At 57.7% G+C, this 133,755-nt stretch overlaps 38 protein-coding genes across 38 annotated transcripts; 19 read left to right on the top strand and 19 right to left on the bottom strand.

The window, feature by feature from the left end:
* Nucleotides 1-3,674: 3,674 nt before the first annotated feature.
* Nucleotides 3,675-5,274, top strand: DCS_00614 (ras-like GTP-binding protein; the record flags this gene model as incomplete). Its single annotated transcript, XM_040797953.1, has 3 exons — nucleotides 3,675-3,977; nucleotides 4,275-4,497; nucleotides 4,553-5,274. 3 exons carry the CDS (start codon nucleotides 3,675-3,677, stop codon nucleotides 5,272-5,274), a joined length of 1,248 nt encoding a protein of 415 aa, XP_040658836.1.
* A 574-nt stretch (nucleotides 5,275-5,848) lies between these two features.
* DCS_00613 (activating signal cointegrator 1 complex subunit 3) lies at nucleotides 5,849-11,831 on the bottom strand (the record flags this gene model as incomplete). Its single annotated transcript, XM_040797952.1, has 2 exons — nucleotides 5,849-10,858; nucleotides 10,926-11,831. The coding sequence occupies 2 exons, from the start codon at nucleotides 11,829-11,831 to the stop codon at nucleotides 5,849-5,851; spliced, it is 5,916 nt and encodes a 1,971-aa protein (XP_040658835.1).
* A 643-nt stretch (nucleotides 11,832-12,474) lies between these two features.
* On the top strand, nucleotides 12,475-13,416 carry DCS_00612 (uncharacterized protein; the record flags this gene model as incomplete). Its single annotated transcript, XM_040797951.1, has 5 exons — nucleotides 12,475-12,495; nucleotides 12,599-12,681; nucleotides 12,783-12,865; nucleotides 12,955-13,320; nucleotides 13,376-13,416. 5 exons carry the CDS (start codon nucleotides 12,475-12,477, stop codon nucleotides 13,414-13,416), a joined length of 594 nt encoding a protein of 197 aa, XP_040658834.1.
* Nucleotides 13,417-14,040: 624 nt separating this feature from the next.
* Nucleotides 14,041-15,840, bottom strand: DCS_00611 (uncharacterized protein; the record flags this gene model as incomplete). The annotated part of the gene is made up of 1 exon (XM_040797950.1): nucleotides 14,041-15,840. One exon carries the CDS (start codon nucleotides 15,838-15,840, stop codon nucleotides 14,041-14,043), a length of 1,800 nt encoding a protein of 599 aa, XP_040658833.1.
* Nucleotides 15,841-20,098: 4,258 nt separating this feature from the next.
* DCS_00610 (putative profilin) lies at nucleotides 20,099-20,800 on the top strand (the record flags this gene model as incomplete). Its single annotated transcript, XM_040797949.1, has 4 exons — nucleotides 20,099-20,115; nucleotides 20,296-20,380; nucleotides 20,454-20,600; nucleotides 20,666-20,800. 4 exons carry the CDS (start codon nucleotides 20,099-20,101, stop codon nucleotides 20,798-20,800), a joined length of 384 nt encoding a protein of 127 aa, XP_040658832.1.
* Nucleotides 20,801-24,973: 4,173 nt separating this feature from the next.
* DCS_00609 (uncharacterized protein) lies at nucleotides 24,974-25,555 on the bottom strand (the record flags this gene model as incomplete). The annotated part of the gene is made up of 1 exon (XM_040797948.1): nucleotides 24,974-25,555. One exon carries the CDS (start codon nucleotides 25,553-25,555, stop codon nucleotides 24,974-24,976), a length of 582 nt encoding a protein of 193 aa, XP_040658831.1.
* A 502-nt stretch (nucleotides 25,556-26,057) lies between these two features.
* On the top strand, nucleotides 26,058-26,606 carry DCS_00608 (uncharacterized protein; the record flags this gene model as incomplete). Its single annotated transcript, XM_040797947.1, has 3 exons — nucleotides 26,058-26,078; nucleotides 26,125-26,277; nucleotides 26,343-26,606. 3 exons carry the CDS (start codon nucleotides 26,058-26,060, stop codon nucleotides 26,604-26,606), a joined length of 438 nt encoding a protein of 145 aa, XP_040658830.1.
* A 946-nt stretch (nucleotides 26,607-27,552) lies between these two features.
* On the top strand, nucleotides 27,553-30,000 carry DCS_00607 (Actin-related protein, ARP5 class; the record flags this gene model as incomplete). The annotated part of the gene is made up of 4 exons (XM_040797946.1): nucleotides 27,553-27,730; nucleotides 27,793-28,113; nucleotides 28,173-29,896; nucleotides 29,971-30,000. 4 exons carry the CDS (start codon nucleotides 27,553-27,555, stop codon nucleotides 29,998-30,000), a joined length of 2,253 nt encoding a protein of 750 aa, XP_040658829.1.
* Nucleotides 30,001-30,508: 508 nt separating this feature from the next.
* Nucleotides 30,509-31,624, bottom strand: DCS_00606 (transmembrane protein; the record flags this gene model as incomplete). Its single annotated transcript, XM_040797945.1, has 3 exons — nucleotides 30,509-30,952; nucleotides 31,012-31,454; nucleotides 31,507-31,624. The coding sequence occupies 3 exons, from the start codon at nucleotides 31,622-31,624 to the stop codon at nucleotides 30,509-30,511; spliced, it is 1,005 nt and encodes a 334-aa protein (XP_040658828.1).
* A 2,605-nt stretch (nucleotides 31,625-34,229) lies between these two features.
* DCS_00605 (pterin-4-alpha-carbinolamine dehydratase family protein) lies at nucleotides 34,230-34,992 on the top strand (the record flags this gene model as incomplete). Its single annotated transcript, XM_040797944.1, has 3 exons — nucleotides 34,230-34,469; nucleotides 34,536-34,598; nucleotides 34,792-34,992. 3 exons carry the CDS (start codon nucleotides 34,230-34,232, stop codon nucleotides 34,990-34,992), a joined length of 504 nt encoding a protein of 167 aa, XP_040658827.1.
* Nucleotides 34,993-35,499: 507 nt separating this feature from the next.
* Nucleotides 35,500-36,602, bottom strand: DCS_00604 (C-4 sterol methyl oxidase; the record flags this gene model as incomplete). Its single annotated transcript, XM_040797943.1, has 3 exons — nucleotides 35,500-36,300; nucleotides 36,413-36,521; nucleotides 36,592-36,602. The coding sequence occupies 3 exons, from the start codon at nucleotides 36,600-36,602 to the stop codon at nucleotides 35,500-35,502; spliced, it is 921 nt and encodes a 306-aa protein (XP_040658826.1).
* Nucleotides 36,603-38,250: 1,648 nt separating this feature from the next.
* On the top strand, nucleotides 38,251-40,370 carry DCS_00603 (ATP synthase regulation protein NCA2; the record flags this gene model as incomplete). The annotated part of the gene is made up of 2 exons (XM_040797942.1): nucleotides 38,251-38,267; nucleotides 38,363-40,370. 2 exons carry the CDS (start codon nucleotides 38,251-38,253, stop codon nucleotides 40,368-40,370), a joined length of 2,025 nt encoding a protein of 674 aa, XP_040658825.1.
* A 1,542-nt stretch (nucleotides 40,371-41,912) lies between these two features.
* Nucleotides 41,913-42,859, top strand: DCS_00602 (gamma interferon inducible lysosomal thiol reductase; the record flags this gene model as incomplete). The annotated part of the gene is made up of 4 exons (XM_040797941.1): nucleotides 41,913-42,191; nucleotides 42,240-42,319; nucleotides 42,478-42,760; nucleotides 42,821-42,859. 4 exons carry the CDS (start codon nucleotides 41,913-41,915, stop codon nucleotides 42,857-42,859), a joined length of 681 nt encoding a protein of 226 aa, XP_040658824.1.
* Nucleotides 42,860-42,987: 128 nt separating this feature from the next.
* On the bottom strand, nucleotides 42,988-44,241 carry DCS_00601 (mRNA decapping hydrolase; the record flags this gene model as incomplete). Its single annotated transcript, XM_040797940.1, has 1 exon — nucleotides 42,988-44,241. One exon carries the CDS (start codon nucleotides 44,239-44,241, stop codon nucleotides 42,988-42,990), a length of 1,254 nt encoding a protein of 417 aa, XP_040658823.1.
* A 1,177-nt stretch (nucleotides 44,242-45,418) lies between these two features.
* On the bottom strand, nucleotides 45,419-47,339 carry DCS_00600 (uncharacterized protein; the record flags this gene model as incomplete). The annotated part of the gene is made up of 3 exons (XM_040797939.1): nucleotides 45,419-46,892; nucleotides 46,950-47,033; nucleotides 47,101-47,339. 3 exons carry the CDS (start codon nucleotides 47,337-47,339, stop codon nucleotides 45,419-45,421), a joined length of 1,797 nt encoding a protein of 598 aa, XP_040658822.1.
* A 5,390-nt stretch (nucleotides 47,340-52,729) lies between these two features.
* Nucleotides 52,730-53,326, top strand: DCS_00599 (uncharacterized protein; the record flags this gene model as incomplete). Its single annotated transcript, XM_040797938.1, has 1 exon — nucleotides 52,730-53,326. One exon carries the CDS (start codon nucleotides 52,730-52,732, stop codon nucleotides 53,324-53,326), a length of 597 nt encoding a protein of 198 aa, XP_040658821.1.
* Nucleotides 53,327-55,995: 2,669 nt separating this feature from the next.
* DCS_00598 (uncharacterized protein) lies at nucleotides 55,996-57,269 on the top strand (the record flags this gene model as incomplete). The annotated part of the gene is made up of 2 exons (XM_040797937.1): nucleotides 55,996-56,058; nucleotides 56,277-57,269. The coding sequence occupies 2 exons, from the start codon at nucleotides 55,996-55,998 to the stop codon at nucleotides 57,267-57,269; spliced, it is 1,056 nt and encodes a 351-aa protein (XP_040658820.1).
* Nucleotides 57,270-57,864: 595 nt separating this feature from the next.
* On the bottom strand, nucleotides 57,865-59,489 carry DCS_00597 (calcineurin-like phosphoesterase; the record flags this gene model as incomplete). The annotated part of the gene is made up of 7 exons (XM_040797936.1): nucleotides 57,865-57,887; nucleotides 57,957-58,006; nucleotides 58,075-58,147; nucleotides 58,219-58,752; nucleotides 58,858-58,963; nucleotides 59,054-59,095; nucleotides 59,334-59,489. The coding sequence occupies 7 exons, from the start codon at nucleotides 59,487-59,489 to the stop codon at nucleotides 57,865-57,867; spliced, it is 984 nt and encodes a 327-aa protein (XP_040658819.1).
* Nucleotides 59,490-60,789: 1,300 nt separating this feature from the next.
* On the bottom strand, nucleotides 60,790-63,216 carry DCS_00596 (uncharacterized protein; the record flags this gene model as incomplete). The annotated part of the gene is made up of 3 exons (XM_040797935.1): nucleotides 60,790-60,933; nucleotides 61,002-61,452; nucleotides 61,520-63,216. The coding sequence occupies 3 exons, from the start codon at nucleotides 63,214-63,216 to the stop codon at nucleotides 60,790-60,792; spliced, it is 2,292 nt and encodes a 763-aa protein (XP_040658818.1).
* A 571-nt stretch (nucleotides 63,217-63,787) lies between these two features.
* On the top strand, nucleotides 63,788-65,045 carry DCS_00595 (putative mitochondrial import receptor subunit TOM20; the record flags this gene model as incomplete). The annotated part of the gene is made up of 3 exons (XM_040797934.1): nucleotides 63,788-64,643; nucleotides 64,701-64,801; nucleotides 64,932-65,045. 3 exons carry the CDS (start codon nucleotides 63,788-63,790, stop codon nucleotides 65,043-65,045), a joined length of 1,071 nt encoding a protein of 356 aa, XP_040658817.1.
* Nucleotides 65,046-65,446: 401 nt separating this feature from the next.
* On the bottom strand, nucleotides 65,447-71,613 carry DCS_00594 (flavodoxin and radical SAM domain protein; the record flags this gene model as incomplete). Its single annotated transcript, XM_040797933.1, has 10 exons — nucleotides 65,447-67,825; nucleotides 68,373-68,581; nucleotides 68,636-69,267; nucleotides 69,323-69,427; nucleotides 69,487-69,759; nucleotides 69,815-70,383; nucleotides 70,436-70,861; nucleotides 70,917-71,050; nucleotides 71,125-71,160; nucleotides 71,214-71,613. 10 exons carry the CDS (start codon nucleotides 71,611-71,613, stop codon nucleotides 65,447-65,449), a joined length of 5,163 nt encoding a protein of 1,720 aa, XP_040658816.1.
* A 576-nt stretch (nucleotides 71,614-72,189) lies between these two features.
* Nucleotides 72,190-72,970, bottom strand: DCS_00593 (cysteine dioxygenase; the record flags this gene model as incomplete). The annotated part of the gene is made up of 3 exons (XM_040797932.1): nucleotides 72,190-72,311; nucleotides 72,365-72,617; nucleotides 72,692-72,970. 3 exons carry the CDS (start codon nucleotides 72,968-72,970, stop codon nucleotides 72,190-72,192), a joined length of 654 nt encoding a protein of 217 aa, XP_040658815.1.
* Nucleotides 72,971-74,309: 1,339 nt separating this feature from the next.
* On the top strand, nucleotides 74,310-75,538 carry DCS_00592 (uncharacterized protein; the record flags this gene model as incomplete). The annotated part of the gene is made up of 3 exons (XM_040797931.1): nucleotides 74,310-74,532; nucleotides 74,605-75,329; nucleotides 75,392-75,538. The coding sequence occupies 3 exons, from the start codon at nucleotides 74,310-74,312 to the stop codon at nucleotides 75,536-75,538; spliced, it is 1,095 nt and encodes a 364-aa protein (XP_040658814.1).
* A 2,592-nt stretch (nucleotides 75,539-78,130) lies between these two features.
* On the top strand, nucleotides 78,131-79,982 carry DCS_00591 (hexokinase XprF; the record flags this gene model as incomplete). Its single annotated transcript, XM_040797930.1, has 3 exons — nucleotides 78,131-78,372; nucleotides 78,452-78,469; nucleotides 78,593-79,982. The coding sequence occupies 3 exons, from the start codon at nucleotides 78,131-78,133 to the stop codon at nucleotides 79,980-79,982; spliced, it is 1,650 nt and encodes a 549-aa protein (XP_040658813.1).
* Nucleotides 79,983-80,554: 572 nt separating this feature from the next.
* On the top strand, nucleotides 80,555-82,751 carry DCS_00590 (multidrug resistance protein fnx1; the record flags this gene model as incomplete). Its single annotated transcript, XM_040797929.1, has 4 exons — nucleotides 80,555-81,360; nucleotides 81,421-81,703; nucleotides 81,754-82,038; nucleotides 82,107-82,751. 4 exons carry the CDS (start codon nucleotides 80,555-80,557, stop codon nucleotides 82,749-82,751), a joined length of 2,019 nt encoding a protein of 672 aa, XP_040658812.1.
* A 235-nt stretch (nucleotides 82,752-82,986) lies between these two features.
* On the bottom strand, nucleotides 82,987-85,396 carry DCS_00589 (pre-mRNA splicing factor CEF1; the record flags this gene model as incomplete). Its single annotated transcript, XM_040797928.1, has 2 exons — nucleotides 82,987-83,319; nucleotides 83,381-85,396. 2 exons carry the CDS (start codon nucleotides 85,394-85,396, stop codon nucleotides 82,987-82,989), a joined length of 2,349 nt encoding a protein of 782 aa, XP_040658811.1.
* Nucleotides 85,397-88,237: 2,841 nt separating this feature from the next.
* On the top strand, nucleotides 88,238-92,133 carry DCS_00588 (uncharacterized protein; the record flags this gene model as incomplete). The annotated part of the gene is made up of 5 exons (XM_040797927.1): nucleotides 88,238-88,658; nucleotides 88,731-90,009; nucleotides 90,074-90,145; nucleotides 90,202-90,270; nucleotides 90,333-92,133. 5 exons carry the CDS (start codon nucleotides 88,238-88,240, stop codon nucleotides 92,131-92,133), a joined length of 3,642 nt encoding a protein of 1,213 aa, XP_040658810.1.
* A 343-nt stretch (nucleotides 92,134-92,476) lies between these two features.
* Nucleotides 92,477-93,565, bottom strand: DCS_00587 (TOR signaling pathway regulator; the record flags this gene model as incomplete). Its single annotated transcript, XM_040797926.1, has 1 exon — nucleotides 92,477-93,565. One exon carries the CDS (start codon nucleotides 93,563-93,565, stop codon nucleotides 92,477-92,479), a length of 1,089 nt encoding a protein of 362 aa, XP_040658809.1.
* A 790-nt stretch (nucleotides 93,566-94,355) lies between these two features.
* Nucleotides 94,356-99,761, bottom strand: DCS_00586 (DNA topoisomerase 2; the record flags this gene model as incomplete). The annotated part of the gene is made up of 4 exons (XM_040797925.1): nucleotides 94,356-95,702; nucleotides 95,760-96,023; nucleotides 96,103-99,399; nucleotides 99,690-99,761. 4 exons carry the CDS (start codon nucleotides 99,759-99,761, stop codon nucleotides 94,356-94,358), a joined length of 4,980 nt encoding a protein of 1,659 aa, XP_040658808.1.
* A 2,390-nt stretch (nucleotides 99,762-102,151) lies between these two features.
* On the top strand, nucleotides 102,152-102,616 carry DCS_00585 (uncharacterized protein; the record flags this gene model as incomplete). Its single annotated transcript, XM_040797924.1, has 2 exons — nucleotides 102,152-102,338; nucleotides 102,408-102,616. The coding sequence occupies 2 exons, from the start codon at nucleotides 102,152-102,154 to the stop codon at nucleotides 102,614-102,616; spliced, it is 396 nt and encodes a 131-aa protein (XP_040658807.1).
* A 628-nt stretch (nucleotides 102,617-103,244) lies between these two features.
* On the top strand, nucleotides 103,245-104,788 carry DCS_00584 (uncharacterized protein; the record flags this gene model as incomplete). The annotated part of the gene is made up of 4 exons (XM_040797923.1): nucleotides 103,245-103,539; nucleotides 103,604-103,719; nucleotides 103,788-103,872; nucleotides 103,944-104,788. 4 exons carry the CDS (start codon nucleotides 103,245-103,247, stop codon nucleotides 104,786-104,788), a joined length of 1,341 nt encoding a protein of 446 aa, XP_040658806.1.
* Nucleotides 104,789-105,332: 544 nt separating this feature from the next.
* DCS_00583 (uncharacterized protein) lies at nucleotides 105,333-106,574 on the bottom strand (the record flags this gene model as incomplete). Its single annotated transcript, XM_040797922.1, has 1 exon — nucleotides 105,333-106,574. One exon carries the CDS (start codon nucleotides 106,572-106,574, stop codon nucleotides 105,333-105,335), a length of 1,242 nt encoding a protein of 413 aa, XP_040658805.1.
* A 1,024-nt stretch (nucleotides 106,575-107,598) lies between these two features.
* DCS_00582 (MFS transporter) lies at nucleotides 107,599-109,116 on the bottom strand (the record flags this gene model as incomplete). The annotated part of the gene is made up of 1 exon (XM_040797921.1): nucleotides 107,599-109,116. The coding sequence occupies one exon, from the start codon at nucleotides 109,114-109,116 to the stop codon at nucleotides 107,599-107,601; it is 1,518 nt and encodes a 505-aa protein (XP_040658804.1).
* A 4,505-nt stretch (nucleotides 109,117-113,621) lies between these two features.
* Nucleotides 113,622-114,346, bottom strand: DCS_00581 (Bis-triphosphatase; the record flags this gene model as incomplete). The annotated part of the gene is made up of 2 exons (XM_040797920.1): nucleotides 113,622-114,137; nucleotides 114,287-114,346. 2 exons carry the CDS (start codon nucleotides 114,344-114,346, stop codon nucleotides 113,622-113,624), a joined length of 576 nt encoding a protein of 191 aa, XP_040658803.1.
* Nucleotides 114,347-115,105: 759 nt separating this feature from the next.
* Nucleotides 115,106-117,045, bottom strand: DCS_00580 (Major facilitator superfamily domain, general substrate transporter; the record flags this gene model as incomplete). Its single annotated transcript, XM_040797919.1, has 4 exons — nucleotides 115,106-115,209; nucleotides 115,269-116,641; nucleotides 116,712-116,785; nucleotides 116,863-117,045. The coding sequence occupies 4 exons, from the start codon at nucleotides 117,043-117,045 to the stop codon at nucleotides 115,106-115,108; spliced, it is 1,734 nt and encodes a 577-aa protein (XP_040658802.1).
* Nucleotides 117,046-122,053: 5,008 nt separating this feature from the next.
* Nucleotides 122,054-125,250, top strand: DCS_00579 (GTPase activating protein; the record flags this gene model as incomplete). Its single annotated transcript, XM_040797918.1, has 3 exons — nucleotides 122,054-122,530; nucleotides 122,608-123,215; nucleotides 123,294-125,250. 3 exons carry the CDS (start codon nucleotides 122,054-122,056, stop codon nucleotides 125,248-125,250), a joined length of 3,042 nt encoding a protein of 1,013 aa, XP_040658801.1.
* A 2,589-nt stretch (nucleotides 125,251-127,839) lies between these two features.
* Nucleotides 127,840-129,235, top strand: DCS_00578 (cell lysis protein-like protein; the record flags this gene model as incomplete). The annotated part of the gene is made up of 6 exons (XM_040797917.1): nucleotides 127,840-127,911; nucleotides 127,971-127,995; nucleotides 128,055-128,087; nucleotides 128,145-128,306; nucleotides 128,368-128,669; nucleotides 128,723-129,235. 6 exons carry the CDS (start codon nucleotides 127,840-127,842, stop codon nucleotides 129,233-129,235), a joined length of 1,107 nt encoding a protein of 368 aa, XP_040658800.1.
* Nucleotides 129,236-130,116: 881 nt separating this feature from the next.
* DCS_00577 (ribosome biogenesis protein) lies at nucleotides 130,117-133,218 on the bottom strand (the record flags this gene model as incomplete). Its single annotated transcript, XM_040797916.1, has 1 exon — nucleotides 130,117-133,218. One exon carries the CDS (start codon nucleotides 133,216-133,218, stop codon nucleotides 130,117-130,119), a length of 3,102 nt encoding a protein of 1,033 aa, XP_040658799.1.
* Between the last annotated feature and the right edge of the window lie 537 nt (nucleotides 133,219-133,755).

Here is a 133,755-nt window from a genome sequence, read left to right as displayed (position 1 = left end):
CTTCACCGGCAAAGGTAGGCAAAGGTAGGCTGTCCTGTTCCCACCGTTTGCCTTCTATTGGCCGATGGAGCGTGATCGACGACAAAACGGATAGGCTGGTTCCGAAAGGCCTCGTGATGGCCAACGTACATGTACATGTATGCATTGCATTGTGCGACAAGGTTAATGGAGCGGCCATGGACGGTGGCACAATACACTACTTGGGGAATGGAGGCTGGAAGCTGGAAGCTTGGACCCTTGTGCCAACAGGCGGTCACGGTAATCAATCCCTGTCCGATCCGAAAATGAAAGGGCCACCTCACGGCTCGCACATGGACGATGGCCCGGCTCGTTGGTAAGCATGGATCTGCTAGGGACTGCTTTATTTTGACGGTGAAGGGAACGAGAGCAACACAGAGGGGTAGACCAGGCTCGGCAGCGGTGTGAACGGGTGAAGACGCAGGTTCGATGGTGATGGAAGCATGCCTAGGGATCATACATGACCACTCGTATCCGTATTTGATCTTGGTCCTTGATTGAGCAAGCCCGCCTCGACGCACTATGCAGGTGCATGTGCATGGTGCAGCGCACCCGAGCCATGCCGCTCTCTCCCTCCAAGCATATCCGGTTGCCACGAATTTCATTCCTCGTACAAAAACCGGGTGTGTTGAATAAGAACGCGGTCGAGTCCATCGAGGCCGATGCGCGGGACGGGACGCGACACTTCCGTGGCAGCCTGCGGCGTCGCTGTGGAACGTGATAATACTGCACTCGGCCGCCGAGAAGCAACGATTCCCGTGGGGAAAGGAGAGCTCGCAACGGCCGCCGATGACGGCGAACCAGACAGTCCGACCATCGGTCACCAGGTAGATTGGCGAGGAGAGAGAAGAGACTCGTCCCGCACCAGCGGCGCGCAGTGGTTCGACCTTTGAACACGCCGTTGCTTGCCGCATGGTCAGACCCTCGGAATCATCGGCTGGGCGGACGTGCTGCGCATCTCGGGCTGGTTCCAGCGTTCTCGTGAGGGAAGACGGATGGCCTACTGCGAATCTTGCGAGCTCGGCGGCGATGCTCCTGTGCAGGGCGGACAGAGGCCTGGCAGGTTTTGGTCCTGCACGTCGAGGGCACGAGGGAGGTCGCGGAGAACTCCACTCGGAGGGACGCAGAGCGTCTGGGGGCAGCCGCGCAGGGCAGCTTCGCACCAGGCATAGTCGTAGGCAAATAGATGGTCGCACGCCTGATAGTGATGGCAGCGTTGTTCACACATGGCGATGTCGTTGTTTGGAGTCGGAGGAACGGGGGCTGGGGGTGGTATCACAGCGGGGAAGGCGTGTATCGCACAGGGTGGCGGCGGCACGAGAAAGAAAAGAAGCTGCCTTTCGTGCTCTCTTTTATGCTTTGCTTGTCGCTCCCTCACGTGCGGCGGCATGCCCAACGTGTTACCTATCCGTACCTACCAGCAAAGTCGAACGAGTAAATCGGTGCACGAGGGCCGGCTTGTCGGCCGGTTGACGACGGCGAAGCCACGATATTCTCTGTTGTATTCTTCCGGTTTGGACGAACCATCTGAATCACGTCGTTCATATTTCGAGGCAAGGCGCTGCCTGTCTTGTGTCGGCAGCGAGGCAGACGTTTGGCATTCGAACGAGGTTGAGGCCACTACCATCGCCGTTTGCGTCACACATGGTCGGCGAGGGAAGCCACGTGACTCTCCGGCACACGCTGTCATCGTCAGGCAACGAAAGGCAGAGACCTCATTACCACCCTCATGTACGTGCATCGCGGGTAGGTAGGTACGTTCTATTGGACGCCAGCTCACTTGTACCGGCAGTACACTGAGCGGTGGCGAAGATGCTGCCCGAAGTTGATGTGCACGTGCCTTGGTCCATCATGGACTAAATGTTCCCACGGCTGCTGAGAGCAGTGTATCGACCCATATGAATGAGACTGAAAAGGTCAGAGTCGACGAACCGAGCGAATTCCAAGTCACAATCAATTAATTCAGTATTGATCACGACACTCCATGCAGGCAAACAAGGCTTGTAATCGGTGATGTGCCCCGTCGAGTGTGTATAATGTACTTACGCCATTCGTACGTACAAGTACAGTTACATTACATGTACGGAGTACAGTACACAAGTAAGTACTTGGGTCCATGTGCATGTACGAGTACTGTACGGAGTACATGTACTGGCAAGCATAGGCCATCACGGACAGCTTCAACGAGTTGCACGGTTGTGCATCTACTGTACAAGTAAGTACACCTACCCCTACCCCCGCAGTAAGAACTTGTGCATGCACACAGGTGCAGTCAAGCTCACAAATATGTATCTACCTAATACTTACTGACTTACTGGATTACGTGCAAGTACGTGCTGCACATGACATTATTAGTGCAGGTGTACTCCGTATGTACTTGCAGCCAACTCGCATCCCAGGTAGCACGGAGTATTAGTACAAGTACCATAAGTAGGAATACAGTAAGCCTATCCGTACGTGCATTTAAGTACTCCGTACTATCCAAGTACGCAAGTACTTACTATGCCGGAATTCTACCCATACTGGCTCGACACGAGTCAAGAGTCCAAACAAACACCAACCAACTGCCCCGCCTTCCATCGCGTCCAAGTGGAGGCAGAGGCAATTACATGTACTTACTGTACACAACGCGCGACCTTGGCTTTCAATCGGCTTGTCCCTCTGGGTACTGTACGTCGTCGCTCGTGTATACAGTATCTGTATGCTAAGCAACATGAGTAAAGTACGGAGTACTCGTATCTGCAATGGCCGCTGGTGTGGCATGTCGTGCGCCCGTGCGATGGTGGTGCACGGAAGATAGGCTTGCTGTCGCTGGACCAACCAAATTGCACGAGAAAGACCAAGATGGGAGTAAGTACAGGCACGTACAATGTATATACGTGTACTCCGTACTTACATGTAGGTTTACGTATTGTTTACTTTGTGTGTACGGAGTTCTCCGTATTTAAGTACTTACTTACAACTACTTGTACTTGAGCACTTGTAAGTGTAAGTACATGTGCTGCACGTTTACAACTACTGTACTGTACAGTAGGTACAGTAAGTACATGTACCAGTTGTATTGCGTACTTGCTTCCAGCATGTATTCATTGCTACTGGCCATATGCCGAAAAGTGCATGCGGCACTTGTATAATATAATAATATTTGCACACAGAGTATACATGCAAGTATAGCTGTACATACTTAGTTGCCCTCGTATGGTTCATCAGCCACCCTGCGGCGGTTGGGCCGGAAAAGCGGACATGCAGATATGGAAAGCACGATCGCTTCTCATCTTATCTATGACGTCGGCGCCTCCGGACACGAGCCATTTCAGAGCAGGTGCCGTCCACGCCGTTATTGCCTGGCCTGTTCCAGTCTCCGAAAGGCAAGTGCAGCACGCTGCGGCCGCGGCAGGTGCGCCAACCACGTGAACCCCCAGGTCCAACCACCCGGGTGCCATCTTCCTACCGTACCGACACTAGCCTTCCCCCAGCCTCCAGGCCCCTCCCCTCCAACTCCAACTCTCTCAACGCCTCGCACCTTGCATTGTCCTGCTAGCCGGCGACCAAGGCCTCCCTCCCCCCCCCCCCCCACACACCTGGTTGCCGTTGTCGTTGCCGTTGCCCGGCTGCACAACCTTCGTCAAAACGGCCGTCGTCGTCCCGTCCGCTTCATGTCCACTCGCTCGTCCGCCGCCGCCGCCGTCTCCTCCTCACTCCCCTCCCCTGCTCCGTCCGCCCCTGCTCCGTCTCCCCTGCTCTCCCCTGCCTCCCTCCCTGACTCTCTCCCTCCTCTCGTGCAGGCAACCGGCTTCCCGCATACACCTACTTACATCCAAACGTACCACCAATACTCGCAAATTCCTTCGTCTCCTTGGCTCGCCACCCTCCGCCGCCGTCCACGCGCTCCCTCACTCGTCCTCGTCCGACGAGGCAGCCAGCCACCTCGTGCCGAAACTCGTCTCGCTCATGGCTCCGTAACTGAAAATCTCTCGAGCCGATTTCCTCGAGCCGCCGTCGCGAGCCCACACCGCCCCCCGAGCCCTTCAAAAAAAACGACGACACAGATGAGGGGGCGGCCATGAAAATGCACCTGCAGCCACTGTCGACCGCAGCCTCGTCAACTCCCTGCTGACGCGCCTCCCGAACCGAAACGCGCGGTAGCCTCGTCGCAACCTCGTCTCGCCTCGCCACGCCTCGTCGTCGTCCCTTGATCGATCGAACCTCGTCGTCGATACCCGTCCGTGCCGCAACCTTGACACCTTTCCCATCAGTCGCCCGACGCCCTCTCGATGCCGCCGGACATGTCCTCGCTCGAGGCCAAGATTGTCGTCCTCGGCGCCCAGGGCGTTGGCAAGACGTCCCTCGTCACGCGCTACTGCAAAGGCGCCTTCGTCCCCTCGCAGATAGAATCCACCGTCGGCGCCAGCTTCATGACCAAGCGCGTCGTTGACGACGACTCCGACACTGTCGTTCGTCTGCAAATCTGGGACACCGGTTAGTCTCTCGCCCTCCTTCTCTCGGTGCGCCGCCCGACTGACGACGCCCCCAGCTGGCCAGGAGCGTTTCCGTTCCATATCACGCTTGTACTACCGCGGTGCGAATGCCTGCATCCTCTGCTACAGCATAACCGACGCCCGTTCCTTCGAGGCCATGGGCGTTTGGCTCACCGAGCTGCGCCGAAACCTCCCTGACGATGTCGTGCTGCACGTCGTCGGCACCAAAGCCGACATCGTCGCCCGTGACCCCTCGAAACGACAGGTCCCTTTCGAGCGCTGCATCGCCTACGTTGCCGAGAACCTCACACCAGGACTCGGGAGCACGCCACCGCCCACAGCCACGCCCTTCAACCCCCCCTCGGCCATTCCCATCGTCGTCGAGCCCCGCAGTCCGCCTTCGAAGCGCAGCTCCGGCTTTTGGGCCCAGGAGGTTGGATGGGACGCTTGCCACGAGATCAGCGCCGAGAACGGCGACGGTGTCGAGGAGGTCTTCCGCGTCGTCGCCCGCAAGCTTGTCGAGCAGAACCGCAAGATGCAGCAGGCCCTGCTCACCGCCATGGCCACCCCGGGCACGCCCGGCTACGAGAACGGCATGGATGGCGCATACTTTGACGGCGCAAACAGCCGAGGCAGCTTCCGCATCGGTCGCGACAGGAGGAGCTGGCTGTTCTCCCCCTCCTTCTCCCACGCCGTCGCCGTGGACCAACCTGGCGGCGTAACCCACGGCCAGACCCATCCTGACTACGCAGACAAGGAGCAGCGGAGGTGCTGCTAACTGGATGGTCAACTGGATGGCATACCCATCTTGGCACGAACGCACGAAATAGCATGGAATATGTGGTTGGATGCATCATGGAAGCGAATTATCCCCTCATTGGCAGCCTGGCACGGCCTGCCACGATATACCCCAGGTGGACCGTCTTGGTCTTGCATTGCGATTATTTCTCCCCTCCTTATTTGTCTATCCGGTACCCTTGTGGTTCTTTCGCTGGTGGCAACGCTTTCTCACAGCCACGTCGTTGCAGCATGCATCTCGATTCTGGAACTCTGTGCTTGCTGCCGGTGGCTTGATTTGGTTTGATCTAGCTGTGGGTTGCCCGTTGGCAACTCTGCGTCGATGATGTTTTCTGCCATTGAGCCTTTTGCAGATTGATACACTACACGCATAACATAGATACACATATACGTACGCATATGCACATGCATGCATGCATGCATACATTCATCTATATATATCTATCTCTATATATATTTCCGACATCTCTGTCTCGTCACATGGTGTTTCTTCACTTTGCCGGTCGGGTTCCCGCAACAGTGGATGCTTGTACAACATGGGCATGATGCTCCCTTCAGCTCGCCCTGTGTGTCATCTTGGCGCTCACGTCGTCCATCACGGCGGGTGGCGAGGGTAGATCTACACCCATAACGCGGTACTCCAGCCCCACGTAGGCGTCGCTGACGACCACGACGTCCAGCTTCCGTCCCTGTCCCGGGGTCGGCTCGGGCAGCTTGATGGTCGTCCTGGCCGACAGCGGGACAGCCCGACCGCCGCCCTTGCCACCGGCCAGCGACCAGCCAACCCGCTTGACAGCAACGACCTCGTCGCGCGCCGCGTCGGCGATGACGACGAACCAGCCCTCAGTTTGGGGCTTGGGGAACCGGGGCGCGAAGATGCGAGCGTCCCGGTCGACGAGCGGATTGCGGCGCTCGAGCTTCACGGTTACTGACGTGACCGTCGTGTCTCCGACAGATACGGAGACGTTGGGCAGGAAGGAGACGGCGCGCGCGAACCGGGACTGCTGGCTTGAGGGCACGTCGAGTCGCCTTGCGAGCTGGTTTACCTGCTGCGCCGTCAAGGTGCTAATGCTGGCGAGCGTAGGGTCATCGTCCTTTGCCGGCGCTGCCTGCCCGAGTCCGGGAAGGATCGAGACAGGAGGATCCGTCGGCCAGCGCGCGCATTTGATGCACTGCATGAGCTTCATCATCTGGAGGCAGCTCGATAGGTGACCCAGCTCGGCGAGGACGTCGATGCCGGCCTGGATGATTCGAATGGCCTGATCGAGAACGCTGGTCTGGTCGCCGACGTAGTCCGTGATGGGGAGGTCGATGCGCGACATGTGCGCCTGGAGAAGCAGGAAGGCCTTGACGTGGGGATCCCACATCGGGAGACCGAACGCGTGGCCGGGGAAGGGCAGGTTGGACGACAGCGTGTCGTTGACGAGGTCCTCGTTGTGGCGGACCGGGAGCTCGTCGTACTCCGTCGCTCGGCACATCCAGGAGAGGACATCGAGGAAGGATGCTTGCGCCTTGGCGTGGCGCACGAGGTGACGGATGGTCAGGTGAGATAGGTAGTAGTAGCTCATGATCTTGCCGAGCGGCGTCGGATCGACATCGCCGTTGGGGAACAACTCGACGCACTTTGACGCGGCGAGCTCGTCGAGCGACTTGCTGACCATCTCGACCATGTACTCGTTGGCCAGTTGCTGCGCGGCCATGGTGCTGTGCTCCTCGGCCGACAGTTCGAGGCCGTAGTACGACGGGTTCTTGTGGAGGCGTCGGAAGAAAAAGGTCCACGTCAGGTAGTCCAAGGCATCCTGCTTGCTGAGGATCGTCTCGGCCGAGATTTCGGCCCCCAAGTGGTTGTCAAGAACGGTGTGGAGAGAGGACTCAACGGGGAAACCAGTGTGAAGAAAGTGCTTGTAAAAGTCCTTCTTGGAGTCCTTGGTGAAAATGCGAGCGACGCCTGAGTTGTCAAACTGCGGACGACCCGCCCTGCCGAGCATTTGCAGCACGTCGGTCAAGTCCATGTCCTTGTAGCCTTCCACCTTGGCATCGTAGAACTGCGTACCCTTGACGACGACCAGGTGAGCCGGCAAGTTGACTCCCCACGCCAGGGTGCTGGTTGCCACGAGGACCTGGATCTTGTTGTGCAGGAACAACTCCTCGGCGAGCTGCCGGTCGGACTCGACGAGGCCGGCGTGGTGGAGACCGATTCCGAAGTTGATGGCCTCCTTGAGCGCATCATCCTTCACCCTCGACAAGTTGAGCTGGAGGTCCTCTTCGTCCATCCGGAGAAAGCGCCGCGGGTTGTCCTCCATGCCGCAGAAGTTGATGAGGTCCTTGGCCGTGAGGCGTGTCTGCCGTCGCGAAGCGACGAAGACAATCACCGGCTTGTCCGGACTGTGGTTCTTGATGGCGAGAAATGTCGGTCGGTTCATGGATTGCATGAGCGGGCAAAAGCCCCTTATGTCGGGGAACCCGTCGATGTACAGCTCCAAGGGCACGGGCCGGACCGAATGCTTGAAGTTGAAGAGACCCTCCTTGACGCCGAGCCAGTTTCCAAGATCGCTGGCGTTGGCGCAGGCCGTCGACATTCCGAGCAGCCGGACTGCGTTTTCGGTCGTGGAAGCGATGTAGTTCATGCGGGAAACAATGATTTCGAGAATGGGACCGCGGTCACCGGCCAGGAGGTGAATCTCGTCGATGATCACGAGGCTAACCTGTCGAACGTAGCCTCTAGTCTGCCATGAACGCGAGATGCCGTCCCACTTCTCAGGCGTGGTGACGATAATGTCGGCACCCTGGATCGTCCTCGTGTCCGGGGTGTTGTCACCGGTAAGTTCGACAAGTTTCAGACCCAGCGGGCGCGCCAGCCGGGCCCCCCAATCCTTGACGCGCTCGCGAACGAGGGCCTTCATGGGTGCAATGTACACGACTTTGGACTTTGGCCGCTCCCGGAAAGCCCACCACATGGCCAGCTCGGCCGCCACCGTCTTTCCGCTCCCCGTCGGCGATCCCAACAAGACATTGGCGGACGTATGGTACAGCGTGTGGAAGATCTGCGTCTGCATAGGGTTGAAGAAGCGGAATCGCTGGCTGTAAATCTCCTCGAGACCAGGGTTCTGGAGTACCGTCACGGGCAGCGGCTGCAGGTTCAGCAGCTCCGTGTAGACGCTCTCCGTGTCGGGGCGAATGAGATGCTGAAAGGAGACGGGCGTGACGGTCTCGGCGCCGAGCCATCTGTCCGATACGGCTCGGACGTAGATCTGCGTCGGCAGGGGGTCGGCTAGTGGTATGGTGAAGTTGAGCTCGTGGTCGTCGTGGAGTTTTCTCCTGTTGAGAATAAAGTACTCGTGATGATAGATCTCGGACGTGTCCGAGTTTTCGACCCAGATGTAGAACGACTCGGACGTCCCATGGAAGGCGTCTTTCCACGCAAAGTCCGGCAGGATATGGAGCTTGACACGCAAGACGTCTCGGTTCAGCGGCGCGATTTCGGCCTCGACCTGGACGGTCGGGAAGTGGTTCAAGATCCTCGCAATATTCTTGCCAGCGCTGTGATTGTGGACGAGGGCGCCAATCTCGGCGGGCTCCATCTCCTTCATGGCCTCGATCGTCAGGTGCTCCTTGGCATCGAGCTGGTTGAGGACGGGCTTCGGGAGATCGAACTGATGCAGGGGGTGCTGGAACGGCCAGATCCTTTTCTCGATCGACTTGGAGAGGGTGAGGAGGACGAGGCACTGATGGCCCCATTTGCGGTTCAGGGCAAGCATGAAAAGCGCGCGGCAAATGCGACTCGACTGCTGGGCGACGTAGTTCATGTCGTTCGACAGGGCGAAATCCTGCGGCTGCTGGCGAGAAATGTAGGACTGCAGCAGGATGTTGGTCTTCGCCTGAGGCGTGTCAATGCCTTCGGCGACATCGCAAGGAACGACGTCGTTCTTGAGATGGATCAACTCGTTGGCCTCGTTATCCCGAGACTGGATGTTGTCAAACTCGCCGCTCATACTGATCATTTTCAAGATATCGGCCTCGGTCGCTTGAGGCTGCATCATGGCGTTGAAGACTTGGATGCTCGTGTGGAGGATGTAGTACTGGCTGGCTATGCGTCCTATGTCCTTGCTGCGAAGTTCCTCGGTCCTCTCGTTGAAGATGATCATCTGGCACTGCTGCAAGGTCCGGGCCGCCTGCATGGCCAACTGCCGTCGCCTCTGCACCAGGCTCGGGTCATCGCGTATCTCCGACCAATCAATCCCGTACGATGTCGGGCTTTTCTGCATGCGAACAAACAGATAGGAGTAGCCGATCCACTGGACGGCATCCTGGATGGACGTGACGGTGCCCAGGGCAATCTCGGCGTTGAGGTTGTCCACCAGCTTGGAGGAGAACCTCGACTCGATGGGCAACTGCTCGGTGACGGCCGTGAGGTAGTGGTGAAGCCTGTCTTGGGTGGTGCAGATCATTCCCACGCCCGTGTCCTCGAACTGGGGACGGCCGGCACGACCGAAGATCTGCAGGACATCGAGGATGCCGAGATCAACAAACTTGCCGTCCTGGGCACTGTACACCTGGGTCCCCTTGATGATGACGGCGGCGGCGGGAAGGTTGATACCCCAGGCGAGGGTGGCGGTGCAGCAAAGAACCTTGAGGACGCCCTGGCCAAACAGGCGTTCCATGAGGTTTCTATCGGTCCTGGCCATGCCTGCGTGGTGGATACCTATGCCTTTGGAGAGCAGCTCACGTATATCCTTGGAGCGAGACGACTTCATGTCTCGCGACGCTTGTTCGTACCGAGGATGATAGCTCGGGTCGAAGAGGTCGGCGCACATGTGCTCCATGGCCTTCTGGTGAAGCATGGTGGCACAGGACATGGTGTCCTTGCGGGAGTGGACAAAGACCATGGCTTGCTGGTCTTGCTCGAGAACACCCTTGACCTTCTCGAACGCGACGTTGTCCAGGTTTTCCCTCGACTGTTTCGAGCCGGCCTTTCCCTTGACGCCGATAAAGTGCTGCTCGAGGGGTACGGGTCGGAAGGAGGCGTCAAAGTAGAACAGGCCGGCATACCTGTTGACCTTGAGAAAGTCGGCGACATCGATGTAGTTGGGAAGGGTGGCGCTGAGGCCGACGATGCGGATCAACGACTGAGTGCTCTCGACCTGGCGCTCGGTGCGAGCGACGAGGGATTCGAGCACGGCACCTCGCTCGTCGTGAAGCATATGAACTTCGTCAATGATGAGGAGGCGGACCTTTTGGACGAGCTCCGTGTCGCCGGTGCCCTTCCGGGTCACGACATCCCACTTCTCCGGCGTCGTGACGATGATTTGCGTCTGAACGATTTCCGCCTTTGTCAGCTGCATGTCTCCCGTGTACTCGCGGCACTTGATGCCAAGCCAGGCAAGCCGTTTGCCCAGCTTTTCCGTTACCTCGGCGGCGAGGGCCTTCATCGGGGCGACGTAGACAATCTTGAAGTCGTCCGCGTTGACGGCGAACTCGGTCGCTTCCGTGTCGTCCATCGGGTTGGGGTGAATATGCTGCCCAATCGAGTGCAGTATGGTGAGCATGGCCGCATCGGTTTTGCCCTACGTTTGGAAAGTTAGAGGACCGTGGCAGGGGCAGGAAGCTCTAGCTGGCTGTCCGTCGACTCACCGCACCGGTCGGGGCACAGATGAGCATGTTCTCCTTGGTCTTGTAGGCAACCGGGAATACAAGACTCTGCATCCTGTTGAGAGTTTTGTAACCCTTGAAGGTATTTCGGCAGAGGCCGTCGAGGTCTGCGATGCCGACGAGCTTCTCGCCGGGGCCGACGGTCCCCTTTCGGCCGGCCGGGATGGAATACTCTTCGTACTTTTCAAACTGCAGGTGTTCGCTGCCCATGGGAAGACCGTACTTTTTCCCCGACGTGCTCAGCGTGTTGCCGGCATGGTATGCCTTGTAGACATGGGGGTACTGCGGTTCCTTGGAGTAGCTTGGCGCAAGCGTGGCCGACTTGTGCTCCAGGTCCTGGCGTCGGAGAGCCTCTGCCCGCTCCGACTTGCTCAAGAGCCTCCGGCCAGTGACTTGTTCCCGGTTCTTGGCGGAGACGGCGGAGACAACTTGGTCCCTGTGGGCGAGCAGCTCGATGATGAAATCGAGACCGTCGAATCCAATCAGGTCGGTGAGGCTGGCCTGCAGCTCCTCCTCGGGGCCGCCGGAAGCGAGCGCCTCCAGAACCTGAATCTGGAGGTCGCCTGGCGAGAGGAAGCCGGCGGCGGCGACATCGGAGCACATGTCGGCAAACCATTCGGCGCCGTAGGCGGCATGTGAAGCTGCGGCGGATGCATCCTCCAACGCAACGTCGCTGCTGCTGGAGTCGGCTTCTTCGTCGTCGGATATGAAGTCCCAGACATCCTGCCCTCTGCCGTCCGAGCAGCAGGCCTCAAACTCGTCATCTTCCCAGTCGTCGTCGAGCTCTTTCGAAGCTTGGGGGAGCTTGAGGTCGGCCAATGCTGCCCGCATGGCGGCGAACTGTTCCCGCCATTGTGCCTCGGCAGCTTCGAGATTGCTCGATGCCATGTTGTGTCCGGGATGGAGAAAACCGACGTCGATTCTCGCCCCGACGTGGTGGCGATGGGGCGCCAATGGTACCAGCCGAGCTGAAGGGGGTGAGTAGCTGCTCGTACAGTTGCTGCACCGAGACCGTTGTCAACAATGAAGCGAGCAAATCTTGTTGATATTTCTGCGTTTTTCGGACCATGGCAGAGAGGAATATTATTCAGTTGCAACAGGTTAGTCACACCGCCCCTCCACGAGGCAAGCCACTAATTCATCGGCATCCAAAGGCCTAAAGGCTTAAGGTCACGGCCCCGCGGATTCCTCATCCGCTCTGCCAGGGGCCTCCTTGGCGTCTCACAGTGGAGTCGCCCACCAAAAACAGGCGCGGGGCCCCCATGTGACGACAGCGAGGTCTCGGCTCTCGTTGCTTCAGCGCTCAGTTCTCCGTCTCCGCTCCGTCTACGTCTCCGACTTGTCCAGCATTGTTCGCAGTCGCCACCGTCCATCGTCATCGCACCAGTCAACCCTTCCGCCGCCGCGTGCCCAACCGCCATCGACGAACCAGTTTCTCGGCCACGGACACGACGACCGCCCGTCCATCCCGCATACTTGCCCCATCTCCACACCGAGCGCGAGCGCGAGCCGACCAGAGCCGACCCTCACCATGAAGCTGCACTACATCGGCGTATGTCCTCCTCGCCCATCCATCCAACCATCCATCCATCCACCTATCCGCATCCCTCAGCCCATCCTCCCCGGCATCCCCGCTGACCCTGCCGGGCGGCCAGATCATCCGGAACGAAGGCAAGCCTGCGCACGAAATCGTCGCCGAGAAAGAGCTGAGCGCATACTCGCGCTTCACCCGCAACAAGTCCGTCCTCCCCGTCGCCCGCATACCCTTCGGCCTGCCCTATCCCTTTGGTGCTTCGCTGGTGCTTCGCTTGCTGACTCTGGCCGCGCACTCTCTCGCAGCTATGCCGAGTTCATGACCCTCTTCGCAAAGACCGTTGCCGAGCGCACCAAGGCTGGCCAGCGACAAGATGTGGAGGAGCAAGGTGTGTGCACATGCTTTCGGACCACATACCCCCACCCCGAGCACCGAAGTGTGCGCGCTGGGGAGAGGACGGGACGCTCACGCCGATAGACTACACCTTCCACGCCTACGGTCGCACCGAGGGGATCTGCGGCATCATCATCTCCGACCACCAATATCCCGCCCTCGTCGCCCATCAGCTCCTGAGTAAATGCGTCGATGAATTTCTCTCCAAGAACCCACGCACCTCCTGGGCCACTGGCCAGCCTCAGATTGCCATGCCAGAGCTCAAGGAGTATCTCACAAAGTACCAGGATCCCCAGCAGGCCGACAGCATCATGAAGATCCAGAAGGAGCTCGACGAGACCAAGATTGTGCTTCACAAGACCATCGAGAGTGTGCTGCAGCGTGGCGAGAAGATTGATGACTTGGTGGCCAAGAGCGACGGCCTGAGCTCCCAGAGCAAAATGTTTTATCGTACGCCGTCGTCCAACCCCCCACCGATGAAGCTGCTCGTGCTGACCTGCCGTAGAGCAAGCCAAGAAGCAAAATTCTTGCTGCATACTGATGTGATGGCAACTCGCTGCCCATCCTTTTGGCGTTGGACATTGGTCTCGCCGTCGATTCCGTCTTTGGGGGCCGGCCGGTTGTACACATGTAGCAACACGATTGGCCCGAGCGCTTCGGCGTCGCATTCCACCAATCATTCACATTTGGTGTCATTCACATTCCTTTATTCGAGGCATTTCACACTGCTTCACAAGTACAATTCAGTCGCGAAGATGGATGGGACGCCGCTTGGCGGGTGGACGTTGTCAGGTTGCGAGGTGGTCGTTCCGGCGAGGCGGAAGCGTGGACGAGGGAACAATAAATTATAGTAATGGAATGGTATAGAGATAAGGGTTCAGCAATGCCCGGGCGATGCACATCTTGATCACGCCAGCATCGGCAACTGCTCATTCATGATTATTCTGCGGTTTCGTAGTCCAAGAGACGGTACCAGACCAAATCGACCATCAGTCAACAGCAGAACGAAAGGATAAGCCGGGCATCCTGCCGTGTCCACACCAACGCTATCGCATCCAGCCATGCATGCCGCAACGCGCAACAGGGATATCTCATCTCGCACCGCGAGAAGGGACGAGGAAATCAGGTCCTCTCGACGGTGACGCGCTCACTGTTGCGGTGGACTGCCGTTCACGAAACAGGGCTTTGCTTCAGGTCGATCAGGCGGGCCACGCCGTTCTTCCTCTCGTTGGTGCGCCGCTTCTGCTTCTCATGTGCATGCGGCTTCAGGGGCGCGAGAAGTGCACGTTGCTGCCGGGATACGCTGACCTTTCTGGCAATCGAGACCTCGATGGTATCCTGTCCTGCATTCATGGAGTCCTGCTCCGAAGCTTTGGACTTGCCAGCACCCGCAGCGGGGCGCGGCAGGGCTCGTCCACGTTCGGAGACGAGCGAATGAGGAATAGATTCTGCGGCGGGAGGGTGAGCCGTGTTCCAGGTAGACAAGGAAACCTCCTTGATGTCCGGGCACACGATGCGAATGTGGGCATGGTCATTGTCGGTACCGGAGCCGGGGGGCGTCGATACCGACGACGCGCGAGAAGCCTTGTTCTGCTGAGTCGAGGTCGGGCGGTGGAACTTGGATATGAGGAGAGATCGATCAGCGGGAATCGGGTTGTCCTTTCCTTTGTCGTGCAGGTCCTTGCTCTGGCGGGTAGATTTTGCAATGTGTCTCGTTCCCGCTTGCTCCTTGGACCACTGCGCGGCATCAAACGTGGCCTGCACGGGCGAGGGCAGCACAGCTGGGCTGGTGTTGGACCTCGCTCGCGATGACGAAGGAGATTTGCTCTCCGTCACGCGAGCCCCAGTCTGAATCGGCGACGGTCTCGGCGCCGGGGCGGCCGGGGCGACCGAGGCGTTACGGGATGGCATCCGGACCGCAGTGTTCCGCGTGTCGGCGACTCCCTCCGAGGCGGTGATGACCCGATCGTAGGTGGCCTGGTTGCATGCCAACATGGGGCTTTTGAGATGAATCAGGTCGCCAAACATGACGCTGTATCGATCCATCGAGCAGGTGGGAATGTCGACGTGCAGCAAGGGCTCACCAAGTCGAGTGCGGCGCTGCCTGGTCCTACCGGCTGAGGCGGATGTGGGCGTGCGTGCCATGGCGTCCTTGGGGGGTGGTTGGGGCGGCATCTGGGTGCGAGGAACCGGCGGCGGGCGCCTGTCCCTCATCGGTGCCGTGTTCGATCTCTTGATGGTTTTGTAGCCTGGGTGTGCGAGGTTTTCCAGCGTCGAAGCATCCATCTTTGGCTTTCCCTCGTTTTCTCGGAGGGGGCCATGTCCAGCCGTGGTGGAACAACTCCGGGCCAAGAGGGTTAATGGAGCGGAGGCTGCCGACGAGGCTTCCTGCGCGTCATCATAATTTCTCCTCTCTCGCTTCGACTTTGATCGTCCAAATATCGTCCATTTCCGGTGTTTCTCCTTTGGCAGCACTTCCTCGGCCGGGTCCGCACCGTGGGCAGCGGGGGTGGCCACGGGGTGGTATGGCCAGGCTGCGATCGTCTGGTTGGGTGGGTGGGTTGGGCTTCCCAAAGCCATGCCGATGGCAATGATTCCTGTTTCTGGGCCTTCGTCCGTCGAGTCGTGGTTGGAGCCGGTCGAGATATCGGCAACCGGGCTGCCAGGAGTCGAGTCCAACAGCAACGACTCGGCGCGGAGGGGTCTGTGGTATCTCTGGACGTTTCCTGGCGTCCGCAGTTCACGGGGCGCCATTTTGGAATCCGAGGCCTGAGTCCTGGCACGGCCATCAGATTCCGGTATGGGGTCCGTGGGCAGTCTCATGGTTGGGAGCCGGCGGGACATGATTGGGAGGTTGGCAGTCTTGTGCCGGGGCTCGACGACGGACAAGGACCGAGCGAGAGTCGAGGGTATTCTGGACGAGCCGTCCATCTCTGCTGTTCTCGGATGAAGAGTATATGAGGGGGGCATCTTGCGGTACAAGTAGTGCTTGCTGCGAACGAACAAGATGGAACGCAGGGGAGTCAGAACTGCGACAGATACTGGCGGACACCCCTCGTCATCCCGCAAACCGGCCGAGGGTCAACATATGCAGCGTACCCGGTACTCGTCGAGGTGATGATGGTTCGCATCGACGGATGGGTTGGGAGGTCGAGGTGGTTGGCAAAGAATGGCCAGGACTCGAGACCGGTGTGGTTAAGGGTACAAGGTCGGCAAGGCGTTGGAGGAGCTGGCAAGCTGTGAAATTGATGGGAACGGGGACTGAATGTCATGATATTGGCGCCATCTGAATGCAAGAAGACAGGTGCGACAAGGAATCGACGCGACATGTACCGTGGACGACCCTGGGGAGGGGGGGCAATGAGCGAATTCCATTTGGCTGCATATCCCGTACGGAGTACGGAGTACACCTGCTCCATATCCCATACCGTTCGTCGGCACTCGTAGCAAGTACTCCATACAGGACTACTTACTGAAGTTGTACAGCAAGTCATTAGTACATGTTTGTCGGTATCGAGGCCGCACATTCATGCCTGGGTCCCTGCTTGGTGCGGCCGCTGAAGACGGCACTTTCTCGCGTTTCTTGGGTTCGCTACACCCCCTCCACCCATGGGGTGCAGGAAGCGGCTGACGCAGGTAATGACATGGTCGTACGAGAATGCTAGTACTTTGCATGTACTTGACGAAATCGTCGTACTCGCAATCTCTCGGGCTCTAGCAAGGCCTGTCGTTTGATGTTGATAGGATGAAGATCCATGCCGTAGCCTGGCAGGGACTCCTCCCGTTGTACTGGTGTAGATTGAGGTGTGCATGTAGCAGTACATGTACTTGGGAGTGCTAGCATGTGTACTTGCTTGCACACATGTACAAGTACACGTACCTACTTGCTTGCCTGCATCTTCATCCGCGATTCGGTGTGCATGTACACTGTACTCCGTACATGTGTAAGTACTTATTAGTTTGGTGCAAGTACAAGTAGGCACAGCAAGTAAGTAATTACGGTAGTCGTCGCCGGAGTCTGGCTGAGGACTAGCCACTCGTACTAAGAGCCGATGGGAATGACCCTTGCTTAAGGGGGCCCAAGGTGTTTCGTCGGCCGTTGGAGGTTTCGGGAACCTGGCCTGCGTCATGCCACTAGTGACCGTCTTCATGAGCTCGCGCAAGGGGGGAACGCGGTGGGCTGAGGAGGGGACCTGCAGTGCTCAAGACCAGACGCGTCGCAGCCGTGACGAGGCTCGCGATGCGGCAAGTAATTCGCAGAGCCTGAAAAAAAGGGCTCCAGGGAGGACTTTGAAGGAAGCGAATTGAGGGTTTGTGCCACACGCGCACACTTACAGAACGAGTACGAGTACTTAAGTACAAGTACATGTTTGTGAGGGTACGAGTAAGTGTTTACGGAGTAATACTCCTATGTACTCCGTACAAGCACTGTACTTCAAGGATTGTATGAGAATAGGAAGGCAAGTTGGTACATCGGCGTATGTACCTACTCTACCTACTGTAGATACCTACAGTAGTGCTGTACAACTAAGTGCAAGCAAGTACGGATGAATACTTACAGCTACGGAGCACACTACAGTAATTTACATATACTTTCAATTACATTACAGTACACTTACGAGTACCTATGTATGTACGGAGTAGTACTTACTTGTATTACTGCCCACCTGCTCCGTGCATGTACTGTACTTTACAAGTATTACTCCGTACTGACTTCCTTCCAGTTGTCGTCCTTGCCGGATTCTAAGTGGGCTTGAGGGAAGCCTGAGTAAGCAGGAACGCCTGGTGGACCTGCCGTCCTGGACCACATCCTTCCCTTTCTCGGCAAGACGGCCACCAACGTCCCTTGTCGAACCCTCGATGCCACTAAGCGTGTTATTAGCGCCTTTGGACACCACTAGTACGCAGCACTAGAGGTCATTATTCAGCACCAGAGTTGGAGGGGCAGTTTCAGATCAACGCTCCGTAATTCCCCCTAGGTATATGTAGGTCGTGTGCTGTAATAATAATACTCACACGCGCCCATTCTAAGTAGTGCAAGCATGAGCAATTCCTTCACCTACTACGGAGTAGTATGACGCGTGTTTCTTCCTCCGTAGTAGCAGGCAAGCGCTTCCTTCCTGCGGCCATTCGTGCCGATACATACAAGTACTGTACAAAGTATTATTGCACACCTGTTGCTGGTCGATGCCATCCATGTTATGAATGGACACTAGCGTTCTTGAAGCTACCGATTCGTTGCGTCGCCAGTAATATTCCTTGCAGAGTACATCTCTGGCGGAGATAGGAACCACCCTTTGGGTACGGTACTGTTTATTCGCAGCAGAAGGGAGTGAATTCTGACATGTTCTTGCCGGAAGCTGTTCCTGCCCTCAATTGGGCATGCGGAGACGAAGTGAAGTTGTCGTGCCTGCAAATGAACGCTCCAAAAAGCTCGATACCTACGCCGGCATGGTGTCATGACCAAGAGCATCGAGAATGGAGTACGGCTGAAAGAGGACGAATCGATTTCTGAACGAAAGGCTGTCGAATGATATGTGGATACAAACCAGTGCCGGTAAGCATCTATTTCTAGTAGCAGTTGGTCGTGAGCGTACTCCCTCACCTTGGCTATCTTCGTCACCGCGCCCTTCTCTTTCGCTCGTCCCATCCAACCAGCTCTCTCGCTCTCGATTCTTGCATATTCATCTCGACGAACTACTTATCGCAGCCGACTCGCCTTCCGACAGGAGCTCAAGTCTTTCCAGATCATCTCCAGCTTATTCTTCCCAACACAAGGAACGTCGATGAATCTCCAAATGAATACTCATGGCAGCTGACGTGCCATTCTTGAATTCCAGCCGACAAAGACGTTTTGCCTGCCTCGCATAGGCCTGTAGAGCTCCACGGCCTCACTTGGTCTGCAAATGCACTTCAAAATCAGATTGGCAATGCCACGGTACGTCTCGGCATTGTGCAGCGACCCCATTCCTCGACTTCCTTGTCACTTGCTTCCCAAGCAAGGCCACCCTTGTCCATGTGAATGCATCTCAGTGTAGCTGGCATTGCGGAATAGTGTGCGTTATACGGAGTACCGTCGAGAAATCCCTCTCGCCTTGAGGCAGATGTGAAGCGTTTTCCAAGGAGGCAGCAGCTCCGTGCGCAGAGGTGAAAGCAGTCGACACGAGCATTTAGCATTGGCATCTGCAGGCACTTACAGGTAGCTAGCTAGTAGCAAGTCGACAATAATAACCACAAGCACCAGAGTGTACCTGTTGAGAGGTGGTATACACGGCTAGTACCAGGCAGATATGGTCTGTGTGCTGGTATTTACGTGGTCCAGGCTGTTTCGTGCCTCGGATTGGAGTTTACTTCCATTGGGGGCAGAGTGAAAGCGCCTTTGCGTTGTATTAGGTAATACTACTCATAGTAAGTACGGAGTATTACTACTAGGTAATTTTGCCCTGCGCTCTAGCAGGATAGTACCTAAGTACCGGATACAGGTACCTTGCTAGTACCTAGTGGCACTAAGGTACAGAGGCTATAGCACTGTAGGAGTTCACAGCTCGAACCCCCCCCCACCCGTAAGTGAACCGTACTAACGTACTGTACAGAGCAGTGGCTGCCTCGGCGACCGAACTGTAAAGTGCATGTACTTATGGTGCGGCAGCGCAACGGCACTACAGTACGTAGCGGTACGGACAGAGGTCACGATGGCGGGGCAACAAATAATAGTGCTCCCTCCCAAGTACGGGATACATTTGCAGTAATTAATACGTGTACCGTACTGTGTGCTTGGTGTGGAGGTGTTGCTGCCGTACCCCTCCTTTGAAAAACTGCAGCGAGGAACTCCAGCACCTTGGCGTCGCCGCAGTGAACGGAACTCGGTAAGCGGAGTATTTCCTCCCAGCAAAGGTACTTGCATTCGTCTCCCCGGTACCTAGAGCTGTACGCAAGTTGACGGGTATTAAAAGTACAGTACCTAGTACCTGAATGTACTACCTTCCTACCCATGACCAGGAGACGGAATACGGAGTGCAGAGTAATACGGAGTACAAGAAGCTAAATTCGCCGCCACCAGCAACATCCTCATCTCTCACGTAACCGCGCGCCCCCAACCTGCCCTTCCGACGACGACTCTACCTCGACGAGAGCGAAATCCATTTGCAGCTCCTCTTCATCCTTCTTCCTTTCCACATACCCCCGTTGTGGCCTTCCTGCCCTTGCCGCCAACCCCCTCCCAGCAATCATGTCGTGGCAAGGCAAGTACCCCAACTCCGCGGACCCCCTCCTCGGCGACAAAACTTGACGAGCGTGGCCGTGGCTGACACCACCGCACTTGGCAGCGTACATCGACTCCAGGTAACGAACAGCCTCTCGCGTGACGACGATGTGAAAATGGAACAACAAATGGGCCGTCGTTGCTAATGCCGCCCCGGCACACAGCTTGGTTGGCAGCGGCCACGTCGACAAGGGCGCCATCATCAGCGCGGCCGGCGACAGTGTCTGGGCCGCCTCGGAGGGATTTCAGGTACTTTTCAACGCAACCCTCTCGTCGGACGTGCTGCAGCCGAGACTGATACAGAAGGCGCGCCCCAAAAAAGCTCAAGCCCGAGGAGATGAAGGCCATAGCGGCCATTGTTGGCGGGGACGCAGCGGCCAAGGACAAGGCCTTTGCTGATGGCCTCTACATCGGCGGCGAACGATACGTCATGGCGCGTGCGGAAGATCGATCCATCTACGCACGAGCGGTTCGTGAGCCCTCGGTACAAGTCACCTAAGAGGTTAAATGCTGACGCACCAACGATCCTTTCAGGGCCGTCTCGGCGTCTGCGTCGCCAAGACCAAGCAGGCCATCGTCGTCGGCCACCACGGCGAGACCCAAGTGGCCGGTAACGCATCCTCGACCGTCGAGGTGTTGGCCGACTACCTCGTCAAGCAGGGCTACTGAACGGGGAGTCGCGTGCGAGACACATCACACTGGCCTCCGTATCGGGGAGGCGGACGGTGCAGACAAGATGGGGTCGGTGCAGAGACGCCGCTGACGCACGACAATACTCGACCAGATAGATTGCTGGGATAGCCAGCGTCATGGTGGGATGCAAGTCGATCCTCGGCTGCTTTCTTGACCGTCCTCGGGTGGGATGGAGAAGACGTCGTTTCAAGCACCAAGAATTTCAAACCAAAGCGCTCCCTCGTGTCGGGACTGATCCAAATCAGCCATCCACAATGACCAACCGAGTGTGGATTCTGCGTCAAGGTCGCGAGAGACTGGCCTTTACGGGCTCTCGACCCAAGCTCCGCCCAGGGCTTTCTCGCAGAGTATTGTACAAATCAATCATGGCGCCCTCCATGGTGTCTTTCGTAATGACGGATGCGCCTTTTGGCTCCGTCGCATCCATTCATCTGCCGTTTTGCATCCCGTCCGCCCGCCGTCGTCACGCCGTCGTCACGCCGTCGGTCCGTCGCGGTTCTCCGGTTCGGGCGATTTCGGACCAGCGTGGCCGTCGTGCTCCCTCACACCGCCTGCCCCGTACCTCTCATACGGGCAGCTCGGCGTTTCTGCGTCCCAAGCCGGACCTGTCCACGACGACACCAATGTACGGGCCGATGCCGGGTATCCCTCGCGCGAAGCCGGCGATTGTGCCGAGGAAATCGCCAAACAGGACGAAGATGCCGTAGAGCTCGATGAAGAAACCGATCAAGGTCCACCTCATGAGGATCAAGGCGAGGCCGGCGAAGAAGGCCGCCGTTCCCTTTGCTTTTTGTTTCCGCGCGAAGAAAAAGAGGGTTTTTTGCGGGCCGATGATGATTGTGAGTCCGATGAGGAAGAGAATCTGTCACACGCGGCGTCAGCGCAAGGGAGGTCGGCATGGCTTGGGGAGAGGGCGGCCGTCAAGGGTTCGCACGTTTCCCATCGCGAGCCTAGTGAAGGGAAGAAGCATGGTCAGCCACGGGATCCATCCTGCCATCGGCTTTGCCTTCGGGGAACGGGGGCTTGATCATTTACATGGCGCGGTCAAAGAACAGCATCACTCCTCCGACGAGGAACAAGCCTCCTGCGAGGGATTCCGTCAGCACCCGTGGCGGCGACGGGCCGTAGCTCCATGCCGGGCGCATACCTACCGCCAGAGCAGAACACCACCCCAATCTCTGCCAGACGGCGTTAGCATCCGGAACCACGATGACGGTCGCTTGGCCGACCAGGTGCGCGCCCGATGGCACGGTTTAGACCGTCAGCGGCGAGCGAGGGGACGTACTTTGCGTGTCGGAAAGCCACATGGACATGATGGCGGCTTTTGCTTTCCCAGAAAAGGTACCGTTTTGCTATCTCCGAGCACGACGTGGGGGGAGGTGAGGGTGATGAAGGTGGTTTAGTTTGTGGGCATACAAATATTACTTGCGAGTCGTCTTGTCGCAAGAATGGACGAGAAGTTGGCAGCGGCTAACAATATTAATCCTTGTCACTCCATACTCCGTACCGCGCAGAGAGTACATGTCGGGAGTACTCTAGTCTCTCCGGTCCATTACTTTGGTACGAGGACACCTTGTTCGCGCGAAATGGTAGCACAAGCCACATTTTAGCCTGGACGCGCACCGCCGCTTTGCGTCTAGTAATTAGTACAGTGCAAGTGCTGGGTGATCTAGACTGTACTGGAGTAAATGATTGTATTACAAGCAGGTGTACTTACGGAGTACTAAGTAGGCGTAAGTACTTGTCCATGCGGAATGGTTGTACGGAGTACTCCGTACACGTACCGAACAAAGCCCGGCATTACGGAGTACAAGCATTTTGTGTTCCATGATAATGAGTAATATTTGGTTGACTTGAGGCTGCTTTGCCTTGGTAATAATACTGCGCAAGTACGAGTAATAGCATATGACATGTGCTGTACTTGCTTCCGGCAGAGGGCTTGAGAAACGGCACTTGGCTTGCTCATCCCGGTCGCTTCGCTTGCTGCCCCTGTCGGCAAGATATTGTGCAGTATTGAAGGAGGCTCGCAACCGTTGGAAATGATTCTTTCATTTACGTACCCTGAGCTCGGCAGTGAGGTGCCCTGCCCTGCCCTGGCTAAACCATGTTCTCCCTGTCCTCTTTATAATAACCTTCGGATCCAGCAGCCTTTTGTGATGAGTGAACGTTGGATTGTCTCCTTACGGTGTACGGAGTATGGGGTGCAAGCGATGTACCTACAGTACTTGTAAGTGGCACATGGACGCCTACGCCTACGGGCTGCTACGGGCTGCAGTACACCTGTATTGTCCAGTGATTACTTGTAATACTAGGACGGCGCAGAATAATTGGAGCTCGAGTACCTCCTACTAGGTGTTTACTTGTACGGACGGAGTGCAGTATTAATACTTGCATGTACTTTGTTGTACGCGGCTCACGCCGTACAGGAGGTGTCAATGTGATGCCTCCTACCAACAGTACAGGTACGTAGTCCGTTCTCGGGCCTAGGTGTTCAATCAGTACCTTTGCACTACTACGGAGTACTGTACTGTAAGTACTGTACTGTGCCGTGCTGTGCTGTGCTGTGCTGTGCCGTGCTATGCTGTGCTGTACCCTACCGTACTTGTAAGCATCACCCGGTTGGTATTAATACTCCATACAACCTCCCATGAGCAACACGCCGCAGACGGCCCTCCTCCAAAGTACCGGGCAGATACAAGAACCCGGTCTGATAATCGGAAGTATTACGAGTATTAATGCATATACTTGTACAGTGCTAGTACTGGCCTACTTGTACGTAGTTGCTTACTGCCTACCAAGGTACTCGCTCGTACACGTAATACTGTAGACGCATTAGTTGAGGTACTTGTCCAAGGACTGCTTGCTAGTTGGTACTCAGAGCAAATACAGTGTAATAAGTCGTACGGACAGTCGCACTCGGAACATAGTCGCACTCGGCATGCAACTGCTCGTACGGAGTAGTTGTACAGTATGCTGTACGGAGTGCCAATCGTAGAGTTGAGCACGCTTTCATATACACTTACTGTACCTACTTGCTGTTTGCGAAGGTATTTTACATGTGCACGAAAACGTACAGTGTGCACTGTAATTATTACTCCGAATAGTACTGAACAAGTACTGTGCTTAAGTAGGCGCGAACTTTCAAGTAATAAATTGTGGTAAGACTCCGTGCTCCGCACCTGTATCAAGTAATACGGAGTAATTAATACTCCGTACCTGCACATGACAGTGTACAAGTATTAAACAGCACGCCTACAGTACATGCTGCTAAGTAAAGTACAAGTACGCCGTACACCTACCTAGGTAGTAGGTAATAGGCGAGGGCCCACCAACAGTTGGTGGAATAAATTGCAATTTTTGCTTCCCGAGCCTGCACGTAGACCCCAACCACTTGTATACTACTCCGTACTGCACAGTACAACGACCAACCTAGCCCATTGCTCTGCTCCCCTACCTCGACCCGCGAACACGCACCGCACCGCACCGAGATGCCATTGTCGTGCCGCTCATTCAGGTCCTGGCATGTTCGAGCATGGCATCGCCTCGCATTTCGAGCTATCCCTGCTCCCCCGCGCATACGCGTTACCAGCTGCCATCGAGGAAAAGTCATCGACCAGGGGCGGTCTCTCGAACCCCGACGGAGAGCCATGTGTTCTTCAAGACGCTCTGAAGCCAAGTGGCCGTCGATGGGACGGGCAGGACATGCAAAGAACGGCCAGGGCAGTCATGGGAATGCATTGTTGCCTGCATTATCGCTCGCATTCTTGACTTGGCCACGCTGCTTGCTAAAACCCGAAAATATCCATTCGCACATGCCACGACGGCCAAGCTCTCCGCTTCGGCAACTGAGACGTGTCTCCCGCACCGTCTCGGTACTCTGTCGACCTGGCAAAGAACAAACCTCCTCGATCACGATTAAGCCGGAGCGTCATCTGCCATCCCCCTGCCGAGAGGCTCGGGGTGCATAGTTGGGGCTTGACTTTGTTGGTCGGACACGTCGTTCCTCCTCGCTCGTCGTCGTCACGTAGACCTCGACGTAGCCGTAGCCGTAGTGCTCCGGGGCCCGGCCCCGTGCTCTTCGAAGCTCCGTCGTGCATCGTACCTGCACGGCATCCAACGATGCTTCTTGCACGCGACGACCGTGCCTGATCACTTCAGCACCGTGTGGGCGCCTCGCGCCTCGAGGTACAGCTCCGTCGCCGGCTGCGGCAGAGCCCGGATGAGGCCGAATATCTCCTTGTCGTGGTATCGCAGCCGCGTCTTCGGGTCGATGTACGGCGCCGGGAGGCCGGTGACGTCGCAGTAGTGCTTCGAGTGCGCCAGCGACGGCGCCGACTCGATATTCGTATACGTCGCGCTCGGCGCCGTCATGGTTCCCATCTTGACGCCCTTGTCGAGCACGAGGCTCTTCTCCAGCACGAGCTTCGACAGGCTGCGCGACGCCTGTGCGAGGTTCGGAGGGGGGCCGCCGCCGTTCGCCGTCGCCGGTGTCGACGTTCCGCTCGTCGACAGTCCGTCGTCGGCCGGCGTGGCCGCTCCGGAGCCGTCCTGAGGGGTGGCGACGGAAGATGCTTCCTTCCTCGAAGCGTCGCCCACTATGGCTTTGAGGTTCTTGTTCCGCCGCTGATTGGGCCGCCAGTTGGGGTTGCGGAAGGACTTGTGGATGGAGTGAATGTCGAGCTGCTCGATGAGTCGCTGGTGCTGAAGCTGCGCCTCGGTCGGTGCCGCCATCGTGTGTGTCGTGTCGAGGAAGCGGTGCACCGGAAGGGCGGTAGGAGGGCGAGCGAGGCCGAGGTCGCTGCGTACGGATGCTTGGCCCGTGGCAGTGCGTGCGTGTGGGCGAAGATGCGAGGAAAAGGATACGGCCGAGGTCGGTGGCGATGAAACGTCGAACTTGCCGATGCCTGGCAGTAATTAGTGCTGATAGCAGTTTGTATTATGCGATGATGCCTAACCTACTCCTCCACTCCGTAGTAAGTAATTGTTGTACGGAGTACAAGGAACAAGTATAACTAACTGTACGGAGTAATTACGGAGTGCTGTACTGCACTACTTACATACTCTGAAATCAACTGCGAATACTGCCTTAGTACCTACTGAAAACTCGCCACAGTAGTGCGTACTTTACCACTAGTACCGAGTACACGCTGCACGACCCTGCTACGACGCGCTCTCCCCACCACCAAACAACAACCAACTTCACCTTCGACAGACTCGCAGCGCCTCCCACGGAATGCAATGGTGGGGACGCTCCGTTCGTCATGGCTAGATGTGCGATGCAGAGCTGATGAAGGATATAGGAGAGCCCTCATGAGCATCAGCAGAACCTTTTGCTGTCCCGCATCGTCACCAACGTGGTACGCATCATCCGTTGGGCCAAAGGAAGCACCGCTAACGCCGAACCGCAGGAGAAGCTCAACGAAGCCGTCGTCGTCATGAACAAGACTCTCCAGGTGAGTGCAGCCGGCAAAGCTCCCCCTGGGATGACTTGGACGCACCTAACGCAACAAACATCAAGGACATCAACATTCAAAACATGAACGTCGAACTGGTGGCACAGATGTTCAAGAACTACCAATCCAACGTCCTATTTCATCTCGAAGGTTCGTCTACGACTCGTCCGGCCTTGAGTCCTTTCGCGCTAACGAAGATGCTTGTCCACAGCAACGGACAACCTCAAACCGCCGTCATGACCTTGACTATTCTCCAGTTGTCGTTGGTGCGCGATGCCGCATCACTCGCCACCAATGGACGGGGGAGGCAGAGCCGACGCCGAAGCTGAAATTACGAAGCTATGAACGATGAATATTATGACGGCGATGGCAAGAATTCCATCGCATTCCGATATGGCCCCATGCCTGCTTGTCAGGTGTCATCTGCTCACTGCGCTTCCATGGGAGCGTGCGGGTGCATGTAAATTACCTGTCATCCGAGACGGTATTGGAGGCATCCTGGCAGGTACTGTAGGCAATACCACCCAGTGCCAGTTAGGTATTAGGACTATTGTTCCTCGTAGGCATACATTTTTACCAGCTACACTGAATGGGTGCATGCGCTTGAAATATATTTTCTCGTTTCCATCGAAGCCGTCACGATGTGTGGTGACTGAAGGACTGTACGTAGTACGAGACGACGACGCTCCTCTCAGCCCTTCGTCAACAGCACGTACTTCCAGTACGTACAGTAGTGTTAGGTACAGTGAGTTTCAAAATGTATTCATCTCTCTTGAGGTCACTTTCATGGACACTAAATTGAGGAAGATGCTAGGTCGGCGGTACAGATAATATTCCACGGACTGCCCTCCGCACTTGGTATTCACCAGTCGTCGCAGTTAGGTGTAGGAGACCAGGGGTGCTCCAAAGTGGTATAACAGCAACATAGTAGGTGTAGGGTACTGTACACTAATTACCAGAGTACCTGCTAGCATGTACACTCAACTAACTCAACTACACTTCCAACACCACCACTCCAGCGACAGCTTTTAGACATTCGCCCTCGCCTCGTCACCTCCCGTTGACCAACGCCACGACAAAAACTCGTGTCCCAACCGACATCTGGTACGCATCGAAATCCGTGGACTGACCATTTTGTGCGCGTCGAGTTCGGTATCAGGGCTCGTCCCCCTCTCGCCATGAACGCCTAATTCTCGCTCTGCGACAACGCTTCCGCTCCCCATCCTCGACCCTCGATCCTCGACCCTCGACCTCGATTCCCGTCCCCCCATCTTCATGGCGCCCGCGGCCGTCAACAATCAGGCCTCTGCGCCGCCGGAGGGGAGGACGTACCCGGACGCCAAAGTGTTCCCCGTCAAGGAAACCCGATTCGAGAAATACCTCCCCCCGCAGGAGAATGGCCGCCAGCGAGCGCTCGACGAACCCGGCGGCGCAGTCATCGTCATCGACAACGGTCCGTAGCCAGACGCGCGCCGGGAACCCGTTGCACCCTTCTCCCGCTAACCTCGCTTCCAGGCTCCTCCACCGTCCGCGCCGGGTGGTCGTTCGATTCCAAGCCGCGCCTCAGCATGCCCCCCATCATGTCCAAGTACCGCGACCGAAAGCTCGGCAAGACCTTTTCCTTTGCCGGCAACGACTGCTACGCCGACACGACCGCCAAGGGCCACATTCGAAACGCCTTCGAGGCCGGCACGGGCATCGTCAGCAACTGGGACGTCATGGAACACGTCTTCGACTACATCTTCCTCAAGCTCGGCTTGAACGATGCTTCGGGCTCCATCGATTTCCCCGTCGTCATGACCGAAGCTGTCGCAAACCTGCCGTACTCGAGGAAATGTCAGTCCTGTCCGGCGGCCCGGTGAGAGGGGACCCGCTCGCTGACTTGTCGTTGGCAGCCATGACTGAGATCCTGTTCGAATGCTACGGCGCGCCCTCCCTCGCGTACGGCATCGATTCGCTGTTCTCGTACCGCCACAACGAGGGCAGCACGGGCCTCGTCGTCTCGTCCTCCTACACCTCCACCCACGTGATACCAGTCAGCAACTCGAAAGCGATGCTCTCCCAGGCCATCAGGCTAAACTGGGGCGGCTACCACGGCGCCGAGTACCTCCTGAAACTCATCCGGCTCAAGTACCCTGCCTTCACCGGCAAGATGAACGTGTCCCAGGCCGAGAACATGATCCGCGATCACTTCTACGTCTCCAAGGATTACGACAACGAGATCCGCACCTACCTCGACTGGACCGGTCTCGAGGATCGAGACGTCGTCATCCAGTATCCCTATACCGAAGAAATCATCGTCCAGAAGACGGAGGAGGAGCTTGCTCGCATCGCCGAGCGCAAAAAGGAGAGCGGCCGAAGGCTCCAGGAGCAGGCAGCCAAGATGAGGCTGGAAAAGCTCATGAAGAAGGAGCAAGACCTCGAGTACTACAAGCAACTGCAGGGCCGGCTCGTCGACGAGACCAAGAAGGAGATTCGACGGCAGCTCGACAGCCACGACTTCAAGGACGAGGCCCAGCTCGAAAAGGTCGTCAAGGAGCTTGAAAAATCGATCAAGAAGGCCCGGATCAAGGATCTGGGCGGCGACCCGGAGGAGGAGCAGGAGGAGCCCGACTTCAGCCTCTTGGAGGTGCCCGACGACCAGCTCGACGAGGCGCAGCTGAAGCAGAAGCGCCAGCAACGGTTGGTCAAGTCCAACCACGAGGCTCGAGCGCGCGCCAAGACCGAGAAGGAGGCCGAAAAGGCACGCATTTTGGCCGAGGAGGAGCAGGACAGGCACCGGCGCGAGAACGACCTGGACTCCTGGCTGCAGGACAAGCGCCAGGCCCGGCTCGAGACGCTCGCCAAGATCAAGGAGCGCGACCGTCTCAAGGCTGACCTGGGCAACCGCAAGTCGCTCGCGTCCCAGATACGCATGAAGAGCATCGCCAATCTCGCCTCGGACACGCCGACGAAGAAACGGCGGCGCGGCGGCGACGACGACACCTTTGGCGCCAACGACGACGACTGGGGCGTCTACAGGCAGATCACCGTGGGCGAGAACAGCGACGACGAGCAGGAGGAGGAAGACCTCGCGGCGACGGTCAAGCAGCTCGAGCAGGACCTCCTCCAGTACGACGCAGAGTTCGACTACGAGCAGACGCAGGAGGCGCAGTCGGACTGGTCCAAGTCCCTCCTCCACGCCTTCGCCCGCGGGCCGCGTCCTTTCGACGGCACCCAGGCCGAGCTCAGCCAGGTGCACCTCAACGTCGAGCGGATCCGCGTGCCCGAGGTCGTCTTCCGGCCGTCCATCGCCGGTCTCGACCAGGCCGGCATCATCGAAATCGCCGGCGACATCCTCAACCACCGGCTCGCAGGTTTCGGCGTCGGCGACGACCACCTCTTCCTCCGCGACGTCTTCCTCACGGGCGGCAACAGCCTGTTCTGCAACTTTGACGAGCGCGTCCGCCACGGGCTCCGCGCCCTGCTGCCGGCCGACGCGCCGCTTGCCGTCCGCCGCGCCCAGGATGCCTGCCTCGACGCCTGGAAGGGCGCCGCCGGATGGGCCAGCTCGCCCGCCTGGAAGCAGGCCACCATCTCGAGGGACGAGTACCTGGAGAGGGGGCCCGAATACATCAAGGTACGTCGACGGGCTCTCCTGGCCGGCGCCGCCGAACACTGCTCCACGAACCTCGACGCTAACCTGAATGCCAGGAACACGACATGGGCAATTCATATGCGTAATGCACGGACCGGTCGTGCGATGGGGAGTCTGGCCTGCATTGCAAATCAATCATCATTTCGGGCATGGTGTCACGCATCCCTCGCGCGTGTGCGTGTCACCAAGTTGCGGCCAAACTGTAGAAGAAGAAATTGAAATGAAACGGAATGAAATGTCGCTAGAGTCGATAATCTGCTCCAATCGTGACATGCCTGCGACCCAGACATTAGGGGGAAGGCCACCGAGGCTCGTCGTGCGCATGGCACCGCAAGGCGCTGGGGAGTAGGATGCCTCGGCTGTGGGGGGGGTTTATAAGCACAGCCACAGTCATTCATCGTCCGCATCCATCTCGCTCGCACGCTGCAGAGCGTTTGAAATATACACGAAGACTGCCGCCTCGGCCGAGGAAGGCCCAAGGCCCGCGGCTGTCACGTTGGCAGATGACGCTGCTGCAAGTTCGCATCCAACACCTGGAACGCCGCATTCATGGATGGGTGGTGGTGGGTGGCCAGCAACGATGTCCGGGGGCGCCTACACCCGCGGGAGCCCGTCGGCCGCCGACTCGAGCTGCCTGTTGATCTCTTCGGCCGACCGCATGTCCTCGTCGGCTCGGCTGTTGGCATAGGCCAGCTTCCTCTCATTCTCCAGCTGTTCCTGGGCGGCAAGTCCGGCGACGGCCTGGGCGACGGCCTCGAGGGGGGCCTCGGCGGAGGGCTGGGAGGTGGCCTGTTCCGGGGTTGCGCCGGCCGAAGGCTGGGCGGCCGCGGGTTGCGGTTGCGCCAGGTTGATGTTGGGCGGGGGCGGGGGGTACTCGCCCTGGACGTCGAGCAATCGTGACTGCAGATGAACGACGTACTCGCGGAGGACGTAGTTTTCCGACTGTGTGAGCTTGAAGGTCTGCTCCATCTCGCCATACTCGCGCACCTGGAGCTCGAGCTTCTTGATGTAGCCCTCCTTACGTTGACGGAAGGCGCGCTGGGGAGGGCAGGTCAGCACAGGCCGTCAACCCGCTTGCCGCCGGATTCTCTCCTCACCTGTGCTGCTCTGTTCTGGGCGGCGCGCTTCGACTGGGACAGCTCCCGCTTCGCCTTGCGGCCCTCGGCAGAGTCTTGGTCCGGGGACAAGGGCTGAGGGGCGACGGCGATGGGTGCCACCGGCGCTGGCCCTGCCGTCGCACCGGCGCTGTGTCCTGCGGGGGCGGCCATGGTTAACATGCTCGGGGTCGGTGCGCGTTGGCTCGAGAGACCTCGGAGGTCGGGGTGGATGTGCGCCTCGGCTTCGGACTTGGCAGCTAGGGCGCGAGCGGCGTCGTGTGAAGCGGCGGCGAGGTCCTCGTATCCATTCGCTGGACGCGACAAGGGAGATCGAGAGGCGGCAGCACTCGAGTCGGGTGCGCCGGCGGCGGCGGCGGTCGCGGCGGACGAGGCGGAGGTGTCGTGGTTTTGCAAGAGCTCGAGCTGCGCACGCAGTTGCTGCTCTGCGGACGGTGCCGTCGTGTTAGCAGGGGTCTCGCGTCGGCACGGGAATACTAGTGGGCGACGGCGGCGAGCGGGGTTCGTCGAGAGCGGGCGCGAAGGTGCGAAGGTGCAAAGGAGAGCAAGAGGGCGGCGGCGAAGCGGTGAAGGGGTGGCGGCAGCCGGCGGACATGAGGGTGATGGGGAGGGATGGAGGAGGAGGATGCTGCAGCGCTTCGCCGGGCAGAGCAGCAGGAAAGGGGGGGGTTGGCAAGCTCGGGATGGTAATCAGAGGCCTGCCGTAGACAGACAGCACGGCAGTGCAGTAGGATCGGGTGAATGGGTGATGACAAAAGGCACGCAGCACGGCGAGCGACGGGCTCAAGAGCAGAGCAGCGCAAGGGCTGGCCTTGGGCGCATGGCAGGCTGGTTGCTGGCTGGCCGGCTGGCTGGCAGAGCAGGATGAGGATTCCCCGGATCGGAGGAGAAGGGAAGGGCAGGGAAGGGAAGGAATCGAAGCAAAGGGATAGAATGAGAAAAGGCGCGGAAAATGAAATGTGCAATCAATGGTCCATCGACGACTTACCTTGCGTGCTCGCACCGGTTGACTGCTGCATTGCTTGCGGATTCTGACTCAGCATTCGAGGTTGCGGACGAGGATTACGAGTATTAGTAAAACTAGAAATTAGGTACGCAAGACGGGAATCGAGGCTGCTGACGTGAAAGAAAAGCGAGCGAGAGGGGGGAGCCTCGGAACAAAGAAGGTGCCTCCGAGAGCCGCCGGCGTGGCCAGTTGCCAGTTGCCGCAGTGGGGGGGGGGGGAGGTGGGCACTTTTAGCAGGTATCGATACAAGTACTTACAGTACATGTACAGTAAGTACTTGGGTACTGTACTGTACGCGAGGGGTGCTGCCACCGTTGGTACAAAACTGCATGTGCCAGTACGGAGTACTTACTTGTAGGCCTACGAAGTACTGTACATGTATATTCCCGAGAGTACGGAGTTCCGTGTTCCAGTATCGCCTACAGCACGGAGTACGTACGTGTACATGTAAGTACTTGTACTCCATGCATGTTCAAGTGCAACTACAATGTATGTACTTACAGTGCTTGTAGGTGTACAACACTGCTACTGTTCTGTAGTTGTGCAGTACTAAGCTTACTAGTACAGTATGAGTAGTGTAGGTACTGTAAAGTGAACGAAAAGCAGAGTGTACTTGTACATGCAAGTACATCAACTTGCACAGTAAGAACATGTATTTCTCAGCAAGAAAAACTGTGTGGAGATTGTTTGCTTACTATGCGAACTGCAGGTCGACAACACCAGCGCGGACGGTGCGTCGATCATGTGCACTGTGTGGGTACGCGCGTCGGTCATACTGGCAATGACTTGTATGGTGATTATGTAATCGAATTCCGGTTGGACGAAGCGCCTCCAGAGGTGTTTTGCTCATCAGCGTGGTCGGAATTCGTTCCTTCTATCCATTAATACATGTAATTACTCCGTACAATTCGTCACAATGCGTCCGTCTAGGTTGCACGAGGCTGTGCATCGAGCTGAGCAGCCATCATCTGCTTTTTCCGGCCGACTGACAGCAACGTGTGACCTATCGGAGGTGTACGTATGTCCGAGCGGGCAGGTGCAAGCACTTGCACAAGTACCAGCAAGTTCTCGGAGGTCGTCCGTCAACGAGTAATACTTAATATTATTACTGTACAAGCATTGTCAGATTCGTGTGTACGGCGTACATGGCTGAGAGGAGATGAGGCACTCACTCTCACAGCGCGGTGCGGGTGAGGTCAACAAAGGGACTCTGGACCTCCCGTTAGCAAGCTGTGCAGTACTCTGCTCCTACAGCTAGCTACACGCCCAAGGAGGAATGCGGGCGGTGTGGAAAGGCGGGTATTTCACACACAAGCTGAGTCTGGTGATGCTCGGTCGGGTCATGATTGGGCACGAATGCATGCCTGAAAACACTCATGAAAGACCTCTTTCTTTCTTGGTAGCACAGCTCGTCATCCTGTGTTGGCAGCGAGCTCGTCTGCACGGGCGATGGCGTAATCTCGACGCATGTGTCGCGGGAGCAACGCAGCCCCCATCCATCCCATCCATGTCTGCTTTTCGGCACACTGCCGTCGATCTCAGTGCCGCTACGGTGGCAGGGTTTCGTCGACTACCACACCACATACCTACTACAAGTAGGCGCTTGGCTCTGTGTATGTGACAGGTACAGATACGCCTGCTCCGCACACCAGTACGCATGCTTGTAGGTACGTCAATAGAACTGTGGGAGGAACGTGTGAATACGGACAGTACTGTGGTGGACAGTACACAAAAGGCCACGCACAAAGCACAGCCCGCCCCCAAGAAGGGTAGGTAAGATGAGGACTTGGAAGGTCACGACTGCGACGCCGACACTGCCGCCAAGGGTCCCAGGGGAGCCACTGGAAAGGTGCGAAGACGGCGATTTGAAACATTTGCTACTACAACGCCCCCGTAGATGATCAATTCGACCTCGATAAACGCTGTTTGTACTACTTCTAAGCCTTCCAAATATAAGGTATGTATCCGTGGGCGTGAGATGAATGTGTGCTGTAAGGATGCTGACAGGACTCTGTATTACATACTGTGCAAGCTCTCCATGCTTGTTGGTCCATCAGCTATTACTAAACTAGCCACCTGGGTAATAGGTACCTCCCTACTACGGAGCAAGTACATGAAGACCAAGTGATCATTATTATTACGTACCTCCTCGACGACGCAGCCTTCTCACGAACAACCCAACCAGACTGCTAGCATGCCGGCTATGGCCCGTCTCCTCCCGCGACCTGCACAAACACGGCATCTTCCACATCTAGTCAAGCGGTCGTATTCATCGCCGACCATGCAGCCGCACTATTCCTCGGGCACCGACGAGGCCGCCGCCGCCACGTCGCTCACAGCCCTCCTCACATCCTCAGGCGGCAGTTGGACGCTATCCAGTAATGGAAGCGCCATCGAACGAAGCTTCAAGTTCAAGACATTCGCAAAGACTTGGGTAAGGCGAAGAGTCCAACCGGTCGAGCCTGGACGACACGTTTTCTCACCCGTGCTCGATACGTAGGACTTCATGACGGCCGTGTCTCTGCAGTGCAAAATCAAGAATCACCACCCCGAGTGGTCCAATGTATGTGCATCACCAACCTCGTCGCCTATGCCATCACATCTCCTCCCCCAACCGTTATCCCTCATCCTTCATTCGTCGTCCTTCATCCCTCACCCTTCATCCCTCACCCTTCACCCCTCACCCTTCATCCCTCATTCCTCGTTCTACATCCCCATCTATTCAACTTGACATGGTGGCTGATGCTACATCGCAGGTCTATAATTCGACCTTTATTCGTTGGACCACCCACAACCCGCCAGGCCTTTCGGAAAAGGACCTTGGCCTGGCCGCCCTCTGCGACACCATAGCCAAGGACTTTGGGGAGCTGGCGCCCGAGCCGGCAAGCTGCGAAATGAGAACCATGGCCGACAAAGCGGCCGTGGCGGCTGCGGATTGCTGTGCGCCAAAGAAATGAATCACCATGAGCAACGATGCGCACGTCGCTCGCCTTCATCAACCACGACTACGAGTGCACGGAAAGTACTTGCTAACGTCTCGTCGTGTTCTCTCCTTCTTCGTCAATTACTGTCCTTGGCCAAGTGTAGATGATATCCCGACACGATTCGTGTTCGATTCGCACCCTGGTTGGGACGAATGTGACCGACCAGGAAGGCACCATGATGATGCCACACAAACGGCCCATCAAAGAAGTTGTACAAGAATTCGTCCAAGACGCCGCCAGCCCCCGCCCTGCAAAGCGTCGCAGGGAGTCCAGTATATACAGAACCGCATGCCGGACGCCATGCAACCCAACGCCACCGTGCCTCTCCGGTCGGGCATGGTTTCGACATCCAAGTTGACCACTAATCTATGTTCACCCCAAGCGTTTCGCCACCTGTTCGTGCCATGTCGTGAAAGAAAATCGACAGCCTGCGGCGCCGAAGCCGTGCGGCCCGACGGTGCGGCGGGCTCCTTGCCGAACTCATTGCTGCTTCTTGGAGTCCCTGATCACCTTGAGCTTCTTCTCGCGCCGGCGCTTGTGCGCCTCGGCGCCGGCCTCGGTGTCCAGGAAGTAGTCCCACCAGCGGAAGCTGGAGGCGTAGTTGCCGATGAACTTCTCGTGGTGCATGTCGTGGTGGTCGGCACCTGCCCAGACGGGCAGAAAGTGGCGCAGGCTCCAGGGGAAGTCGTAGCCGCTGTGGGCGTCGATGGCCTGGAAGAGGCGCAGGATGATCCACGTGTACATGGTGATGAGGTGGAGGTCGCCGGTGATGGTGAGCAGGAGAATCGGGGAGCCGACGACGCCGAGGCCGAGCAGCATCGTCTCGATCGGCGACGCGTACTCGGCAGCGAGACCAAAGGGCGCCGAGTACGTGTGGTGCATCTTGTGGATGGCCTTGTAGAGGGGCCCGTAGTGCAGGCATCGGTGGAACCAGTAGTGCCAGGTGTCCTCCATGATGAAGATGATGGAGATCTGGATGGCCATCTTCAGGAGCGAGGGGAACGGCACGCCGTAGTCCATGCCGAAGTAGGTGGCGATGGGGTGGAAGAACCAGATCTGGGGCAGCTCGGCCGTGAAGTGGCTGATGAGGACGATGGCGGCGCAATCCCACTGCTCCTTGAGCGTCGGCATCTTCTGGTTCTGGATTTTGTACCTGTGGAAGAATGGGATCTTGTCCATGATCATGAACGGCAGGCAGCGGCCAAAGTAGACGATCTCGTGTAGGACGAAGCTCATGATGCCAGTCGCAAGCGTGTCGTTATTCATGAAGAGATACCAAGCCTAGAGAACGGTTCCAAGTCAGCCTCCCATGCTGCTTCCTCTCGAGCGCCGCCGCGGCGACAGATGACCACGCCACTCTGAAGGCGGTTGGGGGGGGCGGGGAGGGACGTACAGCCCAGAGGCGCTCAAGGTAGTTGAGGTGAACATTGTACTTCGTCACTTCCTCCAGCACGGTGAAGTAGTCTTGCGTCTGGTTGCCGAAGGCATTTACCGTCGCGTTGCTGCAAACTGCGCATTAGAAGTGATCTCGGTGATAAATGAGGACCCGATAGGGGATGGCAAGGCACTCACACCACCTCCATGTTGGCACAGGATCGGGAGACGGCAATGGAAAAAGGTATCGATGCAGTAAATGGAGAAAATGGACGGGGAATAAGGAGGCACAGTCCGCTGCGAGGCCGAGTAGAGGCGACTGCAGGAGAGGGAGACGCGGCGATTAGGATTAGGGGTGGGGGAAGGTTTAAGAGTCTCGCATCTGTCACCGTTTTTTGCTTGCATGTTTTTGCTCCGAATTTTCGCCTCCGCCACCGCAGCGCGTTGGCGCCAGTGTCCAGGCTGTGTTGCAGCACCTACATGTACAAGTACAGTGTACTGTAGGCACCGCATTGCACCCAGCAACCCCTGCCGAGCCCGCTGTGCAAGTACTCCGTTCAGTACAATGCGAATGTAGTGGGGCGCAGGAGGAAAGTGGCCAGTCGAATTGCATCGTTATACCATTAATCATACCATGACTCCAGAATGAGCCCATTGATGAAATCGGCTTCCCGATCTTCCGGGTTCCAGAGAACATCTGATCGACGAGTTCACGTACTGTACATGTACTAGTATGGAGTACTTGTGCAGCTTGCCTGCTCGTACCGAACCATGTGCATGTAAATAAGTGCTCCGTACTACTTACTTGTCTTACAGGTTTTCTCGTACTCGTACTCGTACTTACAGGTGCAGGTACAACTACTGCAAGTACTGTACTGTACTTGCTCCGTACAACAAGTAATAATACACACTAGTACGGTCGCGTCTACAGTTAGTACAGAGTATTGCTACAAGTACATGTACGGGGGTTACTGTGCTCCGTACCTCAAACCCCCACTGGCAGTCTGTGGCACTAGTGCTACGTGCTGGTACCTAGTACTTGCTGTACCTGCACACCATTACCTGCTAGTGTCAGCACCACTGACGACACACTTTGCGGATTCCGCCAGTACATGTAAGTAAGTACCGTAAGTGCACTTACTTACTGTACAATCAAGTATTAGCCCTTGCCTGGTGGAAATGGCTCGTCGTATTCGTATTCGTCTTCGCAACCATCCATCCACCACCCATTTGCCCAGGTACCCGTCCCTCAGCCACTGGACAAAGCCGCCATCACATGCGGCGGTACCTGAATACACTGTCAATAGTGATTCCACGTACTGTACGTACAGCCTGCAAGTAAACACTGCACAGCCGCCGCAGTAAGAATGCCAATCCGAACACGAAAACGAGCATATGGCCCACCCCACCAGGTTCCCTCCCGTCCCTCCACACCATCTCTGCCACTGCTGCTGATGACCTGCGGCTTTCTCCTTGTTGGTCAGTTTGCCGTCAAACAAAGGCATCACCCACACTGCCACTATTCCCGCACTGCTCGCACTACAACAACATACCAACCGTCGTCGACACATCAGTTCCCCACCGCCCGAGCAGCCGCTCTGGTACCGCCGTTCGCCCAGAACAACGAATCGAACCGAGGCCAAGACAATCAAGTTCCAAATTCACCTCCCCCCCCCCTCCCCGAACCCTGCAGCATCGTGCGTCTCAAACGGTCAGGCCAATGTCGATTGATAAGAATCTGCTTCTTTCGTGCTAGCTCCGAGCTATCGGACGAGGAGCCGGCCATCTTTAACACTTCCACGGATACTGATACGGGTATTTCCGAGCAAAGCGCCGTCGCCACCCTCGCTTCATACCATGTCTCTTGTCGCCGAGTAAGTGTCATCGGGCAAGCTCCCATCCGCCCTCTTACATAGTCGACTTAGTTTCAAGCTACTGCTTTGCTGACACAGGCTCTCACCCTTTGCAGTCAGGTGCGTCGTCGGGACGCCTACCTCGACCGCCTTCCCATATTCCGCCCCCAAAGCTGGTCTGAGGAGGGAAGCGCCGACGTCGATGAGCACGGCTTCACTACCGTTGCTGCCGCCGATGCTCTAGTCACGCCGAGGGTAGACCATCTTCTGCGGATAATCCAATCGCTGAGTACGACGTCGACGCAGCCGCTTCTCTCGGCACAACGAGTGCGAGACCTCCTCCTCCAGTCCGGCATACCCTCGGAGCATCTCCATGCAAAGGGGGACAAGGACGCAGCACAGCGCCAAGTAGATGCCAGAACCTTTTACGAAAACGAAATAAAGTGGTTGCTCGTCACAAAGGCCACCGTCCACCTGTACGGTGTCGTTCTCAACAGCCTCCTCGACCGAATCATCCCGCTGAGCGACGACATATGGTACTGGTCCGAAGTGTTGAGCTCGCATACCTACAGCAGCCTCTACGCCGCGCAGACGTCGCCGCTGCGATTCTGGGCTTGGTCCCAAGATGTGTACCGCTCGACGAGGACCCGGATGCGGTCCGTCGACTTGCGCAGCGCTCCATCCGACCTCGTCGACTCCACAGCCACGGGCTTGACGCAGCAATGGAGCAGGTTCTACGGCATCGTGCGTGACAGCATCCGAGAACGGTCCCTGGCCAACATCCAGCGCAGGGTGCTGTCCCCGGTCGCCTTCTGCCGGTCCGAGGCGCGTCGTAAGCAGGGGCAGCTGAGAAAGCTGAAGGAGATGACGGCGAGCGGCCTCGGCGTTCTCATGTACGAAGGTCTCCAGTTCGGCCAGGAGAGTGAAAAGGCCGAGGCAGGCGACCCGGGAGACCTGAAGAGCACGGTGGAGCGGAGCATCGCCCTCATGAACGTGGTCCTCTGGGAGGTGTGCAACTTACGCTCGGACATGGACGAATTCGAAGACAAAGTCTTCACGGGCGTTGCGGAGGACCCCGCCGTGTCGGGTCACATGTTCGAGACGACGGCGATGGATCGGCCGGCGATTTTGGCCCGCCGGCTGCTGGCGTTGATCGACAAGGCGCTGCCGCAACACGCGGCGGCGATGCAGTCCTTGACGCGAGCCAACGGGCGCCCCCCGGTCGCCGTTCGGTACTGGCTGCCTGCCGTCGTCGGTCTTCTCTCGTCGACGACGGTGCTGCGGGTGCTGGTGAATCGCAAGGCCGACATCGTCGACTGGATCGCCGATTTCGGCCAGACGGTCCGAGACTTTTGGTTCAACTGGATCGTGCTGCCAGTGCAGAAGGTGATCAAGACGATCCGTCACGACGAGGCGAGCGAGATTGCCATCATGAGCCGCGACAGTCTCCGGGCCGATCGCGAGAGCTTGGAGCGGATGGTGGTGGACTTTGCCATGGACAAGCCGCACTTTGCCGACGGGAGTTCGTCCCTCTCGGCCGCCCAGGTGGCGGCGATCCGCGCCAAGGTGGCCGAGGGCGACGTGACGCCGGTGCTGCGGGCGTTCGAGAAGGACCTGAAGAGCCCGCTCGTGGGTGCCGTCCGCGGCGACCTCGTACGGTCGCTCCTCATCCAGGTGCAGAAGACCAAGGTGGATTTGGAAGTGGCCATGACGGGCATCGACTCGCTCCTGAAAAGCCAGGAGCTCGTCTTCGGCTTCGTCGGCCTCACGCCGGGCGTCTTGGTCTCCATCGGCGTTCTGCGGTACCTCGGCAGCCTGTTGGGCGGTCGTTCGGGACAGCGACGGACATCGACGGCCGGTCGAGCGGTCCGCATACTACGCAACGTCGACCGCATCCTGTCGGAGGCGAGGCCGGCGCAGGGAAACGTCTTGCCGTACAAGGACCACGGCTTGCTGCTCTTCGAGGTGCACGTGCTGAGGGAGGTGGTGGGCAAGCTGATGCCGCGCGACATTCGACGGGACTTTCTGGACGACCTCGATGACCTCGCCAACATGAAGGGGATCCTGGTGCAGTCGAAGGCGCTGGAGAGGATCCGGTGGGCGTACGCCCGGTGGCTGAACTAGGTGGTGGTCGGTTAGGTCGAAGAAGGGGACGCATACGAACACATGAGATGCCGGAGCCAGGCTGCGGTCCAAACAAGCGGCAGAGACAGGGGTACGGAGAAGAGGACCATGGCACTTGGACGCGATGACGCCTGCCCCGACGATGGCCTGGACCTCGAGCGGGTAGGTCTGGCGAGGGACGCGAACGCGGACTTTACAACTTTGAGCAATGGAAGACTCCCGCCACTTTGACAGACGACGGATGGGAAAACGAACAATGCATGCATAGCTGCAATAGCGCGCACGTGTTTGTGGGTTCAGTTGCCTTTTTCATGAGGACGAATCTCGGCAAAGGTGCTATGCGGCATGGTATCTTCACAGTACTTATGTACATGTCGTAGATGATGCTAGCTAACACGACACTGCCTTATTGTATTCTGTAGGTGTAAGTATTAGCTGCACATACTGTACTTGCACAACTACGGAGTACTGTGCAGTACTACAACGCCTACTTACTTACAGTGCTTGCACGCCTGCAGTACTTGCACACCACCTACACACTTACATGTACATTCACACACCTGAGTACTAGGTAAGCACAGGACTTACACACCTACCCTACAGTACTTACACATCTACAGTACTTACTTACACATCTACAGTACTTACTTACGCACCCACAGTACTTACTTACGCACCTACAGTACTTGGTTGTACTTGTAGATGTTCACGCCAATGTGCACGGAGTAGGTATGCTTGTATGACGTATTGTTATTTGTTACCAAGTACTTATTCCGTACAGTAAGTATTATACTTGCTGCGTATCCGTACAGGTACTTGTATTACTGCATACTACGAAATAATTACCTAATATTACAGAGTGCAAGCACGGAGCACTTAACGTACTAACACAGTGCAGAGTGCAAGCATGGAGTGTTTACGTATAGTACGGAGTACTCCGTATTTTCGTGCGAGTTCTGGAACGGCATACTTGCGCTCCGAACCAACGGCAAATAACCTTGAACCGACCCAAGCCACTAGCGCGCCGAACTCCGTTCTCGTACCGTTCCTCAGCCTTGCCCAATGCGGAACGCCACACGGCGAACTTGTCGAATCGACGGACGGAAAGACGGAAACCCCCAAAGAAGGTCGCAACTGCTTCCCGGCCTGCCATCGTCACGAGCATCAGCACTTCTTCATTTCTCATACTCATGAGAGCGAATCTCCACTGCCATCGAATACGGCCTAACCAGTCTGCGTGTTTTGCCCTCATCTCCGCCCTCGCTCCACGGGGACTCGCAACATCGTGACCCGCATCGTTGCCTTCTGTCCACCCCGAAGCCTGCCCGAACCGCCCATCACCTGCTCTGCTCTTCCGATTCCCCTCCCATCCCCTCCTCCGACCCCGCACCCTTCCCCTCCCACGTGGTTCGAAAAAAACGCTCAGGGTTCTGGCATTTTCTGCTTCCTGCACCATCTGCTCTGGCAACGTCAGCACCGTGTCGAATATTCCGTGGCCACCACAGTCGCAAGTCGCGATCGTTCCTTATACAACGTGCTACAATGGGGGAAAAGAACGGCGGCAGCAGCAGCCGCAGCAGCAGCAGAAGCAACAACAGGAATAACAGCGCGAGAAGCCGGAGCAGCTTTTCCCCCGCTACCAGCATGGCCAGCCGGTTCCGCAGCTACCTCCGCACTGTCCTCTCCGTCGTAGCAATCTCGATCATCGGCTTGCACCTCTCACGCGGAAGCTTCGTGCATGGCTACAGTCTCCCACGGGCGGCTGCGAATAAACTGGTGCCGCTCGAGGCACACATCATAAGCAAATGCCCCGACACAAAGGTAAGAGACCGGAGGATGGGCTGCCAACAATTGCTAACGGCTGTGCAGGCTGCCCTTCACCTTCTCATCCTCCCCGTCATGAAACGCGTTCATCACATGGTCGACTTTAAGCTCAACTACATTGGAAAGTAAGCTGCCACTGCGCTTCCCTCTCTCTTCTGCCTACTTTCCCGGCTACCTTCTTCTCCCCTCATGTCCCTTTATCCGTCGACTCCCTTCGCACCCTCGCACCTTTAATCTCTAGACTTCAAAGACGAGCAGAGCAGGCAGCTGAACAAAACACCAGGCCCGCGGCCGGTGGTCGCGTCACGTGCAAACACGGCCAAGATGAGTGCAAGGGAAACATCATCGAGCTCTGCGCCCGCGAACTCTACCCCGACCCCTTGATCAATCTCGAGTTCATCAATTGCCTCAGCCAGGACTTCATGCGGATCCCCCAGGACGCCCTCGTCGAGAGATGCGCGGTAGAGCACGGCATCGACGTTGCTCGCCTCAAAAACTGCGCGATAGGCAACGGAGGCGCCCACGGGCTCGAGCTCCTGCGGGAGAGCGTCAAGCGGACGGCCGAGGTGCGTTGCCCACTCACCCGCCCACCTCGGGATCGGGGGTGGAGAGAACCTGGAGCCCAGACCTGGGGCATATTTTGTGTTTTTTTACGCCGGTGCTGACGACAAGGGGTAGGCAAACGTCACCATCAGCTGCACGATCCGGCTCAACGACAAAATATACTGCATCCGCGACGGCGGCACGTGGTACAACTGCCCGCACGGCGCCGACGTCGAGGACCTCGTGCAAGCTATAGAGACTCAGTACCAATCGGGGCAAAAATCTGTGTCCACAACTCGCTAGCCTCGCCCAGGGTATAGCTCATCGACAGCCGATCCATACCCGCTTCTCCGTCATCGGGGCCCGCCATGGCCTTCAGCGTCTCGATGATGCTCTCCAGCCCGACGGCCTTGCCGGTTGCTTGCGTGACGCCGGCCTCGAGGGCGACGTGGACGACGTGGATGTGGAAGTGGTAGTAGGTCGGCTGGTAGTGCACGTACAGCTTGAGCTGGTCCCGGGCGACGGCAGGGTACGTCAACACCGTCGCCGACAGGAGCTTGTCCTTCATGTGTTCCAGCCAGGGGATGTGCTTCTTGCGGAGGTCGCGGAGGGACCAGATGTCGCGCCTCTCGACGATGGCGAGCAGATGCAGAGCCTCGAGCGTGCTCCTGTCCCAGTTGAGGTCCGGCAGCAGCAGGAAGCCCTCGTCGCCGGCCTCGCCGAGCTGGGTTCTGTAGATGACGTCCTCGACCTCGGTCTTGCCGTCGATGATATTGTAGACCCAGTTCAGACGTCCCTGCTCCCGCTTGCGCTGCATGTACGGCCTGACCTTGTCCCTGTAGATGTCGGGCGTCTCGGTGACGAAGCGCAAGCCCTGCTTGCTGTACTTGCTCACGTGTGTCTCGGTGCAAGGGTAGATCAGGTTGATCTTGAGGTCGGCGAAGAAGTCGTCGGCATCGACGGTCGTGCCCGTCTCGTCGCCGCCTCCCGAGCGCGCCATGCTCCAGCTGTAGATGTCGTTGGCCCCGAGGTTGCGCACGCGCGCGAGGGAGGCCGGCAGGCGGCCGAGGTAGGCCTCCGAGGTCGGGAAGGGCGCCCGCTCGACGATGAGGACGGCCGGTCGTCCGTCGATGGTGCCGTACATGCTCGTCCGCCGTCCACCCTGGTCTACCACGAGGTCTGTCAGCGGTCCCTCCTTCGATGGCTGAGGAGGAAGAAAAAGGTCACCCGAGTGCGCACCTTGGTTGAGAACCCGGTCTAGCTGGAACCTGGGCACGAGAGACTCGGCCCTCGCGCCGAGGTTGCCATCGTGGTCGTCACCCATGCCTGCCACTTCGGCTGCTGCTGCTGCCGTCCGCGTTGCTGGCCGGTCTTCTTCAGTTCCTATCGGACACGCTCGCAGGATGCCGGCACGAGAGAGTGGCGAGCGGTTGCTTGCAAGTGAGGAGGAGGTGGTGACTGGTAGGGGAAAACGCGAGCGTGTTTCCTTTTTTTTTTGTTTCATGGGCCGGAACAGTGACGAAGCGAAGCTCCACCGCGACGACCAACCATTCATTCGTCGTGCTTTCCGACCGACTAACCACCCTTCAGCAATGCCTCGCCTCTGTCTCCAACTTCAACGGCGTGTCAGGGCAGGACGGACAAGAAAGGAAGGGCAGAGCAGGACAAGACGCGCTCACCGACAACGGACAGAAACTCGTCGAGGTTCACAATAGGACAAGTACAAATTCTCTCGTCGAATCAGCTTCTCCACGCCACATGGTCCACCCTGTTGAATCCTCGGCTCCATCTAGGCCGGTCAGTCAGCCGCGGCAGTGGCGTTGCTCGAACCCGAGACAGGGCCCAAGGCATCCGTAGCTTTGCGCCCAAACCGCCTGTGGCTGTTCGTCTGGCCTTTGGCCAAAAAAGAGATGTCGAAGTACTCCGGAATAAGGGTCAGTTTCGGCCTCCAATCATCTCACATTTCACATCGCACACCTCACCTGCCAACTCTCGATCGTCAGTCAAGTCACTACTGGTCGTCGCCACTACTGGTCGTCGCATGTGTGACGTTGCCCAAGTATGGGACCTGTCGATGCTCGCTCATAGCCTCCCTATCCAACGACAACTCGCCGCACATGGCACCACCACGGCGACAGCGGGCGCAGGCGCTCAGGAATGGTTCTTGGTATCTGAACTAGGTAAATACAATCGGGAGACCAAAAAAAGCAAACGCGCAGGTAACCAACCCCATGCAGACAATAATATGTACAGTACTTCCAACGTCGCGGCGACACAATCCTCGCCGTCGCCTCCATCCCCCAGCTCCCTCCGGGAAGCACGTCTTCCCATTATGCATCCATTTTGACTGCTGTCGCCACGACGCAGACGCACCTGCCCTCGTGCGTTTCGCGCCCCGATATGCACGGCGCGCAATGGGTATTGAAAAAGCACGCTCCGGAACCGAAGGAGAAGAAAGCGAGCACCGCCAACGGCCAGATGGCCGGGTATAGTGAAGAAAAAAACAAAGCAACAGCAGCTCATTCGGCTCGTTCATGACGGCGTCGGCCATCGTATCAGAACGAGGCACCGGCGTCCTGCGTTCGCGGCATCGTCGTCGCGGCGCCGTGTCGAGTCAGATGACCTGCGTCGGCCGAATGGAGAGATGAGATGAGCTGCGTGTGCGATCGCCGTCCGTCGGCTCAGCGTCCGTCCGACGCTCCCGTGACGACACCGGGCGAGGCCGCCCCGGCTGAGCCGTCGCCGTCGATCGTCTTGCGCCAGTGCTCGGGCAGGCACACGCAGACGAGGGGGAACGCCTTCATCTCGCAGTTCGACGAGACGGGCGTGCTTCCGCGCGGCCCCGACGTGTTGGATACGCCGCTGTCCCTCTGGGACTGTCCCCTGGCCTCCCAGTCTTCGGCCTTTTCGCTCAGCATGATGCCCGTTGCCCATCCGTCGTCCCAGATGCCCACCACCTTCAGCATGTCGCCGCGCTCGAGCGCGAACTCGTCGGCCGCCCGTGGCTGGTACGCCCAGAGGGCGGCGACCTTGTCGGACGGGTGGATGTCGTCCTGAGAGTAGTAGTCCTTGAAGAAGGGCAGCTGCTCCGACTGCTGGCTGCCGACGCCCATGGGGGACGAAAAGTCGCAGCCGCTCGCCGGGGATTGGGGATCGCTTGCGAGCAGCGAGCCGCTGGACAGGGACCCTTGCCTTCGCGAGGCTGGTGGCGGCCGGAGAGCGCCGCGGGACTCCGACCGCGGGCTGTCGGCAAATTCATCCGACGACGATGGCGAGTCGCCGCCCTTGAACGCCAGCGTCGCCGCCGAGGCCGCGCCCGGCCCTTCGTGGTCGAGTCGCGTGGGCGAGCCGCCCGAGTGCCCCTCGAGCGCCGACATCCGCGCCACGCGTCCTCCGGGAAGCACCTCGTAGCCCTCCGGCGGGCCCGGCTTCGCCTGAGCCATCGGCGGCCCGACCCTAGCTGGCGTCGGCTGGTTGAAGATGCTGCCGCGCTCCCGACTCCCCGATTCCCGCCGTCTCGTCCTGACGCAGAGGAAGAGCAGTGCGGCGAGGAGGCCAAGGCCGGCGAGGGAGCCGATGACGATGCCGGCAACGGCACCTCCGCTCAGCCGGCTTCCGCCGTTGCCATCCCCGTGGCCGTCGGCGGCGGGCGCCGTCGATGATGGAGTTGGCGTGGAGAACGTCATGGTGGCGGTGAACGATGGCAGCTTGACGCCCTGGCAGCGCTTCTCGGCGTTGGCGTTGTAGCAGCACGTGTCGGTCGAGTTGATGCCGCCGGCCTTGCAGTACGCGCAGAGGCCGAGGGTGCTGTTGGCGAAGCCGCAGTTTTCGCCCTCGTTGTCTGCCCCGTTGACGCACCGGCCTTGCAGGGAGCCGTCCGGCAATGCGCAGGTGGTGAAGTCGGCTCGGATCAGCTTGTTCAGGTCGGGGCTCGGGTGGGAGCAGAGGTCCTTGTCCGCCGTGATGAAGGCCTCGCTCTGCGCAAATTCGGCGCACGTGTCGGCACAGACCGGCCTCGAGGCGTCCTTGGACAAGTTGCAGTCTTTGATGGAGCGCTGGACAAGAGCGTTGCACAGCGCCGTCGTCGTGTACCGCGCGTACATGTTACTCGTGTCCGTGAAGTTGATGCCGCCGCAGCCAAGGACATTTTGGAATCTATCCACGGCATTAGCATGGGAGCATCAGGGGTCCAAGATGGGACTGCGTCCGTACTTTTCCCTGACATAGGTTGCTTTGACGTATGCTGCCAGTTGATTGTCGAACGCGGCGACATCCGAGGCAAACTGCAGAAAAGGGCTGGCAGGAAAGGAAACCGTCAGCGACGAAGCGGGCCGGCATGCCAATGGCTTCTTTTGGGACTCACTAGGTTGTTAATAAGGCATTACTGGTAGATATGGAGGCAGACTGGAAAGCCGGGCACGCCTTGGAGTTCCTCAGCGACAGGCAGCCCCCGGCCTGTGCGGCTGCCAAAGCCGGCCATGTGGCGAGAGCGGCCAAGAGTTTTGTCCGTGTCGACCGCGACTGTCGCGACCTACCGCGGCGGCTTCTGGCCTCCATTTGAGGGCTCCGGGGTGTTGCCTCGCGGGCATTGGAAGGGCGCATGGTCGGGTGCTCGTCGGAAGAAATAGAGGAGGTAGGGAGAACCGCGGGCGCGGACCACGAGGACTTGATAGCCGAGCGGGTGATTCGCAGATGGCCGAAACTACCATCCAAGTCCGGGTGCACGAGAGTGGGCGAAAGGTGCTGCCGACTTTGGCACGGTTTCTACCTTGCTGCTGGTGGAGTGATGGTGAAGATGGTGTAGCAGAATGAAATCGCGAGCAAGCACTGTTAGGTAAGGGGTCGGATGGGGCGTCGTGCTCGGATGACGCGCGGTTGACAGGTGCGACTCGAGAAAGAAAACGCACGGCGACTGCTGAGATGCAGGCGACGCGATGGCGAGACGAGGTGCCCGGCTTGTCGACGACCCGAGGCGAGCAGCGGAGAGGAGAGGGGAATCGAGAGCAGGAAAGGAACGGAACAGGGCCAGGGCCAAATGGCAAGACAGCCTCTAGGAGCTACAAGGCTTCGACCTGTGGATTGATAGGATGAGAGGAGACGAAAACGACACCTAGCGGGCGGGCGTGAGCGGCGCAGGATCCAGTTCGTACTCGGAAGACGAGGATAGTAGGGAACGACGAGCAGCGGCAGGCGGCTGCGATCGGACGAAGAGGCGAGTCCGGTAAGGCTACCAGAGGAAACGGGGTTGGGCAGAAACAGAAAAAGAAAGGAGCGTCGGGCGAGGCGAGCGAAAGTTGGGGAAACGAGCGTGAGGACTGCGCACAGAGGCGAGGCAGCGTAGGCAGACTTGGCGGAGTTGGTGAGAAGCTTGAAGGTGGTGGTGGTGGAGAGGCGAGATGGATTATTGGGCGAACTGGCTTGACTGGACAGGCGTTCGTTCTCCTGCAGGTCGTGGTGGCAGGCGAAGTGGATGGGTGATTGCCCGGTTCAGATCCGGTCCGGTGTGGTCCTCCACGACCGGTCTCGTGTGAGGCAGGTGCAAGGAGGCACAGGACTTCCGAAGTGCTGTGAGTAGTTACAAGTACTGTACTTGCAAGTACAGTACGGAGCAAGTACTCCATACATGGATGCTTGGAAGTACCACCCAAGTACTTACTCCGTATAAGTATTGAGGAGTACTGCAGTACCAGTACATGCAACAACGTGTACGTGCAGGTAGGAGGCACTTGGATGTTGCGTTTTACGAGTACTTGGATAGATGTACAGTTCATGTATTGTACATGTAGAGGCGTACTCTACAAGTGTACGTACTGTACTCCGTACCTCGATATGTGCTTACTACTTGTAGGTACCGTGGACGAACACTGCGATGTGCCGTACGAGTACAGTACTCCGTTGCAATACGGTAACAATAAGCCATGTGCTGTTAGGAAGCTATTCAGGGAACACCAAGAGGTGGCGGGCGACTTGCCATGTCTCACGCGCACAATCGTACATAATTACAACCAAGTACATGTACTTACACCTACCCCTACTTGTACATGTACCCGTTGTACGGAGCACTTGTGCTGTACTCCGTACACTGTACAAGAAGGCGTGCAAGTACTTATACATGTAAGCTCCTACAGCACATGTTCTTGAAAGTATCTGCTCACTAGTACATGTACGGCAGGTGTACTCGGAACGGAGTACGAAGTACGGAGTAGTACTTGCGGTATTGGACTACACAATAACAAGCACACAAGTTTTTATTATTCGACGAGTACTCCGTACATGTAAGTACAAGTACAAGTACAAGGGCACCTATCCGGTATCAATACCTCTCAAGGTGCGCAATTGGTTAGAAAGCTGCCAGGGTACAAGTACAGAGTACTTGCATGAACCTCCGATGCTTCGTACTACTCGTACGTCGTTGTACTAACTAGTGCCTGGTGCTCCGTACTATGTACACCGTAGGTGTCCTTGCATTATGCTAAACGCTAGCAAGTACTCCGAAAATGTTCCTGTACACGAGCATGATGGCACCAGTACTTATGGTACACTCGTCCGTACGAGAGGTCACGTACTAGGTATTATTACAATAAAACTTGTATCAATACTTACAGTACTCCGTACTTACTCCGGACATGTACGGAATACGGACTACTTACTTACATGTAATTATACAGTATGCAGTTATACAAGTACTAAGTAAGTACGGAAAACATGTGTTAAACCACAAGGAACCATACTGAGAACAAATACATGTAGGTAATACGAGTGCCCTAGGGCGGCCGAGATAGGCAGGTACAAGTTCAAGTACGAGCAACTACCCTTCCTTACAGCTGTAAGTGACCGCATTGCAGCGCCCTTGTTTCCTGTCCATCTCGCTCAGGCAAGCCTATCTGCGCAGATGGCGATTTCCTCATGTGTTAGTTGTACTACTACTGTACATGTACCCCGTACTGTACTGTAAGTATGCGTGTAAATAAGTACAACTCCCTGCCCGCATGGTACGTACTGTACTTGCGTACTTACTTGCTGTAAGAAAGTACTTGCAAGCAATTAAGTAATACTGTAATTACATTGGCATGGACAAGTTCAGCCTGTCAGAGGCAGGGCAGAAACAATGAGGAGAACGGCTCGGGCGGATACCTACAAGTACATGTACAACTGCAAGTAAGTGTACGGGGTACATGTGCATCTGGGTGTACAGTACTTTCATGTCACCTAAAGTATAGGTGCGGAGTAAATGGTAAGGAATAAGTACCGCATCTGTCATGTACTTGGCAAGCGCACTTGAATAGTACATGTCGTCGAACAGTAATCAGCTAGGTACCTAGTAGGCACCTACTCTGCATGTACCATCCTGTTCTGTATCGTTCGCATGTAAGTACAAGTACTTACAGTACTTGTGTAGATGGCGGCTGCGGTGCCGCTAGCGACGACGGACGAGCCGTGCGCACCAGTACTGTAATTTGGGAGGAGCGGAGGGGACGGATGGTGGTGTTCGATTGGAACTGGAACAGGGAGGGCAGATTGGGGCCTTGTCATCTTAGCTTGCCATGGCATCCCTGGCTGCCCAGGATGCTTGCTGCGTGGGAGATGAGGGACTGGAGGGCTGTTACGTTTGTTTTGGTTTTGGTCTTGGTTTGTATTCCGTCTCCGCTTCGGTCAGCTTGTCAAATTTTCAATCTTTTCCAACTGCCGGGCATCAATCATGTCATGTCATGTCTCAGGCCCTGCCGTCTAGAGCGTGCACATGTTAAGGGTTATAGCGATTGATTGACTGGACAGTCCGCAAGTACAGGACTTGTACTGCGTGCTTGGCATAAGTATAAGTATACTTGCTCAGTAATACTGCTCCGTGCAGGTATACAATTACATCTACAAGTACCGCCAGTACTCGTGCACGCACGGTGCAAGTAATACATGTTCTGATACTCCTACGTACATAAGTACCTTACTTACAGTTCTCCGTACTCCGTACAGCGCCTTGAATGCTCGACGTCAACTCCAGCGGTCTTAGTTACGGTAATGGTGTGCTAATGTACTTGCACTTCAGTGCTTATTTCTAGTACATACACCTGCAGTAGGTACTTGTAGATCGGATCCAACCACCAATACATCCTTACAGTTCGGAGCACACCTACTCCGTACATGTAAGTATTGCACATCTATCTTTTGATGAACCTGTTATTGTGTGTGTGTACTCTCCGCACATGTACTTGTGCTCCGTGCTGTACGTGTGTTGTGTAACGTGTCATGAGCATTCGAGGCACATAGTACCGGTACTTCCTTACATAGTACATCCACACCTACTTGCAAGTACCTACGGTTCAACCGCCTGCTAGAAGGTAGATTCATTCATCTGGAGTAAGTACACGAGAACACGAACTCTTACAGCGTATACTCGTGCTGTACGTGCGTGCCTATGTACAATGTATCTAATCACGTGTACACGTGTTCCGTACGGAGTACTCCGTACATGTACAACTATTAATTACCTGTCCATGTTCAAGAGCAGAGAATGCGGTCCCGGCTTCATCTTGTCAGCGCAAAGCATTTCGATACGATCGTTAGGACGGCATGTGCCATCTCTCTAATTATTCATGCCCATGTACTTATGTACTTACCTGCATGCAAAGAAAGGGCCACAACAGTTGCCGATATATCTTGGCGGTGGGCGTTGCCTAGGTGTACACTGAACAGCAGAGCTTATCAATACCCATATCAGCGTACGTAAGTGAGTATACGTAGGGAGTTTTTTTTAATCTTGCTGAAATTTCGCACAAGGGAGTACTTGTACTCGAGTACAACAGCCGACTTGTATTAAGTATCGCATGTGTTCAGTGATATGTACATCCGGCACGTGTATTGGATTCGTACGGGGTACTCGGTACAGGTGCAGGTATTATAAGTCTTGATCGGTATGAACTAATTAGTATCACTACTAAGTAAGCAACGTGCCTAACCTAGGTTTGCATCGCAGGACGTAGTTGTACTTAACCTAGTGTACTCCGTACTATACTGTAGGTGTACTTAGGTCTACCGAAAGTACAGAGTACATGTACTTGTAAGTAATACAGTAATTGATGATGATAATACCACCAGGTGTCTGTCTGTCTGCACAAGTACTGTAAGTACATGGGCATTCTGTATTCAGTACTCCGTACTTGGGTGTACTTGAATTGTGTTTACCTTGGTAAGTAATACTTAAGTAATACTTACTTACAGTAGGACTCCGTACCCAGGTTATACTTGGTAGCCTCGCAAAAAAAAATCCCACCCATGTACGGAGTATTCTCCGGATTATTAACACCTACGGCTTGAATTCGATATACTTACTTACGTACGTACTTGTACAGTACGGGTGCTGTGTACACATCATACTTGAACAGCAAGCACAAGTGAGAACTTACTACTCGAACAGTTCAGGGCAGGCCGTAGCTACTAAGGTCCGAAGTACCAAGTTCACATGTACTGCACGTCCGATGGGTGGAGGTTTTGAGGATTCATTCAGGCGAAAGCGGCGGAAATGGGGATATCCCAGCCTCACTGGTATTAAGCAGTTATACTGTACTTGAACTTGTACTTATGTACTCGTATGTAAGTATTACTGTGTGTGCGAGTACTTGCACCTACAGAGTACTGTATTTATGGTACATTACTGCACAACTCCGTACTCCATGTCAGTAATACTTACTGTATAAGTAAGTATGTAATATTATTACCTACCTCTATTCCGCCTTGCTTAAGAAGACCGATCCCGACCTCCTGCTACATTTTACCTTGCTCGCTTTGGTCTGTCGCCATCACCTCACAACACCAGCCAGTGAGGGAAGTGCTTGGTCGGCGAGTCGGGAACGAAGCACACAGGCCAAGGATTCCCCCCCTTCTTTCTTCCCGGTCGTCAGCTCTGCTGTCTGCTGAAGCTCCTCTCCGGACTCCCATCGCGACCACTTCAGGCACCTTCCCGTCGGAACGCGACAGGTCTTCCCGCCCCCGTTACCATGATGAATTTCATCCTTGCCGCCTTTCTCGTTGCCGTCTCCGCCATCGCCTCTCCTTCCAAGGCCGTCCATCCGAGGCATTTCATCCATTGTTACGACGGGACGAAGAAGGAACATTGGTGGACTATCAGCAACTTCGACTACCGCTTATCGGATACCTTTTCGTCTCCCGACGCTCATACCGCGTTCGGGTCCATCAATTTTACCCTCACCCACCCGGGTATTGATTACGAAGCCCAGTGCTCGGCCCAGTTCAGCGAGGAATCTGCCGTAGCTGGGTCTAGCGATACGACCGACTTCATCGATGGCAATATACGCCACGCGTGCAATGTTCCCGGTGGAATCCATGGCGACACGGTTAAATTTTCCTACAGCAGTTCGAACTCGATGCTTCGGATTGACCACTTCTGGAACTGCGGCGGTACAAGAACGTGGTATGAGGCAGTAGGGCTCGTCAAGCTGAGCTGCGAGAAGAGCTACGAGCACGACCCGGAATGGACGCCAGCATCCAACAAGTCCTACTCGAGTCACCACATTACATGCGCTCACGCTAAAACGACCGCGCCCGTGGTGCGGGTGGTGACGGACACAGGTTGATGGCAGGAACCTTGATTCCGAAAATGTCGGTACCAGTCTCGGATGAGAGCAGGCGAAGGACGAGAGAGGACGGGACTTGATTCCAGCACAACGGACCTCGCGACGGTCCCGGCGTCGGTGGCGACGCAGCAGGAAGCAAAGAAGGCAAACCGGCCTGTCCACTTCTCCCCGCCAACACGCACTTTGTTCGCCATTGCCTTGCTGGCTTTCGTGGTTTCCCTTGTAGATTTCCATCATGCATGTGCCCGTATGCTCGTCGGCCTAGGCATGCAGTGCCATGTCCTGCTACGCGGTCAGTCGCGTCGATGGCTGGCTGGTCGGCTCTCCATCTGTCTCCTGGGGATGGGCTGGGGATGCCGTGTAGACGGCAATGATGTCGGTTGGGACAATGTAGCGCTGCATGCACGACGCGCCCAGCACAGAATCGCCGGGTCTAGGGGCCGCACCGTGACAAGTCACGCCCCCCCAAAATGGTGCTACGGGTATCCAACGTCCATCCACCACACGTACTTGCTGGCGTGTTCTTTCTGGTACGCAGGGGGGACGTTGGCGGAAATCGAGTCGGCAGTGTGCTGCGTGGGAGCATTCATTCCCCTTGACTTGTACAAAGCGTTGGCGTGAAAGGGCATGGGCTACCCTGCATGCACCAGCCAGCGGTTTTGTGTTGGATTGTCCTTGTGCCGTACGGTGGTTTGGTGTATTGGCGTGCTGTGAAATGTCTACGAGGCGAATGCCACTGCTGGTCTGCTTATGGAATGACGTGAACTGAAGACGAAGGTGATGGAAATAATGTTGCGGTCTATCATGAGATGCAACATGGCAGGAAACGACAACGACAGGGCGGAGTGCGGAGCACAAGCACTTGGATTGGTGACCGAAAATGCTCCGTACAAGTTCCTATAATGCACACATACTGTAAGGAAGTAGTACATGTACTGTACCGTACTGACTGTACAGTACTGTAAGCACGGTACATGTGGTAGCCAGGTTGGTCGTTGTCGTGGCACTTGGGCCAGTGGCACCTATTTACAGTACAAGTATTATTATTGCATGCACGGAGATGCTACCTTTATGATTTGTAATATGGAATCTGGCACGTGGCGTCGCATCCGCGATTCGCGGTGATGGTAACCTCCGACCTCCGACACCGAGTAATTAAGTACACCTACTCCGTACTCCGTACTTACATGCAAGTACAGTGCCTGTACTCCGTACATGCAGGTACAGTTACTTGCATAACTTGAACACCTTCAATGCCCTGATCGACTTCTGGACCCGATCGAGGGTAGTAATACCAATACATGGTATGGTAAGTGCTCAAAGAAGTGCATAAACACAGACATACGGTGTCGAGATGCACCTATACTGTCAACGTGGAGGCACACCGGCAAGTACTCATGAGGACGACTGACCATTCCCCTCTCTGCGTACGGGCCATCCTCACCTGTGAACGCGGAGCCTCTCGGCAGTAGCCATGGCTAGAATACCATGGACAGGAACCACGTCGGCGCGATGCTACAGCAAGCTGAGCACGGCGCGTAAGGAATGGGAATCGTTGGCTGTCACTCGAGAGCCCTCTCGAACAGGTACATGGCAGAGATAGTTCGTCCCATGCTCGATGGTGAGCTCTTGGCACAGCCGTCAACACGATGCCCACCGTTTTCACCACGCATGCATGTGCGGTGGAAATAAACAGTAGAGACACGTTCTCGCCGCACTGGCAGCATGACGCTGTCTGAGCCCACTGTTGATGCTACTGTGGCAGGTAGTTGCATGGAAGACACGCAGTCGCCATCGCAAGCCGTCACCAAGTGAACCGATGGTGCACATGCACTGTACGTTCCACCGTACAGGAGGTAGTAGGCCCCATCAACTACTAACTACCTGTACTCCGTACTTGTTCGTGCTACTCCGTACTTACAAGCAGGTTAGCTTACAAAAGTTACAGCACACAACAGGCATTATTAATACTACAGTTGCTCCGTACTTACTTGGGTGTGCTGTAGTTATCATTACTCCTTGCCATGGCAGGAAATACAGAATATTACATGCACTGTAGGTGCAGGAGTTTACAGCACGTACAAGTAGTAGAATCCAGCACCACGTAAGTACTTGCTAGGTAGTTTAGTACTTGGTGTGCCGTTCTTGCCGACCAAGACCAACGGCCAATCGCATCTCGAGCAACTCCCCTCACAGACCCCCTGCCCCCCCCCCGCCGCTTTTTGCCGGCGCGCGAACCTCCGATCGCCGGCACCTTGCAAACGACGAACCACCGACATCGACAAAGTCCGTCCGAAGGCCGGTCGTCACCATGTTTATGCGACGGCAACGAACATGAAAAAAAATACATACATAATGCGTCGCACACCCTCTCCCCCCCCTTTCCCCCACCACCTTTTGCGTGTCCGAACAGCGAGAAAACATCCGGCAGTCGAAATTCTTCTTACGAGCAAGTGGGACAAAGCGTTCGTGCTGCTGGTTGCCAGCTATTACCCTCCATCATCGCCTTGGACAATACATGACCAGTCCGCCAGTTCAGCAAGTCTCCACGTGACGCCGACCGCAACGGCGCCGACAACGACAACGACAACGACAAACGACAAAGACGATGACTACATGAAAGCTCGGCGGAAATAACGTATAATAATTTACATTGTATGCCCGAGGCCATGTCTGCCACCACAGCTGCCGCCGCCGCCGCGGCGCCGACAACGAGCTTGCAGCATGTACAGGTACGTCCTCGATAACCCGTTGCCCTCGTCACCACCACCACCACCACCACCACCACCACCACTTTCTCCTCCTCCTCTTCCCCTCCTCCTCCTCCTCCCCTCCTCCTCCACCCACCGCTTCCCCAGACCCCATCCTTTTCCTCGTCTCTTCTTGATCGTTCGCCCCCTTGCCGCGTCACTCACAGGCTTTTGACTAACATGGACCGACCGCCAAGCAGGGACCTCCCTACCCGCCCCAGGGCGCCGCACTCGGCGGTCGACCAACCACCACCGTCGATGTCCCCCTCTCCTCCGTCTTCCTGCTCCTCTTCGCCATCTCCGCCGCCGCCCACATGACGGTCCTGCAGCGCAACAACCGTCGCGGCCGCAAGTTCCTCCTCTCCGGCGTCCTCTTCGGCTTCTCCATGGCCCGCATCGTCGCCAACATCCTCCGCATCGTCTGGGCCTGCTACCCGTCCAACCCGAGCATCGCCATCGCCGCCTCCGTCTTCGCCAACGCCGGCGTCCTCCTCCTCTTCGTCGTCAATCTCATCCTCGCCCAGCGCCTCTTGCGTGCCCACCAGCCCACCCTCGGCTGGAGTCGGCCCCTGCGGCTCGCCTTCAAGCTGCTCTACGCTGCCGTCGCCGCCTGCCTCGTCATGGTCATCGTCGCCCTCGTCTGCAGCTTCTACACCCTCGACCCAGAAGCCCTCGGCCGCATCCGTGACGTTCAGCTCTTCGCCGTCACCTTCCTCGCCGTCCTCGCCTTTCTCCCGCTCCCCATCACCCTCCTCGCCCTTCTGCTGCCCCGAAAGGAGCCCGTCGACGGCTTCGGCACCGGCAGCATGCGCACCAAGATCCTCCTCGTCCTCTCCACCACCGCCCTGCTGTGCTTCGGCGCCGCCTTCCGTGCCGCCGTCGCCTACATCCGCCGCCCTGCCAACGACCCTGCCTGGTTTCACCACAAGGCCGCCTACTACTGCGTCAACTACACCATCGAGGTCGTCGTCATTTACGCCTACCTCTTCTTCCGCTTCGACCGTCGCTTCTGGATCCCCGACGGCAGCGACCGGCCCGGCGACTACGCACGCCTCGCCCCCGACCACGTCACAGCCGAGAAGAAGGTGGCCGGCAGCGACGACGGCTTCCGTCCCGACACCCGAACGACCGCTGAGCCGAACTATCCGAGTTTGCATCGGACCGACGAGCATGGCGCGGACGAACGTGTATGACTGAACGAATGAACGAACCCATGGGTGCCTGGGTCAAGGAATGTAGTGCCGTTGGGAGCCTCGGCTGATGTCGGTTATATTGTCTTCAACAATCGGAGTCCATGAGTGGCCTGGCTCCTCATCATCCATGTACACATGCGACGTACGTGCCGCGTAGCGTAGCGAAATGCAGCATCGTCTGTCATGGCCTACACACATCCAAATGTGAAGCGTCCAACCGAGTTCTGTTCGTGACGAGCCCTGTCCGTGATATCACGCCAGCCAACGCCCCCGGGAGAAGCATCCGTTCGCACCTTTTCTTCTTCTTATTCCCCTATCCCTCGCTCGCATTGCCGATTCTATAATGCCCCGTCGGCAAAGTCCCATCAAGACATGCACGCGGTGCTCGGTGCTAACCCTCCGAACCCCCCCCTCGCCGTCTCTCACTTCCTCCTCCCCTCACGGTGCGTATAGACTCGCCGGATCGGGTGCTGTGTCCGTGTGTTGGCATCAAGATTAATTGTACACAGTCGCCGTGTCACCTCCCCTCTCCGTTCCATCCGTCTACCGCCTCCGTCCTCGCCCAACGTTATCTGAACATCTAGGTTTGGCAATATTAAAGGAAGTAGTCGGGTGTTCCTGTGCATCGTCGTTAGCCTCTGCTTGTAGCGGTGCATCGTGGGGTCCGGGGCTGGGCCGTCGACGTACGTCTAGATACCATGGGCTCGCCTGCTCGCGGGCAAGGGTCGAATTGCAGGCTGTATACGGGTCAGCGCGCACACGCGCTCGAGGTCGACGACGGCTTCGTCGGAACCGTTCCACTTACAAGGTGTATTTCAGATGCTCGTCAATCTCCATGATGGCCGCCTGGTTGCCACACCGATAACAGTAGTTGGGGGCTGTTCGCGCCTACTGGTCAGCAGCGTTCGCGCGTCGCGGCGGCGGGGGGGGCGGCGACGAGGTGACGCACCGGAGAAGATGGTCACTACGTTCCGGTCCTGAGACCAATTGTAGCCCTCCATGACGAGCTGGTGCGCTCTGGCGATCAGCGTCAGACCGTTGTTGTGGTTGAAGGCCTCGGAGATATCCTGGCCAAAGGTGTAGCCTGCTCCGCGGGGCGAGATGCCCCAGCCGCAACGGTCGTCGGGGTCGGACCAGAGGAGGTCGCACATGGGGCCCTCGTGGGGCACCTCCTGGATCCGGTCCAGGGCTCGGATGTTATCGAGCGTGTCGATGCTCGGCGACAGGCCACCGTGCAGACAGAAGATCTGGTTGTCGATGAGGGCGGTGAGGGGAAGGTAGTCGAAGAGGTCGGTGAAGTACTTCCACACGTTCGCGTTGCCGTACTTGCGCAGGCACTCGTCGTAGAAGCCGTAGACCTGCGTGATTTGCCGAGATTCGTGGTTGCCCCGCAGGATGGTGATGCGTTGGGGATATCGAATTTTGAGCGCGACCAGGAGCGTGACGGTTTCGACCGAGTAGTAGCCTCGGTCGACGTAGTCGCCTACGGTGGCCCGCCCTTATTAGCGTTGCGTGCCAGGCCAAAGGATATGTGGTGCCGGATGCCGCTGCGGATGCGGATGCGGGGGAGGGCGGCATGAATACGCACCCATGAAGAGGTAGTTGGTGTCGGGGTTGGGCCCGCCAATCTTGAAGAGCTCCATGAGGTCGTGAAATTGGCCGTGGATGTCGCCGCAGACGGTGACGGGGCATTTCTACCAGGGCACGTCAGCGAGAAATTCGTGGCGTGGCATGGCGTGGCATGGCACGGCACGACCAGCTTGCTTTTGGGGGGGATCACCTACCACTGGCTGCACGTTGGACTCTTCCTGGAGGACTTCGCGTGCCTAGCATCATCGTTCATCAGCACGGGACGAACAGGGCGGAGGATGGTCAAGCTTCACGTTCGCGCGTGATGCTTTCGAGGCGAACGGCCCTTCTTCCATGACAGGCCGTCGAACCGCTCCCACCGAGCGAGCAGAGGGCATCGAAGCAGAGGGCATCGACCACACCGACACGGACGGAGCAACAGCATCCATCCATCCTCCATGACAGGGATGCTGGCTCGGGGAGAAAAGTACGCACCTTGTCGCAGAGCCTCTGGACGTCTGACTCGGGCAGTTGCTTGCAGTTCATCAAGCTCTCAATCCAGCCGTCGAGGGTGGGGATCGGGGCCGGCTCGTTCTGCACTGGCGACACATCGGTGGGCACCCTTCCGACGTCCTCCATGTTCGTATCCATGGCGTTGCGATGCCGCGAGCTCGGCGCCGACGTCGAGAGATGGGAGCGGAGAAGGCGGTAGGGGAGAAAAAAATGACGTTGCCGTCACAGCTGGTGTCGCGATCGGTGGGGTAGAGGCAGGGAAGGGAGGACGTGGCTCGACCGTGAGCTGATAGGGAGGGTATGTATGTCGAGAGTCCGAGCTTGATCCGATTCGCTTGTCGCCTTCGTCGTCTAGTGCTGTGCGTCGTCGTCGTCGTCGTCGTAGTCACTTTTTTTTTCCACAAGTGAAGGGAGGGGGGGCGGTTTGCTGGGGGGGGGGGGGGGTCGATGCTGGTTTGTGATGATGATGCTAATTCTGAGGTGGTGTCGTCCCAAGGTCGAAAGGGGAGGGGGGGGCTTCTACGTTCTGCGTCTGCTGGATGCACCAGAAGCCAGAAGCAGCAGGAGGCAAGTACCAGGTACCCCGTAGTACCAGGAGAGGACCGGTAGGTTTAGGCGCCTGCTCCCAGTCGAGATTGCTGGGGAGCCTCGCTTAATCTCTAGCTTGCAGCGCTGGCCGCTGTGGCGCCAACGAAAACGAGCGAACCACAAGGAAATCAGGGTGTGCGTTGTTTGAGCCGAGTACGCAGCTGCATGAGCGCACAAAAATGATGCTATTCCGTCAAATATATTCAGAAAACGTCCGATGGAGCTTCAATGCTCATGTGCCCATCGATGCTGCTCTTTTCCCCCTCTCGAACGCAGCGTATCTGGGAGCGGCCGTTGCGGCACGCGTGGCCTCGGCATCATGACTGCTGGGACCTCGTTAGAGGCACATGTACTGGTACACTACTGGTACCTATCCCTCGTACCCACCCGTATTTGTTGGTACTGGGTACAACCCGCAGTACACTGTGCTTGTACATTGCATGGCGGATTGGAGGAATATGGAGAACGAAGGTAAAGATGCCAGCTCTGTGGCTGCAGAGCTGTGGCTGGTGCCCTCATAGTTGTACATGTACTCGAGTACATTCATTATGGATTATCATGATCATCATTGCGTATCATCCGACTCCCTCCGTCGCCCGTACACCCCCGTGCGTTGTCATTCTTTATCGATGCGACACAGAATTGCCGCACTCTACAACTCGTTCCGTCCATTTTTGCTTGCCTCCTTCCACGTGCGCGACAAAGGCCATCGTTGAGCCATTGCATCACATCGCACGGCGCCCATCGTCATCGTTACTACGAAAGGCCCAGTCCCACGGCAGCCGGTGATGGCTCCCTAACTCGGCGAGCGGCAGCAGTCGCCGTGTTCAGTTTCGTGGGAGTCTCCGTTCTAGCGGGCGTCTCCGTTCTCGTGGGAGTCTCCGTTCTCGTGGGCGTCTCCGTTCTTGCGAGCGTCTCCGTTCTCGTGGGCGTCTCCGTTCTCGTGGGCGTCTCCGTTCTCGTGGGCGTCTCCGTTCTCATGGGCGTCCCGGTTCTCGTAGGCGTCCCCGTCCCCGTCCCCGTCCCCGTCCCCGTCCCCGTCCCCGTCACCATTCCCGTCACCTTCCCCATCACCTTCCCCGTCACCTTCCCCGTCACCTTCCCTTTCCCCGCCCCCGATTCCTTCCCGGTCCCTTTTCCGGGCCCGTTTCCCGTTCCCTTCCCCGTCGCCTTGACCGTACCTCTCGATGCCTCGGCGGCAGCCTCCAGCTCGAGACTCCGTCCGACAAGGTCCTCGAAGTCGAGGCCGACTTCCGACAGCTTCCTCGAATGCTCCTTGGCCCTTTCGATGCACAAGGTCCAGACGGGGCCGCCTTGTTGGGTGCTGCTCAGCTGCCTCGCCAAGATGAGATTGAAGGCATCGACCTGTTCCCTCGCCCATTTGACGCAGACGCTCATGATGGGCTGCGGGAAGCAGGCCTGGAAGCACCGGACCGTGTTGTGGATGATGGTGAAGTAGACAAACGAGAGCTGCCATATGTAGACGGCGAGGTCTCCCTGGAATATGCATTGTCTACCGGTTGATTGGGTCAGTGGGCGACTCATCGTCCGTCCCCTTTCGGGGACACGTGCAGACATACCTTGCCCTTCTGCGAATGATGGCGGTCCGGCCGGCGATGTACGCTTCCCTGGCCTTGTCCTCGAAGCCGAGCCTCGTGAGCCAGCCGACATTTCGCTTCGTCCTGCTCTGCTCGTTGTGCGTCATCTCGATGTCGCTCACGATGATGGCCGCCAGCTTGGACGACCTCTGGTCCACCTTGAAGTTGATAAAGTCTTGGGCGACGGCGTTGCCCTTGAGGCTGCGGGCGAGACCCTTGAGCTTCTCGACCCGCGCCACGGCCGGCTCGATCCGCTGGAGGGCGACGTCGATGTCGAGCTCGTCCATCTCGCCCTCGACCCAGCGTAGATTGTGCTGCTTCCCGTCCACCTCGATGAGCATGTCCTTGACGCTCGACAGCGTCTCCAGCAGCTCCGTCCTCTGCAGCAGACCCGGGTCGCGCGAGGCAAAGTAGTTGATGGTCTCGCGCGTCTTGTTGTTGGCCTCCATCTCCGACTGCAGCCCTTTGCGCAGCTCCTCGACGGCCTTGCGGACGTTCAAAAGGAGCGTCTTCTTCTCCACGTCATCGGCCTTTTCGGTGCGGTAGATGAACGACTCTTGCCCGCCGCAGCGGACCATGATGGCGTCCGCGAGCTTGTTGCGGCCGGCCGACGACTCCCCGGCGCCGAGCAGGTCGACGACGTCGATGTCCATGAGGGACCAGCAGCGGTCGGCGACGAGCTTGACGAGGGGGCCTCGGCCGTCGGCGCCGGGGGCATCGACCTTGCGCTTCTTGCGCGAGGCGACGAGGAGATGGTCGTTGAGGAGGAAGATCTGCATCGCCCTGCGGGATTTGTAGGTCGCGTTGTCGAGCTCGATCCAGGGGCCCGCATTCTGCACCACGTGTCGGCCGGCGGCGTTGGGCAGAAACTTTTGCGAGCCTTCGACGTTCTTGTAGAGAGCCTGCACCTGCGAGTTCCAGAGGGCGCTCCTGTCGGCGACGGAGCTCCGCTTGTCTCGTTTGCTCAGGCCGACGGCGGCGGAGCTGGGTCCCGAAACGGCGGAAAAGTCATCGCCCTTCATCGAGGCGGCCCGCAGGGCCGTCGTGTTGGTCTTGAGCTCGGCCATGAGGTTGCGGAGGGAGCGCATCTCGTCCTTGAGCTTCTCGGCCTCCTTGCTGATCTTGATGAACTGGGTCCGGTTCTGCATCAAGTTCTGCTGCAGGTCGGCCGCCGCACGACTCTTGAGCTTCCGCAGGGCCTGCTCGAACTCGTAGAGCTGGTCCTCGGTCGCGTTGCCCAGGACGGCGGAGACGAACTGGTCCGGCACGAGGTTGGGGTCGCGAAGGGCCTTGATGTCTGGTAGGGGAACAGCTCCGGCCCGCGACGGTGGCAGCCGCCGTTCCTTCTGCTCATACTCGTACTCGTACTTGTCCGTCGTGGGCAGGGCGGGCAGCGGAGGCGCCGTCGCGCTGAAGTCGCGCGGCGGGTTGTTGAAGCGCGTCGAGTACCGCTTCTTGACGAGGTCCGACGTCTTACCGCCGGGAGCCGGTCCTTGACGGACACGAGGCCTCGGTACTGGATCGACCAGGCCCGCGTCCATCAGGCCCGCCTTGGAAATGGCATCCTGACCGGGAAAATGGGGAATGGGACCCGTGATCTGCTTCGGTGAGCTGATGACGGGGCGGCGACCCTTTCGCTTGCCGCTGCGAAGCGATATCTTGCTTCGCTCCTCCGACATGATGCCGCCGCCTATCCGTCCGTGTCCTTAAGGGCGGAGGCAGTGGCAGAGAGGCAGCTTGGTGTGTGCAGGCGGCTGGGTGCAAAGTTGGAAGCCCGGCCGTGGTGTTTCGACAAGGGGGTGGATGTCTGATGTCGAATGTCTGACTGCGAGACTCGGTCGCGAGACTTTCCCTCGCACTGGTTGAAAGGTACCTCCCGTAGTACGGAGAACTTGTACAGAAGTTCTCTGCCAACAGTAAATCCTGTAGGAGGAACCAATGCCACTCGCACTTGTGCTTACTCCGCAAGTACACCGTACGATAATACAGGAATATTACTGTGCGTTCGTGGTGTGATGTGTACTACTTAGGTTACTAGGTACATGTACTCCGTACAGCGTAGTACTTACTTACGTACTCCGTTATGTACTTGGATGTACTGTACTTACTTACAGTACTTACAGGCGCCTGTTGATGCAGCACGTTGGGCGAATTAGCCTGTTGGCTGTCACTGCGGCACCTAGCTGTGTGCAGCTAACGGCTGGTTCTAGGGAGCTCCCATCACCCGACGTTCCCCCGGGTCGCCCTGCAATGGGCAGCACCGCGCTATCAATGTTCCGCACAGCAGACCAGCTGGCTGGTGGTGTCTGGCTGGTCAGTCAGCGCTCATGCAACGGGCGCCCGACAGCGTCGAAGTCGCCAAAAAAATTGGTCGCCTTGGCTGAGCATCAACCAACAAGTCCCCCTCAAGCAATCAACTGTCGACGGCGGCCGAAACGAGTTCACAGTATCATTCACACCCTCAACATCATCATCAGCACCACCACCGACGTTCAGAATACTCCGTCTCCCGCTTCGACCAAGCGTCGCCAAGCCGTCGATCTCGCTCGTCAAACCCCCTCGCCGGCCCATTGGTCCTGTTACTCACTGCCTCCGGCGCGCATCACTTCCTACATCCCATCCATACAATTCCAGAATGGTGCAGACATCAACTGTCGTCACGGCGTCCGTCGCATCCGCCGCGGCTGCCATTGTCGGTACGAGGACCCTCCGCCCCTTATTTTCTTCGTTGCCGTCATGAACTCTCTCGCCTTACACGATGAATTACGACCGTTTGGTCGTCACCATGATGGCATCATCGCCCCGCGCCCGTCATCGCCATCGTCACCAACGCTTCAGGTCGCTAACCGTCCGCCTCTAGCCTATGCCGCATTCTTCGATTACCGCCGACGTTCCCAAGCCGACTTCCGCCGCACGCTGCGAAGAAACGAGCGGCGCCAGGCTCGCACCGAGAAGGAAGTAGCCGAAGCCTCGACGCGCGCCCAGCGCGATGCCATCAAAGCCAAGGTCAACGCTGCCAAGGAGGAGGGCTTCCCTACCGGCGTCGAAGAGCGTGAAGCGTTCTTTAACGAGCAGGTCATGACGGGCGAGATGCTCAGCTCAGATTGTATGCGCCTTTTCCTGTCCTGCTGTTTCCCTGACGCAAACTGACCCTCACTTGCAGCCTCCAAATCTGTCGAGTCCGCCCTGGCTTTCTACAAGGGCCTCAAGGTGTATCCCGCGCCCGGAGACCTCATCAAAATTTACGATAGCACCGTTCCCAAGGTCTGCTCCCCGCTCCCCGCCCCTGTACACTTGTCTGCCCCCCCCCCCCCTCTACCTTTCGTCTACTCCCCAACAACTCTCACTTTGCCCCCCCCCTTCTCGCTGCTCGTCTCTTCTAACTCCTGTGTAGCCCATATTAGACATCCTTGCCGAGATGATTGCGTACGACTCCACTCTAGACATCCGCCCTCGCGCCCCCAGCAGCATCAACCTCGGCGAAATCCCCAACGTCGGCCTCGACTAACCATCTTCCCTGCGTCCGTCTCGGCGATGAACAACAACTCAACCCAAAACAAGTCCCGGGAAAGCTAGAGACTCGATTCATGATACATGCTTGGACCGACGGACTGGCTAATATCCCGGGTCTTCACACATTTTTTACGGGGGCCGCACCGCGCTGGTTGGTTTCTCATGTACCATATTGCGGTTCTTCTACATTAGAGAGCCTTGTGTAAACAGAACAACAGTACACCGTAGGGTAGTATCTCCAGTGTGGGCTTGGGAAAGCCAAAAGGTGGTGGCAGCTCCAATACATCCACACATCCGCACCTCTATCCCTGCTGTCCTTGTTTCCCTTTCCATTCTACTTTTCCTTTCGTCGTGTCCTCTTCCAAGTACGTTCATCGTCATCTCCAAGTCGGAGTCTTACCAAACCTCGCCCGGTGGCTGCTCTCGCACAACGACATTCTCCACCTTGCGTCCTTTCCTGTCGACGCGGTCGTCGCGAGGGTCGAAGCCGCCCTGACCCCAGAGTGCCCACTCCGGTGTCGGCGCACCCATGTAATCCTCGGGCGTCCAGTCGCCGTCAGGCCCCCTCTCCTCCAGCAGCTCGAAGAATTTGCCGTAGTCGATGTGGGTGTGCCATCGGCCATCGACGTGGAAGCGCTCGCTCGCGAGGAGGATGCAACAGCTGTGCGCGTGCTCGGCCGCGATGCCGTACGCCAAACCCTTCGCTTGCAGCCTCTTTTCGAGCGCCTTGACGAAGGCGCAGACCTCCCAGTAGAAGGGCACGTTCGACATGGTGAGGCCGGCGTTGGACGAGGTCGCCGTGCCGCAGTAGGTGACGCCTTTGACCTCGACGAAGCAGGGTAGGCCGCGCTCGACGAGCTGGGCGTACCCCTCGGCCTCGTCCTCGACGTTGAAGCCCTTGACGAGGGTGAGGCGGAAGACGGTCCGGTGACGGAAGCGCTTCTCGCGGAGGATGTCGAGGCAGCGCTGGAACCTCTCCCAGAAGTCGCGATGGAGCGGCCTGTCGATCCTGCGCAGCGACTCCTTATTGGACGCGTCTATGGAGACGTAGAGCTGCGTGACGGCCTTGAGGGCGGCCAGCTGATCCGGGTGTTGCGCGTTGCAGACGAGAAAGGACGATATCCGCTCGGCGTGCAGCATCGCCAGGAACTCGTTGATGTGCGGGTAGAAGATGGGCTCCCCGACGAGCGACAGGGCGCAGTGCCGTATCCTCAGCGCTTCGGCGTAGCGCTCCGCCCGGACGCCCGGCACGCCCCGCAGCATCTTGATCTTCTTATAGTGGCCCTCCTTGACGCCTTGAAAGATCATCTCGGGCGGGTCGACGACCCAGCGCCAGGTGGTGCCGACCGGGTTCGTGCCGTGCCGCCAGCAGAAGACGCATTTGTTGGAGCAGGAGAGCGAAGGGGTCGTCTCCATGCACTGATGCGAGTTGATGCCGTAGAGCGAGTATTTGTAGCAGCTCCCGCGACCACGCAGAGCCGACTTGGTCCAGCGGCAGATCTTGACGCCCGAGTGCGAACCGACGATGGTGTACCCTTGCTTGGTCAGAGCCGCGTATGTGGGCGAGTTCTTGGCCACCATCTCCTTCACGACCGCTGCCTGCGCCGGCGCCCTCTTCTTTCCCGATGAGCCGTACGATGTGAAGTCGACGGCGAGAGGACCCCTCTTGGTACTGCCGCCGTTGTTGTTGGCGGAAGGACGGACCATCTTGCCCAAGTCTTCAACATCGTCCAGCGGCCTCGACGCCTGCTCCTTGTCGCCGTCGTCAGCTTCGACGAGCACCTCGACGTCGTCTTCACCCGCCATGTCCTCTTCGTCGCTCTCCATGGCATCACCGCTTCCGCGAGCGCCCTCTCCCAAGCTCCCCGTCCGCGCAACGTGGCCGATGACTTCGTGAACGCCGGCTGACCACTCCTCCAAGCGCTCGGCGTGATCGCTCTTCATGTCGCCCATGCCGACCGGGTACGCGCGCTTTCTTCCAGTCAATTTGGACATCCACTTGTCGAGCTCCTTGGCTTGGAAACAAAAGCCCTCGGATTCGTCCGGCCAGTGTTCCCTGTCCCCAAAACCGAAGACTGAGTATCCAAGAAGAGGGGAAAGGGGAGCGGTGTCAATTCGGAAGTCGTGGTGAGTTTCCTCCAGGTGCTGCAGTAGGGTGTCGTTGATCGTGTCGATGTTGTAGCTCGGCAGCAGAAATAGGTAGAATGAACTCGCCTTCTCGGCCGACACCGGAGGCGTGACGAAAACGTCTTCGAAATCGACCTCTGTCAGATCATGCAGCTCTGGCTTGAGGAATCGGCGCTTTGATTCCAGTCCCAGCTGCTCAGTGGCCTTCTCTAACCGAATCATGTAGTCCCGTGCAATCTTCTCCGTCTTGGTCGTGACGGACGAGAAGTAGACCGTGACCTTGATAGGACTTGTCAAATCAACTGCTTCATCTTCCTCCTGAGATGCTCTTCTCACTACCCCTCCTTTTATTCTCTTTGGTCCCTTGGGTTTTGTCGCCGTCGTCTTCGGATTCGCCGACGTATGCGGCACCGCAGCCCCCGCATCTTTACTCTTTTCCGGCTCGTAAATCTTTGGCAGCACTACTAATCCTTCTTTTCGGTCGTAAAAGTGGAGGTAACATCGGATCGAGATGAGGGTGACGAAAGCGCAGAGGATGACGAGAGTGCGGTGCGCATGCCAGAATTCGATGGCTTCTACTGACCAGGTAAGATGGAGATGCGCGGACTTCACCGTCCCATCATCATGGAAGAAACGTACCTGTGAAGGCTACCTCGGACCCAAGTCTGGGCCACCAGTGCGAAATCGCCATCCTGGCTTGCTGAAATGCGATTCCGACGAGGAAGCATGAGATGAGATTACAAACGGAGACGGACGGTTACTTTGCAACTGGCGATGCGAAAATGTCCTGTCCCCACTCACCCCTCGCCGCCACTTCCGACGATTTCTAGTGGAGAATCTTGGACCCAGTTCGCCCTACTTGTAATACTTACTGTACTCGCAGCTTGTACTTGTTCGTGGCTCCCGAACCATTTCTACGGTCTCCAAACGACCTTTCCTCTCTTATATATTGATCACGATCTTGGTGATTTTGCTTTATTTCTTTATTAGGTCATATATGCAAGTTACTGGCCTCGAGATCGAACCGGCCCGTTCAGCTCATGTAGCATAAGAAAGAGTTCACAGTCAGCAAGGTATGTCTGTCGTATCGCGACAGCTCTATGTAATGCCCTTCCAGCTCTGAAGGCAGCGGGTTGCGAGGCAGGGTATCTACATGTAACAGTGACGACACATTTTAGGAAAGAAGAGCTCTCACATCCGCCATTCTCGTGTCCTTGGCCTTCTTTCCCGTCTTGTCCTTTTCCTGGAATGCTTTGCCGACGAGCTCACGCTTCTCTGACTGAATGCTGAGAACTCGCTCCTCGACCGTCCCCTCCATGACGAGCCGCCAGACCGTCGTTGGTCGCGTCTGGCCAAGGCGGTGAACACGGTCCACCGCCTGGTCCTCGATCGCCGGCGCCCACCCTGCTCCGGTTAGCCGACTTTGCACACTCGCTTGCCAGATCCGGGAAAACCTACAACTGTCCGAGAGTATCACGGTGTCGGCAGAAACAAGATTGAGGCCGACACTGCAGACAGCCAGACTGGCCAACATGACTCGGGTCTGCGGATCATGGTCCAAATCATGGATGGCGCCGTCTCGCTTGTCAGCATTCATGCTTCCGTCGATTCGGCAGAACTTGATCTCTGCCTTCTTTAGCTGGTTCTGAATAATGTTTAGGAAGGATGTCCATTGCGAGAACACGATGATCTTCGATCCAGCATTTGCCGTAGTGGCCCGGATGATCTGAAGCAATGCTTCCGTCTTCGAACTCTGTGTATCCGTGTCAAAGTTGTCGTCAAAGGCGCCCTCGGGAGCCGGCTCCAGCAGGCAGTCTTCCGTCAGACTGTTTCGGCACATGGGACATCTCTGTTGGATCTGAATGGCCTTGCTGATGCAGCCGTGACAAAACACGTGCTTGCAATTGGTGATGACCGGCGCCGTTGGAATCTCGTAGCAAACGGCGCACTCTTCTTGACTCTCGAGGTACAGCCGAAGCGCTTCCTGCAAAAGGGCACGGTTCCGGTCAGTGAAGACGACGATGTCTTCATTGTCAAGCAGCTGCATGAGATCGTCGATCCGCTCCTTGCACAACGTCCAATGGTTGCACCTGCACTCGTCAGCAGGAAGCTCAAGGCCGAGGCAGCAACGAACCAAACACGCACACTTGTCGAAGTCGGAGCAGGCGCTCGAGCACATTCTGAAAACGGCCCTTTTGCCCGACGGACGAGCGCTTCTGAAAATCTTCCAGAGCTCCGCGGGCCTCGGATCTGACGAGAACGTTAGCGTGGAACGTTGAGGTTGGTGCACGGCGAGTCGGCGGACATACAGCAAGGCGTTGTATTTTTGCTTCTCTGCGGGGTGGAACGTGATTCGATGCAGGTACTCCTTCTTTTCCGGCAGCATAAGGTCCACAAACTTCATGTCTTTCTTGCGTCGAAGGCAGATGTCGTTGATGAGAGCCTGAAGAATTGCCTCGCCGCTGCGGTCACCGGCTGCCAGCTTGCGCGTGACGCATGTATTGAAAATCTCGGACTGCTCAATGCCTCCCGTGAGGTGCAAGAATTTGACCAAGGAATGCACATCTTTGACAGAGTTGACACTGGGATCGACGCATTATCAGTGCCGGTCCCAGAATTCGCCGAGAAAAGACTTACATGGGAGTTCCGGTAAGGACCCAGCGGGACTTTGCCTTGATCTCGCAGGCAGCCGTCGCAACCTTTGTCCTTGCGTTTCGAATCGTGTGCCCTTCATCCAGGACAACACGCCGCCATTCGATAGATTTGTTCAACAGAACACTCGGGACCCGAGGATCGCGTTCCCTCGCGAGTCGTCCGTAGCTCGTGATGACGACGTCGTATTTCATTAGGTCCTTGATTGTCATCTTTTGGTCGCCATGATAGACTACAACGCTCGGTGCCTGGCCCGGCTTGACATGTCGTTCGATCTGCTGCTTCCAGTTGCTCATGACGCTAACCGGCGCGACGATGAGCGTGGATCCGGGGCCGCCAGTCAAAATCAAGCTTATCACTTGAAGCGTCTTGCCAAGTCCCATGTCGTCCGCGAGAATGCCTCCAGAACAGAGATTCGGCGGTGATTGACTGACGAAGCCGGAGGCCAGGTTCCAATACATCCCTTTGTCATTTTGTTTCCACAGCTGAACCATGTTACCAAGCCTCTTTTCCGGACACCGCGGATGTTCCTTGGATGTCATCCATGCGAGGCCCTTCCGAACTGTCAGTACAGCCAAGCGCGTAAATCGTTCAGATTTGTCTTACCTGAAGTTGGTATGGCAGCAGAACGGAAGAAAGCTGTGCTGGCTGTTCAGCGAAAGCCATGCAAGATAGCTGCTGCTCGCCGATGGCAAGTGCCTTGATGGCATCGCCTCCTTGGCGGAAATCAATACTGTCGCTCTTCTTCATAAGCTCCTCGAGTGAAAGTTCCATGTGGCCATAATCTGCAGCCCCGCCTACCCCGTGAGTCGTGCTGCCTGCCTTCAGACCTAAAGAAAGCCTTTGGGCAACAGCCTCCTTCCGGGTTTGCTTCAACTGGGTAGCCTTGATGAGCTTGTCGGCCTTCAGTGCCGTTTCGATTCGATCACGGGAAGTTGCATCACTAGGACCAAAAAAGAACAACCGAACGGGCCAGTCGAACATACCCTGCTCGCCAGTAAGTTGTGCCTCCAAGGTAAGGTCACCAGAATCCTGGATGAGATTATCAGCCAAGACTCAACCTGCCACCGTTGGCTGAGCCACCCACCAGATAGGGACTAATCTTTTCTGCAACCTTGCGAGGCAAGTGACCAATCTGCTGAAACATTACGTTGTCGATTCGGATCGCGTTTCGATCGTACTTTTCAAAGTCAGCCATCTTGCGAATGAGGAGTGAAACGGCTGATTCCGCCGACATTGACGTGCCTGATTCCGAGGCTCTCTGCGACAGAGAACAGCTTCTCCGGGAGACGCACGGCCATTGTAGTATCGAACTCCAACGATTTTGCCATCTGGCAAATTTTAGATTCTCCCCAAGGCCGCAGCATGGAGCATAGTGACGAACCAAAAGACCCGTAGAGTTCTGTTGGTTGTCCATCGTCATCCTGCGTCAAATCTTGAAACTCGGGTTCTTGCGTGCCAGACTGGGAGGCGGGAACAGAGGACGACGAGTGGGACGACTGGCTCGATCGAAGCGCCGCGCTCGAAGACCGGGACGACTGGGAAGACTGAGAAGATTGGCCAGCGGCACTCGAAGCTGCTACGCGAGCGGACCAAGAGCTTGGCGGGGAAGGCCCGACTGCACTCAATCCACCAAGGCTGCCTGCCACATAGTTAGGAAGTGGAACAGGAGTTTCTTTGAAGTCGAGACCGGATCTCGATCTATGAGCAGGCCGTTTAGCGTCGTCATCGTCTTGTGTGAGGTCGACGTAATCGACGGATCGCTTCTTGGAAGCGGCTGCCATGATGTGTCTTGTTGAGACAGTGACGTAATGACAAGGGAGCAACTCGGAGCATTGCTCAACCCACAGAGGTGATACACAACCACTCACTGACGAACCTGCTGACACGCGTCTCGTTAGCGTTAGCCGCGCTTGCAAAATGCGGCGCGCAGTCACGTGATATGACACAAGTGCGGCTGTCATTCACAGCTGTCACGATTTAGGACTAGCGTCAATCACGCAATCGATGAGTCTGCTTAGCGGCGAGGGCATAAGGGAAGAGGTCATCTCTTGTCCCCCTTCCACAGCTTGCCAACTTCCCTCCTCAATCATCACGGGTGTCGAAACACTCTTTATGATATCGGATGATATCGGAGCTTTCATTTCGATCGCTATCTGTCATACTCAGTTCGTCGACAAAGCCGACTCGTCATCATCTCCATCTGAATATCCCATGTTCTTGCTGACATCTGGATGGGCCAGCCAACAGACATCAATGCCCAAGTGGGAGGCGCACGCTACATACAATGGAAACCCAATACCGTTAAACGCCGACCTTCAAAACGCTGTTCGTCGAAAGCTCCTGTCGCACGAGCTCGCCTACTGCTTCAGCAGACGACCATATGCTGAATAGTAGTTGCAGCTAGGCACGTGGCTACTCTTCCCCGTCTTCTCGTCGAAGATGTGGCATCCTCCCTTGGCCACGTTGGGGGGAGTGTAGACTGCATGCTGGTCAGTACTGGACAAGTGTCTGGTTGATGTCGGCTAGACATACGGTGCAAGGAGACGGCAAAGTTGCTGCCTCGGTTGGAGACGCGGTGAAGGCCGAGCTCGTCCGCCATGTAAGTCACGCCGTTCTCATTGTATGTCTTCTCCGAGATGACCGTCATGGGTCCCGCTGCGCCACCCTCCTCAGGGAAGGCGTAGCGAGTTTCAGTCAGACTGCCATGGAGAATCTTCATCAAACAGTGGGCGTTGCCGTGGTCGTGAATCGGGCTGCCCTTTCCGGGTGACCATACGAGGACGAGCTACGGGGGCAATGGTGATCAGCCGAGTCGAGCTCGGGCAGTTACCTGACGATGACGTGTGCTGGGCTGCTTACCAAGTTGCTCTTGCCGTTGCCCTCGTCGACGAGGTTACGAGTGTAGCCACGGCTGGCGTCGCCAAAGGCATACTGAGCCCACTCTGCCGGTTCGCTGTCGTACTCGACCATCAGGCGTGTGAGGAAGCCGACGTCGACATCATCCGAAGTCAACCCCGACGACGGGCCAAGGGCCTCCCTCAATGCGTGGACCAACTTGTCGAAGCGGTTGGACGAGTGGACACTGACGCCGCTCTTCACGCCAAGCAGCATCGAACTGGAGATGACTTCGACGACCATGATGGGCAAGATGGATGTGATGAATGCTATGGCAGGATACTCTCTTCGATGGTTTGGTTGCGGAACGATTGAGGAGTCTCGGATGGGCAAGGGACAACGCACATAACCGCCTTTTCGTCGATGCGGGGATTGACGAGATACCTCTCGGCGCCTTCCCAGTCACCTGAGCCTGCGAGGACTCCGGATGATAGTATTACCGATGTTTGGGGTGGGGCTTCGACAGCATTTTCTGTCCTGGCTTCCAGCGGAACTTTGCTAGGGGGTGTCACGGGGCGGAACCCAAGCGATTGTTTGGATCCTTTGGTTGGTCAGTATGCTCGTAAAGTGGACCGCCATGGCCGTCACGGCTTTCGGTGAGCGCGTTCTTGGTGGTACGACGGCGGGGCGAGTATTGGCGTCGTTTTGGATTCGTATCAGTGACAAGCACATTACGAGAAAAAAAAAAACTAAAAATATGCTTGGTTTTGGACCTTTGTACCTACAGCATTCTACAACGGACAGCCTGCGCCTATGCATGCATACTTCAACAAATGGTGTTTGTTCGTGGATGTGCGAGTAGACTTTACTTGTACGGAGAGTTCTGACTAACTTAGTGAGTGGTATTCATAGCGAGTTGTGTGGGAAATTGGGGCCGAGACAAGCCGCTACCTGGGGTTCATTGCGACACCGGAGCTGCGGCAGCAGCGCTCCGGATATCGGCAGAGCGACGGGAGTGACACCTGTCTTTGTCATCACCGACTGCCGACATGGTCCCGTAGTTGAACGGCATGACGAGGCTGCTTTTACGGGGACATGTGGGGGATCAAGAGATGAGAGCCGGGCAGCGTGATGTGTCTGTCGGTTACCGGTCGAGATATGACGGGAAGAAAATTGACAACGTCGCCGCGACCTCTGCGAGCAATGTGCTGGTTACAGTCGGCACCTGCCTACAAATATATAGACTTGCGCGCTGTTCTCTTGGGGTGCTGCGAAGTAAAGACTGGTCAGCCCACCTAGCGCCTCGCACCAACGCCTCAAATCACCTCTGTCGTCGTCGTTCCTCGCGCTTGAACGTGCCATCTGCATCATTCAACCCCCTCGAGTCCGAGCAGAGCAAGGCAAGTTGATGGATGCCACGACGTCTGCGTCGGCTCCCTCGACCGATGGCGAGGCGAGGTCCGAAGAAGGACAGCAGCGACCATGCGAGCAAGGAATGCAGGATAAAAGCATGCAGGAGGTGGGCTGGCGACGCATCGTTCGCAACTTTACGCCCTCGTGAGTGGTTGTGGACGCGAGCATGCTGCTGGGTTCATTGCTGACGCGAATCCGTCACCGTCGCAACAGTTGGTTCGCCGTGAACATGGGCACGGGCATCGTCTCGGTGCTGCTGCATAACTTGCCCTACAATGGCGCGTGGCTTCAATACATCTCGTATGTCTTCTTCGCCGTCAACGTCGCCCTCTTTACCGTCTTCTTGGCCCTCTCGGTCTTGCGATACACGCTATACCCCGAGATCTGGCGGGCCATGATTTCCCACCCAGGACAGTCATTGTTCCTCGGGTGCGTCCCGATGGCATTCGCCAGTAGGTTTGCCGCCGTCGGTTCCTTGTCGGTTCCTTGGTTGGAGTTGGGACGCTGACGGTGCGGCCTGCTAGCCATCATCAACATGATGATTCTTTCCTGCGCGTCGTGGGGGCACTGGCTCGTCTACCTCGCCTGGGCCTTCTGGGGCGTCGACGTCATACTCGCCCTCGCCAGCTGCATCAGCATGCCCTTCGTGGTCATGCACCGGCACCGACCGGGGCTGGAAAACACGACAGCCGCGCTGCTGCTCCCCATCGTGCCGACCATCGTCGCGGCGGCAACGGGGGGCATCGTCGCCGAGGCGCTGCCGGACAGCGGGCACGCCTTGATGACCATCGTCGTGTCGTACGTGCTCTGGGGCATCGGGGAGATGCTCTCGGGCTGTGTGCTCGCCCTCTACTTCCACCGGCTGACGGTGCACTCGCTGCCGCCGCGCGATGTCATCGTCTCCGTATTCCTGCCCGTCGGGCCGCTCGGCCAAGGCGGCTTCGCCATCCAGCAGCTCGGAAAGGTCGCCCTCGAGGTGTTCCCCAAGACGAGCATGTTTGCGAGCGCCGGGCTCGAGGCATCCCGCGGCGCAGAAATCCTGTACGTCCTCGGCGTCTTCCTCGGCCTCGTCATGTGGGGGTTCGCCCTCGTCTGGGTGGCGTTTGCCGTCATCAGCCTCGCGACGACGCAGAGCTTCCCCTTCAACATGGGCTGGTGGGGGTTCACGTTCCCGCTCGGCGTGTGGGCGACGTGCTCGAACCTGCTGGCGGTGAACCTTGGGAGCGACTTTTTCAAGGTGGCGACGATGGTGGGCATCCCCTTTGCACGAGCATGCTGGCCGTGGCCGCCGTTGCTGACAAGCATGCGCAGATCATCTCGCTGGCCGTCGTCCTCCTCTGGATCATGGTCGCGTCACGAACGCTGCACCTCGTATACACGGGGGAGATGTTTTTTGCGCCTTGCCTGAAGGACCTTCGGGCGAAGGATGAGGCGAGCGGATGTGACAGACGGGTGTAGCAGGTCGGTGTACGAGTAGCGGATTGCATGCACCTGCTCACATGTACAGTACATACATGCAAGTATTAATTATTACGGTACAGTACATACTTGCACCTAGTGCCTAAGTAGAGGTGGGAATGCTACGGAACTTCAAGCGCCTGTCCCCGTTCCCGAGCAGCTGAATGGTTACATTTGTAACGAGCGGTTACTCGGCCGTCACGCACGTCGGACACTTGTCGGCGGCAAGCAGGGTCATAATCAAGATCAAGATCCACGACGATGATCGAGGCAGCCAAGCGCCAATGGACAACCGACAATGGTACGTTGGTTGTGTTGTATTCTGACCAGTAACCTTTGAGCATGACGAGAGACTAGACGGATGCGACTCGGAACTCGGAAGGTGTCCTGTAATCGGCTCTACATAGCAGTACCTAGGGTTGTACGGAGTAAGTAATACGTGCTAATTACCCTTACTCGTGTTTGCATGTAATAAGTACTGTGCTCCGTACGTGACGATTATTACTCCGTACATGTACTTATGATACTAGTGTGGAGAGTACAGGCTACGAGTATTGTAAGAGTGAGGGGTGCTGTAATTATTGGTAGTACTTACTCCAAGTACGTTGTACACCAACATGTACTCCGTACTCCGTACAGTACTCTCAGTTCTCAGGTACTGTACTTGCTTAGTTGTACTGTACAACTGCACTCAACTGCCTACAGTGCACGTGCAGTAATAATACGCATTTGCTCCTGTGCGTCAATGAAACAAAGCTTCGCACCCCACCTTGCCTTGTGAAATGGCTGCCTGTGCAAGCAGAGAGGGAATTAATGGTGCCGTTGGTTGAGCTGCAGGCGTCTATTCAAAACCACATGCCTGTTTTGATTCTCATGTTACATCCGTCACGGTGTGACTTTTGTGTCTAATTTGGGATGCCGCGGGTGGGTCGACGCATTGTCGAGGTTGTCCTCAGTGTCCGTTCGGATGGCGGAAGTGTTCGGCAGGTTGGAAAGAAAAACACTTGAACTCGGCATAATGCGCCACATCCGTCGACTACCTGAAGGGTACCTGGACTGCCGCAGCAAAGCTGGGGTTCTCACACCCAAGGAGTGTGTACCTACTTCGTACCAGGCGCAGCTCACCTGTTATGCCTCGCACCCTACGGCGCGATGCGTACCTGAGATCTAGGGTCTAGCGTCCACTCTGGCTCCCACGTTACATCTCAGTTCCTCAGGGGCCGTCTACGTCCCGCTGGCGGCGCACCCCACGTTATCGTCCTCGTCGGGCCACATATCAGGTACGTCAGTCAGTCAGGCCGTCATCTTGTGCCCCCAACGTTGTCTCCTATCAGCACTGCAAGAACCGGGCCAGCGAAGTGGCAACCAGGGAACTGCGTGCATTAGCTATTACCTGATTGCGTCCTTGAATCAATGCAGCCACCTGCTCTCGTATTTGTATCAATGCCGTCGGTGCCAGAGCCGGCCACCGCCTGTCGGATAATGCGATAAAAAAAGCGAACGCGCTGTCTGATGCTCGCACCAGTTGCCGCTGTTACCGCCGTGCCTGACGTGGTCGTGGAAGGTTGTTTCCTGTTGATTAGGCGTATCAATACATTGGGGCCTCCAAGTGCCTAGTACCGTACGCAGTACCAAGTACTTACATGCATGACGGTGCATTGCGGAGTGTGTGATACATGCAAACAAGTGCGGAATACTCCGTACTCCGTACGTACTGGTAAGGAGGATTATACAGTAACACAAGTACGTACTTGGCTGAATGAGGATGAGGATGAGGATGTATTACTTGACGACGGAGTACTCAAGTACGGATCGGAGTACGGAGTAGAGTACTCCGTAGGTACTGTACTTGTAGTGGTACAACCAAGTAAGTAAGTACCTAGGAATATAATGTGCTGTAATTAGTTGCTAACGCTACTAGTACCTAAGCAAGTATGGTACATACCTACTTACTGTACTTATAGTACTTGTAGGCAATAACAAGTTAGTAGTGAGCAAGTACGGAGTACTTGGGCAACGACCGAGTACATGACTACATGCACCAAAACAAAGTACTGTACGGAGTAAGGTACTCCGTATTATTACTGCGCAAGTACTCCAACACTGGTACTGCTCTGGAATTATCAAGTACCAACATTCGGAGTACTACTGCTCGCGATGTAATCGACCGTGAACACGCTGCCTAGCACGGCTACAGGTACCAAGGTAGCAATAGGAACCAACATGTACGTGCGACTAGGAGTAGATAGGATCTGCCCCCTCCCCCCCCCTGTTTATGGACTGACCGCTGGCATGAATGGCCCATCCCACCCTTTATCTGCTACCACTTACTCATGTACTGTCACTCACTGTAAGTACTTACACCAGTACTCACAACTACTGCAGGTACAGTATACAAGTACTCGGCACGCACTCGTCGGACATTAACCCGTATGTCGGCTCCTGCCAACCTCATTCTTCCTTCCCATTGTTCAACGCAACTTGGCACCATCCATATAGCCCAAGCCTTCCCTGCCACGCGAGACGCATTCCTCCGCCCGTCAGACGCATGCAGAATGACGGTCGCTGCTGACCTGCATCTTCCCATTTTCGATGCCACTTCTCCGAGCCAGCAGCGGGTCGGCCACGGCCGTGGCTTCTCTGCCATCCACCGGCGAGGGGCCTCTCGATGAGATTCTTCGCCCTTTGATGGTCGATGTCGACAAGTGCCTCGCGCTCTCCCGAAGCTTCGTCGAAAACTTCAGCCAGCTCGCTGCCCAATCGACGGACCAATTTCTCCCAACCCCCATATCAGAGACCATCCTGCGACCCGTCGCGGGCCACGGCCACGGAAGGTAAGGCACCGCCCGCGAGCCACCCGGCTGCTTTCCTGCCGTCAAGCGTCTAGGGAATTCCGGCTGACAATAGCTACAGATATCTCGCCATAGACATGTAAGCACTTTGCATCTTATGCTACGGCGCCTCGGCACCGCCGCTCCTCGACCCCTCCACCCTCCTTCCTCACATCCTCGCGAGCTGTAGCTTGATGTCCTCGCACGGCGCTGACATCTGCAGTGGCGGGTCCAACCTCAGAGTCGGCTTCGTCGAGTTACTTGCCAAGAGGCAGCCACCCCTAGGGACGAATGGTGTCTCAACGAGTGGAGGCGGACACGGATGCACCAACGGGCAAGCCAACGGGCACGGGCGCCGTGCATCGTGCGATGCCTCGGACCGAATACGACGCCAGCTGGAAAGGTCATGGCCCATCTGCGACCGCCTCAAGTATGAAAATGCCGATAGCTTGTTCCTGTGGATTGGAGAATGCATAGCCGAAGTCGTCGAGGAGGGATGCCGGACATTCAACCTCCCCAGCGACCTGTCGCTGCCCCTCGGCGTCACCTTTAGCTTCCCGACGGAGCAGCACTCGCTATCGGAAGCGACCATTACGTCGATGGGTAAGGGGTTTGCCATTCCGCGCGATGTCGAGCTCGGAGCGCGTCTGCGGCGAGGGTACGAAAAGTTTCGGACCTCGGACCTGCCGCCGATAGAGGTTGTCGCCATCGCCAACGATTCCGTATCCACCCTCGTCTCGTTCATGTACAACTTTGACGGCGCCCAACACCGCCGCGCGACCATGGGACTGATCCTCGGCACCGGTAGCAACGCGACGGTGCCCCTGAAAGTCGGCAAGCTGCACCCCAGCAAGCGACAGCATCATGTGACCGCCTTGCCGGGCCAGAAGGCCCACGACGCCAAGATTGCCGTCAATACGGAATGGAGCATCAACGGAACGGCCCCACCGATGCGCCATCTCGGCCTGATTACGCGGTGGGATGATGAGATGAGCGCGCAGAATGAGAAGCCGGGATTCCAGCCGCTCGAGTACATGACGGCGGGGAGGTATCTGGGCGAGCTCGGACGAATCATGCTGCTCAGCTACATGACCGAGACTCTCGGATTGCCGGCAGACACGCTGCCGCCGACCTTTCTCGAACCCCATAGCCTGACAACAACCTTTCTCAGCCACTTTCAGGCTCTCGAATCGGGCACGCTCGTGGCGATGCTGCAGTCGGAGTTTCCCGAGCCGGCGACGTTCATGTGGACGACCCATTTGGCCGAAGCTCTGTACCGCATCGCCAAGGCCATCGAGATACGCGCGGCCGCCATCATTGCCGCGGCAATCCTCGCCTTGCTTATCGTGGCCGACGAGCTTCCGGCCGAGGGATCTCCCTTGACGGATGCTCATGTTGGCGAGCTGGGAGTTGGATACACGGGCGGGTGCATCGTTCATTTCCAGGACTACCTGGCCGACTGCCAGGGCTTCTTGGATGCGCTGACATTGAAGCGCTTCGGCGAAGGGAGCGGAGTCCGCGTGGTCTTGAGCCCCTGCCATGACGGAGGGATCACAGGAGCTGGTATCCTTGTGGCTGCTGCTCTGTCGAACCAGCAGCTGGAGGTGCCGTAATGTGAAAGACAGCACACGCCACACACGGCCAGGAATGTGGAGGGCGCGTACGGATAGGAGTGAGTAGACGTGATCTTCACGGAAACGTAGGAGGGGTCTCGGCGTTGGATATCGCTGCATAATATCTATCGCCTGGAATACATACATACCCAAGTGCTTGTCGAGACTTGAATCGCCGGTCAGCGCATTGGATGGCAATGCCCTAAATAAAATACCATCAGAGAGGGCAAGCTCAAGCTGGAACCAATTGTTACGCAAGCTGTATTATGAATGTTTGCTGATGCAAAACTGGAGACGTAAACGAAGTTGCCAGACGTTCACAGTCGTCTGACGTAATATTCTCAGTTTGTCTCATCTTTCTGTCACTCCTTCTGCATCGGGCACAACGGGTGGGCTAGCGGCGTTGCGCCACTAAAAAGGTAATCCGTGAGCACTTGCCCAGACCAAATATTCTGCCGACCTTCTGTCTCTTTACCCTTCAATTGCCTTCAAGTCTTCCAAAACCCGTTGAAGACGACGGTACAGCTGAGCTGAGCACTCACCCCAGACACCCGCGTCCTCCTTTTCCGCTCATGCCGAGGTCGAACAAGCCGCCGCCGGGGGCGGCGGCGCCGGAACCTTTGCCGCCGATAGCGGTGCCGGTGGCGATGCCTGGGCAGCACGGTAACGGAGTGGACCTGAACCGGGACTTGGACTTCGAGGCCTTCAGCCTGCTTTCGAGGTCTCTTCCCACTGTCGGACCGGTTCTGGAACCTGAGCCGAGCGACTTGGCCATGCTCAGACCTGTCCCATATCGGTCCCGCAGTGTCGTTCATCGTGGCCGCAACGATGGCCCTCTTGACGAGGATCAGGAATGTGGGCGAGAGGCCGTGACGGACGATGATGGCGCTGCCGACGCTGCTCCTACGGAGACCTCCCCCCTTCTACGGCCTCGAGCTGGCTCTGCGGACTCGACCGCGGGGAGCGAGCCGCCAGTGCCGCCTCCATTTCTCAATGACACTTCCCCCAGTCGCTTCTGGTTCATATTTTCCCAGCTCCTACTCACCCAGTTCATCGGTTGCTTCGACGGCACCGTCATGGCCAGCTCGCACCCCGTCATCACCTCGTACTTTCAATCCGCCAACTCTGCCTCGTGGCTCTCCACTTCCTTCCTCCTTACCTCGACTGCCTTCCAGCCGCTGCTGGGAAGGCTGTCCGACGCCATCGGCAGGAAGCCCCTGTTTCTCGGCACCTTGGTCGTCTTTGCTCTCGCCACCACCTGGTGTGCTCTCGCCCAGACCATCGAGAGCTTCATCGCTGCGCGTGCCTTTTGCGGTCTAGGCGCCGGCGGGTCCATGACGCTCGGGAGCATCATAACGAGCGATCTCGTGCCCATCGAGTGCGTGACTAAAACCACCCCCTGTCCCGTAGTTCTCATCCGTCCTAACGCCTTGCACAGACGTCGAGGAGTCTACCAATCGTACATCAACGTCATCTTTGGCCTTGGGTCCGCCATGGGTGCCGCCCTAGGGGGTGCCGTGGCCGAGGCGCTGGGCTGGCGGTGGGAGTTTGGTGTCCAGGTCCCTGCCCTGCTGTTGTGCATCGCCATCTCGGCTATCGCCATCCCTAGCGAGCTAGGTATTGCCGACGAGAGGAAGAGCGTATGGCAGGCGCTCCAGGAGTTTGATGCCAAAGGCTCGCTGCTTTTGACTACCTCCGTCTCCTTTCTCATCTTGGGGCTGGTGCGTAGCCTGCTCTGCCCTCCCGTCGAAATGGGCTAACTCATCATCAGAATCTCGGCGGCAACGTCCTCCCCTGTAAGCAGACTCCGCCTCTCCGTCTCGCGTGCCTCGAACAGAAATTACCGTCGAGAATTGCTGACAAGCCCAGGGTCTCACCCCTTTGTCATCGCCTCACTCGTCATCTTCACCATCTGTTTCCCGACCTTTCTCCTCGTCGAGACGCGTGTGCCCAAACCCATCATGCCGCTGCACCTGATTCGACACGCGCCTCGCAGAAACCTCATCTTCTCCAATTTCATCGGTGCCCTGCTGTCCAACTCTATTTTCTTCAACATGTAAGTTCCCTCCGAGACATTTGACCTCGTCTGCGAATGTCATCATTGCTGTCATCGTCAACTTACAGCCCAAACGCCCTCTGTATTTCCAGGCAGTCCTCCTAACCTCAGCAACCTCGTCCGGTCTTCGTCTCGCCCTCCCCTCCGTCGTCGCATCCCTAGCCGGTACCAGCACCGGCTTCGCCATCACCTGGACCCGCCGTCTCAAGTGGCCCCTCCTCACGGGAACCCTCGCCTACCTTGTCGGAACCATCTGTCTGTGCCTCCTCCGTCGCGACCTCTCTCCGGCCATGTACTTCCTCGTCCTCGTGCCTTCGTCCCTCGGCCAGGGCTTTCAGTTTCCCGGCACCTTCATGGCCATCCTGGCCTGCTCCGCTCAGAGCGAGCAAGCCGTCGTGACGAGCACCCTCATCCTCTGGCGTAGCCTTGGCATGGTCCTCGGCGTCGCCTCAAGCAGTCTCGTTGTCCAGAACGCTCTGGTGCACTACCTGCACCTATTCGTCCGCGGCCGTGATAGCGAGGCCGTCATCGAACGCGTAAGGGCCTCCGTCGAAGCCATTGCCAAGCTCGACGAACCGTATCGGGAGCAAGTCGTGCGCAGCTACGAGGCGGCCCTACGGCTGACGTTTGCATGCTGCATCGCCTTTGCTGCCCTTTCCGTCCTGCTCATCATCCCCGTCAAGCTACCCCGTCTCGCATTGAGGAAGCGCTGACGGTAACGCGCCATTGATTGATTGCATAGCGTCCTGGTCGATTCTCCTACGCAAGCAAGTAGCCGGGAGCGAATGTCTAGAGTATGATTCGTAATGCCAATCCTTCTCCTCAACTCCGTTTCGCGATACCTCTGCCAGGTATGGCTCCGAAAGCTTTACATGTGTACATGGTCCGTAGACAGACCCAACCTGCATAGATATGACGGGTTCCAAGAGGGATGCCACCCGCCGTACCTCAAAGATGTCCGTTCACAACACCCGCACGCAGGGTATCTAGCTCATCTCTGACCTTTCGGAATTCCTCCTGCGCCTCTCTCTCGCGTCGGCTCACGAATCCGACCTCATCCCTCAGCGAATCGAGCCGCCTGCTGATGGCCACCTCCTCGGAGATGGCCAAGGTCCGGAACGCACTCAGTGCACACCTTGCCTTGTCGAGCGCGTCCGAGGCGTCGCTGACCTTTTCCTTGAGCATCTTTTGCCGCTTCTGATAGCCACCAAGGTGGAGGCCGAGCTTTTTCTCGAGTTTGGCGCCCTGTTCAGCGGAAGTCAAAATGGACTCTTGAACCGACTGAAGCTTATCGTTAGCAACCGGCACCAGTGGGGCGTTGGAATGGAGTAGAGTAGCATACATCAAATGCAGCGAGCATCGCTGCAGCCTGACCCTCCTCATCATGGCCCCTGTAACAGCCCAGACCGCGAAGGGTCGCGTTCTCGGCTCGGCTCTCGAAGAATGTCTGAATATCCTCCAAACTCGGCCGTGGCCTGGTCTCGGACAGAATCTGGAGTCGGGCATCGGCGAGGGCGTCGTCGTCGATACGGTCCATCGACCGTGGCGCTCCCTTCACTTTGGATCCTGGTAGGGGATATTGGGTCGCGTCAGCCGCAATGAGTGCTGCCGCCTCGAGCGCAATCAGTGCTTCGGCCGGGTTCTTCATCTCGTGGGCCGCCTTCACCAGCTCGTTCAAGTCGACAACCGTGGGTCTCGGGAGGTCTCGCTGCATGACCTGCGTCCTCCGCCGCCGCTCTAGTTCCTCCGCCGCCGCCTTCCTCTCCCGATCTCTCCTGTCCCGCTCGGCAGCGTCCTCGATGCGGGCCTCGTCGGTCATTTCCGCCTCCTGTTGCTCCTCCGGTATCTCAAACTCCCACTGGGTCTCCTTGGGCTTTGGCAGCGCGGACAGGCCGGCGCGGAGCTGGCTGCGGGCCGCAACCTCCCGCAACCTGACGTCTCTGGGAGTGGCCGAGGCCATGGACATGCCGTCATCTTGATTCAGCGAAAACGTATCTCGCGGCGTCCGCATAGGCGTCTGTCCGGGCCTCCCGGGTGTGGCGCCGACACCGTTGGGTCCGGCACCCCTCAAGGGGGTTGCCATCGGGTTCGGCGTCGCCACCGTTTGGACGCGAGGGGCAATACCCTCGAAGCCGGTGGAGCCGGCACCCTGGTGGAGGGGGGTGTTCTCGCCGCCCAACAGGGCCGACTTGGTTTCGTTGAGGGCCCGGATATTCCGGATCTCGTTGGCGATGTGATCCTCCTGCTCGGGCGCCTTAGGCGTCCGGATCGGCGCATTAGTATTGATGGCCGAATACTCACCGACGAAACCTCTCGTCGCATCGTTGTCGCTTTGCTTGGCCATGGTGCTGGCCGATTCCCCTAGCTTTCCTATCTTGATAATCTCGTCGAGCTCGGCATCGCTGACCTGGGGCGCCGGCAGGTTCAGGGCGCGGCGCTTGCTGTTTTGCTCCGCCTCCCGCAGTTTCTGCATCTGGCCAGCCTTGATGGCCGCCTTTTGCGACTCGGACATGCCGTCCTTTTCGTTCTTTCTCCTCTTGCGGTCGTTGTCCTCGTCGTCGGCACCCTTTCGCTTCGTCGCCAGCTGCTGCTTTCGAGGGTCGAACGCGGCGCGCTGCGACTCGTTTCGCACCAGCTCCTCCGACGTGTCGTAGAAGCCAGGCGCGGCCTTTTTCTCGAACGGAATATCGGCATTGTAGTCCATCTCGCCCTTTTTGCGGGTGACGACCTTGATGTTGATGCCTGCCGTCTTGAGCTCTCGGCGCTTCTGCAAGGAGGCGATGCGGCGAGACTCCTCCTGTTGTCGTTCTCGCGCCTTTCTCTTGGCCTTTTTGCCCTGCGTGTTGGCCAGACGGGCGCGGGCCTCGCTCAACATTTCCTTCTCATCCTCGTCGAGGTCGATGGTGTCGGGCCGTGCCGGCTTCGTCTCCGGATCCGGGTCGAGCTCGCCGGGACGAAGGCGCCTGACGTCGTCGGCGCTCGGCGCCTTGGTCTCGCCTCCATCGGGGCCGGTGAGGCCAAGACTCGAGGATTCACGGACCTCAGCCTCGTCGAGCAGCTTCTGGTACCGCTCGAGACACTGGTTGGCGGTTCGACCGACGATGGGGGCGATTGTGCGCCACTGGGTGGGCATAATCTTGGCCAGATGCAGCAGCTTCTCGTCCTCATCCTTGCTCCATTCGATCTTCTTGATGCTCGGGTCCAGCCATTCGTTCCACCGGGCCTTGCACTGCTTGGGCGTCTTGCGGGCGAGCAGGGAGGAGACCCGTGCCCACTGATTGAGGCCATACTTGGAGACGGAGGCCTTGAGGATCTCATCCTCGATGTTGGTCCAGACGCCTCCTTTGACGACGGGCATTGCGGCGACGGCTGGTGGGAGGACGCGGCTCCGGACGAGGGGACGAGCACGATGGACGTGCTCCTGGTGAAGGAGAAATTCCTGGCCTTTTCGTCGGGGTTGGGAGGTCGAAACTTGGCAGGAAGCACTACAACATAATTACTGCCTTCCAAAGTTGTAGATGCACATGGTGTAGCATGAAGAAATGTGGGACCGCTGAGTCAGCAAGTTTTTATTGCCAAGACACGTTCACAATTCACACCCGTTAGCGTTCGACCTCTCGAGCTCTGTCTATTGTTCTTTCCACGAGCTTTTGATTGGTTGGGATCTTGACATAATTTTCCTCGCAGTAGAAGTACCACCACTGGACTCTGTACAGTACACCTACAGTAAGTAGATGTACTCCGTGCTGCAAGTACTGTACTTACAGTACATCCATGTACTTTCGCACATGTACTCCGTACTTACTTATTACTTGGAATACTGCACTCCGTACTCCGTACTGTACAACGTATATATCTGCCCGCCTCAGTCAAACGCCTTGCTGGTGCGGCTTGCTTACTACGGCTGGTTGGTGGCGATGAGAGAATAAAAGGTCCAACGACGATCAGTCATTCAGTCGTCAGCCACTCGCCGCCTTGCCGTTCTTGTTGAGTTGAACTTGGTGGCCAGTCACAGCTACATCCTCCATCATCCACTGCCTCCTGATCCCTGCTGGACAGACTCTCGTTCTCTGAAGCAGCCAAGATCGGATACGATGGTGCAGATACTTGCCGAGTATGGGGCCCGGCATTCATTCGTACCAATATTCACGACCACGTGTACCTTCTCTGGTAGGGCTGTGTGCAGCACATTTCACAACCCCCAGCCTGGCTGAAATACGACTGTCGTGCATCCGGGCGTGAGAAGTGGGAGAAGCAGGCAGTCATCTGTACGCAGACGCATACGCAATGTAACTGGCAGGTCCCATGACCCCGCAGTTCATTAACGGCGCGAGGGAGGGCTGCAGAGCAAAAATGATTCTGATGGTGAGCTTCGTCCGTGTGGGTTGTGGGTGAAGTTGATCTACCGGCGCTCGAGAATGATGCATTCACGCACAAGATACATGCATGCCCGCGAGTCTGCATGCCCGAATTCCGATGCCCATGGTCATGGCGGATGTGGAGGCGACATGCAGTGCAAGTTGCAGAGTGATGCATGATGTCGACGATTTTCCCCGTCATGTGCGACAAGGTGCGTCCGCGTATACTACCCTACCTCCTACCTTTCTTCAGATCATGCTTCCCACCTTGCTGACCGTGTGAAAGATGGGTAGGAAGTGGAATCGTCCGGTCGACATTCATTCCCGAGTGCAGCTGGACGGTGCATCCATCGAACATACCACATGTGTCTCTCCATGTACATGAACATGCATGCTTTTTGGAAGCTAAGAACAGATGGGAAGAATCGTGCACATGCAGCGTTATTCTTAGGTGCCGAAGTAGTATGTACTTGCACATCCGGATATACGCCTATCTTCAGTACAGTACATGCTAATGTTTGCAGGTAAATATTCCGTATCCGTACCCCGTTGCGCAACGAGTGATCCTGCATCACTTTGTACCACGCGATCGTTACGATTACCTCGCAAGGGGTTGCAGTATATTACTAGTACTTTGGCGTACATGTCCTATGGGCACTACTTCAAGGTAGTCTACTTAGTGCTCCGAACACTGTAAGTACTGTACAATGGCAAATCATCAATAGCACTTGGAACTAGGGATGTACTCAAGTACAGTAGTTGTATACATGTATGGAGTACGGAGTATTCCGTGCGTGTACTGTACTTATCTGTATTCCGTACCCCTGCACCTACCTACATGCACAGTGTGTACCTATTACAGCACATACCAAGCACTTCAGGTACACATTGTGCTCCGTACAGCACAGTACTATGGATTTACGTATACTGTAAGTGCACGGATTCTTACAAGTATACCTACTACTACTTTCACTGTAGGTGTATAGTACTTGTAGTTTACCAGGACCGTTGTGGTGGGCGGAATCGGAATCGGAACGAGTTGCGGGGTGTGGGTGGCGGGAAAGATGGATAGTCGATGGAGAGATGGATGGGTACTGTACTCAAATATCCGTAGATGGGATGGATACTTGTATAAGTACGGAGCACTCCGTACAGTACCTAAGTACTCCGTAGTTGTACTTAGGTGGATTACTGTAGGCGGGTCATGGGTGGTGGGAACGAATCCCGGTTGCGTTTTGCTTGTATTATTACTGTGGTAGTAAGTATTTACATGTATTTCCCGGTCAGGCTGCATGAAGCAGAAGCGGGTCATCGATGCGTCGCCAGTCACCAACGGGCACCTCTGGTACTCACTCCTACTACTACTTTAGTATACGTGTACGTACAGTATAGTACAGTACAGTACAGTACAGTGCTCGAACGCGTATTGCATCGACTTTTACTGTACGCGCATGTACTCGTGCTATTGCAGTGTGCCAGTCGTTGGTGAGTACTTGCCCTGCTACTCCGTACAATACATTAGAAAGTGACTTGCCGACTCGACTCGTACTTCGTGCCGCCTTCTTTCTCCGTGAATCGGATTCTTTCCTTTTTTTTTTTTTTGCCTACCCTCCCCCTCGTCTCCTCTCCTCCTCCTCTCCCTCCTCCTCCTCCTCCGCCGACGGGACAGGCAGAAAGACGCAAGGCCAGCCGACGATGGCGTCCTGAGACGGACGCGACACGACGGCGGCCAAGCCGGATCACCAGGAACCTCTAGGAATCTCCAGGTGCCCCCAGACCAGCACGGGCCAGACCACGCCTGAGGGAAGCAACGGCTAGGTCGGGAGCATTGTCCGGAAATCATGTTCTCGTCGATGCTGCGCCGTCCTAAGAACGGTTCTCGTCGCGTCGACGTACGCGACGGCCGGCCGTCCCCCTCTACTCCTGCTCCTGCTACCTCCACTCCTCGCGCCCCAGCTACCGATGGCCTCTCACCCGTCGTCGCTGGCTTCTCATCACCTGCTGCTCTCCTCTCCCCCGCTGTCCGCTTATCGCCTCCTCGACCTCGACGCCTGTTCGTCCGACGCACACATGCCACGGCCGACTTCACCGAGGCCGACGACGACGACGACGACGACGAAGACTCGGACGCGGAGCCTGTCCATCGATTCGACCACGCCGGGCCTCCGGACGCGCCAGATGAGGACGCCGACGACGATGCTGACGAGGATGGCGGTCGAAAGGCCCTTCCCCTCCTTCCGCTCTTCTCCGCCTCCCACCTTGGTGAGTGCCAGCCGGCCGTCGGAAGGCAAATGTCGCCGGTTGGATGAAGTGCTAACCACCTTGCGATGCTAGACTCGCTACCCGTATACGGCATCACTCACGCCATCCGCATCATCGTCTCGGCCCGCACCGACACGACCCTGACCTGGGAGCAGCTGCGGTCGCCTCAGATCTCCCAGTTCCTCGTCAAGCCGATGCAGCAGCAGATCCGCTCCCAGCACTTCTCCCGTGCCACCCTCTACGCGCTCATGGCCAACTGCCTCCAGTTCGCCAAGGAGGGCCAACGGTATGCTGCCAACACGGGCAACAGCAACACGAGAGCCAAGGTCTGCGAGCTTCTTGCCCTCAAGCTCCTCAAGGAATACTCCACCCGGGAGCTCATCGATGCCCTCGCCTACGACTTCTATCCTCTTCAAGGCCTCCCGGGAGCCCACGCGCACGCCTCCCCCCAGAGCGCCAAGGCCAAGCAGGCCTTGACGGCTTCGAGGACGTCGACGCTCGAGGTCGCCATTCGCGCATCTGCCAAGCATTTTCTCGCACATCCCGTCGTCGTTCAGCAGCTCGAGGCCATCTGGAACGGCGCCATCACCTTTTACTCATCGGCCGATAGCCTGCACCGCGACGCCCCGACGAGCTCCCTCCACCCCGTCGAGGAGCTCTCTGCCAAAGCCAACGACCGGACGCCGCTGCTCCAGCCGAGCCAAGGAAAGCTCCACGTCCCGCCCGGCAGACGATTCGTCATGCTCTATGACCCCCGCCAGGCGTCCGTCCTTAAGCTCTCGCGGCTTCGCGTTCCAAGATACCGCTCCTTCCTCTCGACTCTCTCCCTCGCCGTCCTCATCGGCCTCTTCCTCGCCGTCCTGGCTCAGAGGTCCGTCCAAATCACCGGACTCGAGCTCGTCTTTTGGTTCTGGAGCGCCGGTTTCATGCTCGACGAGCTCGTCGGCTTCAACGAGCAAGGCTTTGCCCTCTACATCATGAGCTTCTGGAACATTTTCGACCTCGGGATCCTCGTCCTCCTCATCGTCTACTACTGCATGCGTGCCTACGGCGTATTCCTTGTCGACCCCCATCACTGGAACGACATGGCCTACGACGTCCTCGCCGCCAACGCCATCCTCCTTCTACCCCGCATCTTCAGCATACTCGACCACTACCAGTACTTTTCCCAGCTCCTCATCGCCTTCCGTCTCATGGCCGTCGATCTCGCCGCCGTCTTCGTCCTCGTCCTCATCATGTGCAGCGGCTTCTACGTCTTCTTCACCTTGTCGGCGAGCGCAAACGAAAGCGGCGACGTCGCCTACAAGATTTTCCAGATCCTCATGGGCTTCACCCCGGCTGCCTGGGATGTGTACGTGTTCTTTTTCTCCTCGTTCGATTTCCCCGCCAGCTGACCGATGCCGACCGATAACTAGGTGGCCTCACTACAACTGGCTTGCGAGGATTTTGATGATGATGTTCCTCATCATCTGCCACTTCTTGGTCGTGTGAGTCGCATCACTCTGCCCCCACCGTTGTGGCGGCTGCTAAGACATCAAGTCAGGACCATCCTCATCACCGTCTTGACAAACTCCTTTACAGCAATCGCATCCAATGCCACGGAGGAGCACCAGTAAGTCACCTTGTGGCGTGAGGAGGGAGTGCTCGGGTGGATGGTGAGCTGACCCTAAGCAGGTTCGTCTTTGCCATCAATACCATCGCCATGGTGAAGAATGATGCCTTGTTTTCGTACGTCGCGCCGAGCAACATCTTCGCCTGGGTTCTCATGCCCGCGCGGTATTGCATGTCGCTCCAGCGATTCGTCTCGCTGAACCGGACCATCATCAAGGTCACCCACTTCCCCGTCCTATTCTTCATCTACTTGTACGAGAGGTTTTGGCTGGCCCCATCAGTATACGAGCCGACGGACCTGGTCGAGAACCAGGGCAGAAGTCGGCACCGGGCCATTTCGTTCCGCGACCCGGTCGAGAGAAGCGCCATGTTCAGCCCGACCGTTCGCGTGCGCGAGGAGTCGCTCTCGGGCTTCCAGAAGGATCGTGCGCTCGAGGAAGTCTTCCGTCGAGTGCCCGAGTCGGCGACGTTGCGGACGCGGAGGAGGAACGAGAGGCGCAAAACGCAAACGGCGATTCGCAACTGGATGGACCAGAACGACGACGAAGGGATCACGCTCTCGAACTGGCCCACGCTGGACAGCCGAGCGGTGCCCGACTGGCAGAGGCGGTTGAGCACCGGCTGGGAGCGGTCGTCGCACCGCCAGATTTCCGACGTCAGATCGACGGCGAGCGACCCGGCCGACTTCGTCTCGAACCCAGGCGGCGGCTCGTTTCCGCGTGCGCACAGGTCTCGCCTCGACGCTGTGACGCCCGACTACAAGGACCAAACGGATGCCGACGGCGATGACGAGCTCGTCACCAACGACGAGGACGACGAAGATGCCGGCACCAACTTGGGCCGCAGCAATCAGTACGACAGGTTGGGCGTCGCCGACGAGGACTACTTCACAACCCCCGTCGCCGCCCGCTCGGCGAAGCTGCCTTCTTCCCACGGTTCATCTGCGAAGGGTATCACAGGCCGCAGCCCCCATCGAGGCAGCCTCCGACGGGGCATGCACGCCCGTACGATGTCGACGAACACGATCCTGTACAACCCCGAGGAGCTCCCGCCGACAGCGCGTCTTCCTAGGTCACCGCCGAGGACGGCGCCGAGCAGGAAGGTGGAGGCGATCGGCCGAGGCGTTGGTGCGAGCTCGCCGCCGCAGAAGGCAGGGCGACGCAGCTCACCCAGACGATCGGCGTACATGCCTGACACCCACCCGCGTCCCATCCTCGCGCCTCGGGGCCTCGCTCAGTCCGGCGGTGTCAGCCGAACGGCGATGCTCAGCCTCGACCCGCGGGACCGACTGCGCCAGGCCAGAAGGCTCTCATCCCTGGATCTGAGCCTTCTCTCGGACAACTTCCCTGCGGACGACCCTCACGCGGCGATGGTGGGAAGCTTCCAGACGCAGATGGCCATGGCAATGATGAAGGATAACCGGCTCCGCGGCGGCGGTGGCGACACGGCCGACCGTGATCGAATGGGGAGGCTGGTCCTCGCGCGCATGAAGACACTTGAGGAGAGCTTCGCGGATGTTATCAAGGAGATGCGCGATCTCAAGAACGTCTCGACGGGGCCGACCTCGAGGCGCGACTCGTCATCGGCTGAGGAGGAAGCGCAGGCGCCGGGTGTGACAGTGCGGGCCGAGGGAAGCGACGGCGACGGCGACGGACCGGCAAATAGGGTCAAAGGCACGGCGACGCCGAGGAAGGGTGCGAATGCAAGACCCGTCAGCCGACGAAGCATGAAGGAAAGCAAGGCCGGCCCGGCACCAAAGCGGGATGTAAAGGGGAAGGGAAAAGAGATTGCCCGCTCGATCACGGACGACGAAGCAGAGGCGTCCGAGGGCTCCCCGCTGAGGGGACGGGGAGGCTCGATGTGACGAAGTGGACGAAGTGTATTGTCATGCTATCGTTTTATTTTTCGCGGCGTTTGGGCATTGCCACGGGATTATTATGTACTATTTTATCGGTGGGCAAAGGGGGGCGGCTTGTGTCCGGGGGAAAACAGCAACATGGCATGGCATGAAATGGGAGTGTTTGTATGTAGCAGGCGCATGACAAGCGAAATTGGCACTGCCGCGATTTCAAATCCGCACGGAAATTCCCTCCTACATCCGATTTTTGCCTTCCCCTCTATATCCCGTCTGTTCGTCCGTTGGCTGTATTGAATGGCGGTTCCCGGCGTCGCGAATGCGAAAAGGGGAGTGAGAACGAGGATTTGGATCAGCCCATATTCAGTGTGTTTCCAGATCCCCGTGGGTTGTCATCGGTAAAGTCATCCCAGCTGCGAGCCTTGTAGGTGGCGCGATCGACGGCGTCCATGTCATCCTCGTCCAGGGGGGGCTTTGCAGCTTCGGTGCCGCCCTCAAGGAAGTTGCCCTGGCGTCTCTCCTCATCGAGATACTCGTCGATGGACATCGTTGGCAGGTTGTGGCCTGGACGGAAGACGGCTTTGGTGCGGTCGGCGCGCGAGCCGACGAGGGTGAAGGGTTGTAGCGGTTGGCCTTGACGGGAGAGCAGCGGGCCGCCACGATTTGGGCCGCGTGCGAGGGGATTGTCTAGGCGCCAAGAGACATCATCGTCCTTGTCGGTACGGGACTTTGCGGCCGTCGCGCGCGAGCTGTCCTCTGGTTCGGGCGCCTGAGCGAGCAGCGGAAGTTCGCGATTGAGCGAATCGAGGGCGTGAAAAGCCTGGTGGATGGCGCAGCGGATGCTCGCAAGGTGAACCTCGCGAGCGATATCCTCGTCGGCGCCACCGTCGGCGTAGCGGGCGTTTGCTTCCGCTCGGAGATGAGAAAGCTTCGCTTCGAGGGCCTTTTCGGCCCGAAAGCCCGCAATCTTGGCCTCGCGTTGCGCGGCAGCGTCACGTCCGGGGGGGACGACGCGGAAGGCTTCGATATCGTCGCGGTAACGCTCGAGGAGCTTGTCGTACGGATCGAGGATGAGACCGTAGGCATCAACGAGGGCGAGGAAGCGCTCGTAGGCGACACGGGCGCGCCCGAGGACGAGGATTCTATGGCGGGCTGCAGAGGTGGCGACAGAGGGCGTACGTTGTACGAGCTCGGCGATGTGGAAGTGAATAAGGAGGTAGGGCAGAGAACTGGTCGCAACATCCTCGAGCGTCTCGTTGGCGGAAAAGAGGCCAACAACGGCGACCTGATCGAGAACACGAACATAGGCAGCGAGCACGACATCAAGCTCATCGGCGAACGTCGGTCGCATCGCGTCAGGCGATGACTCGAGCTCCCGCCGTCCTTCCTCGGCCGCTTCGAAGGCGGCGCCGAGCGACAGCGGCTCGTCGGTCGACGCCATTTGGCAAGGAGGAGCACGGAGGCTCGGCAGATGATGAGGGGGGAGATTTGCCGACGCTGCTGTCGACTGTGATTTGAAAAGTCTTGTCGTTCACGAAAAGACGTGATTGATAGGCGTCGAGCTGCGAGCAGCGTCGTCAGGCAGGCAACTTCATGCCATCGAGTCGCGCCTTCCGATCCCACCAGGTACCGTTTCATGACCCCACACCAGGATGGGACAGAATATGTGGTGGCAGCTATCGATAAGGGGCGGGGTGGCTGCCCAAAGCCGTATCGGAGCACGTGCCTTTGTACCATTTCTGTATAAGTAAGTAATTCATAACAGTGATAACTTCCTGAACTGTAGAGGATGATAGAAGTCCGTACTTATGGTATGAATAAGAAACTTACTTAGGTGCATACTTTACATGTAGTTATGTATTGTGCTTGTAAGTACTTGCAAGCACTTACTCAGTACAACTACTGTACTTGTATCTTGATACATCACACGGCACAATCGCAAACTCGAAAGTCACCAGCAGTGGGCATTTGAAAAGTAGTAAATTGCAAGTCGTAGTTTCAACACCACGATCACCAGAACGAGCAAGCGATATCCATTTCGTGACATGCGATGAGATGAGTACGGTCCGGTCCGTCCCTGTTCCACCAACGCCGTCCCTACCCCCATAAAGCTTGTACCAGACTCTGGCGAGACAATCCGTCACCTCGCTAACATCTTGCTCAAGCAAGCATCAAGTCCACATCAATTCAGCCCCCTCACCCCCCTCACAAGACTAGTCTCACTAACGCCTCTAGTCGTCGTCATCGTCGACCTCGAACGGATCGTCGTCGCTGTCATCTTCCTGCACGACGGAGTCTTCCTCGTCAATCACCACCCGCCGTTTCACAGCCGCGGCCCGTCCTGGCCTCGCTCGTGCCGTCGGCTTGGCCGCCACCGGTGATGGGGGATCCGCTGCCATCTCGTCGTCGGAGTCGTCCCAATCGAGGACGCTCTTTTTCACCGCCTTCTTGGCTGCATACGCTTTGGCCGCGGGGGAGAGCGTCGTCGCCTTGGGCGCCGCCTTCGCCTTCGCCTTGGGCTCGGCCTTGGGCTTGTTCTTCGCGCCCGCTGGACGGCCGCGCGCCTTCTTCACCACCGCCAGGCCGGTATCCGAGTTCGAGGCCGTCGAGGTCGATGCCTTGGCCGGCACAGCCGCTGCCTTGAACGATGGTGCCTTCGGGGGCACCACGAGGTCCTCGTCGGAGAGGAAGTCATCGACCACGTCGTCATCATCGTTATCCTTTGTCGCCGTCTTATGGGGCGACGACTTGGCCAGCATCTCGTAGTTGGTGTCGTCGATGCTGTCAACGTCAAACGTCGACTTCGACGCCTTCGTCTTCATCTTCGGCAGCCCGCTCGATGTGCCGCTGCTCTCCGGACGGTTCATCGCGTACAGGCTCAGTCGGCCGCCGGACTTTTCCTCGGTTTTGCCGATGCCCTTCACCATGGCGCCAATGTCACCGAGCATCTCGTCGTCGTCGTCCTCCATGCCATCGCTGTCCGAGGACACCTCGAAGAGCGTCCTGGCCTTGGACGCCGCCACTCGCTTGGTGCGTCCGACCGCCTCCGGCTCCTCGGATTCGTCCTTGGGCCGTGACACGGACCGAGACTGCGAGCTCTTCGCCGCCGCCGGCTTGTTTCTGCTGAGAGCGGCAAAGTCGTCGTCAGAAAAGGCGTCCGACAGACCCGCCGCCGCCTCGTCCTTGGGCTCCTGCTTCGCCTTCGGGGCGCCGCTAAACATCTCCGCAAACCTCTGTGAGCTCTTCGTCTCCACCTTGGTCGGCGCCTTGGTCGGCGCCTTCGCCTTGCCCTTGCCCTTCTTCTCTGGTTCGTAGTCGTCGTCGGCCTTGGCCTTGCGCACTTTGCTGCCGCCTGCACCAATTTTCTTGGACACGCGTCGCCCCATACGGCGGATGCTCGTCTGGATCTCGGCGTCGATCGCGAGCTGGTTCTCCCACTCCACCACGAACTCGTCAAGATCAACGCACCACAGGTCCTTCTCGCTCTTGGCCAAGAGTTCGTCGTGCTCCGCCTTCTTCTTGGCGATCGCCTCGTTGAGCTTGTTGAGACGCTCCGCCGTTAGAGACCAGATGGGCATCTGCACGAGCGTTAGTGAGAACGGGACGTCCGCATGGCCCGTGGGGAAGCAACGCACCGAAAGGAGGTAATCGTAGTCCTTTGATCCGCTGTCGTCGTCGGCACCGTCTTCATTGTCCGACCCATCCTCGTCTTCCTCCTTGCTCTTCTTCTTCGCCCCTCCACGAGGGAAGGCCTCATACTTGCGCTGGCGGAGCTCGTCGATGAGTACGCTCTTCTTCTTCTTCCCTACGATCAAGTCGCCGTCGATAATCTCTCGAATGAACCGCGCTTGGTTCTTGAGCTTGCGGTAGTCGGCGTGATAGACTCCGAGCCAGTGTTTCTAGAACAGATACAACGGCGTTAGCCTTCTCATCATACAATTCGTTCCGTTTCACCATTCGCTCGGGGTTCTTCCTCACCTTGCGTTCCGCGTACATGGCGAAGCGATGCTGGTAGTATTCCTCGAGAATGTCTTCGACCTTTTCGTACTTGCGAATCTGGCCGTTGGAATCGAACGCCACCAAGTTCGACGTCGCAACCTGCTTCTGAAGCTTGAACCGCTCCAGCAAGCCCTCCTCCAAGACTTTGGGCATGTGCTTCTCGTCGATCATAATCTCGAAGTGTACCGTCTTGTGGTCGTTGAACTCCTTGTAGTCCTTGATCCAGCTGGGGCCATCGACGCCGCTAATCACCTTTTCCAGCCGCGCCTTGAAGTCGTCCGTCCACACTCGGATCGGCAGCTCCGTAATGATGACCTCGTTGGGGTTCAGGTCGTTCTGGTAGGCGACGCCGTTGAACTTGTAACGCTCCGGTCCGGCGAGCTCCGGCGTGCCCTTCCAACCTCGGAACCACGGCAGCATCGTCTCGAACGGCTTCTCCTCGGCGTCGTCGGCGTCGAGGCGGCCCATCCGTCGCTTCAGATTCTTGACAATATCAATCGGATGGTAGTTGGGGATGGTGGTGCTCCAGCCTGTGCCGATGCCGTCGGCGCCGTTGACGAGCACCATGGGGATGATGGGCGAGTACACCGTCGGTTCGATCGGCTTCCCATCGTCGTACTGAGGCTTGAGGTTCGGCTCGTCGAGGGCGGAGAAGATCTTCCGCGCAAAGGGCGAGAGACGGGTAAATGTGTAACGCGGGCTCGCGGCGTCGGAACCTCCGGCCAGTCGGGAACCAAAGTTGCCGCTCGGCTCGAGACAGTTGATGTTGTTGGATCCGACGAAATTCTGGGCCAAGCCGATGATGGTCTGCTGGAGCGACACCTCGCCGTGGTGGTAGGCCGTCTGCTCCGAGACGTAACCTGCGAGTTCGACGACCTTCTTGTCCTTGACGAGGTTTCGCTTGAAGCAGGCGTGCATCACCTTGCGCTGACCAGGCTTCAGGCCGTCGAGAACGGAGGGGATGGATCGCATGTTGTCGGCCATGCTGAAGAGGATGAGTTCCTTGTTCACGAAATCGCCGTAGGTGATGTCTTTGGTCGAGTGGTCGAGGAAGGTTCCTGGCTTGAAGTTGCCCAGCCACTCCTTTCTCGCGTCCGCCTTCTTCTTGGAAAAGGCCAAGTCGAAGAGGTCGGCCTCATCGGGCTTCATGACCTTGAACTCCTTCAGGTGCTCGTCGAGGTTTGTGAAGTAGACCTGGGCATCTTCGGGGCTGCTGGTGCCCAGTCCCTTGTAGTACTTGCTCTGCCATCGGGTGATTTCGGACTGGTGGGCAACCTTCCACTCCTCGTACTGCGGTTGGGTGAAGAAGGTCTTCAGCTTGGTCGGCTTCTTGGGGTTGGGACCTTGCCAGATCTTGACGATGGGCGTGATGAACTCGCGAAAGAACTCGGGGATCTGGAGCAGGGAGGGAAACTGGATCTGTAGGAAGTTGATGAGGAGGCCCTTGATGTGGCTACCGTCGTGATCCTGATCGGCCATGATCATCAGGTGGCCGTAGCGAAGGCTCTTGGTGTCGGTGTAGACCTGTTTGTGCTTGAGGCCGAGGAACTGCTTGATGTTCTGAATCTCCTGGTTCTTGGTGATCTGGTCGATCGACGCATCGCGCACGTTTAGCATCTTGCCTCGGAGCGGGAAGACGCCGATGCGGTCCGGGTCGAGGATGGCTCGTCCGGTCACGGCCAGGCCCTTGGCCGAGTCACCTTCGGTGAGAATGAGGGTGCACTCATGGCCACGCCTGGTGCCTGCCAAGTTGGCCTCGACGAGCTTCGCGTTGCTGACTCTCGAGCGCTTGCTACCGTCGCTCTTGGACATCATCTTGTCGGCCTTTTTCTGGGCAAACTCCATGATGTTCTTGATGGCATCCGACTTGGCGATTTTCTTGAGGAAGTCCTCGCCGAGGACGCACTTGCTGCCGAACTGGCTCGCCTTGGTCGTGAGCTGCTCCTTCGTCTGGGAGGTGAAGGCGGGGTTGTTGACGAGGCAGTTGACGAAGATGAAGATGTGATTGCGCAGGTGATTCTGCTTCAGTGTGTGGCCCTTTTGCTTCTTGTTGAGGGTCTTGAGAAGCGAGCTCGTGACCTGGTCGGCAATGTAGTTGACGTGCGTGCCGCCCGACGTAGTCGCGATCGAGTTGACAAACGAGACCTGCTGGAAAGAGCCGTCGGAGACGGTAAAGGCCACCTCCCAGCGTGGGTGGCCCTTGTCCTTGTCGATCTCGACGGTGCAGGTCGGGCTGCCGCCCTCCTCCATGCTCCTCTCCGAGGCAATGGACTTGGCAAAGAGGTCGCAGTACGACTTGAAGTCCTTGAGCTTGATCAGGTTTCCGTTGAGGTGGACCTTGACGCCTCGGACGGTGCCGGCCATGTCGTAGACCCTTCGGTGGAGCAGAGCCTCGAGGTCGTCGGTGATGCCTTCGGACATGCCGAAGCGGTCGTAGTCGGGCTTGAAGGTGACGCGAACAAAGTCGGCAGACTTGCTCGAAGTGATCTTAGCCTTGAGCATCTTCTGCATGTTGTTGGTCCACGTCTGCTTGTATCTCTTGCCGTTGGTGCTGTCCTGGCACTCGAGGGTGAACTCTGTGCTGAAAACGTTGCAGAGCTTGGCTCCGTAACCGTTGCGACCGCCCACCGTCTTCTGTTCGTTGTCGTCAAAGTTGGAACCGGCTAGCAGGTGGCCGAAGATGAGCTCGGGAATGTAAATCTTTTCCTTTTCGTGGATGACGACCGGGATTCCCTTGCCGTTGTTCTCGACGCTGATCTCTCCCGTCTCGCGGTTGATGGTGACCTTCATCGCGTTCATGGAGCCGTCCCTCTGCTTGTTATCGGCAGCGTTGACCAGGATCTCGTCGAAGATCTTGTAGAAACCTGGAACGTAGGAGATGGTGCGGTACTCCATCTGGGTCGTCTCCTTGTTGAAAACCCACATCTGCTGCTCCGTCTTCTCGACGGATCCGATGTAGGTGTCGGGACGTTTGATGATGTGCTCGAGCTGGGTGAGCTTCTGGTACGTCTCGGTCGCCGTCTTGTTCGACTTGGGCTTGGCGGGCGCGTCGACGACCATGCTGTCGTTTTCCACCTCGGCCAGAGGCTCGCCGCTCGACTTCTTGGGCGCCGGCGCCTTCTTCTGCTTCTTCGCGCTGGGCGGGGTGTGGGAGAAGCCGGAAGAGTCCCCCATGCCGTCTTCGTCATCATCGCTGTCAAGCTTCGGGCGCTTCTTGGGCGCCGCCTTGGGTTTGGGTTTTGTCTGTGTCATCTTCTTTACCGCCAGTTTCTTCTTCTGCTCGCGTTCGGGAATGGTCAGCGGGCCATTCGAAGGGGTGGGAGGAGGGGACGACATGATGCATCCACTGCTTCAAAGCAAGGCTGCAGCCATGGCCAGGTGCGAGGCGTGTGCAAGTGTGCGAGCGTGCGGGTGTGCGAGTGCGAGGGCGTTTAGATGCAAGGCATGACTGCACAGGCCGACGGTTGGGTGACAGGATGACGGCGGTCGGCATGTGGCAACAGCAACGAGGCAAACAAGACTCTGCACAGTGAAGGTGGACAATAGGAGGAGAATACACGGCTTACCGTCTCTGGGACAAAGCCATCGGACTCGTCGTCCAAACTGAATACAGAATCGTCCATGATGTCGGAGTCCATGCTGGTGGTTCAAGTAAGGAAACGCGAGGTGCACAACGAATTGGTTGTCGCCGGGGACAAAGAAGGGACAGAAGGAAATATTCAGGGTGGCAAGGAATTTGGCGACTGGGACAAAGAACGGCGTGACCAGTAGGTCAGGACTGATGGCGATGGCACAAAGCGATGGACCAGACGAGAGACTGGACGCGCCTGGTGCTCTGCTGCTGGTGTGATTGCGTCCATTCGATGAGGCGCTGGCGTGTTTTTGTTGTGGTCGTACCGTACACGGCACTCGTAGCCATGGGTCCCGACTCGATTGGTTATTGGCTAGAGCCCAGAGACTGCAGCGATGAACGACCGCTGCCGGACTTCCACGCGCCTACCGACAGTGGGGGCGGTGGGGGCTGTCGGTGATGTACAGTAGAATCACGCAAATACTTACTGTAAGTACAGGTACTACTGTACATGAACATGTACATGCACAAGCACTCATACTACCAAGTACGTAGTAAGTACAGTACAAGTACTTGTAATTAGTACAAGTAGTAGGTAGGATTAGTGCATGTACTTATTGTACATGTACTTCCAGTAAGAACTTGTAATAAGGCATCACCGACGACCTCGAGGCCGTGCTCCATGTAATACCCTTATTACCTTGTTGCTCAGGTTATCAGTGCTCCGTACATGCATGGATTATTGGTGGTTTTCATCCGAAGCATTAAGTACTGTACAAGTACACTGTAAGTAAGTACAAGTACAGTATTATTCCTTGCTTATGTACGGAGTATGGAGGACTCTGATAGGAGGCACATGGAAAGAGTATCAGTAATACGGTAATTAATTGCACACCCCCATCAGCGGCCTTTCTCTCATGGTTGCGGTCATCATCAAGGGTAATCACCAAGACTCCGGCAAACAGAGCACCTAATGGACCCCTCTCTACACCTATGAGAGGGAGGATGACAGACAACATATTCGTATTCAGGGCATCATTCCCATATTCAAGCCCGTAGAGGAACAAGTACCCTGAGACGCAGTGGTTCGAGGCGACGGTGTGCTTAATGCGAATGCCTTGGCAAACGTAAGAGGGCAATATGATTCTCAAATTCACTGGTTCTACTGTATACATACTCTCCTCGTGCACGTGCCATATCCGTCTTGATATATCGGTGAGCATCGATGGAGAGTGAACCAGTCCCATTACGTGCTGGACTGAGGGCTCATCGGGCAAGTAACTACCCTGCCAAAGTTTCATGATCCATCCTGTGGTGTTCTGTGTCAATGAATCGGATAAAGGAAGTCCTTGCTTGACTTGGATAGTCCGATGAGGACTTTTCTCCATCATCGTAGACGCGAAAGTCTCGGGTATGTGCGCAATGCCTGTCTAATGAATCCTTGCTGAAGTCACTTGGCACGAGTCCGTGACCAGATGGCAGATGGACGCAAAAATTCGGTGAAAAGGGGCTTGTTATGATATGACTCATATGAAATATCGCGGAAAATGCGGCCAGCAATGTCATACTTCTCGCAGCAGTGGGATAGCATCATCCAGCCTCCAACAACGTTAGGTCATCCATGCTCGATACAGCACAGCCTCTAGCATTCGGCTTCTGGACAAAATCAACGATCAGGGCATCAGTTTGTCAGCCAATCCGCCAGGTGGGCAGGTGGGCAGGAAGGCAGGTAGGCAGGCATACCAAGGTACCTGTTGTCTGGAGTGCAAGCACAACTGCATGGTCTTGTTGAGCTACTCGACACTCTCGCCGCTCGCCAAGTACGGCACGCACGCCGCAATAACTACCTCGTTCGGGCATTTTGCTCGACTTGTGCAAAGGGGACATTTTGTGGTCCATGTCAAAACGGCGGCGATGGCTCGACCTTGTGTTTGCTGACAAGGTCCTGAGGTCAAGTCGCACACGAATTTCCATCACTGAACGACCCCATGCTACACTATTCGACGAGGGTAGCGCAAACAGATTCGCAGCTGGATGCAGGGATAGTACGAAGACACCGAAAGAACAGGACGTCCTCCAACGGCCACGGGGGAGACGCTGTATGCACGGACATGGCCGTGTCAATGGATGGATAACTGCCTACCAGATGGGCGAGTTTCGCGTGGACACATGTGACCGAGTCGAGTATTGTCGGTATGCCGATGCCAGAGCTGGGACTGCGCATGCTGAACGTGGCAAGAGAGTCAGCGCTGCCGAGTTGTTTGGATCTTGGGCCGTTCACGGGCCATCGCACAGCACGCACAACGCAGCACGCAACACAGTTGACGTTGGCGGTGCCTTCCCTACGCAGACGCCCGCACCCCTGGCCCCTGCGAGCAGGCCAACCCCTTCCAGTCTCCAAACAGACAGCGATGCTTCGTCTTCACACATGTACATACAGCACATGCATTCCCGTCCATGCTGGCATCGCCCTCCGGCATCGACTATCTGACCGTCCCTTCGGCCGACGACGCTCGCAAAATGTCCACGGAGAGCAGGCTGGGGAATGCATCTGCCATGCCCTTCTGTGACACGGCACTGGCCGATTCACTCGCTCACCCCTCCTCGTCCACCTACGCGTACACGACGAACGGACAGGCCGTGGGTGTGTGACCGCTCGCCGAGTGCTGGCGTGGGACTACCCTGTCCGCCATCGGCTTGCTTCACGCCTCAGTCCCGCCGATGCAATGTCACAGCGAGAAGAGAGGGTGGCGGGGCCAGGTTGCGCTGTCCTTGTCTCATGCGTGCATCACCGCGTCCTTGTCTCCTTTTGGATGGCAACCGGACGAGTTGCTCGAGATTCGGTTCAGGACCCTCGCCCTACAAGAATCCAAGAACCTGGCACCTGGGACGATCGATGCTACTGCACCTGATGCAAACTGACGGGGATTAAACGAAAGCGCCAGGGCCCGTGACGAACAGCCAGTGAAGGAGACGCCCGGAACAACATGGGACATGACAGGGACGATACCGACAAGCCGGGATTGAATAGCAACGACGGATACATGGCACCGGCCTCTGGTCTTTCCCCCCACGCCTTTTCTATTCCTGCTTCTGTACGCGAGCCGCGAGCAAGAAAGGTAGCCGTTAAGTTTATGCTTGGGAATAACCAACTCGGTCATCGCCGAACCGACTGCTGATCAAGTCGCCCATTTCTATTTCCATCTCCCAGCTCTGTTTGCCTTGTGCTGGCCAAGGAGCCATGGAGTGTTCGTTCCTAGAGCTCTCCTGAATCCGTGCTGATGATCCCGGAGACGTCTTGCTGTTCCCTTCAACGATACGTACCGACTCTCGCCATCACTGACTAACTGCTTCCCTTCCTTCAGAGTTGATCTCTTTCACATCGGCGGCACTTTGCTTCCACCCTCGCCGGCCTGACGGGTTGTCGTTTCAGCGTCTATTCCTGTTTCTGCTTTGAGAGAGGCAAAAGACCCCGGACAATACCATGTTGCCTCTACAATCTCTTCTAAACCCCTCTTCCTTTGCCAATCGAGCCGCGAGAGCACATGCAATGCCATCTTCCTCGAGACCCTATTCAGCAGCTACTTCAGAACCGGGTATGATGGAAGGCTATCCAATGGCGAGGCGTGCGATACCGATGAGGTCGACGCCAGCGCTACCACCGTCGAGAACGCAAGGCCCCGTCATGTTTCCTGCTTTCCAAGCCATCGACGAGGAAGCCGCCCGCGAGGTGGCGAGATATCGGATACTCTCCTTTGGCCAAATACACCAGTTCTGCGAGCACATACCCTACAACAGCTCCAAGAAGGACTTTTATGAAAAGACGGGGAGGGAAAGCATCGAGGGTAGGTCGACAACTGTCGCCACCGCTCCGGGGAGGACATTCCGTTGATGAAGTATGATTCGCAGCTTTCCAGTACGAGTTTCGCGTTCCCGGACAATCGGTGGCTTACAAAGTTATGTGGGATTATAACATAGGACTCGTCCGCATGAATCCCTTCTTCAAGTGTCTTGGATATGCCAAAGTAAGCCCTCTCCCCACCCATCCCAAACCAGTCGGCCGGCATCTTCATGATGACAAACGAACGAGCAGACGAAACCGTCGCAGATGCTGGACAAGAACCCCGGCCTCCGAGATATTTCTCCGAGCATCACGGGCGGATCGGTCAGCGCCCAAGGTAAGTCATGGAAGGCAGACGCACCACGTCAAGGATGCATGATGTCCCTTTTTTGACTCTCCTCGCCGAAGGATACTGGATTCCTTACCGATGCGCGAGAGCAATCTGTGCCACATTCTGCTTCGACATTGCTGGCGCCATGATTCCCCTCTTTGGCCCGGCTTTTCCGTCCGAATGCATACCGCCACATTGCAAGGAGTTTGGGGAGATGGTGATCAGTCAACAGCTTATCGCGGACGAGGCATTCGACGCTGCCGTGTTACGCAGCGCATACTTGATGCGAAAGGAAGCAGCGCAGAACCGAGCGCGGACGTCTGGGCTTCATGGGAGTCATCGACCTGCTCACGACGATGGCGCATATCGGAATCCTCGCTCCCGCCGTTTCCACCCCCCCTGGGCACCGATGGGCGTTGCGGGTGCCTATCAGCCTGCCGTACAAGCCGCCTGTGCAGTCGGGGGTGCCGACGATATGGAGATGCCGTGTCCATGCCACAACCATGAAGGACCAAACCTCCCTTGCATCCAATTCCCAGCCGGCGAGCATCAGACTCAGAGGCAAATGCCCCGGCCTCTGCACGAGTCTGCCCCCCAGATGGTCGACTCGTCATTCTTCGGCATGACAGGTGACCCTTGGACCACCCAGCGACAGTGGACGGATGGCAACAGGCATTCGCAGCATGCCGCAAACGCGCCCATCGATCCCAGACTCCAAGCTGCGAAAATGGATCAAGGCAGGATACGATACGACAATGGCAATGGCAAGGACGAAACGACCAGGCGAAGCCAGCCTCCCAGCCAAGGCGCCGACTACGCCGCTGCAGAGGTTTTGATGGCGCTGCAGAGGGATGAGCAGGAACTGCAAGACGGGACCGCCGGCCCTGCTCCTGAACATTCTCTTTGGCCGGCAAAAGTGTAGCAGTCTCGTAGAGGAAGGACGGGGCCGTTGAACGTGAACCAGTTGGAATCATGAATTACATTGTTGATAGGGGCGAGAAGACATGGAAGCACGGCATGTTGTTAGGAAAATAGGGACAAATCTGGAGAGCCTTTGTTCTGGAGAGCCTTTCGTTCGTCATGTCATTGAATAGGGCAGGATAGATAGATGGGGGCGCACGATTTAGATTGACATTGATGTCGATGTCGATATCGAAACCGAAATCGGCGTTTGACCTTTGGGCAAGGATGAGATAATTTGCAGGCGCTCCCTACGGCGCGTTCGGTGGAAAGCCCTGAACCTGTGAGCCACTGCGTGCCATCATCAGATGCGTGCTCATCCGTATCAACAACGAAGAGCAGAGAAGCGTGCTCCTCCTATCCCTTGTACACTCATACCGCCGGCGGCCGTCGGGGAGCCCTCAGGGAGGCGGTGGCATCTGGGTCGGGCCCTCCTCGCCACCCGGCCTCGTCCGTGCAGGAATGGGGAGCATACGGGAAAGCATGGCAGGTCAAGCCAAGGTCGGTCACCTCACGCCCTTCTGAGCAGCCCTCTGGCTCTTGAAGAGGGTGACCCAGGCATCGGCTTCAGCAGTGGGTAGGACGAAGATGCGCAGGACCTCATCCACCACCTCGACACGGCCGGTGCCGAGCACCTGGAGGAGGGGCACGCGCTTGCCCATCTTGAGCAGGCCGCCGTCGCGGGTCTCGACAAAGCACGAGACGGCGGCGGCGTTTCCGTACGCCGCCTTCTCGTCCCACGGGGGCGGTAGTATGTAGGCGAGGTGGTCTCCGAGCGACTGGGTTTCCTCGAAGCCCTTGATGACGTCCGACTCCATCTGGAGCGGGTAGAGGAGGACGGTAGGGAAGGAGAGTGTGCTGCGGGGGTCGTCGGGGTCCGGGACGAGGGCGAGTTTCATGTCGGCCATCTCGGGCGGTTTGTCGGTGCGGCGGGTAGGGATGTTGCGGGCGGCGAGCGCGGCTTCGAGAAGCTTCTCGCGGTGCTGGGCCGTCGCGATGCGTGCTTCCTCGACCGCCTTCTTGGCCGCGAGTAGACGGGCGCGCTTGGCGATATCCGCAGCGGCCTCGCGCAGCGGTTTGTTGTCCGGGTCGAGGGCGAGGCCGGCAGCACAGACGTCGTCGGCCTCGTCGACGCGATCGACGGCCAGCAGGGCACGCGCGCTGCGGTAGCAGGCCTTGATGTTGCGCGGGTTGAGACGAAGCGCGGCGGCGCAGTCGAGCCAGCAGCTGCGGTAGTTGGCGAGGGCGAGATGGCAGGCAGCGCGGTTCACGTGAAGGGCCTCGAGCATGGCGCGCTGGCGGGCAATCTCCTCGTCGGAATCGGGCACGCCGTCGGGATCAGTCGTCGTCTCGCCGCGAGCACGCTTACGCTCCTCGGCGACGAGGACGAGGACGCCCTTGGTGTAGAACTCGCGCGCGTCGGCGTAGCCGCGGACCTTGAAGCAGTCGTTTCCGCGTTCCTTGAAATCGGCGCAGTTCTCGAGCGCCGTGCCTTCGTAGCTGAGTGCCTGGAGCGCCGCCGTGTCGTCGTTCTCCTCGAGCTCCGTCATGAACAGCGGAGACTTGTTCAGCTCAGCCCAGACTTCGTCCACCGTCTTGCCCGCGTTCGCCACCCGTGCGGGCGGCATGGAAGGCTTAGTCGCCTCGGTCTCCGTCGGCACCGACGCCGGCGACACCGTTGAGGCTTGCTGCTGGCAGGCGAGGTCCATGGCCTCCTCGATCCGTCGGGATATCTCGTCCACGTCCATTGCTCGTCACCACCGCCGTCGTCGATGCTGCGTCCAAAATGAAACAGAAGCCAAGATGCAAGGCAACCGGTCGCCTCCCACAAGCACAGGCCCTCTCTCCGCTCCTTCGAATAGAAGCTCCGTTGCCACTTTGCCGTACGTTGTCGAGTGCACTATTCAGGGTCCTGACCATGTATGTGCCTTTGCAGCCTTTGGGTTGGATGTCGCTCGCGGGAGCTGAATAAAATACCAATTGTCCCCAGACCTCTTCCACGAACGGAGAGGATCAATTCCCAGCACAAGAATCCATGCACTCGGGGTATTGATTGGATGTACGGAGTACAGATGCACGTAACGAATGCCGACGGCCTGAATATGACGGAGGTTGAAAATTCTATGGGGCATCCGTTGACACTAAACTGCTTCATCGCCCACTGGTCTGACTGGTACTCGGCCCTCCGCACTAAAGCATACCAAAGAGCAAGTCACCATGAATTGCACCGAACAAAACCTACTACACTTATCACGACGCATCGCCGCAAACGCACCATCGAGCAAGTTGCCGCCTGCTCTTCCGTTGCGAGCATCTTGACTGGCGTGTCGCCTACTCGTACTTGAGAATTTTGCATGTGCATTATTTCATGTGCACATTTCCCTTCATTCATTCAATGTCTTCTCACTCATTCATTCACTCACCACAACACGCTAGGTGCTCGTGCTCTCGTTTGATTACTCTCTGCCTTCCACTCCCAGAGCAAGACTCTTCCACCAAAACAAAACTGTCATCCATGTACCGGTTTGTTCTGCCCTCGTCCGGAGGGCCAAGAAACGGGCTGTATATACACTTTGTCCAATGAACCCCAAGACGCCAACCATGCATGTATGGGTATATCGCGGAACGCTCAACAGGCTTCAACTGCAGCCAACAAGAAATTCTCGCATCCACCATGGCCGTGTGACGGCCTTTTCTGCAGCCCCGCCGCCTCCCCCGCCGCTTCGCTTCGTTCAAAGGGCTGCTTCGTTGCCAACTCTTTTTCTCACCTCGTCAGGATCGAACCAAGCCATCCGTCGTCCTTTCCCCTCGCGACAGGTCTGTCTCTCCCGTCACCCAGTCCTCGTCGACCGAGCTGTCGTCGCCGTCGGCCGGAATCTCCGTAGTCTCCACCCGTGTTCCCCGCTTGTTTTGCCTGTCGACGCTCTCGTCCGAATGGTCCACGTTTCGCTCGCGTGGCACGGAGAAGCACTGGACCGCGCCGGCCATGGCGACGACGGTGCTGCCGTACCAAGCCAGGGCGGTGCAGTTCACCCGACTGCCGTAGGTGTAGAGGTATCCCGCCACCGGGGGCGCCACCATGCGGCATGCGGCGCCGGCGCTGGCCGCCAGGCCGTTGACCTTGCCGAGGGCGCTCGAGGAGGGGACAGCCTCCTTGATGAGGATGAGGAGGAGAGGGTAGAGGGTGATCGAGAGCAGGTTGCGGATGGCAAGGCAGACGTATATGGCGGGGAAGATGAAGGACGGGGGTATGGCGAGCAGGAGGGGGACGACGGCGTAGGCGATGGGGTGCAGGACGGTGACGACGAGGAACAGCCTGTAGACGCCGATCCTCTCGGCCGCCAAGGGGAAGACGACGGCCTGGACGAACAGGGCGATGACTCCGTTGACGGCCATGATCATGCCCACGTCCCGCAGGGAGAGTCCCAAGCCGCCCGAGGAGCTCAGGAGGGAGGAGTGACGGGCACCGGTCGCCGTCACGGCCGGCGAACGCTTGTCCTCGAAGAAGATGGGCATGAGGTGGTCGTACGTCATCGAGTGGTAGGTGAATATGGACAGGGCGACGATGAAGCCCACGACGCGCTTGTTCCAGGGGTCGGGCACGAGGCCGGCCTTTTCCTCGCCGGCATCGTCTTCGCGCAGAGGCTCGCCGCCGGCGTTTCTCATCGTGCCGTACGTCTCGGCGCGCAGGTCCACGGCCGGGCGCTTCATGGCATCCGACGTCTCGATCAGCGGCGTCTCCTCCGAGACGTACGTGTCGGCCGGCAACAGCGCGCGCGGCTGCATGTCGGGGTGCGTCTCGTCGAGGAGGAACAGGCCCATGACGATGCTGACGAGCAGGAGGACGGCGCAGGCGAGGTTGGGGAGGAGGTAGGGGAAGCGGTCGAACAAGGTGCCCGTCGGGAAGAGGCCGGGCCAGGAATCGTGGGGGCTCGCCAGGGTGCCGCCGATGCAAGGACCGATGATGGTGCCGATGCTCCAGACAAAGGGCATGACGGCAAAGGCGCGTGCTGGGGAAGGGCCACCATTAGCATCGGAGCTTCCATCGACGTCGAGCGGACTGGGGTACGTACGTTCGTGCTCGGGCTTCGTGACGAGCTCGCCGACCATGGTCTGGATGACGCCGATGTTGCCGTTGAGGAGACCGCCGAGGGCTCTCCCGAGCAGGGCGATCCATATGTTGGAGGCGAAGCCGACCATGACCATGCTGAACATGGTTCCGACGCAGCCCAGGATCAGGACGGGCTTGCGGCCGACGCGGTCGGACAAGCTGCCCCAGAACATGCCCATGAGGGCCTCGGCGAGGGAGAAGGAGGAGATGAGCAGGCCGGAGTAGAAGGAGGCATTCTGCTCATTGCCGATTCTGAACCGCTTCACCAAGGCCCAGGCGTAGGGAAAGATGGAGGTGAGGGCAATCGGCTCGGCGAGGCGGACGATGGCTTAGGGGCACACGTCAGCGAGGACAAGGCAGAAACAGGGACGTCGGGGGGGGTCCCCCAAGCTCCGCACGCACCCAAGAGGAAGAGCTGAAGGGTCGGAAAGTCGTCCGGGTTGCGAGGGCGCATCTGCCGTGGCAGTGGCACAGCCATGGCGTCTCGGGCAGGCAACGGCCCACGACGGCGGACGCAGCACGACGAGGTCGAGGTTCGGCGTGCGCGTGCACGTGTCGGCGGAAACCTTGTTGGCGGATGCGTGCTACCGCGTAAACATGCACGGCGTACGCAACGTGTACGGCACGTATGGCTGTCGATGCACAGATGCGGGTGCGGATGTGTCTGTAGAAAAGTATCGTCCCTGGATCATAGCGTTCGTTCGTCCGTTCGTCCGTCCGTCCTCGAGCACGTCGTCGATCGGTGCGTGGAGCAGAGCGAGCGAGGCCCTTTCCGACGGCGGTTTCAACAACGGGTTGGCTTCTCCGACTCGCGTGCTGCGTCGACGAGGGGCGAGGAAAACAACGGGCGTCGAAGCAAGGCGAGAGAGGCGAACCGAGGAGTCTAAAGCAATGCTCGTTCGGCGAGAGGATGGAGAAGCAGCTTTGGCGCCGAGGACGGAGAAGGAGGGGGGAGCGGGAAGGTAGGGTGGTGGGCAGGCGGCGTCGTCGAACTCGTATTTCAACATGGGCTTCCTGGCCCTTCGGGGGCTCTGCTCCCGATGCCCCTACTGGAGTAAGTACTCACACGCACGCGTACTGTACGTGTACTTGGATTTGGTGTTGCTGCTGGCGTTGGTGTTGGTACACACGCCGACGGCACACTCACTGTGCCGTGCTCCATAGGTACTAAGTGGACCTGCAAATCGTCAGGGGTGGGGGCCACCAGGTACAAGCCTGAAAGCATCGACAAGGGCACGACGACAGGGACCGAGAGTCTGCAGTGGCGCATCGGGCAGCGGGGCGAGCGCGTGCGACACCGCTGAGAACGATGCGGCTGCAGGGGGCTCTGGGCAGCCTCCCGCCCGCGCTGGTGCCGCGCCGTCGTATCTGTCGCCTGCATGCGTGGCGAGCTGGTTGGCCGGCGGTTGGCCGTGTCTCACCTGCCGAGCCCAGCCAATGTCTCGGAATCGGAGCCCGTACCGAAACATGTTCTCGCCGACGTGCTGCCAACAGACAGGTGGACGTACGGGCACGGCAGTTGGCCTCGTCCGAATCCGTTGACGACGGCGGAAGCGGCAGAGGAGCGCGCTCGCACGACCGAGAGCAGGGTCCCCAAAGGCTGACGCAAACCAACGACAGCGGATGCGAGCAACTTTGTCGCGCCCGTGCGGAGTGGGAACCGTCGCTCTGGCCGATGCTGGAAATAGGAGGGGAGAAACGGTGGCCGGACGGCTGCGGTGACGACGTGCTGTTGCTGTGATGACTTGGAAAGGTATCAATCGATGTGCCAGCTGGTGGAGGTACGATGAGCAGATGAGCAGTTGGAGAGACGATCGGCCATTGGTGGGTGCGGTGCCGGCTGGCGCCCTTCTTTGTTGATGTCGATGGCGCCCACGAGCTCCTTCCCGTCGACCGCCTATTGGCTGGCTCCAGCGCTCGCGGCCGCCGCACCGTGTGAGGCGATTTCTCGATTAGGACCATGGCGCCCATTCAGCTATTGTTTCCCGTCAGACTTTCAGCACACCAACTTGCCAAAGGTACGGCACATTGCACATGTACTAATACTGTGCAGGTTTGCAATATAATTCACCAATACGGAGTAGTACGGCTCCAGATCACGGCATACGGGTATTACTCCTTGCCTTTCCGCAACGTACAACTAGGTGTACATGCACTTCGCAGTTCCGCATACCTAGGTACAGTATTACTTGTACGGTACAACTAAGCTTGCGTCTACGGAGTACAGTGCACCTAACTCCTAAATACCTACTTATAGCAAGCAAGCACACGCAAGTACTTGTACTTGTACCCTAGTGGTCTCTCGGATGAGACTACTCCGAGCTCCGTGCAGTACACAACACATGTACACTTGTACACCCAAGTACTTACAGTACTCGTCGTTGCTCCTTGCACTCACTCTCGTCCAAACTTGCCGCCAACCGGTACAAGCCTCAGCTATCACTTTGCTCCATATGCACCATCAATCGCCGCCTGCAGCTCTCGCCGGATCCGCTCGCTTCGAAGCTCGATTTGACCGACGGTGCCGCGAAAGATGCTGCTACGTATTCGGAGATGTGTGACCGAAACGCGTCCACGGCACGTCACCATCTGCCATTGTCACCATTAATCCATTGTACGTACACCCTTTGTTCGTACGTACGAGCGTCCCAATGGCGGTGCCGGAGCGTCGGCACCACCAGAGCTTCGGCCGCTCGAATGCATCGCTTCATCGCCGCCGCATCACCCGTTTTCTGCAAAGATACGTGCGTCAGCCCGTCGATCTTTGCCGATGTCGGCTCCAGGTAGGCGCCTGGCCAGCTCGTTGTTGCGTCCGAGGAGCCGACGGAGACCAGGGCCAAGGACAGGGGTCGAACGGGCACTGCCTTTACCCTCGGGGACGACTACGAAGCACAACTACGTCTCCAGCTACGGAGTACACCTGCACCTGCTTTGATCAACGTGGAGATGGCGTTGGAAATTTCTTTCCACTCCTCAAGTTTCTCTCGCACTCTTGTCTCCTGTGGCGCTGATCATGCGGCCGGCCAGCAGGTGTGACGAGTAAGAGCACGCTTCGCACCAAGGTGTGGAATATTTCATCACATTAGGTGCGTGACCTTCGGGTCGTCGGCATCGCGATTCCTTCCATCTTTTTCTTTCAAAGAGCCGATTCCACGAAATTTGCATGCATGACGGCACTCGAATTCGAATGGACAACGTACGCACATTTGCAGCCACCCAACTGGGCCACCCACTGCTTTCAGCAAACCCCTCGCCCAGTTTATCCAGGGTCAGGCGAGCAATGGAATGTGGACAGTCTGGCGAGACAAGGTAAGCGCACTTCCGCAAGCCGAGGGACATGCAGCTACCTTGGCTCACTCCTGGTCAACTGGGATGCGTAACCTAAACTACTCCGTACTTGCGCATGGCTCCAATCGCAGCAAGTCGACTTGTGACTCGGAGTGCTGTTGCATGCTTGATGGTCACTGATCTGTCAGCCGTTGCGGCGCTGCGGCAACTTCCGTGCCACTTGCATCCTCCGCCCTTTGGCGATCGAGTGCCCCTCTATTACCCCTCCCGTGCTTGGCCCTGGGGTCTGATCTCCCTGGCGCTGGCGCGGCCCACTCGGTCCCTGTACTTACAGGACATCTAGGGCTGCCCTTGTTCGGCCTGCAGCGCTGCGCCAACACCGCTAGCTCCCGCAATCACCGCTGCGACATGTCCGCGCTCGGTCGGAGTCCTCCCATCAGCCACCAACTAATACGGCATCGCTCATTCTATCGTCAACTGCTTGGAGTTTGTCTCGCCATCGCCCGAGACACAACGTACCACGCGGCGAATGCGTCGCTGCACATTTCGCTTTCCTCTGTCGAGCACCTTGACCGGCGTTTCCGAGGGCAAGCAGAACCAAGTTGTTCCCGTCCCAACAAGCCGTTTTTGTCTCCTGCAGGAGGGAGGCCGATTCTCATCTCTTGTCCAGCATGAATGGGACGGTCTTTCGAGAGACGGGAAGAAACAGACAAGTAGATCGGTGCACCGGCCGGTCCATGCAAGCGGCAATGGAACGGTGCGGCCACATGGTGCGACCTGACTGTTCGGACTCTCGGTCAGGGATCATGCCGAATCATGATGCATGACTTCTGCCGCAATGAGGGAACCACAACGGCCATTTCCCCGCACGGCCAACGTGCTGTATACAGTACTATGCATGCTACGTACATGCATTGTACATGCGTTGTATGTGCATGTACTATGTGCATGTACGGAGTACTGTAACGTATGCAGTATTACTATAGTTGCATGCCATGAATGTGCATGTGCAATCTGTAGAGCAATGACTGCGCTCTCGCTCATGCTGTGTGCCCAAGTTTGCCGTCACAGAAATCGTAGACGCGTCCACCGGCGGCGCCGTACAGTACATGTAATTATCAGCATGCACATCCATGTCGCTGTCGTGCGACATTGTGCGGACAACACGATGGAGATCTTCCGAGTGTGTGTAGGGTGAACGGCAGCACAACGAGTCTGGCCCGCATCCTACGTGACGGCCACCCCAGCCGGCAGCAGGAGTTTGCCTGTCGAGCTCATGTAGATACATCGGGCCAAGGCCATGGTAAACGCGCGCGAGCATCATCCTGTTGTGATGGCGGAAAGAGCCACGGCGTCCGACGACGGACCACGCAGCCTCGCTCTCTCTCTCTCTCACTCACTTGCCACCCGCCACGTCCTCCAGGAGGGCCCTGTATCGGTTCGCCTCTGCCTCCATTTGCTCCGCCGTCCTCGCGGAGCGGTGCGCGTCCTCCACTCTGGCCATCCCCCCGCCGGGACTGGGCCTCCTTTGCACGTCCCAGAGCGCGCCACCCACGTTGCCCTCCTCGGCCGCCATCTTGTCGTAGATGGCGTCGGTGCCGCTGGCGCCCATGTCACCCTTTGTGCGCGGAATCACATGGACGTGCACGTGCGGTACCGTTTGCCCGGCTTCGACCCCGTCCTGCACCGCCACGGTGAAGCTGCCGCCGGCCGAGACGTCGCCCGGAGGTGAAAAGTAGCAGCGTCCGAGCAGCCGCTGCGTCCGCTGCACCGTCGTGAAGAGGTCTGCCGTTTCGGCGGCCGAGAGGTCGGTGAGACGGAGGTGCGCCGTCCGCGGGCAGACGAGGATGTGGCCCGGCACGATGGGCTTGAGGTTGACGAGGGCGAATGAGTGTGCCGTGACGAGGAAGATCTGCGCCGGTTGGTCAGCACATTCGAGATGGCGTCGCCGAGGGCGCCTCCTCGTTCCCCGTTGTCAGACCTTGGGGCAGGGGAAGGGTGGACGAGAGGAAGCTGGCAAGGGGGGTTGCGGCGTCGAGGAGGGAGAGAAGACTTGCTTACCTGCTTCGTTACCTCGTACGGGCCAAACTTGATCTCTGGCCTGTCTGTTGCCGATGACATGATGGCTCTCGCAAACCGTTGTGATGTCGGCGGCCTTGTCGTCGTCAAGATCGCGGCTCGGCCTCCTCGACACAGCATGCCCTGCTGGCGGTCAGGAAACAAGGCGAAGCAAGCGATATAGATGTTCACAATTCCATAGGCTGGCCTCGGTGAACGTATCTGTCGGAAGTGCGTTGCGTTGCGTTGCGACGTGATGTGTTGCGATGCCGTGCAGCGTCATGTCTCTCGGCTGCGTGAGTGGGGCTGATCAGTACTTGCTTAGTTTACTGTACTGCAGTGTTCGGATAGTTGGACATACTTGCATCTAGTACTTGAACAAGCAATACTGCAAAATGCGTCCTTGCAATTACAGTAATTCGTACATACTTGAGCAGATGTAAGTAATAGACAGCATGTCTTTGGCAGCGGGGGAAAATAATACATGAAATACTGTAGAGCCTCCCCACCCAGGTAGGTCTCCTCCCCGCGTCCACGTCTACACACGAAAAAAAGTCGTACGGATAATGACTTGCGATGGACTTTATTCATTTTGTGCTGAAATCCCCTGGATTCTTCCGAGGTTGCAATATCTCAACTCGGGCTACCCGTCACGTGTCTGTATCCGATGCATCACCTCTGTCGTCGCATGTGTGTCCGTCGAGAGGCCGCCGCTGCAGTCAAGGAAACGGCACCATCTTCCCTCGGCTTCACGCGGCCGCGTGTGCGAGGCAGAAAATTAAACCGTTGGACAAAGGTATAGGTTCAACCGGTGCCATGTCGTCACTGAATGCGAACCTGATCCTCATCAGTCGTGTCAAATGCTCGCTGCCCGACATCGCCCTCCTCTCGCTCCGTCTCGACCGCTCCGTCTTCATCCCATTGGACTGGTCCGACGAGGTTAGCATAAGCAAAGGTGGCAGCGCGGGATGCGGCGACGACGTACTGTGCGGCTTGATCATGAGGCTACAAAGGAATGCGACGCCAAACAAACTTCCGAGCGCAACAAAGATGGCTTGCGGGAAGCTTTCCACCGTTGCCGCGTAGATGCCGTTGAAAATGAAGGGCCCGACAACCCTGGAGAGGGCGTGCATGACGCCGATGGCACCGAGAATCTGGCCGATACGTTCCTGCGGAACGTGCTTGGTAACGACGGCCTGCGTCGTCGCGCTCCCCAGCCCTCCGAGCGCCGTCATCATGCCACTGCCGTAGAAGAGCGCCTCGGACCGGGCCAAGACGTACCCCACGCAGCCTACGATTTCCGACAGCAGGGCAATGCGCAGAATCCAAATGTCCAAATTATCGGCACCGGCGTTGTCGTCGACGGGGATGACGCCGAACCGCTTTCGCTTCTTCGCTGCCGGGCGCACTCGTCCAAAGTAGTTGACGAGAGGGAAGATGGCCATGAGGACAAAGACGCGAACCAAGGAAAGCGAGGAGACGAAGCGAGAAGTCTCAAAGTTACCCCAGTCGAACGTGTACTCGGCATACAGGACAAGAACGGCCCCGGCGGCAAAGGAGGAGCCGAGGATGATGGCATCGCAGATGGCCAACGCCACGAGGTTGAGCCGGAGCCTCGTTGACGTTCCGGGCCCGGTGGGCAGGAGAATGCGAAGGGGGGCGAGCGGGTTCGAGTTCTGAAGGGTGGACAGCCACGACCCCACCCGCTCGACGCGCCTTCGCTTCTCCTTGTCGTGCTTTTCGCGCGCCGCGAGCTGCTTCCTCTTGGACAACGACTCCGGAATGGCGAAGCCGACGAAGAGGGCGAAGAAGGTGTGGCAGCCGAGAACGACGTAGAAGATGGAGAGGAGGCTGCCGGTCCACTTGACAAAGTAGCCGGCGAGGAGGGGGCCGAAGGCGAGGCCGGCAAAGAGGCATGCGTGAATGTAGCCGATGTGGACGGCCCTCTTGCTCGACGGCGGGCTGCAGTCGCTCACGTAGGACGCGCAGAGGATGCTGCCGGCGGTGAAGGATCCCGTCATGCCGTCAAAGGCGGCGCCCAAGATCAGCCAGCGATAGCTGACGGTGTGGGGAAACTTGGCGGCCAAGATGGTCACGAGCTCGGCGAGAAGGCCGCCGCAGGAGGCCAGGGCGAGCAGTCGCGTTCTGCCAAACCTGTCGGAGAGGTGGCCGAGCTTCGGCGCGACGATGGCGCTGAGTCCGCCCGTGACAAGGTTCATGACGAGGATGAAGGTGGCGGCATGCTTCTGCACCTCCGGGATTCTGCACTGGGGATTGTCGCTTCCGAGGATGATGGGGCGTCCGGGATCGAGGAATGTCTCGTCGGCAAAGTAGTGCCGGCAGACGAGATCAAGAATTCTAGGTTGCACCGCTTTAGCTTCATTCATGGCCGATTCCCACGCAATCGAGAAATCCGTGCATCACGTACAGGTTCAGCTTGGGTACTATGACACCGCCAAAGGCCAAGGTGAAGATGGCAAAGGGGCCCAGCAGCCAGAATACCTACTAGGCGTTAGACACGGCCAGCCAGCCAGCCAACCATCACTGGCCTCTGCAGAGCGTCATCGGGAGCGACATACAGAAGGCGTGCGCCACCACGGGAGCTGCTCGAAATCCCGGGGCCCATTCCAGATATCGCGGCGACCGTTGCCGAGCGGCTCGCTGCCATTTTCTTCGAAGCTTGGGTCAAGCAATCGCGTCGTTGCGGGCTCGTCAACGGGGTATGGCGACACGGCCACGTCGATTCTGCGTGACCGACCCATCCTGTCGGACTATTCCGTCGTTGCGAGACGAGCGGTCGTATCGCTTGGCCGTCGACGAGAACAAACGTCGGAGGAAAGGAAGCAGGGGGGGTGCGAGGCGGAGAGGCGGGCGCAGGTCAGGACGACACCAGCCTCGGGACCGAGTTGATTGGCGACGGACGCTTCCACGATCCCATTTCTTTGCCACACGGGAGGCCGTGGAAAGGGAAGATAGTAATCGGGTCGGGATGAGTGAGGGCAGAGGCGAGCAGGCGAAGTCGCCAGGGAATCCGTCGCGTCTCAGGCTGGTGCTGATCCGAGATCCATATCAGTCGGTCGATTGGCGTCGACTCCAGATGAAGGGAAGGAGGGTAATTATTACAAGTATTCCGCACGCGTACACGTACTTGGCTGTACCCTAATCGTGCCACGCCCCACCTAAAGGTGTACGGAGCACAGCTATTACTTTAGTAAGTACTGAGAACAACCACTGTACTCCGTACGGAGTAATTACGTGCTTCATTATTACTTGCACTTCACCTCCCAAGACGGACCAAGGTACAAGTAATATTCCTCGGGGCGGACGGACTCACTAGCGGACGTTTGTGCCACCAGCCAACCGCACGGGTGGGGGGGGGGGGGGGGTTCTTCAGAGTGGATGATGATTTCCAAAAGTCTAACCCAAACAAACCAATCCCATGACGCAGCCAAGGAGCAACAACATGCGTTGATTGCTAATACCCGTAAGCCCAACGGCGCCTCAGCGGCGGAGTTGCGGACCAGGAGCCATGTAGGCCTCGGGCCCAGCATTCCCTTCTAGGCATTCTAGGCGTTACTAGGCGTCCATGGGGAGACTAGACGTGGCCCCAAGTCCGCCGCCTGACATCCGAGCCTCGGCCCCGACCTCGTCCATGACTGATGCTGTGGACGGTTGGTGTCGCTGCGCCGAATCATTCGCAGGTACGGAGTGCCGTACATGTATATTTAGATATGGGGTAGTACCACGAGTTTCGGGACGGAGCATGTCCTAAAAATTGGTAAAAATAACCCAAAATATTTCAAGGTGATGGGAACTTTGGCGTAGGCTACTCCAACTCCTGATTCAGCGGAGCTAGATGGTACCTGAGCGAAAAGTGGCATGCAGTCGACTCGGGCAAGTAATACTCCGTCGCCGCGGCACCTGCTCGACCCCTCCCACTTGTGCAATGTACTCCGTTCACCTAGGTACTTACGTGCTGTGTATCCGTACCACTTCACATGTGCAAGTAGTGGTACTGGTTGCCTAAGGCGTACACATACTGTACAAGTAATTGAGTACTAAATTAGCAAGCAGGCACAACTGCAGCCAGTACTGCTAGATAGGCACCAGGTGCTAGGTACTAACCTACTAGGTGGTAGGTAATACCTGGGTGGGATGCGCCGGTCAGGATGCTTCAGCAGGGCACGAAAGGAGAGGGTTCGGGGATACATGACTCACCAGAAATGACGTCGTTATTGGCACCCGTGCAGCCCAGCAAGAGCAGCTAATACCGTACAAGTAGCCCCGGGGAGCCGCTACGCTGCATACTACTACGCACACGGTATGCAGGCAAGCTCGTCCTCGTCCGGATTATCTGCATGGACCGTAATTACGGAGTACAGAGTACGTGGAGTGTACATGGAAGTGTGGAAGTAATTACTAAGGTGTCACGCTTCTCGTGTACACGCCTACGGGTAGGCGTACTTGCAGACATAAGTACACCTGCATGCAAGTATGTGATCTGATACGAAGCCTGGGAAGCGGCTCGTTGCCCGTGTGCGCGTTGTTCTCCGTACTTGGTGTACAGTAAGTACTGTACTTGGTTGTACATGTGATTGCACGTTACCAGGGCAATCCACCCCACCTTCCACGACACTGGCAAACTTGGTCGCAGGTCAAACCGCCCCAGGTTCTCGGCATGCCACCAAATCCGCTTCGTTGCAGCGGTCCAGTGATGCTTACATGTGCAACGATGCCTAGGTCGGGGGTCCAGTGAGGTTTACATGTACAACGATGCCTAGGTCATCCGTGGGACCATCGAGATCGCCGTCGAGGATGGCAGCAGGAAAACGGTCGACCAGCGAGGAGAATGCGAGGATGCGGAGGTCGATCAGCATACGACGGCAATGGACCGGCCTTTGGCAGTTGAAAGTCAGCCGCCTGGTGCATAGGCGAACGCAGCCAAGATATTGGGTGTCCATGCATCGAAGACCCTGATTGGGGAATGCGAAGCGTGGGATGAGACGTGTTCGGCATGACAACGGGTGCTGCCTAACTAGCTTGACTTCCACTCGGTGGATCGAAAACATTCATCCTTTCGACGCAAACCGGCCCAGGGGAGAGGGAAGTCACCCACTGGAATATCCGAACTCGTGGCGTTGAGCATCATCCAATGACCTGCACTTGACGGGAACTCCGTACGAGTAAGAGCGGGTCGTCCGGATCGTGTCGTTTCCCCCGAAGCTGGACCACGCCCTGGAGCGATGTCATTGTTGCTGGGTTTTGTTGCCCAAATGCGCCAGTGACATGGTACTAACCCAGTATTTCGGGTGACGTGGGCATTCCTCGAGTGAGCCACAATGGCAGCACTAGCTAGTACGGGTACCTTTTACGTTATTCCCTCGTGAGATTTGGTCCGCATCAACCAAAGGCCTGCTGCCAAATCGTTCAATGGGTTGATGGGGGGTGTTGGTGGTGGGCTTTGCCGTGATGGTAGGGGGGAGAGTGGGATGAAAACAGATGGCGCAGCCGATGCAGCCGTCTGAAACTAACGCTTACAGATTCGCCGAGTTGATTCCCATCGTTGCTTTGGCCGTTCCTGTCGGTATCCTCGTCAACTTGCTACGTCAGTGCATACCTTGGCTTCTTGTGCCATTCCTTTACGTGGGGTTAGCACGAGTTTCGTTTTTTCTTTTCCTTACTTGTGTATGTCCATGGAGTACACCAAGGCGTGTACGGCAAAGGAACCTTGCTCATGGTACTCGATCAATCATCGTGGAGTGTTCAGTTGCCCGGGTGTGCTACGTGACTGTGCAAATGGCAGTGCAAATGGCATGTATTCAACAAGAACGGCCCACAAGAACGGAAGCCCTTCATCCCGGCCCGAGATCATGACTGACAAAAACTAGAGTGATCCGGATTGTAGATGGGACATTCAACACCAGTATTCACTCTCCCCCTCCTCTCACCGAGATGTAGGGTAGGCCGCCTGGGAGAAATGTATAGATAGGTACCTAGTAGTAGTGGGGCGGCATATAGGGCGCCATTCTACAGTAAGTAAGCACCGAAGTACAGGTAGACGTTGCGCCCGCTGCAGGCGGGTAGTATTAATAACGTGCGCCGGGTATGCATGTCGCCAGTGCTCACCCCTCCAAGTAAGTACAGTACAGTACTTACGTAGGTACATGTACCGTGCATGCATGGCACTTGCTCTACCCGTACCCACTTCATCTACGGTAATAGTATACGTGTACTTACTCCCACTACGGTCAACGGGCATACGTGTGCTTGCCTCGGAAGAACAACAAACCAAGGCATGCTCGGGCTCCCCGCCTTCACCGTTTCTATCCCGGGGTGGATGTCGTTGCCCATGTCTTCATCCCATCCTCTGGTCACCAGTGGCCATGATAGACCAAAGCCAACAGCACAAAATAACCGAGAAGCAACCTGTCTCCTGATGGGTCGTGCCAGAGCTGTGCTGAAATACTTGGGAGGGAGTACTCCGCACTGTACGCAGGGAATAAACAGGCATCTACAACTGGATAACTTGGTTGCACAGCACATCGTACATGAATGGAACACTTCATACTGAGTAGGTAGTAAAGTGCATAAACCCTCCCTCGTGTTACGCCGCACTGATACATGTACTGTATACAGGTACAGGTCCTTGCAACGAGGCACGCCAAGGACTTGTACACGTAGGCGGTGCCTACGGCACTTGCTTGTATCCTCGCACTGCTTCGCACCGCGCAACCCAGCCAATCAGATGGGCGTTGCACAGCAGCCAGGGGGCCTGGCCAGTAATTTGTTGAACGGTATGCTGGTATTTGCTCGAACCCGTATTGCAGTTGATAGTCCGGAGTACTTGCCAACTTTCAACGAGCCTGCCGGGCCATGTATAGGTACCTGCCAACTTGCCCACCCTCCTACATGACTTTACGCCGCGCAACGGGCAGCATAAAGTACCGGTACCCGCCTGTGCCGTTGCCCATGTACTTGGCTTTGCATTCGTGAAGAAGCCCTTCGGACCTTCACCTTGGCCGGCGAACCATGAACCGCCTTGTTTGCAACGCCAAATCTGGACGATGCCTGCCTCTACTGTCCAAGCGTTGAACTACCATACCGAATCTTGAACCCCTCCTCGTCAACGTGTCGGCCGTCACCACGTCCAGGCCAGCGAGCATCGCCGTCACCTCTCTTACAAGGCGGACGGACAGACGGACGGGACCTGCTGCAACCTAGACTGAGCACAGAACCTCGTCCCGCTCCACAGCATCCATCCCCTTACCGAAGCGGCCCCTCCAACCCCCCCCCCCCCCTGCAGATATCCAGTCGGTTCTGTACGGAGCCTTTCGCACTCTTGCAACTCTTCCGCCCGCTCCAGCGTCCGGGCTCCTCTCGTCATTGGCCGTTCGCTTCGCCTCCGACTTCGTCGACTTCCGACGCTGCTTTGCGCTCGACAAACTCGCACGAGCCCCGACTCCTGGGCTGTCCCAGCGATCCCCATTCCCTCGATGAAACGAACAAGTCTCGGCGACGTCTCTTTCTGCAGCCTCGCCAGCTCTTTCTTCTCCTCCGTCGCCTTCCCTGTCCACCCAGGACGGTGCCTGACCCCATCGTCCTCTTGACGTCGTCGACGGGGTCCTGGTGGAGGAAGGTGGGCTCCGACAATTCATCCGATTCTTCCCCGTCCACTGCACCCACACCCACCGGGGTTGCGGGCCGCGTCAGGATTTGTTCCGTCAATTTCCTCCCGTCCCCGACCACCGCTCGACGTGCCCCTCGCTCTCGATGACGACAACGAGCTCGGCCATGGGCGAGGCGGGCGCTCAAGTCCTGCCCTCTCCCACAAAGGCTGCCGGGCTGGCGACCATCGTCGTCGACGAGCGTGAGGTGGAGACGCCCAAGCCGCCGAAGATGGCGCACGACTCCATGGTGACGGTGAGGCTATCGGAGCCTCCGACCCTCAAACTTGACACCAAGACGGCTTCCCGCGTCCGCATCCACGCCGACAGGCTCGCCGCCTCCACCACGGACGCAGATGATGCCGGCAAGGACGGGAATCGGACGAGCCAAGACGCGACGCACCGCCAGTCGGCTGCTGCCGTGCCGTCGGCTCAGGCCAACCGCAGTCTCCAAGACGAGCTCGGCGAGTGCGGCGGCGATGGCGACGAGACCGACTCCACCGACGACGCCGACGAGGAGGTGAACTGGGAGCAGTTGGAGAAGACAGAGGACGAGCAGGTCAAGGATGATGAAACAGACAATGTACGCCGTCCAAACCCACCCAAGGCCCGACGACGGCTCGCTCGCAGACCCGGACGAACTGACTGACACGCTCGCAGTCAACCGCGCTTCTTCTGGCTCGACTGGAACAAGAGAATGCAAAGCTGGCTACTAACCCAAAGAGCGTCAAGGTTCAGACGGTCGAGAAGCGGGCGACAGGCAAGCCTCGGCCGCCTTCGATGGCCCAGCTGCGCCAGATGGTCCACGGGCCGACCCCGGCCGCCCTGCGATACTCGATGCTTCCACCTCCACCCATGACCGACCTCGAATTCTTCGCCGCCCTCGTCAAGGACTACCAGCAGACGGCCGCTCGTCTGCCGACGCTCCTGTCCAACAAGATCCGCAAGGGCATCCCCCCGCCGCTGCGAGGTGTCGTCTGGCAGAGCATGTCGGGCGCCCGCGACGCCGCCCTCGAGGAACGGTACGAACGTTTCTGCGGCGAGTCGAGCCCGTACGAGCTCCTCATCGGCAAGGACCTCGGCCGTAGCTTTCCCGGCGTCGACATGTTCCGAGACCCCGACGGCGACGGCCAGCGCATGCTGGGACGTGTGCTCAAGTCCTTCAGCCTCTACGACACCAAGATCGGCTACTGCCAAGGGCTCGCCTTCCTCGTCGGTCCCCTGCTGATGCACATGCCGGACAAGCAGGCATTCTGCGTCCTCGTTCGGTAAGGCTCCCTCCCTGTCTGCCGGCACCCGGCACACCCGCGAGAGGTCCGGGAACGCTGAACTGACGTGCCGTCAAGGCTCATGGAGAGATACGATTTGCGAGCGTGCTTCCTGCCGGACCTTTCGGGCTTGCATGTTCGCATATACCAGTTCCGCGAACTCCTCCGCCTCAACCTCCCCGCCCTCTCGGCTCACCTCGACGAGCTGCAGGTGGAAACAGCCTACGTCTCGCAGTGGTTCCTCAGCTTCTTTGCCGTCACGTGCCCGCTGCCGATGCTCTTCCGCATCTACGACGTCATCTTCGCCGAAGGCGCCTCGGAGACGTTGATGAGAGTTGCCCTCTCCCTCATGAGGAAGAACGAGTCGCGGCTGCTGGCCTGCACCGAGCTGGAGGACGTGATGCAGCTGCTTCTCTCCCGCGGCCTCTGGGACTGTTACCACTACAACGCCGACGAGTTTGTCCACGACTTCGTCGGCCTCTCTGCCGTCGTGACGAGGGAAAGGCTGGCGCAGCTGGAGCAGGGCTACCGGGAATCGCTCGTCGCCACGACCAACGGCGCTCGCGCATCCGACATCACCACGGCCGCCGCCCGCTTTCTCGGTCGAATCTGGGCCTCGTCGGCGGGTGTCAAGAATGGCACGCTCACGCCGGGCCCCTCGGCGCCTTCGCGACCGATGAGCATGCTACGGCGCAGCGCGTCGAAGCAGAGCCTCGCCTCGACGCTCAACTCCCTGGAAGCCAGCTCGGCCAGCTCGGCCAGCGTCACGAGCTCGACCTCGACCGACGCCACCAACCTGTCGTGCAACGCGGAGGAGAATTCGTTGAGTCGCGAGTCGACGCCCGTCGGCCCCAAGTCGCTCGCGAGCACCAAGCCGGCCGACGACAAGTATCTGCATTCGCAGATCGAGGATCTCTTGACGGCGTTGAGCGAGTTGCAGCGCAATCATTCTCTTCTGCTGAACCAGCTCCAGCTGGAGCGGGAGGAACGAGAAGAGGGTGGCAAGGCGGTCCGGTCGCTGCTCATTGGGCTCAGGAAGAGGACGGCAACCAAGAACGAGACGACGACGACGACGATGACGACAACGACGACCGAGGATGCGTCTAAAGCAGCGGGCGAGAGTGTCGCCGCAGTCGACGGGGCAGACGCTCCTCTCGCGACGGCGCCAGGCACCGAGGAGTCGCCGTCGGCCGAGGACATTTCGGCCCTGCTGGAGCGCGTCGAGTGCTGCTTTCGGGACGAGCGCAACGTGCGACGGTCGTCGACGCTGCAGTCGAAAACGCAGCTCAAGGACGAACTGGTCAGCGTCAAAGGCCAGCTGACGAGTGCGCTCTCGCAAAACCAGGAGCTCAACAGGCAGGTCCACGCGACGGAACAGGAGATGGCGTCGCTGAAGGAGCAGCTTCGAGAACGGCACAACCATGTGCGAACGCTTCACCACGATAAGCAGCGATTGGAGAAGCAGATCCACACGATGCGGACCAGTGGGTCGGCCGGCTCGGCGAGCGAGCGTCCTGGCAGAGGGACGGATGCGGATGCGGTTGGCAAGGCCACCGGGAAGGCCACCGGCAAGGCCGTTGGCGGGGGCCTGAGGGAGTTCAAGCTCGGACGTAGCAAGTCAATACCGCCCCATCCGTCCGAGCTCAACAAGAGGATGTCGTCGTTGCCGCCGTCCCGGGACTCGGCGGCGCCGGCGTCGAGCGAGCAAGACGAAGCCTTGCTGTTGGAGCTTGTGCGGGCCAAGACGGCAGAGGCGACGGCGCAGCAAGAAGCGGAGGAGGCGAAGCAGAAACTGGAGGCCCTCCGCAAGGCGTACGGCCTCCCTCAGGGGGAACCCTCCGGGCCGACGGGAGGAGCGGCGGCAGGGGTGGCGGCGGTGGCGGCAGGATTGACTCCCTCGACGGCCATCGGTGTTCTCGGTCGGCTTGCCGGGCACGTGTCGACGCCCTCGTCCGACCAGACGGTCAAATCGTCAGGAGCAGCATCGTCGGCCATGACTCCCGCCGGCGGTGGCTTCTGGGGCTGGCGAAGATGACGGTGGGCGATGGCACGAAAGAGCTGGCCGAGCATACTCGGTCGACTGCCTCGTGCTGCCACAGCATGCATTTATCAGTTGCGCAGTTCGTTCCTCCTCCCGCGGCCGCCGTTCCGTTTCGACGGTTGCCCATGTCGACAGGCCCCTGCTTCCGGGCCAGTTGGTATCTGATTTCGGCCAAGAAGGTACGGCATACCGGGGGACGGGGCGGGACCATTGCCTTGGATGGGGAAAGGGAAGCCATCCTAGACTGCGTCATGTGTGCGAACTCTCTTTTGCGGTATCATCATTGTCAGGCTTAGATTGTCGAGGGAAACAAGGCCAGGAAGCAGCTTCAGCTTAGCACGGAGTTTCAAGGGAATAGGCAATAGGACATGGCCGATAGAGACGCACATCCGCGTGCGCGCAGCTTGTCACCATGATGGGCCGCCGAACGTGGATCCAGCTTCGCCAAGTGCAGCGTGAGGTGCTGGGACGTCGAGGGGGGGGGGAAGAGGATGACCCGGTGCCGATGGCTGCTCGCAAGTACGAGTGAGAACCGGCGCATGTGTCGGAGGGAGCTGGGGATCATGACACGTCATGACATGGAGATGGAGATGGCCATGGGCCGTGGATGACATGACCCGAAAAGCGACGCGTGCGATGTGCGTCGACCGAGTAATGCGTGCACAGTGTCAGTGTACTTTACGTACGTACGTGCCGTCCGACCATTCTTTGGCGGCAGGGATTCAGTGCGCCTCTGTAGCGGTCAGCGTCACTCCAACGGCAAATGGCCAGCGTCAGAGGGAGGGCCGGGCTGCTGGTGCCATCATATGACGATGGTGCGCTCGTGGCCGATGGGCGCGTATGACTGACTGAGTGAGACACCCTCTCGCGTGTGTGCACGTTGTGTGCACGTTGTGTGTGCTTGTGGGCGTCTTTTTTCCCTTCAAAGGTGCTCTTCCGAGGACGAGCCAATTCTTTCGCCGAAGAAGCGAACGGTCCGCAATGAGATCATCACGGTTGATGATTGTCCATGCACCGGGCGATGACGTTCGCTCTATGCATTTTCAGCGTGCGTGCCTAGCACATGCACGGTGCTATAGGTCTAGAGGCTATAGAAGCTGCCTCGTGCTGCCGCGGGTTGCTGATCGACGTGAATACTGATGAGCTTCGGTGCGCATCTTGTACGTGCAGCTTGCACGATGGGCGCGCATGTAGGGAGTAATACAGTGCATACCGATGCAAATACGGAGTACTTACAGTGCATGTATACCACCACCAGATGCTCAGTACAAGCAAGCTCCGGCAGGCAAGCAAGCACAGTGTCAAGTGCGGGCACCGCCACATCTGCCCTCGACAGTCTCGTACTGTACGGAGTATTACTGCCTGCACTGTTACGCATAGTTAACCACATGTATACTAGTAACGACTGCTTGGTGCAGGACGAATGAGAAGCAAGCTGTCTGCTGGTTTGCTGGCGGCGTGGTAAATTGTCATAGGGCCCCCCTGCGTCGCTGGTCAGGTCAGCCACAGGTGGGTGGGCTGTCGTGTCGTCTCGCCTGTGGCCTCGTTACCTAGGATACAACGGAGAGAAGTGTGGGGGGGCTTGGGAGGTACCTAGCTCTGCGGTACCCAGTACTTACGTCCCTGACTACGAAGCATCTCGGTGTCGCGTGCCAGGTACCTCGCACTTGGTACCGCCGCGGAGCAACAGTCCCTTCCCACAGTACATGTACTTGCCGCAGCAGAGAACACCTTAGCACTTGGAGGTACATGTACACGGACGAAAAGGCACCTAGAATCATATGTGCCTCCACCATTTCCAAGCACGCAGCTCTGCCGTGTTTGATGTTTTGTGTCTGTGTTACGTATGTACATGTACTCCGTACGCCGTACTGTGCACCAGGCATCGAGATCAAGGTAATAGGCCTACTGTAAGTACACCGTAGGTACTCCGTACGGCAAGTAAGTAAGTGCTTGGTAGCGAGCGCACATGCTACCTCTCCACCGGCAAGGAGAAACGAGCTTGAGAATCAGCAGCTGCGTCACCTGCGGACAAGTCGCGCCCCCCCCCCCCCCCCCCCAATCCGCCCTCCCCCCCCCCGATTCGACTCCTGCCTCGAACGATCCGCTATCATTGCACACCTCTGCCTCTCGTTTCCTCTCTCGCGGCCACTCCTCCTCTTCCTCTTCATCCTCATCCTCGTCCTCACATTGTCTCCTCTCTCACGTCAACCCCCATCTCCTCGTCGCACTCAATCTGCAGCTCCAGGTACGACACAGTCTCGTCATTCCCCTCTCCCTCTTTTCCTCTGCCTTCGTCGGGTTTTCTCCACGCTGCTGCGTCCATGAGCTCCCCCGTCGTCCCGCAGTTTCGTGCTGACCACCCACCACCCACTTGTCGTCCCTCCTCCCTCCCCTCCCCACAGTAATTGTGCTTTGCTTTGCCTGTACTTGCGTACCGTCCGTGCTGGTCTCTGACTGAAATTAGCCCGCTGGAAAACCTACCAGAACCTACCACCTCGCCTTGTTTATTCACCTGGCACAAACCAACCGACTGCACCGCACCGCAGCAATCTTTTTCCTCAGGGATATCCAAACTCTGCAATGGCTGACTCTTTTGACGCGACATCGGCCGTCAACGGTAGCTCATTCGCTGCCACGTCCAAGATGAGTACGGTTCGTCGCAGATGCCCAAACCCCCTTCTCCTTTCCCCCTCAGCGCTGACGGAAATCAGTTTTCACATGTCATCGGCAACCCACGTCCATGGCATCAGAACCCGCCATGGAATGCCGCTCTTTCTCTTGCTGACGCTAGACAGATGCCCCTGACATGTACAAGAACGTGTCGAATGGTTCGTTCGTTCGCCTGCCGAGCCTTGACGGGACGAATGCTCACAATACTCTTGCAGGGCCGCTTGCACAGGATGCCAAGAACGAAGCTGCAAAGGCCTCGGCTGACCTCTCCAACCTCGCCGCTTCCCGCAAGTCGTCCACCGTCCCTGCTGCCAATGGCCAACCCATGACGCACTACCACTCCTTCTTCTCGGAGCTCCTGTCGTGGAAGAACCCTCGTAAGTGCTGCTCACTGACGGGGCCCCACGCGCGACCGCTATGGGATGCTGACCGGCCAAGGTGCTTCTGCCATCGCCTATGCCTCGATCGTCTCCCTCATCTTTGCCGCCAGGTACCTCGACGTCATTCGCTGGGCCTTGAAGCTGTCCTGGATGACGCTCGCCGTCACCATCAGTGCCGAGGCTGCCGGGAAGCTCGTCCTGAACCACGGCCTCGCCACCCAGATGCGTCCCCGCCGATACTACACCGTCTCGCGAGCGACCCTTGATAGAATCATTGGTGACGCCCACGAGCTTGTCAACTTCTTCATCATCGAGGGCCAGCGAATTCTCTTCGCCGAGAACATCGCTACTTCTTCCGCCGTAGGAATCTCCTCCTCCTGACGGCATCCTTGACTTGTGCTAATCGCTCGCAGGCGGCCATGGCTGCCTTCATCTCCTATTTCCTCGTCAAGCTGGTCCCCTACTGGGCTCTCGCTCTCATCGGAACCACCGTTGCCTTCCTGGCGCCCCTCATCTACTCCTCCAACAAGGAGCTCATCGACCACCACCTCAAGAACGCCTCCGATGTCATCAACGCCCAAACCGCCCAGGTCCGCACCGTTGCTCAGAAGCAGGCTGGTCAGTTGACTGCCATGGGAAAGCAGTATGCCGGCGACTACACTGGCAAGGTCCAAGAGATGCTCCGTGGCCGCAGCGCCTCCCCGGCCGCCTCGACGAAGCCTGCCCCCGTCACCAAGAGCCCCCAGCCCCCCGTCTCTGCTAAGAAGACTGAGATGCCCATCCCTGCCAAGAAGCCCGAGTTTCCCGCCCCCCCGACGGAGGAGCCCCGAAAGGTCGCTCTGCCCGACCTCGGCGACGCAGCAGGCGCTGGCCTCAAGAATTCTGCTCCTGTTGCGGCCGAGAAGCAGCCGCTGGTGGCTCTCTAGGTGGCCCGCCACAACAAGTTCCACGAGAAATCGAGCTGAGAAGAAGGCATGGCTGGCCTGGCAGGACAATGACTGAACCTTGTCCTCGAGGCACACCCTCCTTGGACAAGCTTCGTTCGTACTCGCACGGCGTGGGCAGAACATGTTGACATCATTGCCTCCCCTGCAATCGGTCTGCTTGCCCTCCACTCTTTTGGCTGCTGGGGCCGCTCGAAACAAAGTTGAAAATCGGTGATGCAGCAGCAATGCTTGCCATGCAGCTTGGAGTCGTAAGCGGCGGCGGGAAATGGGTTTTGTAGGACAAGCGTTCGGAGGTTGCTTGGCGATTGCGATTCTGAGGAGTTAATCCTATTCATGAACGTGCTTTCAGCAACTGGGGCGTCGAGTTGATAACCTGCTCTGTGTGTTATGATGGAGAATGTATGAGTGTGCTTTTATGGTCTTTTCCGGTCGACGGCTGCATCAGGTATTCTCAGCAGTAGGCATAATATGACGCTAAGAAGACGTTGCGCGGCGATACTTCCGTGTCTGTCCTGGATACCGACGGCAGCGCAACGAGATTGCAAAGTGTCTACGATGACGGGCCGGACGAGGGACGACTGCCGTGCAGACCATCTATACGTTTTCCCCTTTGCACGATGGGGACACGCACAACCATGGGGCAGAATATTCAGATAGATCGGTGATGGGATGGCGTTTTAAACGCAGCAGAGAGTCGGAATACCATCACGCTTCTGGACTTGTCCCGCAGTTGGAAGGTTGGATGGACTCTGGCTTTGAATACAAATATATACAGCGGGTGTAGGTGGTAGGTAGGGTAGGGATGCTTGAATATGAGAGAAAGTAGATTTGCAGGGAACAGCGCAGCTGGCGAAACTCGCTCACTTCCTTCTCTTGCCGCCGCCGCCGCCTCCGCCCAGGTCGTCGTCTCCTCCGGTGGCGGCCCTCTTCCTCCCGTTCTTTCGCCAAAACTCCTTGGTCTCTCTCTTCTCCCTTGCCTCCTTCTTCTCGAGGTTCTCGGCCATTTTCTTCTTGAACGCCGCCCGGTTCTCGTCCTTCTTGGCCTTTCGTTTCTCGGCGGCATCCTTGCGGACGGTGAGCAGCTGCTGCATCACCGCCCGCGCCTTCTTCTCCTCGGAACCCGGAGCGAGGACAACGGCACGCTTCTGCATGTACGTCTGATTCTTCTGCTTCTTCGCCTCGACAATCTGCGACTTGAAGGGCAGCTCGGCGGCCAGGGCGCGGGGGACACGCAGAGGGTTGAAGTGACGGTTCTCGCGCTCGATCTTACGGTACTGGCTGTTCTTGAGCTGGGGCGTGGCGATGCCTTGGTCGCGGCGAACCTCACCCGTCAGCCGCATCGGTTGCCAGCCGATGAGGTTCGTGGCCGGGTTGTAGAAGCGGTGGGGTTTGATCGGGTACCAGGCCCGCAGGAAGACGATGTCACTGAGGAGAATCTTGTCCTCAAAGGTGGCGCGGAAGTGGCCCTCGGGTTTGGACAGAGCACGCTTGATCTGACCGCGGACGCCGGAGACGGTCTTGATGGAGGCACCTTCGAACTTGGCAATCTCGAGCGCCGAGTTGAACATGTTCTTGATAAAGGCCGTGTTCTTGAAGATCTTGTAGGGCGCGCCGGTGAGCTTGAGCTTCTTGACGATTTCGGTCGACTCGTCGACGCTGAGGACGCTGCCGGTGGCGGCGATGCGGAAGCCAGGGGTGTCGGGGGAGAAGGAGTTGAAGCAGACGAATCCCGTGTTGGGGGCGGCAAGAGGCGCGTATATGGTACCGAAGCAATGCATGTGCTCGGGCGTGTACTTGAGCATCCGGTTGCGGGTGCGAGAGTCGGAGATGCTATAGAGGGGCAGCGTCTGGAAGCGGCGCCAGCCGAGGGAGAAGATGAGGGGGTCGTTCGTCTTGAGGATCTTCTTGTGCCATCTGTGACGCTTGATGCGCACCTGGACGAAGCCCCAACGATCCTCGGTAGCTGTCAGGCCGCCGACGACGACGGGGAGTCGGGCATTGAACTTCTCGACGAACTCGGCCGGCACGTTTTCGAGCACGAGCTTGGCGTACTGACCCGACCGGTATCCTTCAACGGCGGTCCGCTGCCCGTCGTCGAGCGTCTCAAACTCCTCCTTGTTGATATCGAGCTGCTTCTGAATCATGGCCTTTTGCGCGTCGTACCACTGATCCTCGCCAAATTCCTGCAGGTCGCCGCCTTCTCGCCGAGCATTGGCTTTGTCGTTGAGGAAGCCTTCTCTGTCCTCCTGCTCGAAGCGCAACTTGAGCTCCTCCTTCCGCTTCGCGTTCTTTTCGCGTTCGACGGCGATATCGTCTGCCGACTGCTGCTGAGGGGCGGCATCGGCCTCGAGATCCTCGAAGACGCCGTCACCCTCGTCGTCGTCGTCGCTGTCACCGACGGCATCGTCACCATCGTCGTCATCGTCGTCACTTCCATGCTCTCCTGCCGCCGATGCCGTTGTGAACCTCTTCCGGAGCGCGTCGACGTTGTCCTTGGCCGCCCACTTGGCAGCCAAGTCCTCGTAGTCGTATAGGGGAATCGACCTGTCTTCGGCTGCGTCCTGCTTCTCCTGGGACGATTTCTTGAAAAAGGCTTCGTCGTCGGAATCGGCTTCGATGTCCTCCTCGACCGGCTCATCGTCCTCGCCTCTCCATCGCTTGAGGGCGTCCTCGGGGGTTATGGAGGTATCGTACATGTACCGCGCCAAATTTCCAGTGTGGTAGGGCCGTCTCCTGCTATGGAACTTGTGTGCTTTCCCTGCGAGGTCGTCCTTCCACCGTACGGCGGCTGCTTCCTCGTCGGAATCGAATTCGTCGTCGTCGCCGCCGTCGTCGTCTTCGTCGAGGTCGGAGATGGAGCCTAGGTCCGAGTCGCTGTCGGCAAAGGCAAGATCCTCATCGCCGTGTGCCTTGTCGGTGTCCTTGCGAAACATGACGCCGACCTTGTTCTCGCTAAACTCGTCGCCGTCAACATCCGACCCATCCTCGTCGTCGCTGCCGCCAACGAAAGCGTCGTCGTCATCAACGTCGTCGTTGCTGACATCTGACTGGTCGTCTTGGCCGTCACGGTCGGCGAATCGAGCCTTCCTCCGTGATTTTCTGCCGTTGTCTTGGTCGGCGGCGACCTCCTTCAGCTTGTCGCCGCCGGAGAAGAGCTGGACTCCCTCCTCGGTCTGACCAAGCAGCCTCCGCTCGGCCTGCAGGCCAATCATCATCTCCTCGCCTTCGCCGCGTTCGGCGTCGTTGGACTGGTCAAAGGTGAAGCCCTTCTCCCTCGTGATCCAGATGGCATCGCCATCGATCTTGAGGCCGCTTCGATCCGACATGGGCGCGTGCAACTTCTTCTCCTTCTCATCGAGCCTTCGGCGTCCGGTCTTGCCGGTGACCTTGGCCATGGCCTGCTCCATTGCCGGCGTCGGACATGGATCCGGAAGCACCTCCATGCTGGCGACGGTAAAGTCACCTAATCCGGCGACGTGGACGCGCTGGCCGTCGGCGGCAAAGTTTGTGCCGCGGAGATATCCGGAAAGGACGACGGATCGATCGCATTTCGGGTCTTGCTCAATCTTGGCCGGGTGGGTGATGTCGCGGAAACTGTCGACGATGGCATACGGGTGGGCGTTGCGCCAGATGAGCGGGCGCGGGTTCTTCATGACGGAGACGAAGCGTGACAGGTTGTGGATCTCGCGGTCCGGGTAGCGGCCGTTGATGACGCCTGAGAGGTAGAAGAGGTGCGCTCCCTGGTACAGCTCGGTCCACAGCCGGCGCTTCAGCCGCTTCTTGGCATCCTTGAGGGCCTGGGGTTTGCGGAAGAGGTCGAGGTGGGTGAGGATGCCGAAGACGTTGCCGGGCATGCCGGTGGCGGCGAGGACGTTGAGGAATTCCATCGTCTCCATCTCGAAGCCGTAGTTTCCGTCGATCATGAGGAGGACGATGTCGGCGACCTTGGCGACGTCGACCATGGCCTCGAGCTGGTTGGGGCATTCGATAAAGGTCAGTCGCTGCTTCTTGGACGTGACGACGGTGATGGGGCCCTGGGGGTCCGAAATGGTCTCCTTGGCGTATCGACGGACGAGCGAGCGGAGGAGAGTCGTCTTGCCGACGCCGGGAGGGCCGACGATGGCGACGAGGCGCGGCGGGGCGACATCGGGCAGACGGTCGACGAGGGGAACGTGGAGTCGTCGTTCCTTGATCTGGATGAGGGGGGGGGGGAGGGCAGGTCAGTGAGGATTCTCTGGTTAGAGAAGGGGCAGGTAGGAAGGTGAGACATACATCCTGCGATCTCGCGGCCTGCTTGGCAAGCTTGCCTGGTTTGGAAAAGGCAAAGGCCTTGGGATTAGGATCTAGAGTTGGGAGCGACGAGGTCGTCGTCAGCAGAAGGCCTCGGGGGTTGGGTTGGTTCAATGATTGCGCTCCACCCTGCACGTACCTCCCGAGTGCTTGGCCTTGTCCTTGTCCTTGGATTTGGACTTGCGGTGCGGCTTGTGCAATTGCTGATC

The sequence above is a fragment of the Drechmeria coniospora genome, chromosome 01 (genome assembly GCF_001625195.1).
Source record: "Drechmeria coniospora strain ARSEF 6962 chromosome 01, whole genome shotgun sequence".
NCBI classification, from domain to species: domain Eukaryota; kingdom Fungi; phylum Ascomycota; class Sordariomycetes; order Hypocreales; family Ophiocordycipitaceae; genus Drechmeria; species Drechmeria coniospora.
This window is presented reverse-complemented; position numbering and strand designations above follow the sequence as displayed.